The following is a 105,177-nucleotide window of genomic DNA, read 5'->3' on the forward strand; positions in this document are numbered from 1 at the left end:
TCTGGATGAGTATTTCATGTGTGTGACGGGTATGGTGACAACGGGCCGAATGGCCTATTCCATTGCCTTATTTCGTGCATCGCTACACTCACTACTGAACGTTTCAGCAGCCTATCACTTCTATTTCTCGATTACTTCGGGCTGTTTAATCAGTCGGACTGCAACATTTCAACTTTGTTTGCCCCTGCCGCTGCCCCTCCTGCCGCTGCCCAGTTACGCCCGTCCCTCCAGCTCCAGCAGCGAGAGCGGCCGATTGCAAGCCCCCAGATCCGGTGCCCCGGATCGCTGAGGACTTGTAGTTTACATTGAGCCCTTTCACACACGCAGTGCATTGTGGTGAAGAGAGTCCGCCATGCTGGGAAGCAAACACCGAATTGCACACCGTCTGAAATCCGGATTGGTCACTGGTTCTTCCAACGCCTCAGTGATAGGATGGCACCGACCAGAGGATGCTCCCTACGTCCCTTTTTGATTGGTCGCCCGCCTCCTCTTTCTTCAGTAATTGGCTGATGCTCGGCGAGCTCTCGACAGCTTGGCTATCCGATTGGCCCTTGCGCCTCGGCTCATGGTCAGCTGATCCATCGTACGGTCGCTCCATCTGTTGCAAGCGCAAGACGATGGCGACCGGGCAGCGAGGGTGAGTTTCGTGGTGCCCACGGCCGGGATTTCGTCGGCCTGGCGCTGTCCTGATTGCGGACGATCGGCTCCCCATTCAATCACCCTGCTCCGTCTTTCCCCCTGACCTTTTGGCTCAGACGGAGAGGGAACACCCCCCCCCCCCCCGACTCCTGCCGGCCCACCTGCCCCTGACAGCTGGTATGGGACTGAGGTGCTTGGCAAAGTGAAGCCGGGGCTCCCGGAGAGACAAGAGTTTATTCAATGAACGTGCGGAGTCTGTCTGATGTCACAGGGGTCCCAGTGCATGAAGCACAAAGAATTGGTTAACGGGTATAGCTAGCAACGAGGAGGGCTGATGGAATATTGCCCTTTATGTGAAATAGGCAAGTTTTGATGTCATACATGGAATCCTGAGTACAATTTTGGTCTATGTGCTAAAGGAAAGATATTCGTGCATTGGAGGCGATGCAGAGGAGGTTCACTAGATTGATTCCTGGGATGAAGGAGTTGAGCCTACTACTCGTTGGAGTTTAGAAGAATGAGTTCTTGAGAGGAATTGACAGGATAGATAATGAGAAGATGTTTCCCGTTGTTGCGGGGTATCCAGAGCTGGGAAACATAGATTCAGAAGAGTGCCTCCTTAAGAAATTCCTTCTCTGCTGATTGTGAATTTTTGGAATTCTCAAGCCAGAGGAGGAAGATGGCGTCTTTGAATGTATTTAAGGTGGAGGTTGACAGATGTTTGAACTATAAGGTCCTCGAGGGGTATAGGAATAGCGTGAGGGTGGAAGCCAAGAACGGGATCAGCCATGATCTCATTGTATGGTGAAGCAAGCTCGAGGGCTGAATGGTCTACTGCTCCTGTTTCTTACCGATCCAGATTTAATTGTTCCTTTCAAAACAGAATTGGATAAAAACACGAAGGAGAGAGTTATGGGGAAGTTGTGCAAGAGCTGGGAAGGTGGTTAGAAGATTTGCATTCAGCTTTGAAAATTCTCCACAGCCTTACTGCAATTTTAATGTTCTCTGTGGTCAAAGAAATTAGCCTGGTCCTGATTCTAATGGGGAATAAGTAACTGGGAAATGACTGGGTCAGGGATGAGATTGTCCTGAGAGCCTGTGTAGACTTAGCAGGCCAAATAACCTATGTTACAAAGAGATAAGAGAAATTAGTCCTGAATTCTACAATAAGTAGTTTCTATCCAACCTGTCACTGCCCTTCCTATGGTGTGTACGGAGCAGCTCCGATTACTCTAGGTGAGGTGTAACTGTGCAACTGTAACACAGTTTCACCCACTGAGCCTGGGGATTGGGAAATCTGCAGAATTCAACAAAGGAGCAGCAAGCGGTTTCTAATGAAAGGGAGAGTAGAATATTAGAGTAATCTGGTGGGAATCATATAAAGAGACAATAACTTTCTGTAGATTTATAAAAGAAGTAAAACTTAATGTGGATCCCTAACAGACTGAGACAAGAAAAATTATTTTGGGGAATAACAGAAATCAAAATATTTTGTGTTGGTCTTTGGGGATGAAGCTACTGGAAATATTGGAGAGCAACAGGTCTAGAGTGAATAAGGAGCAGAAAGAAATGAGCATTAGTAAAACGGTAATAGTGGAGCAATTAAGTGGGCTGGAAGGTGATTTCTGCATTCAAGGTTTTGTAAAAGTGATGGAACAAGTGGAGGCACTGGTCAGCATCTTCCAAAATTTCAGAGATTCAAGAACATTTCTCATAGTGATGGATAAAATACTGGAAAGCATCATGAAGGGAACTTTGAAAGTAACAATAAGATTGGCAGAGTCAAAGTGGATTTAGACACATTGAACAATATTTAGAGGTTTTTAAGGTTGTAGCTCGCAGAATGGGTAAGGTTGAGTCTGTTAATGTGAATTTTCAGAAGGCCTTGATAAGGTGCCACTAAAGGTTATTAAACAATTGTAGAGTTATACAGCACAGAAACAGGTCCTTAAGCCCACCTCGTCCATGCCAACTGTGATGCCTATCAAAGCTAATTCCACTTGCCTGCATATGTCCTAAATCCCTGGCAGCTTTTTCCAGATATTTACCGCACTGTGTGTGAACAACTTACCCCTCAGATCTCTCTTAACTTTCTCCCTTCTAGTTCTAGACTCGCCTGCCCTGGGAAGATGATTCTGACTACCTGTCCTATCTATGCCCCTCATAATTTTATAAACCTCCATAGGGTCATCCCTCAGCCTTGTACGTTGCAGTGAGAATAAACCAAGCCTATCCAATCTCGCTTTTGACTATAGGCATGCATTCCAAGCAAAATCCTGCGGAATCTCTTCTGCACTCTCTCTGTTGCTGTCACATCCTTCCTGTAGTCTGATGACCAGAACTGAACACAATACCCCTAAGTGTGGTCTAACCAATGTTTTGTACAGCTGCAACATGACGTCCCAACTCTTGTACTCATCCTCCCCATCTGCTGCACTGTCATTCTGGGTCCCTACTCCCTGCATTACTAGCTTAAACCCTCCCAAGGAGCACTAACAAACCTTCATGCTGGGATAGTGGTCCCCCTCCAGTTCAGGTGCAGCCTGTCCTCTGTACAGGTCACCCTGCTCCAAAAGAGATCCTGATTATCCAAAAACCTGAAGCCCTCCATCCTGTACCAGCTAATTTGCCCCACATTCATCTGTCCCATCTTCCCATTTATATGATACTAGCACGTGGCACAGGAAGTAATCCTGAGATTACAACCCTAGAGGTTCAACTTTCTACCTAACTCCCTAAATTCCCTTTGCAGGACCACATATGTCATTTTTTGCATCTTTGCTAGCCACAGGAGAGGTACCGGAAAATTGTATATGATGTTATGTGCCTGTGATGCTGCTGCAAGAAAGATTTTCATTGGACCTGTGCATACATGTACTTGTGCACATGACAATAAACTGGACTTTGAATTTAGAGGATGTAGAGCAGATAAGTGAATGGTAAGGATATAGTAGATGGTATATGATGTGGGGGAATGTGAGGTCATTCATGTGATAGGTAAAAATAGCAAGAGTACTTTTAAATAGTCAAAGTTCAAAAGGTGGTGGTGTTCAAAGGTTCTTGAACATGTATCAGAAAGTTAATGTGCAAATAATTAGGAAAGCAAACATTATGTGGGGCTTTATTGAAAGTGGATTTGAATACAAGAGTAGAGATGTCTCAGTGGATTATAAATGGTCCATTTGAGCCCACAACTGGAACATTGTGTGCAGCTCCCTAAGGAAAGATAAACTTGTGGTATAGGGAGTTAACCATATTGACTCTGTGGAGGGGAGTATTTTATAAAGGGAGGTTAAGCAGACTGGGCCTGTATTCCCTAGAGCGTTTAGAAGTCCTTGAGTAATACAGCACGGAAACAGGCCCTTCAGCCCAAATTGTCCATGCCAACCAAGTTAACTACGTGAACTGGTTCCATTTGCCTGCATTTGGCCCATATCCATCCAAACCTTTCCTATCCATGTATCTGTCCAACTGTCTTTTAAATGTTGTAATTGTACCTGCCTCAACCACTTCCTCTGGCAGCTCATTCCATATACTGACCACCCTCTGTGTAGAATAAAAGTTGCCCCTCAGGTCCCTTTTAAATCTCTCCCCTCTCACCTTAAACCTATGCCCTCTAGTTGTTAGCTCCCCTACCCTGGGGAAAGCACTGTGACCATTCACCAAATCTATGATCCTCATGATTTTATAAACCTATATATGGTCACCCATCAACCTCCTATGCCCCAGGGAAAAAAAATTCTAAGCCTATCCAGTCTCTCCTTATAACTCAAGCCCTCCAGTCCCAGCAACATCCTCACGAAGAAGAGAAACAAAGGACTGCAGATGCTGGAGGAACTCAGCAGGCCAGGCATCATCCGTGGAGAAAAGCAGGTGGTCAACGTTTCAGGTCAGGACCCTTCTTCAGGACTGAAGATAGGAAAAGGGGAAGCCCAATATATAGGAGGGAGAAGCAGAGCAGGGATAGGTGGACAAAAGAGGGGAGGCGGGGTGGGCACAAGGTGGTGACAGGTAGATGCAAGTAAGAGATAGTGATAGGCAGGTGCAGGGGAGGAGAGGAGAGCAGATCCACCGGGGGATGGGTCAAAGGTATGGAAGCAGGCGCTCCATGGGGAGAGGGGAAGGAAAAAAAACAGATGAGGAGAAAAAGAGAGAGGCTAAGAAAGAGAAGAAAAGAAGAGGCATGGTAGTGGTGGTGGGGGGTTGGTTTACTTAAAGTGGGAGAATTCGATGTTCATGGCGTTAGGTTGCAAGGTTCCAAGACGGAAAATGAGGTGCTGATCCTCCAGTTTGCGCTTGGAATTCTGGCAGTGGAGGAGGCCGAGCACTGACATCAGTGATAGTGTGGGAGGGGGAGTCGAAGCGACTGGCTAAGGGGAGATGCAGATCGCGGTTATGGACAGAGCACAGGTGTTCTGTGAAATGGTCACCTAGTCTGCGTTTGGTCTCACCAATTGTAGAGGAGACCACACTCAGAGCACCAAAAGCAGTAGACGATATTAAGGGAGGTGCAGGTCTCACCTGAAAGGACTGTTTGGGTCCCTAGATGGAGGTGATGGAGGTGGTGTAGGGGCAGGTGTTGCACCTATGACGGGGGCAGTGTAAGGTCTCTGGGGTGGGAGTGGGATGGGTGGGGGGGGGGAGGAGTGAACTAGGAAGTCGCGGAGAGAGCAGTCCATGTGAAAGGCAGAAAGGGGTGCAGGGGAGAAGATGTGCTGTCCTCATGAATCTTTTCTGCACCCTTTCCACTTATTGACATCCTTTCTATGTTCAGGTGACCAGAACTGCAGACAATACTCCAAGTGTGGTCTTGTACAGTTGTAAGATGAATTCCCAGTTCCTGTGTTCAGTGTCCTGACCAATGAAGGCAAGTGTGCCAAACCACCCTGTTCTTCACCACCCTGTCTATCTGTGTCCCCATTTTTGGGAAAGTATGTACCTGTACCCCTGGGAGACCCTTCATCCACTTCAAGCTAAATCGTTAGCACAGTTTCTCTTCCCACAGATGTGGCCTCACCTGCTGATGAACAACAGCAATCTGCAGCTCTTTTTGATCTTTAGCTTTGTGTGATGTCTTTTACGCCCATTGTAGGTGTTTGCGCCGAAGAGGCGGCCCATATAAAACGGAACCAGCTACGGACCTGACGCAGTGGCGACTGGCTAATGCTGAGGGCAGACAGACATGGAGTTATATTGACTACAGAGAAGCAGAGGGCAGGTCACAGACAATGTTGGAGCTGCATTCACTGGGACTTGATACCGTATGTACATCTAATGTTCCATTTTCAAAGAAAACAGTGCAGCCAATTTTACCAACATCTAAAGACATGAAAAAACGGTCTTGTAACTGCCTTTTCCTTTGTCTTAGGGTAGTCTCATAATGGTACTGAGCAATTTGGTCCATGTCAGCTCTATGAAAGAGATGTTCAGTTGATCCTGGTTACCCCTCTCTTTCAATCTCTCGCTCAATCAATTTTTTTACTTATCTGGTTGTCATTTGGAAGATGGTGTGCATCATCATTTCTTATCCTTTCAGTCACAGCATTTCAGATCATAAACGATTATATTTGAAACATGTTTTCCAGCAGTGTTCTGTATTTTTTTTGCCAAACACCTTAAAAATTCTTAGCTTCACCTAACTCTATTTGCACTGAGGAGCCCCAGCTTCTGCAGGCTCACATTACTCTCATCCCTAGTAAAGTTCCAGTCAATTTCTCTGCATTCTCTAAGGCCTGCTCAAAAGGTGACTTAAGCATTCAGTCTGATCAATGTGTTATAAAATTTTCATCTCTGTAAAAACTTCCTTTTAGCTGTGACATTTTACTCTGTACTGTTATTGTTTTTACCTGTACTACCTCAATGCACTCTGTACTAACTCAATGTAACTGCACTGTGTAATGAATTGACCTGTATGATTGGTATGCAGGACAAGTTTTTCCTTTTACCTCGGCACAAGTGACAATAATAAACCAATACCAGTACCTCACTTCCTTGCCGTTGTGTTCTATTTCTCTTTTAATAAAGGCAAGAATCCCACTGCTTTTGACTTGTCTTCCCAACCCGTCCCGCCAGCTTTGATTCACACTGAGTCCTGGTTCCTGAGTCCCTTTAAAAATGTCCTTTTATAGCTTATGTTCTTAATACTAAAATATATAATTTTATTCTTATTCCTTAAATTGCAACTGCCATGTTGCTGTACATTTTCACCAGTCTGTCTTTATTGTCCTCACTTGTTTCTATTCTGTTTCTTTTCTCTTGCAAATATTGTAATTATCCCATGTATGCTTTTGTTCAGATCATTAATATATGTCAAGAGTAGTCGGCCTAATTCAGACTATTTATAACTAAATGCAGAGTGCACAGTAAGGAAGGATGGTAGGCTGTAGGTAGGTCATTGCCGTACAGTAACTCGTGGGGAAAATCTCTGTAATTGAACACCAGTTCTGAAATATTGTCTCTTGTTCCCCTTTCCACAAACATTGTCTGACCTATTAAGTGTTTCCAGCATTTTCTGTTTTTATTTCACTCGACCAACCTCAGCCCAGTCTGGAAATCTACCCAATTACCATAGCTCTCTGCTTTGTGTCCCTTAGATAATTTTGTATCAATGCTCTCCCTGTCCCTGTAATCAGCTCAGTTAAATTGTGTTGTACTTTGACAGATGTTCTTTGAATATCAGATCAGGTTGTACCACCAGACTCAAGGACTGTTATCAGACTCCTGAACAGACCTCTCGTACGCTAAAAGATGAACTCTTGATCTACTAATCTACCTCGTGATCCTTGCACTTTGCTTGTCTACCTGCACTGTACTTTCTCTGCAACTGCAACATTATATTCTGCATTCTGTTTTTCTTTTTGCTACCTCAAAATAATTATGTATGGAGTGATCTGTCTGGGTACCACTCAAAACAAAAGACAATAATAAAACAATCCGATCCAATATCAGTGACAGAATCCTCGCCCACCCACTCAGTACTTCATCTAAATATCAATAAACTTAGTCAAATACAATTTGCTTTTCACAAATCTGTGCTGGCTTTCACTAATTAGTCATTACTCTTAGAGATGCAGATTCTCAGAGGAAGTGGTTGAGGCAGGTACATTAACAATATTTAAAAGGTACTTGGACAGGTACATGGATAGGAAGGGTTTACAGGGATATTGGACAAACGTGAGCAAATAGGACTAGCTTAGATTGGAATCTTGGTCAGCATGGAGCATTTGGGCCGAAAGGCCTGTTTCTACGCTGATTTACTCTGCCAATTAAATTTATCATAAAATAATAGTCTCTCAGATGTTCCCCACCACAGGTGTTAGTAACCAGTAGAAGCTGGGTTTTTCTTTCCCCTTTTGTAAGCTCTTCTTCAGACACCAGCCTGCTACCCAGCAGGGAATAGATTGATGTGGGCAAACCGTTCTTCACTTTTTGGTTATTCATTGCCTCCTTGTCCAGCCCTGTTAAGATACCTTCCCAACTCAAAGTTAATCCCTCTCTGATTATATGCACTTAGGCTTGACTCTACCTTATCTTTTTCTGTAACGGTTCTACATTATGAACACTGTCCTCCAAATGTTGCCTTGCAAAAAGAATACTCCAGTTGCCCCACTTAATTTTGTCGAACTAAATGCAGCCTACCTCTCTGGATGTCCTCCCATATTTGCTTTTATATCGCTGTTACCCAGTTCATAATAGATTTGTTAAACCTCACCTCCTCTCCTATTTTATTACTGCTCCACAGTTCTTGAATCTTTCTGTGAGTTGTCTGCAGAGTTTTTCCTCTCCCTCTGTCCCCTTTTGGCTACAGAGTCTCTCGTGTGCCCTGCAATGGATCAGCCCTCTGATCTCAAATTCTAATGAAATAGGCATGGACATTAAACCCTCAACTGCATTGTCCCTCTCTAGTGTTATAACAGTTTCTTTGATACTGACACCGCCTCTTTTTTTGTCCTTACACATCTTTCTTGAATAGCAACAGTGTTATCCCCAGTCCTTCACTTCTTTTGAGGCAATTCTCTGTTGCTGTCACTATACAATGGTCCTGCCTGTAGCTCGCCAACCTTTCATACTGTGCGCTCTGCATTTACCTATCTTGGACTGCCTTGCATTCGCCCGGTTAACCTCCATCACCGTCCCAACTTGTCCCTTTTTGCCTCTTGTAGTCCTCCCTGCACCTACTTTCTCTAATGTTCCATTCTGGGTCCTGCCCCCTTTCCAAATTGGTTTAATCTCTCCCAAAAGTAGCATCGACGCTGGAGTAGCATACAAGATGGGGACATTGATTCTGGCTTCACTTGAGGTGCATTTTATCCAACGTGACCCAGAACTACTTGTCCCAAAAATGGTGGAGTGCCATAGAATCATACAGCATAGAAACGGGCCCTTCGGCCCAACTTGTCCATGCTGACCAAGATGCTCAACTAAGTGAGTCCCATTTGCTTGCATTTCGCCTGTATATCTCTAAACCCTTCCTACCCATGTACCTGTCCACGTGTCTTTTAAACATTGTAATTGTACCTGCCTCTACCACTTCCTCTGGCAGCTCATTCCATATACCCTCTTTGTGGAAAAACCTGCCCCTCAGGTTCCCTTTAAATCTTTTCCCTCCCACCCTAAACCTATGCCTTCCCGTTTTAGACTCTCCTGCCCTGGGAAAAAGACTGACCATTCACCTGATCTGTATCCTTCATGATTTTATACACCTCTATAAGGTCAAACCAAAAGGAGGTAGTCAGCAATGGTGGCGAAGCATTACTGAACATAAAGGAAAACTCGTATGGATCTTGTGGGAGGTGTTTGTGATTCTTCTTTTGGGTTCAATAATGGGAATAATTCTTTCCACCTCTCTGTTCCTCATCAGAATGTCCTCTGAAAATCAGCAGCTCCATCATTCAAACACCCAGTCCATGTACTGCAATGGTGACGATCTCAGCCTTGTCATTTACAAAGTCTGTTCTGCAGATAGAAGTAATCTTTAAAAAAAAATGTACTTTCCTACATACTGAAAATTCAATTCTAACTCCAGGCTCCTGACAATTAGATGTGGCCCTTATCAAAATCTAGGTCACAAACCAGGCCTTTCCATTCTTTTTAAATGTTAAAAGTCAAAATTAAATATTTAATCTTTCACAAATTCCATATTGAACTTAGCTAACACAATTTCTGGTATGGAACCACATTGCAATATTGAAATGAGTTAATGTAGGTCATGTCTTGATGTTTCAGAGTAAATTTGCCAGGGATTTGGGGCGTGCTTGTACACCACAAGAGGCAGCTCTGCATGGGATGAAGTTTTATGCACAACTGCAGGCGGAGGATGGACACTGGGCCGGAGACTATGGTGGACCACTCTTCCTCCTACCAGGTTAGTCGGGGAACCCTGGAACTGGACAGGGGGTACACTTCCTTTCTGGCAGCCTGCATTTTGATTCCCTCTGGCTAAGGGAAAAGAGTTTGAAGAATAAGTCTGCCACAAAATGAATATTTATAATGAAGAGATCCAACAACAGACTGGAGAATGGAAGCATCAAGCGCAGTGTTTTAGTGTCGGCTGACTTGTTTCTCCAGTGTGAAGTTTCATCTGACACGGTGTCTATTACATACCAGTTGCCACAGGGGTTTGACAGAGCAAGGTCTTAGTTCAGTGGCAGCAATCCAAAACAGCTGGAGACCAGGTTGTATTGCATGGATTTAGTGCACACATATCCATGGGTACAAAGACTTGGTCACACCCCTTTCCCTCTCTCAAACACCCTGTTCCCCTTGCTCCTTCCCAACTCTTTGTTTCCATTCTCTTTCAGCTTCCTTCCCCTGCTACCCCCAGTCCTTCTCCAGCTGTCGGCTGCTTGCTGTCTCCTAGGGGTGGGGCAGCCACCATTTGCTCACTCTGGGATTGCAGCTGGTGTGTGCACCTCACTCTAGTATGAAGGTCAGACCCACGCGTCACTTTGGTTGTTGTAATGGGTGGCTCTTCTGCAATCCCTGATCCGAGAGCCAGTGCTCTTTGCTCTGACCTAAGCTACGTTCAGACAATCTGTGTGAGTGCAGATTCCCAGACGATCTGTGGAAGTAACTTTTGATAAGATGAGATATCTTTATTAGTCACATGTACATAGAAACACACAGTGAAATGCATCTTTTGCATAGAGTGTTCTGGGGGGCAGCCCGCAAGTGTCGCCACGCTTCTGGCGCCAACATAGCATGCCCACAACTTCCTAACCCGTACGTCTTTGGAATGTGGGAGGAAGCTGGAGCACCCGGAGGAAACCCACACAGTCATGGGGAGAACGTACAAACTCTTTACAGACACCAGCGGGAATTAAACCCGGGTCATTGGCACTGTAATAGCATTATGCTAACCGCTACACTACCGTGACTGCCCACATGCAGTGGTTCCTTCAGCATAGGATATCCAAGGTTAGAGAAGAGGAACGTAAACGTTAAGGTTTGAGTTTCATACCTTTAGTTCTCTATGTCCTGCGTCATTTAACCATCCAGTCTGAGAAAATGAGAGGTGCAAATGACATGTAACTGTAGGTGCTGAGCTGGGAATTTCAGATAGTTCAGGAGCAGCCCATGTCAATACCAGAAAGGCACACTTACTTTTGGGCATACAAACAGTGAGTGTCATGTTGGGAGATAATTTCAAAACGATTAAGATTTCCTTTGATCTTTTAGCTCTCCTAATTACATGTCACGTAGCAAAGATACCACTGTCAGACTTCCAGAGAAAGGAAATGATCCGATACCTGCGCTCTGTACAGCTCCCGGATGGAGGCTGGGGACTGTAAGTACCAATAATTTGCCCCTCATGATTCTATCTGCCTCCATAAGGTCACCCCTTTGCTCCTTTGCTCTGGATTTTAAAAAAATCCCAGTATCTATTGCCCTTCAGTCCAGGCAACATTCCAGTGAATCTTTTCTGTGCCCTTTCTTGCTTAATCACATCTTTCCTGCAGCATGATGACCAGAACTGCACATAATATTCCAAGTGCAGTCTCACCAACATGAGTTATTCAATGCCTCAGCCGATTAAGGCAAGTACGCCATATGCCACCTTCATCTACCTGTGTCGCCACTTTCAGGGAACTATGGACTTGTACTCCTAGTTCCCTCTGTTCTACAACACTCCCCAGGGCCCTGACGTTCACTCTATGTCCTGGCCTGGTTTAACTTCCCAAAATCCATCACTTCACACTTGTCTGAGTTAACTTCCATCAGCCACTCCCTTGCCCTCTTTCCCAGTTGATCTAGATCCTGCTGAAACCTTGGACAACCACCTTCACTGTCCACCACCCCACCAATTTTTAGTGTCATCTTCAAGCTTACGAATCGTGCCACCTACATTCTCATCCAAATCTCCTCCAATATGAAGAAACAACCCTCCACTACCACCCTCTGCCTCCTACCACCAAACCAATTTTGAATCCAGTTGACCAGCTCACCTTGAATCCCATGTGTTCTGTCCTTCCGGACCAGCCCATCATGTGGGGACTTGTCAAAGGCCTCGCTAAAGTCCATGTAGACAACATCCACCACCCTGCCCTCATCAATCCTCTTGGTCACTTCCTCAATAAACTCAAGCAAATTTGTGAGACGTAATCTCCCACACATAAAGCCGTGCTGACTATCCCTAATCTGTTCTTGCTTTTCCAAATGCAAATAAATCCTATCCCTGAGAATCCCCTCCAGCAACTTTCCCACCACTGATATTAGTCTCACTGGCCTGTAGTTCCCTGGCTTGTCCTTGCAGCCCTTCTTAAATAGGGGCACGACATTAGCCACCCTCCTGTCTTCTGGTACCTCACCCGTGACTAACGAAGATATAAGAATCTCTGTTAGGGTCCCAGCAATCTCCCTCCTTGCTCCCATAATATTCTAGGATGCACCTGGTCAGGTCCAGAGATTTATCCACCTTTAAAACTGCCAAAGCCACCTCCTTTGTAAAGTCAATGTGCTTCAGGATATTACTGTTCTCTTCCCTGAAGTTACTGGCTTCTATGACCTTCTCTACAGTAAATACAGATGAGAAGTATTCATTTAAGACCTCGCCCATCTCCTGCGTCTCCACACATAGACGACCACACTGAACTCAAAGGGGACAATTCTCTCCATAGTTATCCTTTTGCTCAATATACTTAGAACCTCTTGGGATTCTCTTTTGCCTTATCTGCCAGGGATACCTCGTGTCCCCCCTTTGTCTTCCTAATTTCCTTCTTCCTTATACTCAAGGGAATTCATCCTTATACATCCCTTATACTCAAGGGACTCGTTTCATCCCAGCTGCCTACACCCGACATATGCCTCCTTTTTCCTGATCAGAGCCTCTAAAATTTCCCTCATCAGCCAGGGTTCTCTAATCCTGCCAGCCTTGCCCTTCGCTCTAACAGGAACATGCTGTCTACCTCCCTAACTCTCTCGGTCATTTTTAAAAGCCTCCCAGACTTGCCAAATGTCCACTTACCTGCTTGCAACCTCTCCCAATCAACCTTGCAAGTTCCTGTCCAATGCCATCAAAATTAACTTTGCCCCAGTTTAGGACTCCTTTTATGAACTAGTCCTATCTTTTGTTAAATATTATCTTGAAACTCGTAGAATTACGATCACTGGTCCCAAAATTCTCCCCACTGACTTGTGGTTTCTGTACAGTGCCACAATGGTCTTCTGATGCTCTTGTTTAGTGTGGCTGTCTGTACATTCCTCTATCCAGGTACAAATGTAACTTGTGTTTTGGTTTGTACCTCAGGCACGTGGAGGACAAGTCGACAGTGTTTGGAACAGCATTGAATTACACAGCCCTGCGAATCCTGGGAGTTGGTCCAGACGACGCTGACCTGGTCCGAGCGAGAAATAACCTTCATGATAAAGGTTGGACTCTAAACAATGAAGAGCAATTTGCAAGGAACTTCCTTTCTTTTGGGACTTCCAGCTGCCTCAGAATCAGATTTATTATCACTGACTTATATGATGTGAAATTTGTTGTTTTGCAGCAGCAGTACAGTGCAGACATAAAATTACTATAAATTACAAACTAAATAGTACAAACAAAAAGGAATAATAAGGCAGCGTTCATGGGTTCGTGGATCGTTCAGAAATCTGATGGCAGAGGGGAAGAAGCTGTTTCTGAATCATTGAGTGTGGGTCCTCAGGCTCCTGTACCTCCTCCCCAATGGTAGTAACGAGTAAAGGGCGTGTCCTGGATGGTGAGGGTCCTTAGTGATGGATACCGCCTTCTTGAGGCACCGCCTCTTGAAGATGTCCTCGATGGTGGGGAGAGTTGTGCCTGTGATGGAGCTGGCTGGAACCCTCTGCAGCTTCTTGCGATCCTGTGCATTGGAGCCTCCATACCAGGCGATGATGCAACCAGTCAGAAGGCTCTCCACCATACATCTGTAGAAATTTGCAAGAATCTTTGGTGACATATCGAATCCCCTCAAACTCTTAACAAGGTAGAGCTGCTGGTACTCCGCCTTTGTGATTGCATCAATGTGTTGGGCCCAGGATAGTTGCTCCGAGATGTTGACGCCCAGGAACTTGAAGCTGCTCACCCTTTCCACTGCTGACCCCTCAATGAGAACAATGTGTGTTCTCCCTGAACAAATACAGATTTGTATTCATTTCTACGTTTATTAACTGCCTTTATGGGAGAGGTCTTTTTCTTTGAAAAGAGATCTTTTTTCCTTGAAAAGATAACATTAGTAAAATAGTGAGTTGAAATAAAGTCGAATTAAAAGGGTCTGGGCAGAGCAGGAGGGAGGAACAGAAGGAGGGGCCAAGTGGATTTTCTTTGTTTTTTTTTCCCCCGAGATCAAAAGCAGCAACATGTTTTCAGCGGTGGAGGCGTTGAGCTAATGATGCAGTCAGAACACGATACCAGGAGAAAATAAAAGCTGTTGGGTGTTCAGGATGAACTGAGGCACCAGGCAGAAAGTGTCTGCCAGGAGTGATACTCCAGTAGTTCGATGGGTTCATTGTTTCAGTGAATCAGTTGAATATCTGTTCATCCTCCACCCCAACCTCCCACCAGAACTCTGCCACAGTTTCTGCATGGACACTTGTGCCAGGCAACCTGGGGATAGGTTGCATCTTGGGAATGGCCTTCTCCCATCGTGGAATCCATAGTTCAGGATACCAGTTGCTTTAGCTTGCTGCAACACCACACTCTTGAATCTCTATTACATTTTCTATTGAACTGAAAGTATAATCATTCAGTTTGGGATTAGACTTCTGGTTAATTGAATTTATTTGCGGTTCATTAGAAGAGGTGACACAAAGAAAGTATGTTGTACCCAGAGCCTTCTAATCTGGAAACCAGTAGCTGAAAGACAGGTCGGAGCAGACCCAGTAATAGTTTCAAAATGGAGTTAGTAGTTTCCAGGAGAGGGGACTTCTCAGAGCAAAGGGAAAGCCCTTCAACAGAGTCAGTACAGGCATAAGGTTTGAACAGTGCCCTTATGAGCTGTACTTGATATTGGTATTGGTTTATTATTGTCACTTGTACCGAGGTACAGTGAAAAACTTGTATACCGATTGTACAGGTCAATTCATTACACAGTGCAGTGAGGTAGCACAGGGTAAACACAATTACAGAATACGAAGTGTTACAGCTACAGAGGAAGTGCAGCGCAGGTAGACAATAAGGTTCAAGGTCATAACAAGGTAGATTGTGAGGTCAAGAGTCCATCTCATCGTATAAGAACCATTCAATCATCTTATCACAGTGGGATAGAAGCTGTCCTTAAGCCTGGTGGTATGTGCCCTCAGGCTCCTGTACCTTTTACCTGATGGGAGAGGGGAGAAGAGAGAATGACCCGGGTGGGTAGGGGCTTTGTTTATGGAATCTGGGTGTTGCTGGCAAGACCAGCATTTATTTCCCTTCCCCATTACTGTTGGGGAGGCCTTCTCCAACACTGATGCTGGGTTGGCTATTCCAGGATTTTCAACTGATGACAGTGAAGGAGCACTGATGTGTTAGTGCGATGTGTGACTGAGAACGTTAGAAATTCATACAAAAAAGGAAGGTCGTTGCCGATCATTTTATTCACCTTTCCACCACTTCCACCAATCTGCTGAGAGACGACCTGCTTGGCTTTAATCTGCAGATGCGCTAAAATTTCCTTCAGCTGAAAATTAGAATAAAAAACATTCTTTGTCTGCTCCAGCTGCTTTCCCAGTGACTCCATCCTGGAGAATGTCTGGCAGTGTTTTCCAGCTAAATCGTCAGCTGGGAAACCTGGGTCCTGTTTATACCGGAGCTCAATTTTGAGCTTCATCTCCAACCACCACCACCTTTCCATTCCATGATCATCTTCCTGTCATTGGGACCCACATTCTTGTTCATTGCTCACTCCAGGTGACCATCCCCCTCCAACCTTCATAAGCTTCAACTCACCCTCATCCAAGCCTCGCATCTTATCCTGCTCCCTTGAGAAACAACCCCACCAGGATGTGTTGGCCTTCACTGACACTGCATCACTGACGCGCTGAGTTCGCAATAGTTAAAGATTGTTCCTCCTAGTTTTGTCCAATTCCACTTTTGGACATTGCATTCACCACCCCTGCTTCAACTAGTGGCAGAGCCTTGTCTGAGTGAGCATCATTCATATGAGCTTCAATGATGAGGGTGTGCAGGTAATCCTGTTCGAAGGCAGGAACACAGCATTTGCTGCTGATTAGCTCTTGGAATTGGGAATCTAAGCAGTTCTTTTGCCTCTGATTCCAAGACAATTTGAACTTGTGAAATCGTGTCTCACAGATTTGACTGAGTTTTTTGAAGGGGTGGCCAAGAGGCAGGGGATATTTTTCCCTGGCGTGAAGGAGGCTGAGGGGTGACCTTATAGAGTTATAAAGAATCATGGGGGACATAGATAGGGTGAATGGTCAGCCTCTTTCCCAGGGTAGGAGAGTCTACAACTAAAGGGCATATGCCTAAGGTGAAAGGGGAAAGATTTGAAGGGTCAACTTTTCCACACAGAGGGTGATAGATATACAGAAAGAGCTGCCGGAGGAAGTGGTAGAGGCAGATGCAATTACAATATTTAACAGGCATTGAGGCAAGTACGTGGATAGGAAAGGTTTAGAGGGAGATGGACCAAACATGGGTAAATCGGGTAGAAGATACAGGGGCCTGAGGGCACGTACCACCAGACTTAAGGACAGCTTCTACCCCACTGTGATAAGACTATTGAACGGTTCCCTTATAAAATGAGATGGACTATGACCTTGTTGTGACCTTGCACCTTATTGCACTGCACTTTCTCTGTAGCTGTGACACTTTACTCTGTACTGTTACTGTTTTTACCTGTACTACATCAATGCACTCTGTACTAACTCCATGTAACTGCACTGTGTAATGAACTGACCTGTATGATCGGTTTGTAAGACAAGCTTTTCACTGTACCTGGACAATAATAAATCAATACCAATAAATGGGACTTGCTCAGGTAGGCAACTTGGATGGCATGGACGAGTTGGGCCAAAGGGCCTGTTTCTGTGCTGTAAAACTCTATAGCATTGTGAAGTGTGTCCTCACTGCTGCCTTTGTTGCTGAGGCTTAAATATATATATTTTTTTTATTTTATTATGAACTTCAAAACTACTGTCTCAGAGGTAGGTATTCCTAATCCCCTCAGTCTCCATTTCCGACATTCTGCTGCATTAGCTTCTGGGCACATTCGCTACCTGTTATTTTCAAGATGAGGATGTGCTGCTTGTTCCCGTCAATCGTGTTTTTAAATTATCGTCTGTCATTGGGGTTTTTTTTGTAAAGAGTGTGAAACTCATTCTATAATCATCTTCCTCTGGTTTCAGGTGGTGCAGTTGGAATTCCATCTTGGGGCAAATTCTGGCTAGCTATTCTTAATGTCTACAGCTGGGAGGGGATGAACACACTGTTTCCAGAGATGTGGTGAGTTCTCTCATGAAGCCATTGAATGTTTCAAGTTTGTGGGCTCAAAGTATGGAGTTACAATGAAGTGTATCTTGTCATTGTTTTATGTAACAAAAGTTGGGTCAAAACAAGGAATGGTTCATTGAGACTATTCCTTTAATCCCTACAATTCAATTAGTGGTTAGCATAACGCTATTATGGAGCCAGTGACACGGGTTCAATTCCGGCCACTGTCTGTAAGGAGATTGTACGTTCTCCCCGTGTCTGCGTGGGTTTCCTCCGGGTGCTCTGGTTTCCTCCCGTATTCCAAAGACGTACGGATAAGGAAGTTGTGGGCATGCTATGTTGGTGCCAGAAGTGTGGCGGCACTTGCAGGCTGCCCCCAGTACCCCCTACGCAAAAGATTCATTTCACTGTGTGTTTTGATGTACATGTGACTAATAAAGAAATCTTATCTTATTTCAATTGAAGTCTTTTAAAACTCTGCCCACACTGTCCCCACCACCCATCAATCTACATGTTGCATTGTTTCAGCAATGCACATTTTTAAAATTCGTAACATTTTCAAATCCTTCTGTGATCTTTCCTCTCTGTAATCTCCTTCAGCCCTACAACACTCTGACATCTACACTCTTCTAGCTTCTGGTTTTTGCCAGATTTGATCACTCCACCATTGGCCTTCAGCTCCCTGGAGTTTGGGGCTTCCCCTCCATAAACCTCAGCCTCTCTCACTCTTTTTATTTAAAGGCTCTTCTTAAGCATCTGCCTCATAGTCCAAGCTTTTGGTTGTCCTCCCTTACATTTCCTTAAGGACTGATGTTTCTGCAAACAATCTTGGGATATTTTGCTGCATTACAATGATGTGCAGATGCAAATTGTTGTTATTGGGTGCAGTGCTAAATCTGGTTTGAGAAAAGAAACCCAAGTTAGGAAGACACAATAAAAAATAGTTGAATTTTTTTTCATTAAAATGGATACATTTATCAGACTAGGTCATGAATTGGTAATTTTAGTGAGCTGTCAGGAGACCTAGTTCACACTGGTTTGTTGGAAGAATTACTGCGTGATCAGTTACAATTAAACTAGAAGTGAGGAGGGTGCAGCATTTTCTGGGGTTCTGTGAGTAGAGCAGAAACCAGGTTTTTGAAGAAGTGATTATAAAGGATTATATTGAAGGAAGGCTGAGAAATATAACACGTAAATGCTCGATCCATTATCAAAGATGTAATAGCAGAGCACTTGGAAAGTGACAGAATCGGACCATGTCAATTCATGAACAGGAAATCTCGCTTGACAAATCTACTGGAATGGCTTGTGGAAGTGATTAGCAGAATAGTCGAGGGAAAAAAGTTGTGTATTTGGACTTTGAGGAAGCTTTCGATAAGGTCCCACAAGGGATTAGTGTGCAAGATTAAAGGATGAAGGATTGGGGGTAAGGTGCTGATGTGGTAGAGAAAGTGGTGGGCAGATGGGAAACAGAATGGGAACAAACGGGTCTCTTCCTGAGTGGCAGGCAGTGACAAGTGGTGCTACCACAGAGGTCAGTGCCAGGACCCTGGTTATTAATGATATTGATCAATGATTTGGATGAGAGAATTAAATGCAGTATCTTCCAGTTTGTAGTTGACTTTTTCCATTGCATCTGGTTGGGAGGATGAGCATTGTGGAGGTTGCAGGTTGATTTGGACTGGTTGAGGGAATGGGAAGGTACGTGGTAGATGTGAGGTTATCCACTTGGGTGATGATAACAAAAAGCAGATTATTATCTGAATGGCGATAGATAGAGAAAGTGGGGGGGGGAGGGGGGTGCAACAAAACCCGGGTGTCCTTGTGCACCGGTTGCTTAAGGGAAGTATGTGGGTGCAGCAGGTGATTAAGAAGGCAAATGGTATTTTGGCCTTCGTAGCAAGAAGGTTCGAGGACAGGAGCAGGGATGTCTTGGTGTAATTGTGCACTGCCTTGGTGAGACCGCACCTTGAGTAGTGTGTGTAGCTTTAGTCTCCTTACCCGAGGGAAGATATTCTTGATCTGGAGGGAGTTCAGTAAAAGTTCGCGAGACTGATCCTGGGATGGGAGTATGAGAAAGCTAGACAGTTAACCCAAGAAAAAAATTACAGGAAAAAAGGCTTTCAACTGCATGCAAGATGTAAAAATGCAGACATAAAAGGAGATAGAAACCATATTGTAATTTTGAGAATGAAGGAACAGCCGTGATAAATATTTCATTTTAATTTTTACTGTGCAAGGTGAAGGGGGTAACAGTCTCCCTGACAATCACATGGAGAAGTGTTGAGGATACAATAAGAGGATGAAGGAGACTGAAATGGAAAAAGTCACTTGTGTGCTTCACATTGTGTGGTTCCCAGAACAGTGGGAATCATGCTGGGGATAACCATAAGTTTCAATGCCAGGTCACTCAGTCTTGCACCAGTTCTGGGAAAATTGAGTCCATGAGGAAGGATGAAATCATGGAAACTTGGAAAGGCTGATCTCATCGAGCTGAGATGGAAAAAGGTGGGTGGGGCTTGGCATTTTTTTAAAAATCTGAATTCAAATTCTACAGCTTTCTTGTTGGACCTGAGCCTGCATTCTTTGGAAGTTTTGAATCTCTGGTAATATTATCAGTCCAGCTGTCTGGATTACCAGCCTAAAAATGATGATTAGGCTATTTGTATTATTCTAGATTGTTGGGAAGGTGACGAATGAGGGCATTTCTTCAGATCATGCCTCAGGCAGTCTCAGGTTTGTACGATCAAACCAGGGAGTCTGGGATGTCCAGCAAGTCAGGTGCTGGTGAGTCAGACTGTCCACTCCCTGTTGGGACAGTTGAGGGGATCCAGAGCCCGTTCCTGTCTGGCCCTCAGCTTTACTCCAGCAGGGCGTGTGCAGGAACAAGGCCACTGATCCCACTGGGTTAAGGGTAAACTCTTAACTCAGTTTCCATTTATTGTTTTAATCATTTGTGGTTTTTTTAGCTGACTATTTTTATTTATTTAACAAAAATACTTCTTCAGTCATAAAATCTATTCAAATAATTTTTAAATATCTCTGACTGAGATTGAAGATTGTTTAAAAAGCCTCTTTCTGACATTGGTGAGCTTTAAGTGTCAAAGTATCCTGGGGTGGGACTTCATCCTGAGGCAGAGTTATTCCCAGATACTACCTGCCTCCCTGGCACTGAGGGACAACTCACTTAACCCTCTACATCTGGGAGAAGCAACTCCAGGCAACCAGCCAGGTCCAGGCTGATCCAGCCCATTGTCAAGAACAAATCTAACACCTTTACAAATTCATGGAAGGTTTTAAAGAGAAAATTGTCTTAGCTTGTCGACAAATGATTGGGGGTAGGCATAGATCTAGAATTATCCATAATGAAAGAGAAGTTGACAGTTTGTCCACACTGTAGTGTGGACAAATGGGGTTAGCATTGATGGGCAGCAAGATCAGCTGGATGTGGTGGGCCGAAGGGCCTGTTTCTACGCTGTACTATCCCATCACTGACCTGGTGAGGGACTGGAGTGCTGGAAGGACACGTTTGTTTCTATTTGTCTTCACAGCTTGATTCAAGTTTCATGACTTTGTGGACAAGTGTGGTCACAGAGAACAGAAAATACCATCTTCAACTTCCTCTGGGCACCGAGTTAACGGATACCAGCTAGCAGCAACTGAATGACCCAGCACTCCCAACCCAAGAATGGAGAGTGTAGCTAGGGTCCCCCGCCCAGGTGGCAGCTGTTGGAGTGAGAGTGCATGGGCACTTTCTCAGTCAGCATGGATGAGTTGAGCCGAAGGGCCTGCTTCCATGCTGTATGACATCAGTGGTAGGGAGATTTCTGGAGAAGATCCTTAGGGACATGATTTGCCCGCATTTGGAAAAGCACGGACTGACTACGGATAGTCAGCATGGCTTGGTGAGGAGGAGGTCCTGTCTCACAAATTTGATTGAGTTTTTGAGAAAATAATGAGTTTATTATTGTCATGTGTACAGAGATTGAGTAAAAAGCTTCATTTGCATGCCATCTAGAGAGATCATTCCATGCATAAGTACATCAAGGTAGTACGAAAGGACAAGCAATAACGGAATGCAGAATATAGTGTTATTCTAATGATTGAGAGTAGGGTAGTGAATATTGTCTATGTGGACTTTAGTAAAACATTTGACAAGATCTCTCATGGTAGGCTGTCCAGAAGATTAAGTCAAATGGGAGCCACAGTGAGTTGGTAAATTGGATCCAAAATTGGCTTGGCCATAGAAGACAGAAGGTAGTGGCAAAAGGGTGTTTTACTGACTGGAAGTCTGTGACCAGTGGTGTTCCCCAAAAATCAGTGCTGGGATCTCTGTGATTATATATTAAAGACTTGTGTGAAAATGTAGGTGGTCTGATTAGAAGTTTGCAGATGAGTTGCAAAATTGGTGAAATTCTGGATTGCGAGGAAGGTTGTGAAAGGTTACAGCAGGATGTAGATCAGTTAGAAATTTAGGCAGAGCAATTGCAAATAGAATTTAATCCGGACAAGTGTATTTTGGGGGGGTCAAATGTAAGAAGAAAGTATACAGTAAATGGCAGAACCCTAAGAGCATTGACGTACAGTAGGATCTTGGGATGCAAGTCCATGGCTCCCTGAAAGTGGACAGGGTGGTAAAGAAGGAGTGCGGCATGCTTGCCTTCCTCTGTCAGGGTGCTGAGTATAAAAGTGAGGAAGTTGTGTTGCAGCTGTGTAAAGCTTAGGTTTGGCCACACTTGGAGTACTGTGTGCAGTCCTGGCCACCACACTATGGGAAGGCTGTGGAGTGGTTAACTGTAAGGAGAGGTAGGAAAAATTTGGATTGCTTTCTCTGGAGTGTCGGAGGCTGAGAGGAAACCTGGTAGAAGTTTATAAAACTATGAGAGGCACGGAGAGGGTAGATAGAATCATTTTTTCTCCCAAGAGTGGACATGCCAAATACCAGAGGGCATGGATTTAACGTGAGAGGGGGAAAGTTTAAAGGAGGTTTGGGAGGTAAGTGTTTTGCACAGAGAGTGGTGGGTGCCTGGGGTGCGCTGCCAGGGGAAGTGGTGGAGGCAGGTACAATGGCAGTACTTAAGGGGAATTTAAACAGATACGTGAACAGGCAGGGAATGGAGAGTTTACAGACCATGTGCAGGTAGATGGGGTAAGTTTAATTTGGCATCATGGTCAGCACAGACATGGTGGACCGAAGGGCCTGTTCCTGTGCTGTATGTTTCTATGTTTTACATGCATGTTTAAAATGCTGGACTTGTATCTGAGCTTGCCTGTGTTCTAGGCTCTTTCCTCGATGGGTGCCAGCTCACCCCTCCACCTTGTGGTGTCACTGTCGACAAGTCTACCTCCCCATGAGTTACTGCTATGCCAAGCGGCTCACAGCACAGGAGGACGAGTTAATCCTCAGCCTGCGCCAGGTACAGTCAGACGCCTACAACGTCCCCTCCCCACATGTGCGGAGAGTCTGTATTTGTGCTCCAGGGGGCTTTTATTGAACAGTTTCTGTATCTGAGCTTAACATTTGAACAGGAGCGCCTCTGGTTAAACTGAATGGGAGTAAGTCGTTAAACCCTCAGGAGTTGTGAATGTAAGACTGGAGGCACAGTATCCTATTGTTTTATTGGCAGGAATGCCAACCTCAGCCATAACTTATGAAGATAATGTACTCATGGAATCTATTGAATTGAATATGGCAATGATAGTCATCAGAATCAGATTTATTATCACCGTCTTCGATGACGCAAAATTTGTTGTTTTGCAGCAGCAGTACAGTGCAACGACCTAAAATTACTATAAATTACAAAAATAAATAAGTAGTGCAAAATAAAAGGAACAATGAAGTAGTGTTCATGGACTGTTCAGAAATCTGATGGCAGAGGGGAAGAAGCTGTTACTGAATCGTTGAGTGTGGCTCTTCAGGCTCCTGTACCTCCTCCCTGATGGGAACGAAAAGAGGGCATGGCCCGGATGCTGAGGGTCTTTAGTGATAGATGCTGCCTTCCTGAGGCACCGCCTCTTGAAGATGTCCTCGGTGGCAGGGAGGGTTGTGCCTGTGATGGAGCTAGCTGAGTCTGCAGCCCTCTGCAGCCTCTTGCGACCCTGTGCATTGGAGCCTCCGTACCAGGCAGTGATGCAACCAGTCAGAATGCTCCTCAGTGTACATCTATAGAAATTTGCAAGAGGCTTTGGTGACATACAGAATATCCTCAAACTCATAACGAAGTAGAGCCACTGGTGTGCCTTCTTTGTGATTACATATTGTGTGTTGTTCTATTGCTGTCTCTCGTTCACCAGAAACTTTGATATTGACCCTGGTGAGGACATCTAACCATTTAAAAATTCTAACTTATCTTATTCCAGGAGCTCTATGTTGAGGAATACGGGACCATTGACTGGCCTGCCCAGCGAAACAATGTGGCAGCCTGTGACCTGTACACACCCCACAGCAGGCTCCTCACTGCGGCATACGGTACAAAGAATCCCTTCAATTTTGCAACGTGAAAGTGTTTTATGCTTGCCTTTATTTTTAGGGAACACCACCAGTGTTCAATTTTTGTTTTTAATGTTGCCTATGAAAAGAAATTCTGTTCTGATCTTTCTTTTCTTTACTTCTGTGGTGAGGTAATATCCTGGAGAAGTGCTTCAGTAACTTGTCCTTTGATTATTCTTGAACAGAAATAGAAATCTACCATTATGACTTAACTTGGCCACTGAACAACTCACAAAGGCTGAGTTATCTAAAGAGCTAATTGAACGGTGGCTTTTACTTCAGTAAGGTAGTATGGGTGCAAGTCATCTTGTTACAGAAGGCTCTGGTGAGACCCCGTCTGAAGCACGGTCTTCAACTCTGAGCACTGCACCTCAGGATGTGTAACCCCTGGAGTGGGTGCAATGCAGATTCCCCAGAGTTACAGTGCTGCCAAATGGATAGATTATATAAACAGATTGCATTGACAAGACTTGCACTCCCTTGAATGCTCGAGTTGTCAGGGTGATCTAATTGGAGTATTGAAGATGATTAGAGGATTTGATAGGGTAAAGGGAAACAATCTGCCCAAATGGAGGAGTGCAGAACAAGGGCACCTTGGATCTGGCAGGTCGGGAGCACTCCACACAAGGTGTGGTGGGAATCTTGAACCCCCATCCCCTAAAGTTGGTGTATGGCAGGACAAGGGAGCTTTTGAGACTGAAACTGGTGAAATTTTGTTAAATTAAAATTCATTGGGTGGCAGAATGGTGAGAAGGCCCACTGTTGTGTGTTCCCACTTCCTTGAACTGTAACGTCTGAGCTGTTGGTTTACCTGGGGCATCAGAGTTGTGCAGGCCGGGCCGCTTGTTGATCCTTTCCCTGAGATGCTGACATCGGTTCTAACACCTGTACATCTGCCTTGCCTGATGTCAGCCAGTACACGAGCCTCTCAATCCGAGGCTGAAAAGACTGGAACTGGACACCTAGTTAACTGGCATCTGTGGGGTGAGAGGCTCTGACATTCAGGTCACGATTCCTTCCTTTGGTTTGGAAGATGTTGCTGAACTGAATTTTAAAAGAACAGTCTGAAGCAAAGGGATAAATAAACCACATGGGGGAAGAAAGTCGAATAACCTCTGCAGTGCTTGGGTGAGGGCAAGGAGATGATTCAATAACACCATTGTGTTAACAATAGACGAAGAACAATGAGATAAAAGGTGTGGGGGGGGGGGGAGTGAGCAGTGGAAGAGAGATGGATAGTAATTAAAATAGGCAGAATAATGTGGTAGAAGGAAAAAGCAGTCAATGCCAAGGACAAGTCATCCCACCAGCAGTATATCTGCTCCTACCTCCTCCCACATCTTCTTCTGCAGATTCCAATATTCTATTCCAACCCTGCAACTCATTGGCATGTCTGATTACCGGCACTAAAAACCTCGCAGCTCCAGTGACCCGGCTTCCATCCTGATCTCCGGTGCTGTCTGTGTAGAGTTTGCACGTTCTCCTGGTGATGGTGTGGTTTAACCCGGGTGCTCTGGTTTATTCCAACATCCCAAAAACGTTTGGGTTGGCAGGTTTCTTGGCCACTATTTAATTGCCTCCTGTGTAAGTGAGTGGTAAAATCTGGATGAAGTTTCATAGGACATAGTACAGCACAGTACAGGCCCTTCAGCCCACAATGTTGTGTCAACCTATTTAAACTTACTCTATGATCAATCTAACCCTTCTATACAGCCCATAACCTTGATTTTTCTTACATCCATGTGCCTATCTCAGAGTCTTATAAATGTCCCTGTTGTATCAGCCTCCACCACCACCCCCAGCAGGCAATTCCAGGCACCCACCACTCTCTGTGTAAAAAAAACACTACCTCTGATATCTCCCCTAAACTTTCCTTCTCTGACCTTAAACTGATGTCCTCTGGTATTGGCCATTGCTGACCTGGAATAACAGTGCTGGCTGTCCACTCTGTCTGTGCCTCTCGTAATCTTATACACCTCTATCAAGTCACCTCTCATCTTATGTCGCTCCAAAGAGAGAAGCCCTAGCTCACTCGCTCAACCTTTCTTCATAAGACATGTTCTCTAATCCAGGCAGCATCCTGATGAATCTCCTCTGCACCTTCTCTAAAGCTTCCACATCCTTCCTGTAATGAGGGGACCAGAATTGAACACAATACTCTAGGTGTGGTCCAACCAAAATTTTATAGAGTGGCAACATTACGTTGTGGCTATTGAACTCAGTCCCCTGACTAATGAAGGCCAGCGCACCATATGCTGCCTTAACCACCCTATCGACTTACATGGCAACTTTGAGGGATCTATGGACTTGGACCCCAAGATCCCTCTGTTCCTCCACACTACTAAGAATCCTTCCATTAACCTTGTATTTTGCCTTCAATTTTGATCTTCCAAAGTGCATCACTTCACACTTGTCCAGATTGATCTCCATCTGCCACTTCTCCACCCAACTCTGCATCCTGTCTATATCCCGTTGTAACCTACAACAACCTTCTACACTATCCACGACACCTCCAACCTTTATGTCATCTGCAAACTTACCAACCCATCCCTCCACTTCCTCATCCAAGTCATTTATAAAAATCACAAAGAGCAGGGGTCCCTATGGAACACCACTGGTCACCAACCTCCAGGCAGAATACTCCCCATCTACTACCACCCCCTGCCTTCTGTGGCCAAGCAAATTCCGAATCCACTCAGCCAAGTCTCCATGGATCCCATGCCTCATGACTTTCTGGATGAGCCTTCCATGGGGAACCTTGTTAAACGCCTTACTGAAGTCCATATACACCACATCCACTGGTCTACCTTCATCAGTTTGTTTTATCACCTCCTTGAAAAACTCACTTAGGCTCATGAGACATCACCTGCCCCCCACAGAGCCTGCTGACTATCCCCAATAAGACTATGCTTCTCCCAATGCTTGTAAATCCTGTTCTGAAGGATCCTCTCTAATAGCTTGACGTAAGACTGACTGGTCTATAATTCCCAGGATTATCCCTATTACCTTTCTTGAACAAGGGAACAACATTAGCCATCCTTCAAGCCTCTGGTACCACTCCTGTGGCCAGGGAGGATGTAAATATCATCGTCATCGCCCCAGCAATCTCTTCCCTCTCCTCCCATAGTAGCCTGGGGTATATCCCATCTGGTTCCAGGGACTTATCTATCCTAATGTTTTTCAGAAGCTCCAACAATACCTCTTTCTTAACCTCCACATGCTCCAGCACATTAGCCTGTTCTATGCTGACCTCACATTTGTCAAAGTCCCCCTCCCTAGTGAGCACTGAAGCAAAGTATTCATTTAAGACCTCTCCTACTTCCTCCACCTCCAAGCACACATTTCCCTCTTTATCCCTGAGGGGTCCTACCCTCACCATAGTCATTCTCCTGTTCCTCACTTACATGTAGAATGCCTTGGGATTTTTCTTAATCCCTCTCGCCAAGACCTTCTAGCTCTCCTAAGTCCCTTCTTAAGCTCCTACCTGGCTACCTAATTCTCAAGAGCCCTGCCTGATTTTTGCTTCCCAAAGCTCAAGTATGCTTCCATCTTCCTATTGACTAAATATTTCACCTCTCTTGTCAACCATGGTTCTTTTACCACACAATCCTCTCCCTGTCTCAATATGACAAACCTATCCAAAACCCCATGCAAGTGGTCCCTAAACAGCCTCTACATTTCTGCTATGCATTTCCCTGAGAGCATCTATTCCCAATTTACGCTCCCAAGTTCCTATCTAATACTGTCGTAATTAACCCTCTCCCAATTAATGTATCGTCTGCCCTGATCCTTGTCCATGGCTATGCTAAAGGTCAGGGAGATGTGGTCACTATCTCTGAAATGCTCACCCACCAACAGGTCTGTCACCTGACCAGGTTCACTGCCTAGTACTAGATCCAGTATGGCCTCTCCTCTAGTCAACGTGTCCACATACTGTGTCAGGAATCCTTCCTGGACACACCGAATAAAATCTGCCCTATCTAAACCTTTTCCACTAAGGAGGTGCCAATCAATATTAGGGAAGTTGAAGTCTCCCATGACAAAAACCCCGTTGTTTTTTGCACCTTTCCAAAATCTGCATACTTATCTGTTCTTCAGTGTCCTGGTGGCTATTAGGGGGCCCAAAGAATAGTCCCAATGGAGTGATTTCTCCCTTCCTGTTTCTAACTTCCACCCACACTGACTCAGTAGACCTCCATGACATCCTCCCTTTTTGCAGCTGTGATACTATCCCTGATTAACAATACCACCCCCCTCCCCTTTTTACCCCCTTCCCTATCTCTTTTGAAACATCTAAACCCCAGAACATGAAGCCGCCAATCCTGCCCTTGCAACAACCAAGTCTCTGTAATGGCCACAACATCGTAATTCCACGTGCTGATCCATGCTCATCACCTTTAATACTTCTTGCATTAAAGTAAACACATCTCAACCCACCCAATTGACTGCATTTATGCCCAGTCCACTGCCTATCCTCCACTGTCTCTCTGCACATCGCATCTACCTTTACACCAAGTGCTCCATCATCTGACCTAACATTCTGGTTCCCCATCCCCCTGCCAACCTAGTTTAAACCCGCCCCAACAGCTCTAGCAAACCTGCCCACAAGGACATTGAGCCCTCTCGAGTTCAGGTGTAACAAAAAAGCACTGCAGTTACTGGCTCAGGATGCTCTGACAGCACCTCCCAAGCACACCACCTCTGTCACCAAGAAGGCCAAGGGCAGCAGGTACATGAGAGCACCACCACCAGATTCCCTCCAAGTCACATACCATGCTGACTATTCCTAGTCCTTCATCTTATCTGGATCTAAATCCCGGAGTTCCTTCCCTATTAGCAGTAAGGAGTACCTTCACCAGAAAGACTGCAGTGGTTCAAGAAGGTTGCTCCCCACCACCTGAAGGGATGGGCAATAAATGCTGGCCTTGCCAGCGATGCCCAGATCTTGAAAATTAACAAAAAAACCCTCAAGGACAGATCTTTGGTCGACAGAGTGCAGCCCTCTGCCTTCAGTTGTTGAACTTTCAGTCTGACTTGGATCGCACGTGTAAAGGACTCTTTCTGTTCGAATGTATGTCTGTCAGCTGCTGAGGAACCTTTAATTGAAAACTAAAAGTCAAAACACTACTTAAAAACAACCTGCATTGATGTTTCTAGGTTCCTTCTCACTTCTCCCTCCTGAAAGCCGATGAGCAGAGTATCCTATTATGTGGAGCCTCATGCCCTTTTGACGTGGACCTGGATGTATGTGTATCATTCTGCTGTACCACAGGCTTTTATTGTGTTGCATCTGAGGTGATGCGTTGCTGAATTTGGGCTTTTACAGCTTTACTGAATGTGTACGAGGATTACCACAGCACAACCCTGAGGAAGCGGGCAGTAACAGAGCTCTATGACCACATCATGGCAGATGACAGATTCACAAAGTGCATTAGTATTGGGCCGGTACGTGTTAACTTAAAATGTTTGCTTGATGTATACAGTATTGGTGACACCTTTTGGTCCCTGTTGGTGCTAAACACATTTTGTAGGTTTAGTTTTGTAATGTTGGTTTTCTGTGTTAATCAAGTAAGCAAGCTGAAAGGAATGTGGGAAAACGTGCGAAGTACAAATAAAGGATACTAGGAAACAGCAGTAGGGCACCAGGCCCCTCAAGCCTGCCCCACCATTCGATAGGATCACTTCCAATCTATGCTGGCCTCCACTTCTCTTCTGTGCCAATTCTCCATAACCCTTAATTCCTTAATCTTTCAAATATTTCTCTGTCTCCACCTTAAATAGATCCAACAATCTAGCCTCCACCATCCTTGGAGACAGAGAATTCCAGAGATTCATTACCCAGAGAGAAGAAATTTCTACGCACCTCAGTTTTAATTGATCAGCCTCTTATTTTGTAACTGTCCCCTTGTTTGTGGCTCTCAAGAGTTTTGAAAGCTGTTTGACAGCATGCAGGATCCTTGGCATTATAAGTAATAGACTTCAAAAACAAAGGAGTTGTACTAAATGGTTAAACCCCCAGTTCGGCACCCACTGGAGTGTTATGTTCTATTCTGTCATTCTGGGAATTAATGTTCAAAATATGTTGAAAATCTTTTGTTACCCATACACCAAGAAGTGGCAAATGTTTGACAAAACAAGTTCATTTGCACTTGAAGTCGTAAGCTCTGTATTTTTTAATGTTAATTTGTGACAGGTGGCTGCAATTTCGATAGCAACCTAATTTTATTAATTTGCTAAGAGCATATTTACAGTGTACTTCATAAATTTAACAATCCATGTGTCTATGTTACTGAATAATGTAAATGAGTTACCACAGCTAAGTATTGTAACTTGTTATATTTGAATGCAATTAAGAAAATCCTTGCAATAAGTTGATAAATATTTCCATCATGAAAAGCAAATATTGGTGTAACTTTAATGAACATGGGGACTCTGCTGCTCAATAGCAAGCACCCTGCAAGTTGGATCCTGCAATTGTACTTTGGTGTTCTGCAGTAACAAAGGCCTCTGGTTCACATTGGTTGGTTTTAGGTGAGGCACCACATGCACTGGCCTCTTCTGCATTCCCAGGAAATGTGCTCCCCCTCATGTGCCCGTCCACAGAGGTAGCAAAGTAATGTGTTTGTTGTTTATTTCTATTTCTAAGTATATTTAACAGAGAAACTGAAGTCTCTAGCATTCTTACTCACCCTTGTCTGCGAGTAATTTCTAGCATGAGCCATGGTCTGAGAGCATTTGTTCAACTCCTCCCCAAAATCTGAGAGAGGAAGAGAACCAGAGAGGTACACAATAAGCCAACAACCAGTGTCTTTAGATTTCGTGTACCCTCTCATAATACTTGTATAAAAATTCATTCTGATTCACAGGGAGCAAATCACCCCTACAAGAGTGGGCTTTGGCACCAAGGAAAACATGTTTAAAAAATACAAAGCATTCACGCAGAAAAACTGAATGTGGATCATCCTTTGCACATTGTGTGTGCATTATGATTAATGTACACACAATGTGCATACTTAATGAATAATTTATGTCAGTATTCACCACGGAAAAAGATCTGGGTGATTGTAGTGGGGGCTTGCAGTGGCTTGAAAAGCTTGAGCATGTAGATATTAGAAAAGAGGCGGTGCTGAAACTTTTGGAAAGCATCAAGTTAGATAAGTCGCCGGGACCGGATGAGATGTACCCCAGGTTGCTGTGGGAGGTGAGGGAGGAGATTGCGGAACCTCTGACGATGATCTTTGTGTCGTCCATGGAGATGGGAGAGGTTCTGAAAGATTGGAGGGTTGCGGATGTTGTTCCCTTATTCAAGAAGGGGAGTAGGGATAGCTCAGGAAATTATAGACCGGTAAGTCTTACCTCAGTGGTTGGTAAACTGATGGAGAAGATCCTGAGAGGCAGGATTTATGAACATTTGGAGAGGTATAATATAATTAGGGATAGTCAGCATGGCTTTGTTAAGAGCAGGTCCTGCCTTACAAGCCTGATTGAATTTTTTGACGATGTGACTAAGCACATTGATGAAGGGAGAGCAGTAGGTGTAGTGTATATGGATTTCAGCAAAGCGTTTGATAAGGTACCCCATGCGAGGCTTATGGAGAAGGTGAAGAGACATGGGATCCAAGGGGACATTGCAGTGTGGATCCAGAACTAGCTGGCGCACAGAAGGCAAAGAGTGGTTGTTGAGGGGTTGTATTCTGAGTGGAAGTCGGTGACCAGTGGTGTACCTCAGTGGTCTGTACTGGGACCTTTACTCTTTGTGATTTTTATAAATGACCTGGATGAGGAAGTGGAGGGGTGGGTTAGTAAGTTTGCGGATGACATGAGGTTGGGGGTGTTGTGGATAGTTTGGAGGGCTGTCAGAGGTTACAGAGGGACATAGATAGGGTGCAGAGTTGGGCTGAGAAGTGGCAGATGCAGTTCAACCCAGATATGTGTGAAGTGGTTCACTTTGGTAGGTCAAATATGTTGGCGGAATATAGTCTTAATGGTAGGACTCTTGGCAGTGTGGAGGATCAGAGGGATCTTGGGGTCCAAGACCATAGGACGCTCAAAGTGGCAGTGCAGGTTGACTCTGTGGTTAAGAAGGCATATGGTGTATTGTCCTTCATCAATCGGGGAATTGAATTTAGGAGCTGTGTATTGTTGAAGCTATATAGGTCCCTGGTCAGATCCCACTTGGAGTGCTGTGCTCAGTTCTGGTCGCCTCACTACAGGAAAGATGTGGAAGCCATAGAGAGGGTGCAGAGGAGACTTACAAGGCTGCTGCCTGGAATGCGGAGCATGCCTTATGAAAGGAGGTTGAGGGAACTCAGCCTTTTCTCCTTGGAGAGATGGAGGATGAGGGGGGGACCCGATAGAGGTGTATAAGATGATGAGAGGTATTGATTGGGTAGATAGTCAGAGGCTTTTCCCCAGGGCTGAATTGATGGCCACAAGAGGACATAGGTTTAAGGTGCTGGGGAGTAGATATAGAGGAGATGTCAGGGGTAAGTTTATTACTCAGGCAGTGGTGAGTGCGTGGAATGGGCTGCCGGAAATTGTGGTAGAGGCTGATACGTTAGGGTCTTTCAAGAGACTGTTAGATCGGTATATGGAGCTGAGTAAAATAGAGGGCTATGTATAAGCCTAGTAATTTCTAGGGTAGAGACATGTTCGGCACAGCTTTGTGGGTCGAAGGGCCTGAATTGTGCTGTAATTGTTCTATGTTCTATTATGTGGGAAACAATTCCCTTCTTGGAAGTGAAGTTGAGATGGTGACAGCTACTGTGCTCAGTGTCCTTGCTGTAGAGGAGGTCACTTGAAGCTATGTGGACAGGGTCACTTCCAGTGAGAACCTCTTTCCTTCCTATTTTTCATGATTCTATGTGTCCTGCAGATCTCCAAAACTATCAATATGTTAGTACGCTGGCATAAGGAGGGTCACGAGTCCCCTGCTTTCCAGGAACATGTTTCTCGTATCCCAGACTATCTCTGGTAAGTCGTCTCTTGAAATTACTTTGGGGTGAGATTGCAGAAAAACCAGCTGAGTTTGAGTTGAGAATGGGGTAGAATCAAACCTACCAATCAGTAATCCATCTGTTGACTTGTGTTTCAGTTGATCTAAGCTATTCGTTTTATCAGTGTCGTGCCTATTCATGGTGTAATACTGTTCCCCCTGATTACTTTGTTTAAAAACATTGAGGGCATTGATGAGGAGTTCTTTCAGTTGCCTTATAATTCAGTAATTAGAAGGCATGGACTGAAAGATTGTAAGAGAGTTGTTAGGAGAATTAGAAGCTTTGACATTCACATAATAGGCAGATCTGACTTTGAAAGTCCAGTACTTGTAAAGATCTTTGCCCTTTCTTTGGTATCACATTGTTTTCATCGTTAAGAAGTAAGTTTATTTAGATTGCTTCCACAAGAATAATACCCCAAAACAAAATTACGTTACTTTTGCATATTAAACAGCTGTTCAGTTTCTTGCACACTTCTTTACAGGTGAGGTGAGGATGAGGATAGATCTGAAACAAAGGCTGATCATGTCTGAATACAACAGCAAAGTCAAAGTCAAGTTTATTGTCATATGCACAAGTACAAGGTGCAATGAAAAACTTATTTACATTGGCATCACAGGCACATAGCACTGCTGTTGTAACGTGCTATAAAATCTTTTGTTAAACAATACCCTATGCAACAGGATAAATCATTGATTCAAATAAAATCCTTGCCAACCAAAATAAAATTGCTTCCCAGATTAGGCTTTTGTAGCACTTCAGGTGTTCATCTGGGTACATTTTAAATTCTATGCAAAAGATGCATTTCACTGTGTGTTTCAATGTACATGTGACTAATAAAGAAATCTTATCTTAAATGCTGCTTTAAATGATGCTATGTGCCTGTGATGCTGCTGGAAGTAAGTTTTTCGTTGCACCTGTGCGTACGGCATATGGCAATACGTACATATGGCAATAAACTCGACTTTGACTTCAATGTGATGAGGGTTTGTCTCCACTCCTGAAAGAAGACATTGACGTTGAGATTCTTACTGCCCTTTGGGTGAATTTTCTTGACCTCAAATTCACTCAAATCCTTTTCACCAATTAACTCAAATCCACCCCCCCCCGCCCCCCAGTTACAGATTGCCCTGCCCTTCCTGTTCACTCTGTCCATGCCCCTCATCACTTTATACATCTCAAGTAAATCTCCCCTTGGCCTCCTTTGTTCTGAAGTAAATAACCCCAGCAGAGATGGGCTCTCCTCATACTGATAAACCCTCAGCCCTGACAACGCCCTCTCCTCTCTCAGAAGACGTTAGGATTTACCTGGCTGGGAGCCAATCTACCTCTAGTAGAGTGTGGCACTGCAGCAATGTTGCTCTGTTTGTATTCCTTACTTTGAGATGCTCAGAAACCAACACTGTACAAGGGCCAAATGTACTGGATTGACTTTACTGGAACTGTTGAGTGACTGAATCAAATATCAATGTGGGATCACTATTGCAATGAGGCACATCAAGGGAACTTCTCCACTAGTCCCTCCCTAGTGTTGCAGTACCAGCCAAAGCTGGGAACAAATTTGTAAATTAAATGTCTACACTGTGCTGGGTTCATGCTGGTGGGTTGTGTCACTCTGTTGTGAGGGCTGTGTTGGTGATTATATTGACAACTTCATTCCCTTCCAGCCTTCACACCAAACTCGCCAGCACTACCTGCTGGTGTTGAGATGCCAAGGTCTGAATGGGGCAAGAAGTGTGCAACATAGTTAATTTCCTTACTAATTACTATTGTGGCATCAGTCGATGGATAGGGTGGATGCACACTGTCTGTTTCCCAGGGTTGGCGAATCAATTGTTAGAGGGGAGACATTTAATAGGAACCTAGGGGGCAACTTTCTCACCCAGTGGTCCATATAAAGAATGAGCTGCCAGAGGTAGTGGTTGAAGCAGGTATATTAACAACATGTAGAAGGCAGGTACATGGATAGGAAAGGTTTAGAGGGATAAGGGCCAATCTCAGGCAGATGGGACGAGCTTAGATGGGAATTATGGTTGGCATGGACCTGTTGAACCAAAGGACCTGTTTCCACGCTGTATAACTCTTTGACTCTATCAGTGATGTGTTGAGGTTAACACAGTGAGCTTGGAGTATGGTGTTGATGATGCAGCGCACCTCCCTGAGCATCCAAACAACTTCTTGTTAACTCCAGCTTCAAATTCAATTGACAGGCTTGGCCTTGATGGACTGAAGATGCAGGTAAAGACTTTTCTTTTCAAATTCATCAGTGCATTATTATAAATGTCATTGTCATTTGGGATTTCATTAGTGCACCCTGTGCATTTTCTGGGACCTGTGGCCATTTGGTTGGAAAGTAAGTACAAATTAAACAGATACTGCACTTCCCCATCTGTAGTGTAACAGTGCATTTCACTTTTGACATCTGAGTGTTTGCTGGGGTTGTTTTGAAACAGAGCACCAATTTCCACTTCTGTCAGTAGTTTTGTCCTTGCGTGAAATGCCTTGAGGCTTCATTCTGTTACAGAGCAGTTTATGCTCACACTGGTATGCTTGCAATAAGGTATCGCGTGATATTTTATTTGTTATCACTTGCTGTTGTCCTGCTACCAGTCGAAGATCATGCTTCGTGATCTCTGCCCATCAGGAGGTGTAGCAGGAGGGATGGCTGAGAGCACCAGATTCCAAGCGGTTTGTAGGGGAGTGAAACTGGAGCAGCAATGGTGTTCGTTCACTGGGTTTACTTGGGTCGTAACTAAATTGGTTACCACTTTCGTGGGTTTGATTACTTTGCAAGAATAATTGGATACCTAAATTCCTTGTGGCATCTACTTCTCATAAGCATCTCCTGTAATTTTGGATTGTTTCCCATGTTGCGCATGCTATGCAAAAAAAAAGTAGAAATTGTATTTTGATCGTGGACTGCAGTAAAAGCACTTGAACTTCAGTTTGAGGGCTACTGGCCAATCCAATACTGACTGAAGTGGCAAGAGAAGCTGTTTGTAATGACACCTAGATACCAAGCATACAGTCAATGGAAGGGGCATTGGGTATTCACAGACTCACTCTGAAATCTCTATCTCTGCCCAGGGTACCAATGGATCCCAGTTATGGGATACAGCATTTGCAGTCCAGGCCTTCCTCGAGGTGAGTAACCAGGGCTACCACAGACCAGTGAGCACCGAAATTTGGGGGGGTTGAGTGGTGAGAATTTGTCATCCTAGGTGGAACAGATTGTTGAGCGTGAGCTCATAGAGCACAGAAACGGGCCCTTCAGCCCACCACGTCCATACCAACCGTTGTAGCTATCTATACTAATCCTATTTGCCTGCATTCGATCTGTAGCCTTCTGTGTTTTGACTTTTCAACTACCTGTCTAGATGCCTCTTAAGTGTTGTGATTGTAACTGGCAGTGTGTTCCAGATATCAGCCACTGTCTGTGTGGAAATTCTTACCCATCTGATCCCTCCTAAGCCACCTCCCTCTCACCTTGAACCTATTCATATTGAACCCGCCGCACCATCGTGGGAAAACGATTATTACTACCTACCCTACCTGTGTCTCTCATAGTTTTATACACCTCTATCAGGTCACCCCTTGGCCTCTGTTGCTCCAGGGGAAACAAACCCAGCTCATCCAATCTCTTCTTACAACTGAAACGCTCCAGTCCAGGCAACATCCCAGTGAATCTCCTCCTCCATCTCCCCCCGCCCCCCGTAGTCGTTCTCCTCTCCAGCAGGAATACCATTGGAGGGGATGGCCCCGGAAGAAAGCAGCTACGTTTGAGGCACCGCAGTTGGTTCTGAGGGAGGGGAGGAGGTACAAAACCATTGCCAGGGCTGATGGGTTACAGGTATGAAGGGAGGCTGTCACAGCTGGAATCCTTTACTTTGGGACAACGGAGGCCAAGGGAAGACTTAGTTGAGGTGTACAAAACCATGAGGGGCATGGACAGAGTGAACAGGCAGGAGAGGACAGTTGATAATTCGGGAACGAGGATTGAAATGAATTGCTGAAAAGGACTAGAGGAAATATAAGGACAAGAAAATTCACCCAAAGTGTAACGGGAGTCTCGACTTCCATTGGGTTCACCTGGTGGCGCTGCTGTTGTTGACTTGGAGACTGTTGATGACACATTAGTGCAGTGGTAGAGCTGCTGCCTCACAGCGCCAGGGACCCAAGTCCAATCCTGACCTTGGGTCCTGTCTGTGAGGAGTTTTGCACGTTCTCTCTGTGACTGCGTGGGATCCCCCCACGGGCTCCGGTCTCATCCCGCATTCCCAAAGACGTGCGGGTCAGTGGGTTAATTGTCTGTTGTAAATTGCCCCAAGTGTAGGTGAGGGGTGGGACCTGGGAAGGAGTTGTTGAGAGTAAAACTGGAATTAACATAGAATTATTGTAAATGGGTGGTTACTGGTTAGTGCAGAACTCAGTGGGCCAAAGGGCCTGTTTCTGGGCTGTGACTGTCCAGTGCGATCACATCCTTCCTATAGTGTGGTGACTACAGCTCACATAATATTCAAGTGTGGCCTAACCAATGTTTTGTAAAATTGTGACTGTCAGATGTAAAGGTGCACCAGATACCAAAGCTAACTTTTGTATGGACCAGTTATCACTAGGAAAGACTAGTCATTTGGCCTGAAATTCCTACATCCATTCCGCAAATGCTCCCCAACTCCTGTGGTGTGGGGACGCTGAATAACCCGAGTGAAATCAGCTGATTCACCACAAGTTGAGAATTGGGCATGGGATTCTGGTCCTGGTGGGGTGGGGTGGGGTAGAGGATGAGATGCTCTGATACCCAACCTCGGGAGGAATGTTGGCTGGGCTTGCTTACATTGGCAAGCATCTACATTGCAGAGAGATCCCTCTCCCTGAATTTGTGCCCACCTACCTTTCTTTGACATTGGCTTTCTTGGGTCTATTGAACCCAAAAAAGCAGGCTAAATCAGAGGAGGCCATCCACATCAAAATATTCACATCATTACACTGCCGCTTGGCACCGATTGGTTGCCCATCTTCTGCCCTGTACATCTGCTTAACCTGAACATGGTCAGCTTAGGGTTGGGATTTTTACATTTTAACCTCTGACCCCAACTCATTTTTGGATGATCAAAATCCAACCCTGAATCATCTTCACATTGCAACAGTAAACCCAGTAATCAGCCTCTGCTGTCTGCTGTGCCGGTGCTGTGTGTTCCAACATTAGACTGAGTGGATGTTCTGAGTACTTCTTTCTAGGTTTGGGATTTCTAGATTGGGTAAATAGAGTCTCAGTGTCTCATGGAGTCCAGTGGAGTACAGTCATGACGTCTTGATATTTTTATCCCTTCCTTTGGAAAATCATGAATTCACTATTAAAAGATATCCTGAATGAAGTCCTGATCTTAACTGGAATCTTTCAGATGTCTGAATACTCCATCTGCTGAATGAGCAGCTTTGTAACGTAACGGGCACTTGTGTATCCTGATGCTGGTTCCTTTTCTGTTCTATTAGATGGAGCAGAAAGAACACACAGGTTTAAGATTTAAAGGGGACCTGAGAGGAAACGTTTTCAAACAGGGGGTGGTGTGTATATGGAACTAGCTGTCAGAGGAAGCTGTGGAGCTGGGTGCAATTACAACTTTTAAAAGACACTTGGGCAGGTATATGGATAGGAAAGGCTTAGAGGGGTATGGGCCAAATGCAGGCAAATTTGGCTAGCCTGGATAGATATCTTGATCAGCATGAACGAGTTGGGCCAAAGGGCCTGTTTCTGTGCTGTATAACTCTCTGACTCTGGGATACTTGATTGATTTTATCTGAAGATGCAAGAAGTGATCACTCGGAACCAGTTTTCACCAGGCTGACTTCACACTGTTATATGCATGTGTATTTTTTATAATTCTGTAAATGATTTGATAACTTATAATATTTTCCTTGTCGCAGGCAGGTGCCCAGAATATCCCAGAATTCACTGGCTGCCTTAAAAGTGCCCATGGCTACTTCGAAATCACACAGGTAATGGGTGTAAAATAAACATTGTTACATTCCAACTGCAGGTAACAAATGATTGATGTATCCCTTAAAGTGGATGTTGTGACCTGATGCTTTTTAATTATTTTTGTACACCTGGAATCCGTTTTGTATTCAGTGAGATTCCAATAAAAGCAAAGTATTGCCAGTGCTGGAAATCTGCAATGGAAACAGAATATTGGATATTCTCAGCAGGTCAAACAGCATTTGTGGAGGGAGAAACAGATAACATTTCTACCTCTGCTGAAAAAAATTTCCATTTATTAACTGTCTTCTGCATTGTTAGGATGTCCTAAAATATATCAATTGCTTCTTCAAATGTTGTCATTCCTCTAGAGGGAGATAGTAGAGTCCTACAAAGAGCAAATGATACGTCCTGTTAGTAACATATTTTTGTGGATGAGTGGAAGATGATCATGTTTATACAACTGCAAATTGTAGAAGGGAATTCTTCAAAAGCTGTGTGATTTTAAAAACCCACCTAACCAGGCAGATAAACCATCGGTTTAAGACCAGCCTTAGTATTAAAATCAAAGAAACTGCAGGTGTTGGAAATCAGAAACCAAAACAGAAAATGACCCATGAAGTGTCTTTGACGTGAAATACTTACAGTTTTTCTTTCCACACACACTGTCTGACCCAAGTGTTTCCAGCACTTTCTGTTCTTTCTTCAGCTTTAGCATTGCTCTGGAGTGTCAGTTCTGTCTATTTAGAACATAGAACAGGACAGGAACAGGCCCTTCAGCCCACGGTGTTGGGCCAAACTAATTAGACGCCTAACTAAACTAATCCCTTCTGCCTACAAGCTGTCCATGTCCCTCCATTCCCTGCACATTCATGAGCCTATCTAAGAAACTCTTAAATGCCTCTATTGTATCTGCCTCCACCACCAACCCCTGACAGCTCATTCCAGGCACCCACCACTCTCTGCTAATAAACAAAAACCTGCCCCACACACCTCCTTTGAACTTGTGCCCTCTCACCTTAAATGCATGCCCTGTAATGTTCAGCATTTCTACCTTGGGAAAAAGATCATGACTGTCTACCCTATCTATGCCTCTCATAATTTTATGAACTTCTATCAGGTCTCCCCTCAGCTTCCGACTCTCCAGAGAAAACAACCCAACCTCTCCTTGTAGCTCATACCCTCTAATCCAGGCAGCATCCTGGTAAACCTCTTCTGCACCCTCTCCAAAGCCTCCACATCCTTCCTGTAATGGGGCAACCAGGTATTTGCTTAAATCCTTGGGAAGAGACCTTGGGGGAGGGAGGGAGGGAGGAAGAAATGCATGCTGGCACTCAGCTAAGCTGACCACTTTGAAAACCTGTTGGCTGTCCAACTGAACTTTCAAATTTCGGGTCATCCTCAAACTTTCTGGGCAGCCTGATATGCGGCATGAATCGCAAAGTTACTTTGACTCTCTGGATTTCCTTTGAACATAAAACGGATGTTTGCCAGTTTCTGAGAATGCATCTGTCAGGACAGGCAGCACATGGAACTGCACTTTGCCCCCATGGACCTACTTGTTCTCTATCTGGCTAAGGACCCATTGTCAAAATCCCAGAGGAGCATGGAGTGTGTAAACTCAGACACAGCTTTCCAGCCTGATGGCTCTCCTTAAAGGACCTACCGGAGGTCACTGAAGCAATGATTGAGAAAGCTTTGTTGACTTCCCATTCAGTGGAGCATGCCACAGCTCATGCTGTTGAAGTCCACTGTACTGCTTTGGGCCTTTGCATTACTTGACCTTTCTGCATCTCCAAGTGGAAGTGGACTTCCTCCCTTCCTGCATTCCTTCCTCCCTCCCTCCCTCCCCCAAGGTTGCACCATCGGGACATACCCTCTTCTCATTACTACCATCGGGGAGGAGGTACAGGGGTCTGAAGACCCACACTCAACCATTCAGGAACAGCTTCTTCCCCTCTGCCATCAGATTCTTGAATGATCCATGAACCCGTGAAAGCTACCTCGTTATTCCTTTTCTTTGCACTATTTATTTATTTTTGTAATTTATAGATTTTATGTCTTTGCATGGTACTGTTGCTGCAAAACAACAAATTTCACATCATACAGTATGTCAGCGATAATAAATCTAATTCTCATTCTCAGATGCTCCAGGTGTAGTGACTGCCCTCTGATTGCTTCCCCTTAATTTCTGTGACCCACCAATAAAAATAATCTGCCACTTTTTACTGGGTGAGATCACCAGATTTCAACCCCATTCCTCTCTTCCCCAAAAAGCTTCAATCCCTCCAACTGTGAGTCCTCTGCAATCTCTTGAGCTCCTCCCCACTCTGCCCTCTCTCAATCTCTCAGTGGAAATAGGTTTTTTTATTGTTGTCACATGTACTGAGGTACAGTGAAAAACTTTGTTTTGCATGCCATCCATACAGATCATTTCATCACGTCAGTATATTGGGGTAGTACAAGGGGAAACAATAACAGAATGCAGAATAAAGTATTACAGTTGCAGAGAAAGAGCAGTGCGGGCAGACAATAAGCTGCAAGGCCATGATGAGGTGGATTGTGAGGTCGAGAGTTCAATAGTCTTATAACAGCAGAATAGAAGCTGTCCTTGAGGCTGGTGGTACATGCTTTCAGGCTTTTGTATCTTCTGCCCGATGGGAGGGAGGAGAAGAGAGAATGTCTGGGGTGGGTGGGGTCTTTGATTATGTTGGCTGCTTTACCGAGGCAGCGAGAAGTGTGGACAGAGTCCATGGAGGGGAGGCTGGTTTCCTGATGTGCTTAGCTGTGTCCACAATTTCTTGTGGTCTTGGGCAGAGCAGTTGCCATACCAAGCCAAGCCGTGATGCATCCAGATAGGATGGATTCTGAAACCCAATTTCCTGACCCTCTCCTACCTCAGTCCTCACATTCTTCACAGACATTTTCCCTCCACCAAATCTCTTGACCCCCTCCATTCCCTAGCCCTAATCTCCAGGATTCCTTATCTGCCGCCACCCTGCCTTCTCCCAGCTGTTGGTGCACAGCTGTATGGAAATGTAAATGTGAATTGTGGTTTATCAAACTAACTCTGCCTTTAAAGAGGGAGCGAAGGGGAAAGACCAGGCGAAGGGAAAAGATGGATGAAAGGTCAGAAGAATTCCAGCCTAAATTTGCTGTTGTTTTCTTTCAGGTCCGAGACAACCCTCCTGATTATGACAAGTATTACCGTCAGATGAATAAGGTGACTTGCCTGCAGATCCTGATTCACGAGCACTGCTGCGTTCTTTATTTACCCAATATCCCTTGTTGTGTGGTTTGTACTGTAAAGTTACATGGATAATGATTTTGCTTTGCCTTCACTTTAAAGCATTGTGCACCCTCTCTCTCAGAAGTCAGAGTACCAGCAACAAGGAAGAACTTGTACTTTTGTCGGATACTTAGTATGAGGAATTGTCCAAGTGCTTTTCTTGCGGAGAGCTGGATATTGACAGGATGATACTTGAAGGCTTGCTGGAGTTAGCAGCTGAAGTCGGTGCTGAGGGTGTGGGCTAGAGCCCAAGGACTATCTTTGGGTTTGACTTTGAGCCACAGGAACGTCCAGCTCGTTCACGACTTGAAGCCGCACAGGCAGATGATAGTGGCAGAGCTGTGCAGGGAAGGGAAGGAAAGGGACAGGCGGGAGTGGGGAGAAAGCAATGGCTGTGCTGTAAGCTGGGATAGTCGGCCAAGTCACAGCTGAGGGACGGGGCGAGCAAGTCACAGAAGCAAAATTTCCTCGCCTTTGTCGGTCAGGTCATTGAGTACAAAGTTGGGATGTTATGTTGCCATAGAACCATAGAACAATACAGCACAATACAGGCCCTTTGGCTCACCATGTTGTGCTGCCCTTCAAACCACACCTAAGACTATCTAATCCCTTCCTCCCACATATCCCTCTAACTTCAATCTCTTGAACTTGACCAACGTATCAGCCTCCACCACCACCCCAGGCAGCGCATTCCATGCACCAACCACTCTCTGGGTGAAAAACCTCCCACTGACGTCTCCCTTGAACTTCCCACCCATTACCTTAAAGCCATGCCCTCTTGTATTGAGCATTGGTGCCCTGGGAAAGAGGTGCTGGCTGTCCACTCTATCTATTCCTCTTAATATCTTGTATACTTCTATCATGTCTCCCCTCATCCTCCTTCTCTCCAATGAGTAAAGCCTTTAGTCTCTCCTCATAATCCATACGCTCTAATCCAGGCTGCATCCTGGTAAATCTCCTCTGCACCCTTTCCAACACCTCCACATCCTTCCTATAATGAGGTGATCAGAACTGGACACAGTGCTCCAAGTATGGTCTAACCAGAGTTTTGTAAAGCTGCATCATTACTTCGCGGCTCTTAAACTCGATCCCACAACTTATGAAAGCTAACATCCCATAAGCTTTCTTAACTACCCTATCCACTTGTGAGGCAACTTTCAGTGATATGTGGATATGAACCCCTAGATCCCTCTGCTCCTCCACACTCCTCAGAATCCTGCCATTAACCTTGTACTCTGCCTTGGAGTTAGTCTTTCCAAAGTGTACCACCTCACACTTTTCCAGATTGAACTCCATCTGCCACTTGTCAGCCCAGCTCTGCATCCTATCAATATCCCTTTGTAAGCTTCAACAGCCCTCCACACTATCCACAACACCACTGATCTTTGTGTCATCTGCAAACTTGTTAACCTACCCTTCCACCCCCTCATCTAAGTCATTAATAAATATCACAAAAAGTAGAGGTCCCAGAACCGATCCCTGTGGGACACCACGACTCACAGCTCTCCAATCCCTCCACACCCTCCACCACAACCCTCTGCTTTCTACAGGCAAGCCAATTCTGAATCCACACGGCCAAGCCTCCCTGGATCCCTTGGCCTCTGACCTTCTGAAGAAGCTTACCATGTGGAACCTTGTCAAACGCCTTACTAAAATCCATGTAGACCACATCTACTGCACTACCCTCATCAATCTGCCTGGTCACCTCCTCAAAGAACCCTATCAGGCTTGTGAGGCAAGATCTTCCCTTCACAAATCCATGCTGGCTGTCCCTAATCAGTCCATGATTCTCTAAATGCTCATAGATCCTATCTGTAAGAATCCTTTCCAACAGCTTGCCCACCACAGACAAAAGGCCCACAGGTCTGTAATTCCCTGGACTATCCCTACTACCTTTTTTGAATAAGGGGACAACATTTGCCACCATCCAATCCTCCGGTACCATTCCCATGGACAACGAGGACTCAACGGTTCAGCAATCTCCTCCCTCGCCTCATGAAGCAGCCTGGGGAATATTCCGTCAGGCCCTGGGGACTTATCTGTCCTAATATTTTCTAACAGCTCCAACACATCCTCTCTCTTGATATCTACATACTCTAGAACATTACCCTTACCAACACTGTCCTCAGCGTCATCAAGACCCCTCTCTTTGGTGAATACTGAAGAGAAGTATTCATTGAGAACCTCGCCCACTTCCACAGCTTCCAGGCGCATCTTCCCACCTTTGTCTTTAATCGGACCTACCTTTACTCTAGCCATCCTTCTGCTCTTCACGTACGAGTGAAAAGCCTTGGGATTCTCCTGAACCCTACTCACCAAAGCCTTTTCATGTCCCCTTCTTGCTCTCCTCAGCCCCTTCTTAAGTTCCTTCCTTGCTGCTCTATTCCTCACGAGCCCTATCTGATCCTTGCTGCTTACACCTTATGTATGCTGCCGCCTTCTTCCTAACTAGTTGTTCCACCTCTCTTGTCACCCATGGTTCCTTCACCCTGCCATTCCTTCTCTGCCTCACCGGGACAAATTTATCCCTAACATCCTGCAAGAGATCCCTGAACATCGACCACATCTCCATAGTACACTTCCCTTCAAAAATGTCATCCCAATTTACACTCGCAAGTTCTAGCCTTATAGCCTCATAATTTGTCCTTCCCAATTAAATATCTTCCCGTCCTCTTTGCTCCTATCCCTGTCCATGACAATGCTAAAGGTTATGGAGCAATGGTCACTGTCCCCCAAATGCTCACCCACCAAGAGATCTGTCACCTGACCCGGTTCATTACCTAAAACTAGATCTAATATGGCATTCCCTCTAGTCGGCCTGTCAACATACTGTGACAGGAATCCGTCCTGGACACACTTAACAAACTCTGCCCCATCTAAACCTTTGGCACTAAGCAGGTGCCAATCAATATTTGGGAAGTTGAAGTCTCCCACGATACTAACCCTGTTATTTTTGCATCTTTCCAAAATCTGCCTCCCAATCTGCCCCTCAGTATCCCTGCTGCTACTGGGGGCCTATAGAATACTCCCAGTAGAGTAACCGCTCCTTTCTTGTTCCTAACTTCCACCCATATTGACTCTAGAAAGGATCCTTCTACATTATCCACCCTTTCTGCAGTTGTAATGGTGTCCCTGACCAGTATCGCCACCCCTCCTCCTCTTCTTCCCCCCCCCCCTTTTAGAACACTGAAAACCAGGAATATTCAATATCCACTCCTGCCCTGGTGTCAGCCATGTCTCTGTAATAGCCACAATATCGTAGTCCCATGTACTTATCCAAGCTCTCAGTTCATCACCCTTATTCCTGCTTCTTGCATTTAAGTAAATGCACTTTAGCCCATCCACCTTTCTACTTTTATAGCCTGTACTCTGCTTCTCCTTCCCCAAAGCCTCTCTACCTGTTAGATCTGACTTTTCCCCATCCCCTTCTTCCTCTGACCTACCCCCCTGGTTCACATCCCCCTCACAAACTAGTTTAAACCCTCCTGAAGCACCCTAGCAAACCTGGCTGCAACGATATTGGACCCCCCCCCCCCCCCCCCCACTTGGGTTCGGGTGTAACCCATCCTCTCTGTACAGGTCCCACCTTCCCCAGAAGAGATCCCAATGATCCAAAAATCTTAAACCTTCCCTCCTGCACCAACTTCTCAGCCACACACTTATTTGCCATCTCCTCCTATTCCTACCTTCACTATCGCGTGATCGCTACCCTCGAGGTCCTGTCCTTCAGCCTTCTGCCTGGCTCGCTAAACTCACTTTTCAGGACCTCATCCCTCTTCCTACCTATGTCGTTGGTACCAACATGACCCACGACTTCTAGCTGTTCTTCTCCCCGCTCAAGAATCCTGTGGACCTGATCAGAGACATCCCGGACCCTGGCGCCTGGGAGGCAACATACCATCCGGGATTCCTGCTCACTGCCACAGAACCTCCTGTCTGTTTCCCTGACTATCAAGTCTCCTATCACTACTGCCTTCCTCTTCTCCTCCCTTCCCTTCTGAGCAGCAGGACGAGTCCCAGTGCCAGAGACCTGGCTACTGCTGCTAGGCCCTGGCAGGTCATCTCCCTCAACAGCTTCCAAAGTGGAAAACCTGTTATTAAGGGGAACAGCCTCCAGGGTCCTCTGCACTATCTGCCTGTTCGTTTTCTTTTTCCTTTTCTCTCCCCTGACAGTCACCCTTCTATCTACTTCCTGGACCCCAGAAGTACCTGCTCTATGGGGGGGTGACTGTCTCCCAATGTACAGTATCTACTTAACTCTCTCCCTCCCTGATGCTGCGCAGTGTTTGAAGCTGCAACTCCAGCTCATCAATTCTGAGCCGAAGTTCCTCCAGCCTCAAGCACTTACTGCAGACGTGGTCATCGTGGACCACAGCAAGGTCCACGAGCTCTCACATCAAGCAGCTGCAGCACACCACCATGTCCTCCATCTGAACTAATTCTTTTTTTCCCCCTACCTAGTTTTTTTCCTACTTAAAAATTTCTAACAGACAATAGGTAAACCTTACCTTTACCTACCAGCTACTCTCCCGCCTCACCCCTTTACGCCGAAGCCCGTTGAGCCAAAGCCCAAAACACTCTGCTCCCTCTCACTCCGCTGCCCGCTCCGACGCTGCCCACTGAGTCTTCTTTTTAAACTGCGCGCTACCGACTGACGTCACGCGCCTGTGCAGTTAATCCCCACTATCCCCAAAACCGTTAGAAGAAAAAAAACTTATCTCTTCGGAACTCCTCGGCTGCTTCCGCTCGCTCGCCTCTCGCTCCCGATCGAGCTGTACAAGACGTTGGTGAAAGCGCACCTGGAATATTGTGTGCAGTTCTGCTCACCATACTATGGAAAGGATGTGACTAAGCTGGGGGGGATGCAGAAAAGATTCACAAGGATGTTGCCAGGATTGGAGGGCTTGGGTTGTAAGGAGAGACTGAATAGTGTGGGACTGTTTTCCCTGTTTTCCCTGGATTGTTATATTATAACAATCATAATATAAGTTGTTATATAATATCATAACTTAAACGATCATAAGGGACATAAATAATGTGGATAGTCAGGATAGGAGTCTAAAACTAGAGGCCATAGGTTTTAGGTGAGAGGGGAGAGATTTAAAGGGTCAACTTTTTTTTTACGCACACAGAGGGTGTTGGATACATGAAATGAGCTGCCATTTGGACAGATGTATGGACAGGAAAGGTCCAGTGGGGTATGGAGCAAACGGGACCAGCTCAGTTAGGTCCCTTGGTCAGCATGGATAAGTTGGGCCAAAGGCATAATAAGTGGTGTACAACTCTGACTTTCACTGGTAGTGGATGAGGCTGTCGTAGTGCTGGACTGAAGGCATGATAAGTGGGATTCAGGCAGGGAGTGAAGAGAAATGAGTGTTTAGATGTCTGGTTTGGCTCCTTTCAAAGGTTTTAATATAAAGCACAGATCATAGATAGGGCGAAGGTCAATGATGTTGGAACGTGAGCCTTTAAAGAAGAGTTGATTGTTTTAAAAGGGAAATAATTGAAGGGAAGTAAGGGTTAACCACATCATGGAATGTGGAACTGAGGATAAGATAAGATACCTTTATTGGTCATATGTACATCGAAACACACAGTGAAATGCACCTTTCGCGTCGAGTGTTCTGGGGGCAGCCCGCAAGTGCTGCCACGCTTCCGGCGCCAACATAGCATGCCCACAGCTTCCTAACCCATACGTCTTTGGAACGTGGGAGGAAACTGGAGCACCCAGAGGAAACCCACGCAGACACAGGGAGAACCTACAAACAGTGGCCAGAATTGAACCCGGGTCGCTGGCGCTGTAACAGCGTTACGCTAACCGCTACACTACCGTGCCTGAGAGGGTAAGGAGACTGTGGTTAGAAACCGTGGTGGAAAGCATTCATCATGGAAGGTACCAGGGCAGTTAACTGTAAGAGATGTGAGAAGATACATCTAGGCCACAGGAGGCTGGACTCTGGAAGCAGAAGTTCATTAGCTTCTAACATCAGGAAGGATGTGAAGGTTATGGAGAGGGTACAGAGGAGGTTTACCAGGATGCTGCCTGGATTAGAGAGTATGAGCTATAAGGAGAGGTTGGACAAATTCCGGTTGTTTTCTCTGGAGCTTTGGAGGCTGAGTGAAGTTTATAAAATTATGAGAGGCATAGATAGACAATCTTCATCCCAGGGTAGAAATTTCTAATACAAGAGGGCATGCATTTAAAGTGAGGGGAGGAAAGTTCAAAGGAGATGTGCAGGGCAAATTTTTTTTACACAGAGTGGTGGGTGCCTGGAATGGGCTGCCGTGGGTGGTGGTGGAGGCAGATACGATAGTGGTGTTCATGCAGCCTTTTGAATATGCAGGGAATGGAGGGATTTGGACCATGTGCAGGCAGAAGAGATTTAGTTTAATTTTGCATCGTGATCGGCGCAGACATCGTCGGGAGCACCTGTTCCTGTGCTGTACTGTCCTATCATAAGACTAGGTTGCCAGTTGGAGAGAGTGGTCAGATTAAGCAATTTGGGATTATTGTGGTTCCAGAATGACTCTGAAATACTGAAGACTTACAGAGGGAATACCAATACTTGTGATACTTGGAGCAGATCAGAGGCAGGCCAGCCAGAAATATCAACCACAGGATTGGAGAAGCCATTGGAGTGCTATGGGAATAGGAGCTTTGATTATGCATGTAAGAGTGCAGAATACAGTTTAAACAGTGTTTGAAATGTGCTTTACATAGGACTTTGGTCCATGGGGAAGGAATTCCCACTTGTGCTTTCAATGCTTTTGTGGTTTGTGCTAGTTTCATGCAGGAAGTATTTAGAGTCATACGGGATAGAAATGGGCCCTTCGGCCCAACTTCTCCATGCCTTCTGTGTTGTGCTGTGAACTAGTCCCATCTGCCCGCATTTGGCCCATAGCCCTCTACACCTCTCCCATCTATGTACTTATCAAGATGGCTTTTAAACATTGCTCAACCACTATTTCTGGCAGCTCATTCCAAGTACACACCACCCTTTGCATGAAGAAGCTGCCCCTGATGTCCCTTTTAAATCTCTTACCTCTGATCTTAAACCTATGGCCTCTTGTTTTTAGCACCCCCTCCCTGGAAAAAAAAAGACTATGTGCTTTCACCCTGTCTATTCTCCTCTATAAGGTCAGCCCTCAATCTCCTACATTCCAGTGAATAAAGTCCTAGTCTACACAACCTCTCCTTGTAATTCAGGCCCCCAAGTCCAGGCAAAATGTAGTGGTTATCATAACGCTATTACAGCGTCAGCTACCCGGGTTCAATTCCGGCCGCTGTCTGTAAGGAGTTTGTACGTTCTCACCGTGTCTGCGTGGGTTTCCTCCAGGTGCTCCGGTTTCCTCCCACATTCCATAGACATACAGGTTAGGAAGTTGTGGGCATGTTATGTTGGCGCCGGAATCGTGGCGACACTTATGGGCTGCCCCCAGAACACTGCGCAAAGATGCATTTCACTGTGTGTTTCAATGTACATGTGACTAATAAAGAAATCTTATCTTAACTTGCCTGCATTTATTCCATATCCCTCTATGCCTGGCTCATTCAAGTACCGGTCCAGAAGCCTGTTTAATGTTATTACTGTTCCTGCCTTCACCACCTCCTCTGACAGCTCATTCCAGGTACCAACTACTCTGTGTGAAAAATTTACCCCTCAGATCCCTTTTAAATCTCCTCCTGCTCACCTTAAACCTTTGCCCTCTAGTTTTAGACTGCCCCACCATAGGTAGCAGACACTGGCTATCTCTGCCTCTCATAATTTTATATACCTTGTATTATATCATCTCTCAGCCTCCTTTGCTCCAATCCAAACCAATTTCACCTGTAACTCAAGCAGCATCCTTGTGAATCTTTTCTGCACCCTCTTAACTTAATCACATCCTTCCTGTAGCATCTCGTGTTCAGCGTGTGTATTTGTGATTTTTAACCTCACGAAATCTAAAAGTTTAAGAAAATGACTAAATTTTAAAAATGAATTGGATACCAAGTTATCGAGAAACCTCAACAAACTGGATATATCAGACAGGATTTCCTAGAGCTGAGAGGGCAGGTGATGTGTTGTAGCTGTAACGTGTGGTAGTCGTGTTCAGAGCAACCACCTCTTCAATAACTGTCCATCTCTTGAGTGGCTTGGTTGTTGAGCTGGAACCAAGTCCAAACATTGCAATGTACCAGTGAAGATGAAAGTTACCTGGATAGTTTGAGCCAGTTAGGGCGTTGCCTGGATTTAAGCAGTAATTGGGGATTGAGCAGGTGACTTCAAGCCAGAGTGTGAGGGGACCAGAGATGTGGCGACGCAGGAGATTCCTGCATTGACCTTGTACAACAGATAGAGAATGCTTTCTACTTGAACAAAGCCTGAGGGAGTGTGAACAGTCTGAACACAACATCATGGCACAGGAGGAATACAGAATATATTATGGTATTGGGCAAACATGAATCTTATGCATAATGTTGCCTTAACAGATTAAGAGCATCAACAAAGAAACATTCTGGATCCAACCAGAGCACAAACAGTTTTAGATCTGGCCTTTGAAATAAGATAGAACTAATCAGTGATCTCAGACCCTTTGAGAGAGAGAATCGTAAAGCAATAGCATATAATAGAGTCATACAACATGGAAACAGGCCGTTTGGCCCAACTGGTCCATGCTGACCAAAGATTTCCATCTAAGCCAGTCCAATTTGTCTGTGTTTTCATGTTCAGTTTGAGAGTGACAAATTTAAATGGAGTCTTTAAAAGCAGGTAAGATAGATCTGAAGAGCAATTTGGCTGTGATAGATTGGGGAATTAGATTAAAGTACAGGTGCAATGGCAGACATTTAAGAATTATGTCATAATTCCATTTGGAAATAGACTTTCTACAGAAAGCGATCCATCTGTGGCTAATTTATGGTTAAGGATTTTATTAGTTTGGTAGAAAATACTTGTAAAGGGATAAAGAATAATGATGGGCCAGAGGATAATAGAAACCAGTGAAAGATGACTAAAACATTGCTGAAGATTCGTAAACTAGCAAGAAAACAATACAGATAGCAAAAATGAAGAAAGTAACAAAAAAAATCTGGTCCATTTGAGGCTGTGTCATGGTAATTAAAATTGGTGAATTTTTATGTTTTTTTTTATTTTGTATATTTTGAATATATTATTTTATATAAATTTTATTTAAATTTTATAAAATGTATTTATTTTTAAATATAAAAATAATACCATATTTTTATATTAAAAACATACAAATATAAAAGAACAATGTAATAATTAAAAGTTAAGAAATATAGTAAAAATATAAAGTATATAATATAAAAATATACTAATAAAAATAATATGATAAAAATGTATATTAAAACAAAAGTAGCAAAGACAGTGAAGAAATATTTTGTTTGCCTCCACAGTGAAAGCATACCAAAACTAGTAGGGAACAATGTACAGATGGAGCGATATCTCTGCATTTTAGAAGAGATTACTAGCAAAAATAAGGGCAAACAAATTGGACAAAACCTTATGATGCAAGCTTCCAACTTGTTGAAAAGTGGGAGCAAAAGATGAGAGAAAAGGGTCTGTTTCCTTATTGGAAGGATGCAACAAATGGAGTAAGACCCCTGGTCGCTCAAGTGGATTCCTTACTGTGGTAGCTCAGACCAACTCCTCCCTTCCCCTTTCTCCATTCCTCTGCTTTTTGTTCTAGGCAGACCGAACTAAGCACTCACTGTAACTTTACTGGCGCTGTACGTTGCAGGGCGGCTTCTCGTTTAGTACCCGTGACTGTGGTTGGATAGTGGCCGATTGTACAGCGGAAGGCTTGAAGTCAATAATGCTGCTACAGGAAAAGTGTCCCTTCATAACAGAGCACATCTCTGAGGAGCGACTGTTTGACGCTGTCAATGTGGTAAGCTGCAGATGTCACCCAGTCTGAGAATCATAAAGTTTCACTGTACAGAAAGAAAGCGTTCGGCCCATTAAGTCCATGTCCCTGTCTGCCAGTGTGGTCCACTTTGTCCTTTCAGCTGCTTCCCATAGCCCTGCAACTTCTGTCCATCAACTATCAATCCAACTTCCTTACTGAAAGAAATGATTGAATTTATTTTCACAAGCCTTTCTGATTGTGACCGCTTGATGATGCTGTTTCACATCCCACCTTGCCACCTCTACCATTTATCTACCAACAGAAACATTCTTCATTATTAACTTTGTCCAAAGTTTTGAAGATTTTAAATATCTCAAGTAAGCCCATGAGAAATAGAAACAAGGGTAGGCCCTTCAGGTCCTTGAATGTGCTCTGCCTTTCACTAAGGCTGATCCAGCTTACTTCAAGTGCACTTTACCCATCCCCGTAATCCTTCATTCCATGGAGACACAGGAGACTGCAGATGCTGGAATCTGGAGTAACACACAACCTCTGGAAGAATTTAGCGGGTCCTGCAGCATCTGTGGAGGGAAGGATTTGTCAATGTTTTGGGTTGAGACCCTGCATCGGGACCTGAAACCCGTCTTGATATAGGGTTTTGACCCGAAATGTTGACCATTCCTCCCACAGATGCTGCTTGACCCACTGAGTTCTTCCAACAGATTGTTTGTTGATCCTTCATTCCATTACTGATTAACAGTTTGCCTTGGCTTTAAATATTAATTTGTTATTATTATTATTATAATAAAATATTAAATATTAAATAAAGTGTATTGGACTTCCCCACCCGACTCAGCCCCTCCATATCCAGTAGCGGAAGAACACTGGACTGTGATCCTTCCCCACAGAGCCCTTGCATTGGGTACACCAAACTTCAGTGCGTCCCTCAGCACGCACTCCTGCAGCCTGGAATGTGCCAGTTGGCAGCGTTCCCTTACGGACATCTCACTGTGCCGGAAGACCAACAAGTTCTAGGCAGACCAAAGAGCATCTTTCACCGAGTTGATGATCTTCCAGCAGCATTTGATGTCTGTCTCGGTGTGTGGCACTACCTGTGAACAGCCCGTAGATCAGAGAGTCCTCTGTCACGCAGCTGCTGGGGAGGAACCGGGACACAGACCCTTGCATCGTCTCCACACCCTCTTAGCAAATCCACAGTCTGCAAAGAGGCGGAGTGAATTTTCTCTGAACTGCCTCCAATGAAAATGTATCTTTCCATATAAGAAGGGGACCAAAATTGTTCAAGTACTCTGGGTGTCGTGCTTTGTATTCCAACCCTCTTGAAATAGAAGCCAGCATTCCATTATGCCTCCTGAATAGCTGACGCACTTGTGTGTTATCTCCCCATGTACGAGGATCCCAAATCCCTTTTGTGCTGCATCTTTCTCCATTTACATTCTTATTCTTCCTTCCAAAGTGAACAACTTCACATTTTCCCACTTATACTCCATTTGACAATTTTTTTGTCCATTCATTTAATCAATCAACAGCTCTGTAAGTTATTTGCATCTACCTTGCTACTTGCCATTTCCTTCTTCCACCCCACCCCCAGCACCACCCTATTTTTATATTGTTTGCAAATTTGGCTGCAGCAGGTTTGGTTACTCTAAATTATTAATATGGGTTGTAAGTAGCTGTGATCTCAACATTGCAAACGCCTGAACGCATATACTACGAGGCTCAAGGACAGTTTCTGTTCCGCTGTTATAAGACTATTGAACAGTTCCTTAGTATAATAAGATGGACCCTTGACTTCGCAATCTACCTCCATAATGGCCTTCAACCTTACTGTCTACCTGCACTGCACTTTCTCTGTAACTGCAAGACTTCATTCTGCATTCTGTTATTGCTTTTCCCTTATATTACCTCAATGCACTGTTGTAATGAAATGATCTGTATGGATGGCATGCAAAACGAAGTTTTTCACTATACCTCGGTACGTGACAATAATAAACCAATTTAATTTAATTGATCCCCACAGTATTTCGCTTTACAACCTCAAAATGACCCCACTTACCCCTACCCACTGCTGCTGGTTAGACAGTCCTTTTTTTGTGCATTTAGCACAATGAGCTCTTGTGAAGTATTAATTGTGTGAGAATTTGTCAAGTGTCATCTAAAAGTCCAAACAGGCCACATCTACTGGTTCTCCTCTCTCTGGCTGATATTTCCTCAAAGAACGGTTGTAATTTTGTCAGACATAATTTCCCCTTCACAAAGATAATAACCAACGTATCCACAATCTCAGTAGCACTTTTGGAATCTTGAGATGCAAACCATCAGGTCCCAGAAACTTATCAGTCTATAACCCCTCTAGTTTTTCTCTATTTAGTATTATTGGGCCATTCGTAGCCCATAAAGAATGATGTAAAATACCTGTTTAATTCCTCTGCCATTTCCTTGTTCCCCAACCCCTGTTTACTTTGACCCCTCTATCTATTTATATACTTAAAACTTCCGATAAGAATTTGTTTATATGTCTCACTAATTAGTTTATTTTCATAGTTTATTTCTTGATTTTTTTTGTTCAGCCCTTTGCTAGATTCTGAATTTATCCCAGTGTTCAGCCAATAACTTTTCCCCATATATATATTTAGTCTTTCCTGCTAATGTTTGCCTAATCCACTATAGCCAACTCTCTCCTCATTCCTTTGTAATTTCCCCTTATTTAAATTTGCAAATTGTTTTCATGCCCAAGATTATCACACTCGAAAACTAAATTCTATCATGCAGAAATCATTGCTTCTAAGGTAGATATTCTACTGTGAAGCCATCTTGGAGCACTACTATAAATCTTATCTTCCTTGGGGATTTTTCATCCTATCAATAGTATGTTGACCAGAATTGAACGGACTATTGGTAACTGGTTTATTAATGTCATGTACCCCTGTGTTAAATTGTCTTGCCCCCACCCATTCTACTGGCTTGTCTGTCCTCTGCAAGTAATGCACTATCCTCACCGAATCATTGGCATCTTGAGAACTCTGTGTACATCCTATCATTATCAATAATATCAGCAGAGTTTATTTTGCTGCATGCTTACTTGATTCCTTCCCTTTTGTGCTGCATCCTTCTCCATTTACATTATTCCAGTTTCACATTGTCCCACTTGTACTCCATTTGACAATCTTTTGTCCATTCATTTAATCTATCAACATCTCCAAAAAGGCACAAGTACATTTTTGGGCTTGGTTTTGTTCCAGAAAAGTTGAGGGACAAAGTGTACCTCACCTAATTCAACAAACAAGATGCTGGAGGAACTCAGCTGACCAGGCAGCAGCTCTGGAGGGAAATGGATGGTCACCTGGACTTGGTTGAAGGTTCATGACCTGAAACATCGATTGTCCATTTCCCTCCACGGATGCTGCCTGACCTGCTGAGTTCCTCCAGTGTCTGCAGTCTCTTGTGTGTCCTCACCTAATTCCTATCATCCCATTGTAGCTGCTCAGCATGAGAAACCCAGATGGAGGATTTGCCACCTACGAGAGGAAGCGTGGAGGCCGACTCCTGGAGCTCCTGAACCCATCAGAGGTTTTTGGTAAATTCCCTTTTCTTTAAAAGCCTATTGCTTTCTAATACAAGTAATATTTCTTCATTTTCACATTGGCCTTTGCACCCTACAGGAAGAATAAACAGATATCTTTAGTCTTCTGTGAACATTGTTTATGTGAAATGGAGCTTGTTCTCTTCAAAAAAGGCTTCAACTTAGGGGAGTAAATCTTGCTGGTGTTCTGCAGTTTAACTGGTCTGGTTTCTGCAGCATTACTGGCCCCGTTTCTGGTACCACTGATTTCAAAGGGGTTTCCAAGCCTGTGGATCAGAAGGCAAAGGAGAGAATAATTTACCAGAATTATTTTACTTTAATGATTTTAATTATATCAAAGTTTTTAAGTTCACTTTTTAAATGTTTTAAAAGTTTTAATAACTTTTCAGTCATTTATTTCAATTTTAATATTTTTCTCTGGAACTCAACGACACTTAAATTGTTAAGATGATTGACAGGTGTTACAGAGCACAGCTCTGTCTCTAATTTCAAGTAAAGTCTGTCAAGGTAATCCAGGGACAGAGCAGGCTACACTAGCATACCACCCGAGACCTAATGTCTATCTGGACATGTACACGTCACTGATCCATCTGAGGAATTGGGTTAGGATTGGAGTCCAAGCAACAAACATTGCAATCTGTACCAATCTGTAGATAAGAGCTTTTGGTACTCCTAGAGTTTAAAGAAAGGTCCTCATTGGTCCAGTTATAAGCCATCCATTGAGCATCCCATGAGCGCACTGCAATCAGGTAATTCGGATATACGCACACTGGATTGAGTTAGGAATCTACCTTGAAGTTAATGTATTAATAAAGACACAGCTTTAACTAGTCAATCTATATTTTTTTAAGAGGATGTTTAAGAAGGAGCTTTTTCACAACAGAGAACCTTTTTTGTCCTTGAAGGTAGTTATTGGTAAGACACTTCAGAATCAAATTTATTATCACTGACTTATATAGAACCATAGAGCACAAAACAGGCCCTTCGGCCCACCATGTTGTGTCGTCCATCAAACCACCCTCACACTAGCTAACCCTTTCCTCCCGCATATCCCTCTATCTCACATTCCTCTATATGCCTATCCAACAAACTCTTGAACCTGTCCAATGTATCTGCCTCCACCACCACCCCAGGCAGTGCACCCCATGCACCAACAACTCTCTGGGTGAAAAACCTCCCCCTGACATCTCCCCTGAACTTCCCACCCATAACCTTAAAGCCATGCCCTCTTGTGAAATTTGTTGTTTTGCAGCAGCAGTACAGTGCAAAGGCATATAATTATTATAAGCTACAAAAATAAATAGTGCAAAACAAAAGGTATAATTAGAAATCTGATGGCAGAGGGGAAGAAGCTGTTTCTAAATCATTGAGTGTGGGTCTTCAGGCTCCTGTACCTCCTCCCCAATGGTAGTAACAAGAAGAGGGCATGTCCTGGATGGTGAGGTTCCTTAGTGATGTCTCTGCCTTCAAGAGGCACTGCCTCTTGAAGATGCCCTCAATGGTGGGGAGGGTTGTGCCCATGATGGAGCTGACTGAGTCTACAATCCTCTGCAGCCTCTTGCAATCCTGTGTATTGGAGCCTCTATACCAGGCAGTGATGCAGCCAGTCAGAATGCTCTCCACCGTACATCTATAGAAATTTATAAGGGTCTTTGGTGACATACCAAATCTCCTCAAACTTGTCTATAACTCTGTATTTACTGCTTTGATTTCTAAAAGTGTACTTGTTTTACACCATATCTTGGACTCTGGTACAATCTGGGTGTGTCACAATTTTGTTAGTCATTAGTATCTCACGCTCACCTATCAGAAACAGATTACAAGATGATAAGAGGCATAGATCGAGTGGACAGTCAGAGACTTTTTCCCAGGGCGACAATGGCTAGCATGAGGGGGTCAAAATCTTAAAGTGACTAGAGGAAGATATAGGGGGGATGTCAGGGGTAAGTTTTTTACACAGAGAATGGTGGGTGCGTGGAACGCACTGCCAGCAGAGGTTGTTGGGGCAGATACATTTAAGAGACTCTTAGGTAACCCTCCATTTTTCTATCATTTATGTAGCTATGTGGGTTAGATAGATACTAGAGCAGGATAAAATGTTGGCACATCATCGTGGGCCAAAGGGCCTGTACTGTGCTGTAATGTTCTATGTTCTAAAGGCACTTAGCTAATCCATCCAGAAGCAAATCACAGTTACTGCATTATTTATTAGATATCACCTTCCTTTACCTACTCTTCCTCCTCCATCTCCTCTCCCTTCCCTTCTGTACTCTGGGAGAGAAATTAAAGAAAAACTGCCTGATCAATCCAACGATCCCTTTCAAAACTTCCTCTCCAAACTCTCAAGTGTCTTCCCGCAAGCCAAAGGATGGTAAATGAATTGATAAATTTGCTTATTATTGTCAAATGTACCGAGGTACAATGAAAAGCTTTGTTTTGCACGCCATCCATACAGATCATTTCATCACAAGCTTGGAATGAGGCATCTTGGTCGGCATGGACCAGTTGGGCCAAAGGGCCTGTTTCCGTGCTGCATGACTCTATGACATCAGTACATTGAGGTAGTACAAGGGAAAAGCAATAACAGAATGCAGAATAGTTACAGAGAAAGTGCAGTGCAGGCAGACAATAAGGTGCAAGGCGATGAGTAGATTGCGAGGTCAAGAGTCCAGCTTATTGTACAAGAATGGCCTGGATTCCTTGTTTTTATTTCTGGTTTTGCCACCTGTCTGCTGTTATTGTATAGTTTTGAAAAATTATGCCTGATGCATACTTGAATGGCTGCTAAGAATCAGATCTACCTCCTCCTGGCTCCTGTTACCCAGCCAATTCAGACTCTGAGGAAAGTGAAACGTCCTGTTTCCTTACTCTAGAAAGCAGCCCTTGTTCTGCTCAGGTCCATTATCTCAATCCAGCCCCCTTGATGGCAGCCATGTCCTTAAGATTTGTCCCTAAATTTTGGAAGGATGTGCTGGCCCTGGATAGGGTCCAGAGGAGGTTCACAATGATCCCAGGAATGAAAAGCTTAATGTATGAGGAGCATTTGATGTCTCTGGTCCTGTACTCAATGGAGTTCAGAAGGATGAGGGGGGAATCTCATTGAAACCTACTGGATACAGAAAGGCCTGGATAGAGTGGACGTGGAGAGGATGTTTCCATTAGTTGGAGAGTTTAGGATCCGAGGGCACTACCTCAGAATAAAGGGATGTCCCTTTAAAACTGAGATGAGGAGGAATTTCTTCAGCCAGACGGTGGTGTATCTGTAGATTTAGTTGCCACAGAGGGCTGTGGAGGCCAGGTTATTGGGTGTATTTAAGGTGGAGACTGAGGTTTTTGATTGGTAAAGGGGTTAAGGGTTACGGAGAGAAGGTGAGAGAATGGAGTTGAGAAAAAAAATCAGCTATGATTGAGTGGAGGAGCAGACTTAATGGGCTGAATGGCCTAATTAGAACAACATAGAACATAGAGTTGTGGTGGAGTTGTGGACAGTGTAAAGGACTATCAAAGAGTAAAGTGGAATATAGATCAGTTATTGATATGGGCAGAGAAGTGGCAGATGGAGTTTATTCCAGGCAAGTGTGAGGTATTGCACTTTGGGAGGTCAAATGAAAGGAGAAAGTATACAGTTAATGGTAGGCCCCTTAATAGCATTGAGTTACAGAGGGATCTTGGGGTCCAGGTCCATAGTTCACTGAAAGTGGCTACACAAGTGGATAAGGTGGTAAGGCATATTAATGCTTGCCCTCATTGGTAGGGGTGTTGAGTATAAGGGTAAGGAAGTCATGCTGCAGTGATATAAAACTTTAGTCAGACTACACTTGGAGTAATGTGTGCAGTTCTGGTCGCCCCATTATAGAATGGATGTGGAGGCTTTGGAGAGAATGCAGAAGAGGTTTACCAGGATGCTGCCTGGATTGGAGAGTATGAGCTATAGGGATAGGCTGGACAAACTTGAGTTGTTGTCCCTAGAGGGGAGACCTGGTAGAGGTTTTTAAAATCATGAGAGGGATAGGGTAAATGGTAAGAATCTTTTCCTTTTTCCCCAAGGTAGAAATGTCAAACAGATATCTAACAGGTTAGAGGGGGGGAAGTTTAAAGGCGACGTAAGGGACAAGTTTTTTACGCAGGGTGGTAGGTGCCTGGAATGGGTTACCAAGGAGTCAGTTTGGTGGAGTTGAAGAGTTTTTTTTCAGAAAGAGACACGAATATGAAGGGAATGGAGGGATATGGATGATAAACAGGAGGAGGACACTTAGTATAAATTGACATCAAGATCGGCACAACATGGTGGGTTGAATAGCCTGTCCTGTGCTGTACTGTTCCATGTAAACCCCTGCAGTGCTTCCTTGACTGAACAGCACCCATGAAAGTTTATTCCATAAGCCATGTGGGTTGGCAGATTGATCGGTCATTTTAAATTGCTCCTGGTGTGTAAGTGAGTGGCAGAATCTGTGGGGAGTTGGTGGTTATGTGGGAGATAAAAGCTGTTCAGTGTAAGTAGGTTCTTGATGGTCAGCATGTACTCGGTGGCAGAAAGGCCCACTCATTGCCATATAATTCCACAACTATGTGATCTAAGACACATCAAGATCCTCCTTTCTGACCTTGAGCTGATATTCCTAATCTTCACCTGTCCCAACTCCATCGCCTATATCTGAAATGATAGGGGAAAAAAAACAAGCACTTTGTGGTCCTAACCTCTCACTGTTCTAATTTCCACTTGGATAGATAAGTCTTCCTGCCTTTTCCTGTATTACCAGAAATCTCCTCATCCCAGCCCAGATTCAAACATATTCTTCAGTCTTTCCAGGATCTTTGACTTTGTTCTCTGTGGCAGTTGTCCTTCATTTGGTGCTTCTGGTGTCAGAAACTTCCTTTAGCTGGACTGCAGAGCATGTTTATGCTCCTCTTGTATTTTGGGTGGAGTTATTAACGGATTTGAAGATAAGATTTCTTTATTAGTCACACGTACATCGAAACATACAGTGAAATGCATCTTTTGCGTAGAGTGTTCTGGGGGCAGCCCGCAAGTGTCACCACGTTTCTGGCGCCAATATAGCATGCCCACAACTTCCTAACACGTGCGTCTTTGGAATGTGGGAGGAAACCGGAGCACCCGGAAGAAACCCACGCAGACACAGGGAGAACGTACAAACTCCTTGCAGGCAGCAGCTGGAACTGACGCTGTAATATCGTTACACTAACCACTACACCACCGTGCCTAATCAGAATAGAATCAATCTAATATGAAATTTATTGAAAATATGAACCTTTGTTCTGGCAATACAACAGTTTAATCGTACACAGTTACTGCCCAAACAGGTTTGTTGGAGTAAACTGATAATCAAGCGATTCCAATGATGACTTCCAACTAGTTTTTATTTATACCCTTACTGGAAGGGCTGTAAGTCTTCCAAATATTGCATAATTTGCAGAAGGGAAGATTTGTGTTTATTGCAGATGACCTGTCAGCCAGAGAGAGAGAGAGGATTCCTCCCTTCCATTATAAAATTACTGCAGGTTTTGCCAACTTTGTTGTTAGTATTTAGCAGTTGTCAGGGAATGATGGAGAGTTTTTAAGCATGGAAGGAGGTTATTCAATCCATTGTGTTGTGCCAGTCAATAATGAGCTCCAGTCCTAATCCCCCTTCCTGTACTGTACCTGCAACCCTTCAGGTCACAGCTTTTTCACACTCAAGTACTAGTTAAATGTGGCTTGGGTTTCTGCCTCCACCACCCTTGCAGACCACAACTTCCAGACCTCACCACTGGGTAGGTAAAGAATATTGGTATTGGTTCACTATTGTCATTTGTACCGAAGTACAGTGAAGAACTTGTCTTGCATACCGTTCGTACAGACCAATTCATTGAGGTAAAAACAATAACAGAATACAGAGTAAGGTGTCACAGCTACAGGGAAGTGCAGTGCAGGGAGACAATAAGCTGCAAGGTCACAACAAGGTAGATCATGAGGTCAGAGTCCATCTCATCGTATAAGGGAACCGTTCAATAGTCTTATCCCTGTGGGATAGAAACTGCCCTTGAGCCTGGTGGTATGTGCCCTCAGGCTCCTGTATCTTCTGCCTGATGGGAGAAGAGAGAATGACCTGGGTGGGTGGGGTCTTTGCTAATGCTGGCTGCTTCATCAAGGCAGCGAGAGGTATAGACAGAATCCATGGAGGGGAGGCTGGTTTCTGTGATGCGCCTGGGCTGTGTCCACAACACTCTGCAGTTTCTTGCAGTCCCGGGTAGAGCAGTTACCATACCAGATAGGATGCTTTCTATGGTGCATCAATAAAAGTTGGTGAGTGTCAAAGGGGATATGCCAAATTTATTTAGCCTCCTGAGGAAGCAGAGGCGCTGGTGAACTTTCTTGGCCATGGTGTTTACATGGTTGGACCAGGACAAGCTATTAGTGAAGTTCACTCCTAGGAACTTGAAGCTTTCCTGAAGTCAATGACCCAACTATTTTGTTTTGCTGACATTGAGGGAAAGGTTGTTGTCTTGACACCGTGTCACTAAGCTCTCTATCTCCTTCCTGTACTCTGACTCATCATTATTTGAGATACGGCTTACAATGGTGATATCATCTGCAAACTTATAGATGGAGTTAAAGCAGAATCTGGCCACGCAGTCATGAGCATATAGGGAGTAGAGTAGAGGGCTGAGGACCCAGCCTTGTGGGGCACCAGTGTTGAGAATAATCGAGCTGGAGGTGTTGCTGCCTATCCTCGCTGATTGCAGTCTGTTGGTCAGAAAGTCAAGGATCCAGTTACAGAGGGAGGTGTTGAGTCCCAGGTCTCAGAGTTTGGTGATGAGTTTGCTTGGAGTTACAGTATTGAAGGTGAAGCTGTAGTGAATAAACAATAGATATAATTGAGGTGTATACAATTATAAAAGGACTACTCAGGTGTCTTTAGTGCCCAGATGCTCCAGAGCTGAGTGTAGTATCTCCTCATCTCTCCTCTAATCACCAAATGCTTTAAATCTCTGCCACCTGCTTTTGACCGCCCTGCTAAGGGAAATGCTATGTATTCTGAGTAGTCCTTTTATAATTGTATACACCTCAATTATATCTCTTCTCAGCCTCTGTTTCAGAGAGAACAACTCCAGCTTGCCCATTCTTGCTCCGAGCTACTGGAGACGGCAGATGCTGGAATTGGGAACAAGAAACAAACTGTGAGAGGAACTCAATGGGTCAGGCAGCATCTGTGGAGGCAGTGTTCAATGTCAGAGGTCAACGTTTCAGGTCGAGATTCTGCATCAGGACTGGATTGGGATTTTGACGCAAAACATCAACCACCCCTTGACCTCCACAGATGTTCTTTGACCCGCGTGAGTTCCTCCAGCAGCTTGCTCTTAGGCAAAGCTACAATATTCCAGTCCTGGCAGCAGCTTCTGATATTTCCTTTGCACCCTCTCCAGTGCAATCACATCTTTCCTTAATATGTTGGCCAGCACAGTGGTACAACTCGTAGAGTGCTCTGGTGCTGTCTGTGTGAAGTTGGCATGTTCTCCTCGTGACTATGTGAGTTTCCACCAGGTGCTTTTGTTTCCTCCAATGTTCCAAAGGCACATGGATTGTTAGCTTAACTGGCCACAGCAAGTTGCCCCAAATGTGGAGGTGTGTGGTAGAACCTGGAGTCAGTTCATGGGGATGTGGGGGAATTGAATTGGATCGCTGCAGGTAGGTGCGTGTTGGTCATAGAGTAATACAACATGGAAGCGGGCCCTTCAGCCCAACTTGTCCTTGCCAACCATGGTGTCCATGGAGCTGGTCTCATTTGCCTATGTTTGACCCATATCCCCCTAAACCCCTCTTATCCATGTAAAACACAGAACAGACCCTTCAGCCCACAATGTTGTGCCAAACTAATTAAACTAGGAGTTAAACGCCTAACTAAATGAATCCCTTCTGCCTACACAATGTCCATATCCCTCCATTCTCTGCACATTCATGTGCCTATCTCAAGAGCCTCTTAATCACCTCAGTCGTATTTGCCTCCACCACCACCCCTGGCAATGCATTCCAAGCACCCACCACTGTAAAAAAAAAACGTACATCTCCTTTGAACTTATCCCCTCTCACCTTAAATTCATGACCTCGAATATTAGACATTTCAAATCTGGGGAGTTATCTACCTTTCATAATCTTATAAACGTCTATCAGGTCTCCCCTCAGCCTCCACCGCTTCAGAGAAAACAACCCAAGTTCGTCCAACCTCTCCTCATAGCACATGCCCTCTAATCCAGGCAGCATCCTGGTAAACCTCTTCTGCACCCTCTCCAAAGCCTCCACATCCTTCCTATAACAGGGCGACCAGAGTTTAATAAAGCTGCAACATAACTTCCTGACTCTTGAACTCAGTTCCTTGATTAATAAAGGCAAGCATACCATGAGGTGCCTTTACCACCCCATCAACCCATGTACTTATCCAAAAGTCTTTTAAATGTTATTATTATACCTGCCTCAACCTTCTATTTTGGCAGCACATTCCACATACCCACCATCCTCTGCATGAAGAAGTTGCCCTTCAGGTCCCTTATAATCTTTCATCTCTCACCTTAAACCTATGCCCCCTAGTTTCTTGTTCCCCTTCCCTGTGAAAAAGACTATTTTGGTCTTTTTGGGTGTAAAAGAACTGCTCAGCACAGACTCAGTGGAATGAAGGACCCATGGTCATGCTGTATGGTTTTGAACTGTACAAGCGCTTAAGCTGTGCTCTAATAAGTGTTGTGTGTGGTTCTGGCATTACCTCCCTGTTCGTGCTTTACATTGCCTCTGCTAATAATGGAGAGCATCCCATGTGCCTTTTTAATCACCTTATTGATCTGTTACCTTGAATGAGTTGCAGGTGTACAATCTGCGATTTCCCCCTGTTCTTCCACGCCACTATAAAACTCTGGTTACACCACACTTGTGTTCAGTTCTGGTCGCCTCATTTATAGGAAGGATGTGGAAGCTTTAGAGAGGGTGCAGAGGAGATTTATCAGGATGCTGCCTGGATTGTAGAGCATGTCTTATGAGGATAGGTTGAGCGAGCGAGGGCTTTTCTCTTTGGAGAGAAGGAGGATGAGAGGTGACTTGATAGAGGTGTACAAGATGATAAGAGGCATAGATTGAGTGGACAGTCAGAGACTTTTTCCCAGGACGAAAATGGCTAACACGAGGGGACATAATTTTAAAGTGATTGGAGGAAGGTATAAGGGGGATGTTAGAAGTAAGTTTTTTTTACACAGAGAGTGGTGGGTGCGTGGAACACACTGCCGGAAGAGGTTGTGGGGGCAGATACATTAGGGACATTTAAGAGACTCTCAGATAGACACATGAATGATAAAGAAATGGGGGGCTATGTGGGAGGGAAGGGTTAGATAGATCTTGGAGCAGGATAAAATGTCGGCACAACATTGTGGGCCGAAGGACCTGTACTGTGCTGTAATATTCTATGTTCACTCAGTATTCTCCCAGTTACTGTATATTCCCTTTCTGTGTATTAATTTGCACATCTCCGTTTTGGATTCTGCTCCCTTGTTATTCTTGGAGTGCTAGTGTGTTCTCAGGAAACTCCAGACCAACTCCACCCTACATGGATGAGCTGAGATTGTGCAGATTTTTGTTTGTTGTTCAGTTTCAATCCTGGCTGATCTGTACTTCAATTTGGCCACCGGGGTTCCATTTCACTTAACTTTCACTATCAAAGTATTCTCAATTTCAGTTTTAGGACATTTGATTGAGTTATGGAGAGAGATTGAGCAGGTTGGGACTTTATTCATTGGAGCATAGAAGGATGAGGGGTGATCTAGTAGAGTTGTATAAAATCATTAGGGGCATAGGTAGGGTCAAAGCCCACAGCGTTTTTCCCAGGGTTGGACAATCAAGAACTAGAGGGCATAGGCTTAAGAAGGAGGGGAGAGATTTTGGAAGGGAGAGATTTAATAGGAGCCTGAGTCATACGGCACGGATACAGGCCCTTCAGCCCAACCATGCCGGCCATGGTGCCCACCCATCTAGTCCAATTTCCTGCGTTTGGCCCATATCCCTCTAAGCCCTGTTCCTGCATTTACCTATCTAAGTGCTTCTCAAATGATACCTGCCTCAACCACTTCCTCTGGCAGATCGTTCTATATACGCACCACCCTCTGCGTGGACAAGTTGCCCCTCAGGTCCCTTTTAAATCTTTCCCCTCTCACCCTAAATCTATGCCCCTTAGTTTTGTACTCCCCTAACTCCCCCACCCTGGGGAAAAGACTGCTACCATCCACCTTATCTATACCTCTCATGATTTATAAGCCTCTATAAGGTCATCGCTTATTCTCCTACATTCCAAGGAATAAGGACCTAGCCTGGCCAACCTCCCTCTATAACTCAGGCCCTCTAGTCCTGGCAACATCCTCGTAAATCTTTTCTGTACTCTTTCCTATAACAGGGTAAGCAAAACTACAAAGTACTCCAAGTGCGGCCTCACCAACGACTTGTACAACTGCAACATAACGTCCCAACTCCTATACTCAGTGCCCTGACTGACGAAGGCCAGTGTGCTAAATGCCTTTTTCACTGCCTTATCTACCTGTGACACCGCTTTCAACGAACTACACACTTGTACTCCTAGGTCCCTCTGTTCCATTACTCTCCCTAGTGCCCTACCATTCATTATGTAAGTCCTACTCTGGTTTGACTTTCCAAAATCACCTCACATTTATCTGTATTGAAATCCATTTGCCACTCTCGGCCCACTTCCCTAACTGATCAAGATCCTCCTGTAATCTATGATAACCTTCTTCACTATCAACAACACCTCCTAATTTCATGTCATCCAAAAACTTGCTGATCAAGCCTTGTGCATTCACATTTATATAAATAAGGAATAACAAGGGTCCCAACTCCGATCCCTGCAGCACACTAGTCACCAGCCTCCATTCTGAGAAACAACCTTCAACCACCACCCTCTGCTTCCTACATCCGAGCCAATTTTGAATCCACCCACTAGCTCTCCCTGGATTCCATGGGACCCAACCTTTCAGACCAGCCTACCATGAGGGACTTTGTCAAAGGCCAAATAGACAACATCCACTTCCCTACCTTCATCTACTTTTATGGTTACCTCTTCAAAAATACTCTAAAAGTTTCGTCACTCACAGCTTCCCACGCACAAAGCCATGCTGATTCCTCCTAATCAGACTCTGACTATCCAAATGCTGGTAGATCCTGTCCCTCAGAATTCTCTCCAGTAACATCCCCACTACTATGTCGGGCTGAGGGCCAACTTTTTCACCCAGAGGGTGTTGAGTAAATGGAACAAGCTGCCAGAGGAAGTGGTTGAGGCAGGTACATTAACAACATTTAAAAGGTACTCGGGCAGGTAAAGGGATAGGAAAGGTTTGAAGGGGTATGGCCAAACATGGGCAGATGGGACTTGCTAAGATGGGAACCTTGGTCGGCATGGACCAGTTGGGCTGAAGGGCCTGTTTCCGTGCTGTGTGACTATGATTTTCAGTTAACCTGAGCCAAGAGTTTGCTGAAGATTTTTACCATCTGTGTGAAGAAATATGTTCCTGGGTGGCTTACTTCTGATGTTATAATTGTGCCTCCAGGGTCTGAACAGCCCTCCACAGGGTATCAGGAACAAATAGAAATTTTACAGCATTTTATAGTAAAATGTTCCAAGGTGCTTCACAAGGAGAGTTATCAAACACACTATTTGCAACACAATAGTATAGTGACTACTAGGAGCAGGGGAGAATTGGGAGGGTCACTAAGTCAGGATCAGGGCATGCAGGGATCAAAGGGCAGAGGAAGTTGCAGCAATAGGGGGATTTGAAACCAGAGGAAACTTTAAAGTCAAGGTGTAACTGGAGTGGGTATAGCCCAGTCCCCCTGGGCTGTGGCTACCTGGGGTTTGGTGTCAAGAGTTTTCGGTGAGTTCAGGGTAAAACACAAACATTGGCGTTGGGTCCTGAGGCAATGTGGTGCGAGGTTCTGCAGCAGATGAGCTCTGCGAGGTGCAGAAATGTGTTGCTGAGTTGGTCGCGGGACCTCGGAATACAGAGGAAGTTCAGTGCAGTGTCAAACCTGATGGCACAATTACAAGAGACAAAAAATTCTGCAGATGCTCTAATCTGGAGCAATACACAAAAAGTGCTGGAGGAACTCAGCGGGTCAGGCAGCATCCATTGGAGGGAAACAAACAGTGGACGTTTTGGGCCGAGACCGTTCATCAGGACTGGAAAGGAAGAGGGCAGAAGCCAGAAAAAGGTGGGGGGAGGGGGATGAGTACATACGGGCAGGGGATAGGTGAGTCCAGGTGAGAGGGGAAGGTAGGGGAAGGGGAGAAGATGTAATAAGCTGAGAGGTGATCAGTAGAAGAGGCAAAGGGCTGATTATAAATCAATCAGGGCCTGAGGTGGAGTTGGTGATGAAGTGTTGCATTTCTGTACTCTCAATTAATTGTCAGCCATCTTTGGGCTTGTGTGTGAAAGCAGGTCAAACTAGTTAATAAAGGGTGTGGGTTTAAAGTGAGGGGGGCATTTAAAGGAGATCTGAGGGGTAAGTGTTTCACACAGAGTGGTGGTGAGGAAGTGGAACGAGCTGCCAGAGGAGGTGGTGGAGGCACATACAATAACATTTAAAAGGTGTTGGGTCAGGTACTTGGATAGGAAAGGAATAGAGGGATACAGACCTATTTTTTTCCCTCTCTCCCTCTCTTGAGCTTTGACAGAAATATTACAGATACCACATACGCAGTAAATGGAGGCGTCCTAGGGAATACTGAGAAACAGAAGGACCTGGGTGTACGAGTCCAAGGATCCCTGAAGATTGCAACACAGGTAGATAAGGTGGTGTAAAAGGCAGATGGGATACTTGCCTTCAATAGCAGGGGCATAGAACATTGCAGCAGGGAGGTTACGATACAACTTTGGTTAGGCCACATCTGGAAAACTGTACAAGTCTGGCTGCCGCATTATAGGAAGGAAATGATGGCACTGGAGAGGATGGTGAAAATTTCTCCAGGGTGTTGCTTGGGTTGGAGTGCCTCAGTTATGTGGAGAGACAGGATGAGCTGCTTTTCTTTCGTTGGAGCAGAGGAGGCTGAGTGGAGTGCTGACAGAGGTATACAACATAGAGGGTCACAGATAGGGTAGATAGTAAGAAACTTTTCCTCATAGCAGAGAGAACTAAACCTAGGTTTAAGATAAGGGACCGGGGGTGGTTTAGAAGAGACCTCGGGAAGAATGTTTTCACCCAGTGGATGGGTGGAATGTAGAATGCGTGGCCTGAGAGAGACTGAAACGTTCTCAATATTGAAGGTGTATCAAGACTAGCACTTAAATCTCCAAGGCACAGAAGGCTACGGACCAAATGCTGCTAAGTGGGATTAGTATCGATGAGTTCTAGATGGTCAGCATGGATACAGTGGACTCTTTCTATGCTGTATGATTCTATTGGATACCCTAGTAGGCAGGCACGGTAGTGTAGTGGTTAGTGTAATGCTTTACAGCGCCAGCGACCTGGGTTCAAATCCGGCCACTGTCTGTAAGGAGTTTGTACATTCCCCCCGTGTCTGTGTGGGTTTCCTCCGGGTGCTCCGGTTTCCTCCCACATTCCAAAGGTGTATGGGTTAGGAAGTTGTGGGCATGCTACATTGGCGACGGAAGCGTGGCAACACTTGCGGGCTGCCGCCCAGAACACTCTACACAAAAGGTGCATTCCACTGTGTGTTTCGATGTACATGTGACTAATAAAGAAATCTTATCTTAATGAAGAATACTTCTCAGCAGTAAACTCATTTTGCATCTCTTGATGTCCAGGATGTTAAGTGGAAGTCTTTTTCCATCAGCTCTCTCATCATAATGAAGCTTTTGATGTCTTCAGTGTAAATCCATTCGACTTGATGTTTTATGCCGTATTTTACAACGAGTGTAGGAGATGGCCTGACTCTTGGGAGATTGTCTGGCTGATCTATTGCTCAGTATTTTGCCATTCCTTAAGTTGCGGTTAAACAGTGAACTTGGGAAATCTACTTTCTTCCAGCCATGTCTTTCCACATCTGCTACATTCCAGCTGTGTGTTTATTTTTAAATGTGTGTGAAGTGATGCAGAAACAGCTGTACCTTTTGTCAAATTTCCAGATGTACTTTGATCTTTAAACCTCTAACAGTTAATAGCTGCAGTTTTACATGTTTATTTAAAGGACACTTTTCATCCAGGACTGGATGCCCGATGGGCAGTGGAACATATTGGATTTAGTAGTCTACCCTGTTTTATTATTTCATCAACAAGATCAACATTCTGCTCCTATTTCTTTTGTTCTGGAAGGTTTCTGAAAGAGTGGACAAGTAGAGTGATTAAACAACAAAAGTTACGGCGCAAGGTGACTGGTAGTGACATAAGCAAGGAAAGAAAATTGGGTTGTAAGGATTTGTAAGTGGCAGCTGCACAGTTATCTGCATCTACTGCCTCATAAAACAGAAGCAGTAGTTATGATCTAAAATTGTTGGACATGGGGTCATAAAGTGCTCAAAAGACAAACTGCTGTTCATCAGAGCTCCCTTGAGTTTCATTGGAACAGTGTAGAAGGCCAGAAGGTGAAAATGAGAGGCAGCGAGGTGCTCAGGGTCACCCTGCAGAGGGAATGGAGGTGTTCCACGGTAGAGGTGCCTGTGTTTGATTTCCCGATGTAGAGGAGGCCATGCCATGAGCTTTACCATCTCTCCACTCGGGTGTGACCAAGTGCAATGCCAAGTCCTGATGCTGCTGTCCGTTCTTGGCAGTTGATTTCCCCACTATGTTGGGGTTCTCATCAAGCCTAGTGGTGGGGTTCAAACTTTTCAATTTCCTGGCAACACTTTGTTGAATATCACGCCTTTCTCCTGTAACAAGTTAAGATATATTTTTGAATTAATTTCTAGTAATAATTTGTTGTCCTACTTGCTCAATTTGTATTTTGAAGTCATGAATTCATGTCATATAGCACAGAAACAGGCCTTTTGGCCCAACTGGTCCAAGCTGACCAAAATTCCCATCTAAGCTCGTCCTGTTTGGCCCATATCCCTCTAAATTTCTCCTATTCACATACCTGTCCATGTACCTTTTTAAACGTTCCAACCACTTCCTCTGGCAGCTCATTCCATATATGGACTGCTCTCTGGGTGAAAAAAGTTGCCCCTCAGGTTCCTATTAAATCTCCCCCCTCTTAAACCTATGCCCTCTAGTTCTTGATTCCCCAACCCTGGGGAAAAAGATGGTGCACCCTATCTATGCCCCTCACGGTTTGAAACACCTCTATAAGATCACCACTCATTTTCAAAGGCTCCAGTGAACAATATCCCAACCTGCTCAACCTCTGTCCATAACTCAGTCCCTTGAGTCCTAACAACATCCTCGTAAATCTCCTCTGCACTCTTTCTAGCTTAATGGCATCTATCCCATTATTTGGGTTACCTTTGGACTATGTAATATTTTTGTTTTAATGTCCCACCTGACCTAATCATTGGCTATTGCTGCCCACAGCTGACTGTCGCCATTATTCAATGTGTTTCTTTTCCTCTCTGCAGGTGATATAATGATCGATTACACTTATGTTGAATGCACATCTGCAGTAATGCAGGCGCTAAAGCATTTCCAAGAGAAATTTCCACACCACCGAACAAGTGAGATCCAGTGAGTGTTTTAGACACTAGTAACCACAAGATCACCCTCAATTTGGGCAGCATCACAAATAGCAGAAATGAGACTGACTTTGTGTCTGTAATGAATTAATCTTATCCTTCCAGAGATACACTGGAAAAGGGTCTTGCGTACTGTCGGAGGATGCAGAACTCAGATGGATCATGGGAAGGGTAAGTGTTGGCTGTGTGTGAAAGATCCTGAGCGAATGTTGATACCAACAACGTGAAGTTGGCAGTGAAATGAAACTTCAAAATTTCTTTTCAAGTTTATTGTCGTGGGCATACATACCCAGGGCATAAATGCCATGAAAATTAGCTTTTTGCAGCAGCAACACAGTACATCACAAACATGACAACATAGATTACATAAACTTAAATTGACATAAGTTATACATTAAACAAAAATACACACAACGACATTAGTGCAAATGGAGGGAAATATAGTCCGAAGTAGAATTAGAGCTTTTCCGGTCGAATCGAGACCCTGATGGCAGTGGGAGGCAATTACAGAAACATTTTTATTAGAGTGTGGCGCTTAAATATTTCCAGGCTGAGAACTCACAACGTGGCAAAGCCAGTTAGGAATTTTACTCAAAGCCAAACTTGTTGCAATTGAAAATAAAAATCAGCCACAATAGCATCAGATCAGAAGGCCATTTGGCCTTCTCTCACCAGTTTGGTCTTCCGGGTGGTGTGTATTTCAGCTACATTTGACATTTTTACTCAGTGGAAGTCCCTTCACCTCTACCTTCAGTTGATCAGACACTGAGAGATTTCAAGCACGCTTGACGTAACAAAAGAAGTGCAGACTGATTTCAGATCCTGAAAAACCCAATTTTAGTTCTATGTATCTCTCCAATAAAAATCCTTTCAAAACTTTAAACCTTGATTAGAACATCCCTCATAATTGTACATTCTAGGAAATACAAGCTAAGTGTTTTAATCCATTCCCCAGTTTAATTTTGTAAATCCCAGTATAATTTTGGAAAATTACTTTATAATTCTTCTAGGCCAATTTCTTTCCTAAGGCAACATGCAAGATGCTGGAGGAACTCAGTGGGTCAGGCAGCATCTGTGGAGGGAAATGGACACAAGAATTGACAGACCCTTCATCTGGATAGCAAAGAAAGCAACATATTAGTAGAATATAATAGCTGTTATGGAGATGGGGTTGCAAGGTGACCAGGACTGGGTGTTCAGTGTCCCAGCTCGTACCAAAGGGAAAGCAGGTGTTGTAGCATTGTTCATCAAGTGGTGCTGAGTCATGAAATACAGGCATTGGATAGTGATGTAGAATTGGTTTGGTTGAAATCATGAATAGCAGGGGAAGAAGACGGGTAGTAGTAGCCTTATAGATCTCAAAATGTGACCCTCGACAGGGAAGAGCATAAATGGGGAAGTATCAAGGGCATGTTTGAAGTCAAAGTAGAGTTTATTGTCATATGCACAAGATTAAGATTTCTTTATTAGTCACAGGTACAGTACATCGAAACACAGTGAAATACATCTTTTGCGTACAGTGCTCTGGGGGCAGCCGGCAAGTGTCACTACACTTCCGGCGCCAACATAGCATGCCCACAACTTTCTAACCCGTACGTCTTTGGAATGTGGGAGGAAACCGGAGCACCCAGAGGAAACCCACACAGACACAGGGAGAACGTACGAACTCCTTGCAGACAGCAGTGGGAATTGAACCCGGGCCACTGGTGCTGTAATAGTGTTGTGCTAGCCGCTACACTACTGTGCCTGCAGCACATGTATGCACAGGTGCAATGAAAAACTTACTTGCAACAGTATCACGGGCACATTGGAAATGGAACTTAGAACAATACAGCACAGCAACAAGCCCTTCAGTCCATGATTTTGTGCCAAACTAATTAAAGTAATAATTAAAAACCTACTAAACTAGTTCCTTCTACACAATGTTCATATCCCTCCATTCTCTGCATATTCATGTAGAGAATGTGTATTCAAGGCATAACAGCCTTTTAAACACCTCTATCATATCTGCCTCCACTACCACCCCTGGCAGCACATTCCAGGCACCCACCACTCTCTGTGTAAAAGAAAAACTTACCCCACTCATCTCCTTTGAACTGACCCCCTCTCACTTTAAGTGCATGCCCTTCAGTATTAGACATTTCGACCCTGGGAAAAAGATACCGGCTCTCTACTCTATGCCCCTCATGATCTTATAAACTTCTATCAGATCACCACCCCTCAGCCTCCGTTGCTCCAGAGAAATCAACTCAAGTTTGTCCAACCTCTCCTTATAACACATGTCCTCTAATCCAGACAGCATCCTGGCAAACCTCATCTGCACCCTCTCCAAAGCCTCCACATCCTTCCTACAATGGAGCAACCAGAATTCAATGCAATACTCCAGATGAGGACCCAGTATGGATCCCTGTGGAACACCACTAGTCAGGGACGTCCAGACAAAATAAGTCCCATCGACTGCTACCCTCTGTCTTCTATGGGCAAGCCAATTCCAAATCCAAATGGCCAAGTCACCATGGATCCCATGCATCTGCATCTTATGGATGAGCCTTCTGTGTGAGACCTTGTCAAATGCCTCACTAAAATTCATGTAGACAGCATCCACGGCTCTACCCTCATCAATCACCTTCATTACCTCCTCAATAAACTCAATCGGTAGTAAGACATGATTTGCGCCACCCAAAGCCATATTGACTGTCCCTAATTAAGCCCTCCAAATGTTCATAAGTCCTATCCAGAAGAATCCTCTCCAATAGCTTTCTTACTACTGACACAAGACTCACTGGTCAACTGACTGCCACGTAGAACAGAAAGAGTTGGAATAAATGGGTCCTTTTCAGGCTGGAGGGACAGAAGTAGTGGCATACCCGAGGGATCAGTTGTTAGCCCTCAGCTGTTTGTTATTTACATCAATGTCCTGGAGAAGGGCTTGTTGTGGTGAAGACATCATGATTCTGTAATGGGATATAGACAGATGGAGTGACTGGGTGAAAACCTACCAAATGGAGTTCGATGTGGTGGTGTGATCATACACTTAAGAAGGAGGAACCAAAAAGCAGATTATTATCCATATGGAGCAAGAACACAAATGAGTGAAATTCAGAGGGTTCTCAATGTTCTAGTGCATGATTCACCAAAAGTCAGCAGGTGGGTCCAACAAGGAGTGAAGAAGGAAAAAGTCAGGTTGGCCTTTATTGTGAAAGTGTTGGGGCTTAAGAATAAGGAGATTTTGTTACAGTTATACAGGGTGTTGGGAAGGCCACATCTGGAATACTGTGCATTGTTCTGGTCCCCTTGCCTGAAAAAGGAATATAGTAACAACAAGATGCTGGAGGAACTCAGCAGGCTGGGCAGCATCCGTGGAGAAAAGCAGATGGTCAACATTTCAGGTCAGGACCCTGTCTGCAGAGATGTCGAATACTAGCCTCGAGGTTGGACCGCGAAGAAAAGGTCGTGCACTGGAAACCTTTGACCACAAGACAGCCAGGCAGTGGTCAGCTTGGAACATCCTGGAGGCCTGATGTAAGGAAATGGTGGATCCTGTTGGATGGTTCCCTGAACAGATGGGCTCTGGCATGATTATTCTCAACACTGGTGCCCCACAAGGCTGTGTCCTCAGCCCTCTACTCTACTCCCTATACACTCATGACTGTGTGGCCAGATTCTGCTCTAACTCCATCTACAAGTTTGCAGATGATACCACCGTTGCAGGCCATATCTCAAACAGCGATGAATCGAAATACAGGAAGGAGGTTGAGAGCTTAGTGGAATGGTGTCATGACAACAACCTTACATGCACCTGTCTACATCAATGGTGTACACCGCCCCCTTTCCTGAAGTCAATGACCAGCTCTTTTGTTTTGTTGACATTGAGGGAAAGGTTGGTCACAGCACGCATCAACTCCAGCCTCCCAGACAACCTGGATCCATTGCAATTCGCCTATCAGCGAAACAGGTCTACAGCGGATGCCATCTCCCTGGCCCTACACTCAGCTCTGGAGCATCTGGACAATAAAGACACATACGTTAGACTATTGCTTATTGACTACAGCTCTGCCTTCAATACAATAATTCCAAGTAAGCTTGTCACCAAACTCCAAGACCTAGGACTCAACACCTCCCTCTGTAAGTGGATCCTTGACTTTCTAACAAAGAGACCGCAATCAGTGAGGATAGGCAGCAATACCTCCGGCACGATTATTCTCAACACTGGTGCCCCACAAGGCTGCGTCCTCAGCCCTCTACTCTACTCCCTATACACTCACGACTGCACTTCATGATGGTGGATGTCAGAGCCACTGGTCAGTAGTCATTGAGGCATGTTACCTTGCTTTTCTTTGGTACCGGGATGATAGTGGCCTTCTTAAAACAGGAGGGAACCTGAGATTGAAGCAGGGAGAGGTTGAAGATGTCCGCAAATACTTCTGCCAGCTGATCAGTGCAAGATCTGAGCACGCGGCCTGGGACACCATCTGGGTCAGGTGCTTTCCTCGTGTTCACTCTCTGGAAGACTGATCTTACATCCTCCACTGTGATCACAGGTTCAGCTGCGTTGGTGGCTGTCAGGGTGGATGGTGACAATCCACTTCCCTTTTGTTCAAAATGCACATAGAATGCATTGTTCATCAGGAAGGGATGCGCTGTTGTTAGCTATGCAGCCCGACTTCATCTTGTAGCCTGTTATGGCATGTAAGCCCTGCCATAACTGGCGGCTTGTCAGGGACTCTATTTTGAGTCGGTATTGCCTCTTGGCATCCCTGATAGCTTTTCGAAGGTCATACCTCGATTTCTTGTACAGATCAGGATCACCAGATTTGTGTGCAGCAGTCCTCTCCTTCAGTAGGGAGTGGATCTCCAGGTTCATCCATGGTTTCCGGTTTGGGAACACCCGTATTGTCTTCTTTGGTACACAGTCCTCAACACTCTTGCTGATAAAGTCTGTGATGGTGGTGGCATACTCATCAAGGCTGGCAGCTGAGTCTTTGAACATGGACCAGTCCACTGTCTCAAAGCAATCACGTAGGAGCTCATCTGCTTCCTCAGACCAGCACTGCACTGCTCTCCGTACCGGATCCTTCCGTTTCAGTTTCTGCTTGTATGCAGGGAGAAGGAGCACAGCCTGGTGGTCTGATTTCCCAAAGTGAGGACGAGGGGTGGCTCGGAAGGCATCTTTGATTGTTGTACAGCAGTGGTAAAGGGTGTTGGCTCCCCTGGTGGAGCAGGAGATGTGCTGATAGTATTTTGGTAACACACTCTTTTTATTATTAGTTTGTTTAAAAATGCATGGGAGAATTTGCGTAAAGATGGATTTTTGTAAGACAGGGACCCAGGGAGCCCCTGTATTTTATGACAGGGGAATTGTTTTCACCCAGAGGGTAGTAACTTTTTGTAATTCTTCAATCAAGAGGAGGCTCAGTCACTGGGTAATTTCAAGACACAGGTTGATAGATTTTTGGATGTGAAGGAAATTAGTGCCAGAAAGTGAAGCTGAGGTAAAAAAAAATTTCGGACATAACCTCATTGGTGGAGCAGGCAGGAGGGAACAAATAGACGCCCCCTGCTTATTGTCTGCATGGTTGATTGTTGCAGCCTGACACATTCCGGGGTGTGCAGATGGGCAGACTGATGCTTGGTGCAGCTGTCACAGAACTGTGTGGAAATCCGGCAGTGACAGCCTCCTGCCATTGCATGCTGCAGGGTGGGACCAATGATAAAATCCTCAGGCCGGTTGAAAAGGAAGTAATGTCTTGCTGATGAAAAATGAATATTATAAATGCAATGAGGTATTCCTGTGTGCCATGTACTGTCCAGAATGGATATAATCTGGCTTGCACTGTGGCAAATCTTATGACTATATTATTTTTTCAGAGAAAATATTATCGCAGGTATGTGCACATAACACCTATCAAAACAGCACTGTAAGCACCAAAGCAGTGGGTGCATCCTGTCCCAAGTCTGACCCTGCGGTGCAGCAATAGGCAGTATTGTACTGTTGGAGATGACATGTTTCAGATGAGACATTAAGTGAGATTACTGTGAGACCATGGGAATTTGAGGATAGTTCATCTGGTGTCTTTGCAAACTTTCATTTTCCAAGCAGGTTCACTTTCTGAATCTGCTTGTTCATTTCATTGCTGCTCGAGGGGGCCTTGCTGTGTACATATTGGGAGTAGAGTTTTCTGCACTGATTAGGCCTCCAGAAGTGCAAAGCTGGCTGTCCTTTCAGGCTGTCCTGACATTTCTCAGATGCTGCAGAAGTAAAACCTGCCTTTCTTTCCACAGGAGCTGGGGAGTGTGTTTCACTTATGGGACATGGTTTGCCCTGGAGGCTTTTGCCTGCATGGGGTACACATACCAGAAAGGGTGAGCTGGCTTTTCCTATTTGAATCTGAGTCATCCTGATTTGTACAGTGTTATAGGGAAGTATAACCATAAAGTCAAAGACAAATGTGTGATTATATGTTGTTCTTACTCCTATTTAAAAAAAAATCCATATAAATCGTCTCTGAGTGATAAATCTTGCAGAAAGATTCTAATTTGCAATGCGGCTAGATTAGGTTTACACTTATGCTTTACAAGAACAGGGCAGTTCTTGACTCGGGGGAATGCACTGGCAAGTTTCCTATGCTGAATCCCAACACAGTCTCATAACTAACTCCTGGTATCATTCATGTTTTTAGATTAAATTTCATGGCAACATAAAAATTGTATTAGACCAAGTCGAGGGTGGGGAACAGGCTGCTGTGTTGCCGAAATCCTGCAAAAGTACTCTGCAGCAATGGTAGAAAAGTGTTCAGACAGCGATCCCTAATACTAACACGATCACTGAATTGGGAAGTTCTCACTAAAGGAAATATTTACATGAAGTGAACCCTCTGGCATCCCAGAGTAGTGTTCTTCCAAAACCGAGCCCTGTAGCCCCAAGAGAAACTACAGAGCATTTATTGCCTGAATCTTGGCCACACTCGTGGAGAGAGAGAGAGACATTTGGTGATGAGTCACAACTGTAATCAAGTTCTAGCATTCTTTCTTCCGCATCTCCAGCAAAGCAGCTTTATTAACAAGGCATTGTGCTGTGATTATCTTGCGTCTGAGATTTTAGCACGTTGATTCCTATTGTCAGGGGTCCTATCCCTAATGACCCCACTTCCAGTTCTAAACAGCATTCCTTACTTTGCATTTTCTTTCTGACCAAGGGCTGCCTGCAAAGCCGTGACCCGAGCCTGTGAGTTCCTACTGTCCAAGCAGATGGAGGATGGAGGCTGGGGTGAAGATTTTGAATCATGCGAGCAGAGGAAGTATGTGCAGAGTGCAAGGTCTCAGGTCCACAACACCTGTTGGGCTGTATTAGGTCTAATGGCTGCCAGGTGAGGCAGGTGTCTGTTGTCACAGTTTTTTTTAAATGTTTTATTTTATCGAAATGTCAAACATTCTGAGCAATGTCTCCTTAATCGTAAGTATGAGTTACTCTAAATTGCGGAACACCCGTCTAAATTTGATCTATCAGAAGTTGCGGCTTGAAATAAAACACGTTTAAAACAGCTTCGTCATCTTCAGCCCTTTGTCACTTCCACCTCCCAGCTTCTGTCATCACTCCCACTCTCCCCCCTGCCTGCCTGCCCCCTCATCTGCCCCTTCATGTGGATCCACCAAACACCTGCCATTGCTTGCTCCACGCCTCCCCTCCACCCTTTTATACCAGCTATCTCCCCTCTTTCTTTCCAGTTCAGATGAAGGGTTTCGACCTGAAACATTGACTGTCCATTTCCCTCCACAGATGCTGCCTGACCTGCTGAGTTCCTCCAGCACTTTTTGTGTTTCTCCAGATTCCAGTCTCTTGTGTCTCCATTCATATGTCACTGATCACTGTGACCAACTTTCGGACACTGCACAGTGGTTTGTCATGGCCAGTTGTTTTGAAGTACTGCTGGGTGACAGCACTGCTGACCAGTGGGATTACACAATCTTTGCCCAAAGGCTCTTACCACTTGAATTCAAATTCAAATGATATGCACATTTAAAATAAGCATCTCATTAAATAACCAGATCTTTTGTATTTGTTACCTGTGGTCATCATTAGCTATATTTTAGTTAGTGCGTCAAGAATTTTTTCTGTAGCACATGCAGTGACTCCAGATTGCGTTGCTGGTACCAGTACTGTGCAGACTGCCCTTCGAATGCTGCTGATGCAGTCTCTGATTGCGTGCATGCGTGCTACATCTTTCTGCCTTGGAGATAACCATATTACCTTTGTTTTACTCTCTCCCCACCAACCCCTGCTTGTTTTCCCTCTGCAATTCTGCCCAGGTACCCTGGCACACGAGCAATAGAACGAGGGATTAAGCTGCTGATGGAAAAGCAGTTGCCAAATGGCGATTGGCCTCAGGTGAGATACTTTCACATGGCATAATTTCCAGTATATGTCCAATCACCTGCCATTTAACTCTGTGTTTCACATCTCTGACATTGATATCTTCACTTAAACAAGCAAATAAACCTTTACCAGAGGTTAGTTGGCCTGTCTTTTTTAGGGATTTCTTATTTTCAGAGGTGCATCGGATTTTTCTCAGATATCATCATGTCGTAGAGTTATACAGTGCGGAAACAGGCCCAACTTATCAGTGCCCACTTAAGCTAGTCCCATTTGTCCGCGCTTGGCTTGAATCCCTCTAAACCTTTCCTATCCATGTACTTGTTCCAAATGCACCCTAAGCTTTTGGAATAGTCTCCCATGTAGGACCTTATCGGAGGCCTTACTGAACTCCATGTGAACTACATCAACTGCTCTGCTGTCATTAACAAATTCTGTTACCTCCACAAAAAATTCAGTCAGCTTGGTCAGACAGGATCTTCCTTTAGCAAAGCTATACTGGCTATATCCGATTAGTCCCTGCCTTTCCTAGTTCTCGTTAATCTGATCCCTCAGTTATTTTTCCAATATCTTCCATACTACTGATGTTAGGCTCTCAGGTCTGCAATTGCTAAGCTTTTCTATGCTGCCTTTCTTGAAAAGCTGGACCACGTTTGCTGACATCTGTTACCTCACTTGTGGCCAGTGAAGATGTTGAAAAATTCAACCAGACCCCAGGAATCTTTTCTCTTGCCTGGCAGAGCAGCCTTGGATAAATCATTTCCAGCCCTAGGGATTTATCCTCCTTTTAGGCTGCTAAAGAATCAAGTACCTCCTCTTATTCTATTTACTGGAATTTGACCTTTGCAGAGTTCCTCATCTACAAAGTCTGTTTTCTTTGTGAATACCAATGAAATGTATTCATCTAAGATCTCACTTATACCTTCTGTCTCCACGACTGTTGTCCCTAATAGCTCAATGCTTTCCTTGGTTATTCTTTTTGCCTTTAATATACTAACAAAATACCTTTGCATTTACCTTAATGTTATCCAGTAGTGGTGTTTTGTGATCCTGCGTTCCTAATTTCTTCTATCCCGCTGTTATAAGACTATTGAACAGTCCCCTTGTATGATAAGATGGACTCTTGACCTCACAATTTACCTTGTTGTGGCCTTGCACCTTATTGTCGACCTGCACTGCACTTTCTCTGTAACTGTAACACTTTATTCTGCATTCTGTTATTGTTTTCTCTTGTACTACCTCAATGCACTAATGTGATGAAATGATCTGTGTGGATGGTGTGCAAAACCAAGTTTTTCACTGTACTTCGGTACATGTAACAATAATAAACCAATTTACCAAATTTCATTTCCTTTCTAAGTGCCTCCCTACACTTGTTACACTCTGGACAAGCCTCCCCTGTCTTTAGTTCTTTATACCTGCCATGTGCTTCACTTTGGTGCTAAGGTCGAGAGGGTTGAGAGCTTCAAGTTCCTGGGAGTGAACGTCACCAACAGCCTGTCCTGGTCAAATCACGTGGATGTCACGGCCAAGAAAGTTCACCAGCGCCTCTACTTCCTCAGGAGGCTAAGGAAATTTGGTTTGTCCCCTTTGACTCTCACCAACCTTTAACCGATGCACCATAGAAAGCATCCTATCTGGATGTATCACGGCTTGGTACAGCAACTGCTCTGCTCTGGACTGCAAGAAACTGCAGAGAGTTGTGGACACAGCCCAGCGCATCACGGACACCAGTCTCCCCTCCTTGGACTCTTGCCTTTACCTCTCGTTGTCTTGGTGAAGCAGCCAGCATAATCAAAGACCCCACCCACCCGGGTCATTCTCTCTTCTCTCCTCTTCCATCAGGTAGAAGATACAGGTGCCTGAGGGCACATACCACCAGACTTAAGGACAGCTTCTACCCCACTGTGATAAGACTATTAAACAGTTCCCTTATACAATGAGATGGACTATGACCTCACGATCTACCTTGTTGTGACCTTGCACCTTATTGCACTGCACTTTCTCTGTAGCTGTGACACTTTACTCTGTACTGTTACTGTTTTTACCTGTACTACATCAATGCACTTTGTACTAACTCAATGTAACCGCACTGTGTAATGAATTGACCTGTACGATCAGTTTGTAAGACAAGCTTTTCACTGTACCTCGGTATGAGTGACAATAATAAACCGATTTTTTTTTTCCCCTCTCTTGATCAAACCATCGATATCCCTTGACATCCAGGGTTCCCCGTCTGTAGCATTGGCTTTCACTCTGACAAGAATGTCACAGCCCCATACTCATTCTTTCCTTCTCCTTTGAATGCTCCCCACTGTGCAGATATAGACTTGCCTGTAGATGCTCCCAGTCTTTCTTTGCAAGGTCCTGTCCTACATATCCCTGAGAGGAAATGCTAATAATGCAGTTGTTTTCATGTTTTGGATCAAGGATAACTTGCTTCCGCTCCAATTCTATGGTGGTTTATGAGGTTTACACAGGAGCACAGACTCTGCCACAGGTGGGCAGGAGGTCTGGGTGGGAGGGTGGGTAGTTTGAATGGTGGAATCCTTCCACTTGCTCCTGATGTAGGGATTCAAGGTTCTCAGGGCCATCCCAAATGTGCCTACACTTTGAGCAGAGATGGGCATGTGGATGATTTGGCCTGCCGATTAGAACCAACCAGGTGCAAGTGCAGCTTCCGTGCTAGGGTTGGCCTGATTGAGGGCACTGATCTTGGTTCACTAATATTTGGAAATTGCACCACTCAAACTACCCACCCTCCCACCCAGACCTCCTGCCCACCTGTGGCAGAGTCTGTGCTCCCGTGTAAACCACCTTAGAATTGGAGCGGAAGCAAGTTATCTTGATCCCAAACATGAAAACAACTGAATTATTAGCATTTCCTCTTAGGGATATGTAGGACAGGACCTTGCAAAGAAAGACTGGGAGCATTTATTTGCATCTACAGGTAAGTCTACATCTGCACAGTGAGGAGCATTCAAAGGAGAAGGAAAAAGAGTACAGGGCTGTGTACAGGCCTACGACCCAGTAGACAGTGAGTTTTGTGCTAAATTTGAGGTCTTGATCTTCAAAGGTTGCTTAAGATTGTAGCAACACACAAGATGCTGGAGGAACTCAGTGGGTCAGGCAGCATTTATGGAGGGAAATGGACAGTCAGCATTTAGGGTTGAGACCCTTCACTTGGAGTCTGCGGGCACATTGAAGACGATGATGAATTTTGTCATCATTTTCTCCCTTCACTGAGAGGTAGCTCCAAGATATGGGAAGTGGTCCACGTTTTCCAGAGAATTGTCATGAACCTTTATTGTTGTAGGGTGGTGTAACAGAACAAGCATTCCAGTCCTGATGAAGGGTCTCGACCCGAAATGTCGACTGTTTATTTCCCTCCATAGAATTGCCTGACCTGCTGAGTTCCTCCAACATTTTGTGTGTGTAGAACAGGCAGGTTGGCAGGTGACCTTTATTTTCTAGATATTGGATGCAAGGCCAACCTTTCATGTGCTTCAGTTAACAAGTGGACAGTGACTTAAAACTCCAGCCTCCAAAGTTGTTACATGAGTGTCATTGGCAGACTGCAGCTCTGTGACTGAAGCTGAGGTGAACTTGATTCTGGACTACGAGCAATGTAGATGGAACAGTTTCCCCAGTAGTCCTATAGATTAGCGGCACTTCCGTGGGGAGTTTGTTGGAGATGAAATGTAGGATTACAACAAGGAAGATTGGATAAAGGAATCTGTGTGATGACACAGCCTTACTTGACCCCTGTCTGTTTCTTATGTATTCATTTTTTAGGATCTGAGTGCCACTGGCAAGGTTAATATTGCCCATCCCAAAGTGAAAAATCAAAAAAAAAATTGCAGATGCTGGAAATCTAAAATAATTACAGAAAATGCTGGAAATACTCAGTAAGTCAGGCTGCATCTGTGGGAAAAGAATCAGGGTCAAAGACCCCATCAGAAGTGGGAAGGAGACAAAAGAAGCTGGTAAAGCTGCAGGGAAAGTGGGGAAAGGAATGTCCCTGATGAGGTAAAATGGGGGTGACCATGGATAAGCTTAGAAACAAAGTTATCTGATCAATGTGTTAGAGAGCGAGAACATAGGCAAAAGAACATGGGAGTTGTGAAATACAAAGCAGGAAGACATGCCTATAGGATAATAAAAGAAATGGAAAAGAGAACCAAACAAGCTGAGCTAATATCGCAGTTGGATGAATGATACAGACAGACAAACCAAGCTACCTGAAGTTGTTAAAGTTACTGTAAATATTCAAGTCAGCAACGTGCCCAGATGGAAGATGAGGTGCTGTTCCTCAAGCTTGCATTGGGCCACACTGTAACAGTACAGGAGGTCACAGACTGATAGGTCAGAGTGGGATGGAGAGACTTACAGTGATGGGCAACTTGAGCTTCAGTGCAGTCTGAACACAGCTCTGCAGAATTGTAACTTATCTCTCACCCTTTGGTATTCCAGCCCTTTAGAGAAGATGACCACTCATTTAGTAATTTTTCTGCTTGACGTCTTAAAGTCTTCCACTGTGCTTGTCCCAACATTTTTTAGAAAATATTCTGAGTTATTTTTCTTGGGTCTGACGTCCAGTGCCAGTTTGCCCACCTATTGATGTAACTTTCTGCTTCCATCCAGGTACTTTTCTGTGGCCCTCTTATGGTTGCTGCTAATTAGCTTCTCCTGATTGTTAGCTTATTGAATAATTCAAGTTCACTACTCATTATTAAATCTACGGTAAGCTCTTTTGGTTCAAGGACACCTTGTGCCAGACATGTAAAATCATATGCACAAGTATGTGTATGCACAGGTGCAATGAAAAACTTACTTGCAGCAGCATCACAGCCACATAGCATCAGATACACAAAATTCACAAAAAAAAACATAAATTAAACATGAATTGTACATGATTTTTACAAGAAAGAACACTATTAGAACAAGAAAAAACAAAGTCCATTTTAGTGCAAAGTGATCAAAGTGGTCATAGTGTTGCTATACTGAGGTGGTGATTAGGGTTGTGCAGGTTGGTTCAAGAACTGAATGGCTGAAGGGAAGTCACTGTTCTTGAATCTGGTAGTGTGGGACTTTGGGCTTCTGTACCTCTTGCCCGATGGTAGTTGCAAGAAGATGGCATGGCCCAGATGGTGGCGATCTTTGATGGATGTTACTTTCTTGAGGCAGCACCTCCTGTAGATACCACCTACGGTGGGGAGGAATGTTCCTGTGACATATTGGGCTGAGTCCACTGCTCTCTGCAGCTTCTTGCATTCCCACACACTCAAATTTCCATACCGGACCATGATTCATCCAGTCAGGATACTTGTACACTTGGATTCTCAGTTTTTGGAACTTGAACTGTCTACTTTCTCAAGTCTATATGAATATTGAAGACCTATTATCACTACTTTTGTAAGAAACCTCTCTGCAATTAAATGTCCTGTTACTTTATCATTCTTATTGCAGCTTTGTAAGACAGTACTTGTATTTCAGATAATTATTTTTTGACATGGAGACTTGCCCTTTGACTCTCCTGTTTTTGTTTTCCTGATTCTCCCACAGGAGAATATTGCTGGTGTTTTCAATAAGACCTGCGTGATCAGTTATACCTCATACAGAAACATCTTCCCCATATGGACTCTGGGGCGCTTTGCAAGAACTTACCCTGGCTGTGTTGAGATTCGCAAGCTGGACCTCTGAGGGTACAAGTGTTGATAAGTGTTCAGATATTGCTAAAGCCACCTATGGTGGTGGAATATAGAGACCGGAATTATACAGTCAGATTAATTTAAATACAAACAAAGGACAGGTATGTACGTGTTCCCTGTTTAGGTTATAGATCAGTGTGTGCCTATGTTACAAATTCAGTTGTGTGAGAACATAATCATTGAAAGGGAATAGGAACTGACTATTGGGGCCCCGAGTTTATCCCATCGTGAGAGATCAGATTTATCTGCTTTTCCACTACATCCATGCCAAAAATGCATGTGGTTGAATCTTGATTTTACTATATTGACTGCATTGTTAATTGATGTTGTGGATGAAGAAACTCAGTTGATATTAACATAATGCTAGGATGTCCTTTGACTCGTCTCCAATATGTTTAATGTTCAAGACCCTGTTTTTTTTTTCCAATTTCCTCCACGGCAAATGGGCAGCAGTTCCAGAGGAGGGGATCAAAAGGAAATTCCTCGAGCAAGAGGGCATTAAGGATATGGTTTGGGATGTGCTGTTTTATATGGGCATTTGTACTAATCATGTATTTGCAAGTGGAGTCTAATCAAGCAGTGTGTATGATCCATCATTGTACTTTTCTGTCTACTTTGGAATTCACGTCAAGTTCTAAATATATTAAGTGGAACAAAGGAATTGTGGTTCACCTAACATACAAGCTATTGGTTTCTTCAATTAAGGTTTATGCTTGTTGAAACTGCACAGCAGAACCAAACATGCAGCTCAAAAACTATAATGTATGTGATTAATTAATTAAACTGTAATTTTTAAAGTCCAACAATTTACTCCCTGTCCTCTGAGTTAATGTGATACTGGGCGATTAGTCGTCATGTGCACAAGCTGGTCCCCTGGTATTTATTACCCAGCAACACTGTTTGAGCCAATTAACCCCAAGGAAGTTGCTCATTTAAAATGCAGTTCAGGTGCAGTAACCCGAGCCTCCACATCCACACTCGGTTCCTGATTGTAATGATAGAGCCACCTTGCTAAGACCAACTAACTTCGAGGCCAAGCTTCTCTCCATGGTTTCTTGCAGGAAGATGCTTCCTATCTCTGAAACAATCAACCAGACAAATTGGATGAGAACTCAGAATTCATCAACATGTAACTACCAACGTTGGGCAGAGTGAAGAATAATGTAGCAGTGTTGTAGAGGTGGCTAGTTGCCAGAGTTTGTTTATGTTCAAGAATGTTGTACAGTGAGATCTTCCTTCTGATGAATGTCTAAATTTTGCTATAGTCTGCAGAGGTGGGGAGGTGGTGAGCACAATTTGAATTGATGTCCAAGCGCAGTTGTGTCTTCGCTGAAATATTTGTGCAGTTTGCAGGTGGAGACCATTGTATACTAATCAGCATCTATCTGCTGTTCTGAAACCAGATAATGATAATCACCAATGTATTGTGAGTCAGGCCTTTAAAACCTCCTTCAATAACTTGGGGGTGTTGTGATTGATGCCAGGTTGTGTTATTGGGTGGTTTTCTACACCGTCACGTGCCAGCTTTGTAGAATTGTGCCAATTCTGATCATCCACTTGAAGCCAAATTGATTAACGCGATAAAAATCAGCAAAAAGCATAGAATACAATGAAGCTCGGGGGAGTTTGCTGAGCTCATTCTCCCTGCATGATTAGTAAAGTGGAAAATGTCTTGCAGATGTAGGAGGATCTTTATTTCTTCAGTCAGTATGCAACTTGCTGTGTATAAAACCTGTGGAGAGTTTGGAGCAAAAAAGTGAACTGCTGGAGGAACTCAGTGGGTCAGGCAGCATCTGTGGAGGCAAAGGGATGGTTGATGTTTTGGGTCGGGACCCTGCATCATGACTGAATGTGTAGAGAGGAGATGGCCAGTATAGTGAGGTGAGAGAGAGAGGTAAGTCTGGGGTAGGTAGGTGATAGGTGGAACCAGCCGAGGAGGGAGGTGATGGGCAGATGAAGCCAATGGGGCAGGGAGAGGAAGAAGGTAGAGACCAATGCTGGAAGGTGATAGGTGGAAACAGTTAAAGGAGGGATTATAGACGGATGGAACCAGGTGGGGGAGGTGATAGGAAGGATAGGCCAAGGGAGAAGTAACCCAGATGGACAGGTGTGTGGGTGATGTGCAGGTGAAACCAGGTAGGTGAGCATGATGAATTGAGGTAACCGGACAAATCGGAAAGGTGAATGGGGAAGAGAGCCTGGGTGGACCGCTGGGAGTGGGAAAGGAACAGTGGGTGTGGGGTACCTGAAATTGGAAAATTCAATGTTCGTGCCATTGGTTCGCAGACTACTGAAACAGAATATGAGGTGTTTTTCTTCTATTTTGCATTTGGCCTCACCACTTCTCCCTGGCAGTGGACAGACAGGTCAGTGTAGGAAAGGAGAGGGGAACTGAAAAGTCATGCAACCGTTAGCTCAAGATGGCCATTCTGGACAGAGTAGGTGCTCCACAATATGGTCACCGAGTCTACACTTGATCTCACCGATGTAGAGGAGACCACATTAGGAGGACTGAATGCAATAGGCAGGTTTGGAGGAGGTGCATGTAAATCTCTGCCTCACCTGGAAGGGCTGTGTCGGTCCGTGGGTGCTGGGGAAGGAGGTGGTGAAAGGCAAGAATTGCAACCCCCATGGTGGCCCATAATTCTCCCCCCTCACCTGGTTCCACCTACCATCTACCAACCCCTGTCTCACCCCTCCCACTCACCTCTTTATTCTGACTATCTCCCCCCCTACACTCTCCTGATGCAGGGTCCCAACCTAAAACATTGACCATTTCTTTCCCCCCACAAATGCAGCCTGACCCACTCAGTTCCTCCAGCAGTTTGTTTTTTGTTCCAGGTTCCAGCATCTGCAGTCCATTGTGTCTCTGTGAAGAGTTTGATTGGTTGAGTCATTGCAAGTGAATCTGATCCCCAGTGGTTCAAGGATGCTTCATCCTCATACTGGGATGTCCTGATGCAATGTTGGTTTTTGGTAGATAAAGTTCCTTTGTTATTCCTTCGTACATATGTTGGATGAGCTAATAATTATTTGTCACTGAGGAGGACTTGGCAGTCTGCTAGTCCATGATACTGTACTAGGAAGAACCCCTGACTCGGATGTATGGTCAGACTTCATCTCAGCAGATCTTGGAGTTTAAGCATGCTGGCAATTGCCATGATAAAATTTTGGTTCAGAGTTCCTGGAGATTTGGTGTGTTTTGCTGCTGGCCTTCAGGTTGACATTCAACACAATCATCCCATCCAAACTCATCGTCAAGCTTCAAGACCTGGGCCTCTTTGTGTATCTGATACTATGTGCCTGTGATGCTGCTGCAAGTAAGTTTTTCATTGCACCTGTGCATACATGTACCTGGGCATCTGACAATAAGCTCAACTTTGACCTGGACTTTACAGGTTACAGTATTAAGCTGTAAGCTTAAACTGAAGTTTTTACAGCTGGTAGCAAGTCCATTATTTGAACACACCACTGCAGAATGATATTGATTATTTCATCTCTTTCAAGTGAGTTTCATCCAGCGACATTTAATCTCGTGAACAACAAATAGACAGATGTTTATTTATAAGTCACATGTACATTGAAACACACAGTGAAATGCGTCTTTTTGCTTTACCGAGAATGCGCTGGGGGCAGCCCGCAAGTGTCGACACGCTTCCGGCACCAACATAGCATGCCCACAACTCCTAATCCTTATGTCCTTGGAATGTGGAAGGAAACTGGAGCACCCGGAGGAAACCCACGCAGACACAGGGAGAAAGTACAAACTCCTTACAGACAGCCGCAGGAATTGAGTCCGGGTTGCTGGCGCTGTAATAGCATCACGCTAGCCACTACACTACCGTGCTGCCCAGTTAAGGATGTCCAGTGGGTGTAATGGAGTAAATTGGGTGCAGGTATGGGGGGGGGGGGGTGAAATATCATTTGATTTGACAAGGGTCCTCATGGTACACTGCACTGGTCCAGAAGATTTAGTCATGTGGAATCTATGGTGAGTTGTTAAATCGGATCCAAAGTTGGCTTGATCACAGAAGACAGAGGGTAGTGGTGGAGGGGTGTCTTTCTGAATGGATGTCAGTGACCAATGTTCCCACACGGATCAGTGCTGGGACCTCTGTTGTTTGTGATAGATAATAATGATTTGGATGAAAATGTAGGTGGTCTGATTAGTAAGTTTGCACATGACACCAATTGGTAGACGTGGATAGTGAGGAAGGTTGTGAAAGGATATAGATCAGTTGGAAATTTGTTTGGAGAAATGGCAGATGGAGTTTAATCTGAACAAGTGTGAGGCAATATATTTTGGGAAGTCAAATGAGTGAGCAGCCAGAAGTTGTTATGCACATTGGCACAAATGATATGGATAGAGAAAGGGATGAGGTCCTGCGGAGTGAGTACAGGGAGTCAGGGAAGAAGTCAAAAAGCAGGACCTCAAGGGTAATAATCTCTGGATTATAAAATAAGATACCTTCATTAGTCACATGTACATCAAAACACCCAGTGAAATGCATCTTTTGCATAGAGTGTTTTGGGGGCAGCCCGCAAAAGTGTCACCACACTTCTGGCACCAACATAGCATGCCCAGTGTCACGTGCTAGTGAGGGTAAGAATAGGAGGATAAGGCAAATAAATGCGTGGCTGAAAGATTTGTGTAGGGGGCAGGGATTCAGATTTTTGGACCGTTGGGATCTCTTTTGGGGCAGAGGTGATCTGTACAAGAGGGATGGGTTACACCTGAACTGGAGGGGTGCAATATCCTGGCAGGCAGATTTGCTGGTGCTACTAGCTTGGGTTTAAACTCAATTGGCAGGGTGGTGGGATCCCAAGCAGCAGGGAGAGGCTGGAAAATGATGCAGAAGTTAGTGACAGCAAGTTGAATAGACAGGACTGGCAAGGGAATGGCCCAGTGCAAGGAATGTCTGTTGGATTAAATTGCATTTATTTCAATGCAAGAGGGCTGACAGGTAAGGCGGATGAACTCAGGGCTTGGATAGCAACGCGGAACTGGGATATTACAAGCATTACGGAAACATGGCTAAGGGAGGGACAGGACTGGCAGCTTAATGTTCTGGTGTACAGGTGTTTTAAGCGAGATGGAGGAGGAAAGAGAGGAGGCAGAGTTGCATCTTTGATTACGGGGAATGTCACAGCAGTAGTCAGAGATGAAGTTACTGAAGGATCATCCAGTGAGGCTTTATGGGTGGAGCTGAGAAATAAGGCAATGATCACATTGTTGGGGTTGTACTATAGGCACCCACATAGGTGAGAGGGGTGAGATTTAATAGGGACTTGAAGGGCAACTTTTTTCTTTACACAAAGGGTGGTATCTATGTGGAATGAGCTGCCAGAGGAATTGGTTGAGGCAGGTACAATAACAACTTTTTAAGACTGTTAGACAGGTGCATGGATTGGAAAGGTTTAGAAGGTTATGGGCCAGACGCCAGTAAATGGGACTAGCTTGGATGGGGCATCTTGGTCAGCATGGACCGGTTGGGCCAAAGGGTCTGTTTCTTTGCTATATGACTCTAAATGCAAGAGGAAAGTATGTAGTAAGTGGCAGGACCCTTAGCAGCGTTGATGTACAGAGGGATCTTGGGATGCAAGTTCATAGCTCCCTGAAAGTGGGAACACAAATGGATAGAGTTATATAAAAGGCATACAGTCAGATACTCCTGGTATCTGCATCAGCTGGGGCATTGAATATAAATTACAGCTCCTCCCGCCCTGTCTCTTGCAAGGATGCTATCCCAATTTCTCCACCTCCGCCATATCTGCTTCCATGGCGAGGCTTTCCACTCCAAGACACCCGAGATGTCCAACTTCTTTTCTAACCGGGACTTTCTTCCCCCCCCCCCCCCCCCCACCGTCCATGGTCGAGAGAGCTCACACCCGTATCTCTGCCATTTCCCGCACCTCCGCTCTCACCCCCACCCCTCCCAGACCCAACAGGGATAGGGTCCCCCTTGTCCTCATATTTCATCCCACCAGCCTACGTATCCAACACATCATTCTCCGCCACTTCCACCATCTCCAACAGGACCCCACTACCAAGCATATCTTCCCCTTCCCCCCGTCCTGCCTTTCGCAGTGACCACTCTCACCTGCATCTCCCTTAATATCATCTACTGCATTCGGTGCTCCAAGTGTGGCCTCCTCTACATTGGTGAGACCAAACGCAGACTAGGTGACCGTTTTGCAGAACACCTGCGTTCTGTCCGTAACCTCGATCTGCATCTCCCTGTTGCCAGTCACTTCAACACCCCCTCCCACACTATCACTGATATGTCAGTCCTCGGCCTCCTTCACTGCCAGGAGAATTCCAAGCACGAACTGGAGGAACAGCACCTCATTTTATGTCTTGGAACCTTGCAGCCTAATGGGATGAATATTGAATTCTCCCACTTTAGGTAATTCCCACCACCCCCCTCTTCCCCACAACACCCCCCCCCCCAACCATACTTCTCTTCTTCCCTTTCCTAGCCTCTTTCTTTTACCTTTTGTTTTCCTCTCTCTTCTTACCCTTCACCCATCCCCCGGTGGATCTGCTCTCCCCTCCTCCCTCGCACCTGCCTATCACTACCTCTTACCTGCATCTACCTATCACCACCTTGTGCCCACCCCGTCTCCCCTCTTTTCTCCACCTATCACTGCTCTGCTTTTCCCTCCCATATATTGGGCTTCCCCTTTTCCTATCTGAAGGGTCCTGACCCAAAACAATAACCACCTGCTTTTCTCCACTGATACTGCCTGGCCTGCTGAGTTCCTCCAGCATCATTGAATATAAAAGTTTGGAAGTCATGTTGCAGCTGTATAAAACTTTAGTTTGGCTACACTTGCAGTATTGTGTATAGTTCTGGTTAGCGGACTATAGGAACGATGTGGAGAGGGTGCAGAAGAGGTTGCCTGGATTGGAGAATATTAGCTATAAGGAGAAGAAATGCTGAAAATACTCAGCAGGTCAAACTGCATCTGTGGGAAGAGAAACAGTCAACATTTTAGGTTTCTAGCATCCACAGTGTTTTTTTAAATTTTCAGCTGTAATGAGAGGTTGGACAAGCTTGGATTGTTTTCTCTGGAGCATCAAAAGCAGAGGGGTGGCCCCATAGAAATATATAAAATTAGGGGGTATAGATGGGGTAGAGAGTCGGATTCTTTTTCCCAGGGTGGAAATGTCGGACACTGGAGGGCATAGATTTAAGATGAGAGAAGGAAATTGTGAAGAAAGTTTTTTTTTGTACACAGAGTTTTAGATGCCTGGAACGAGCTGCCAGGGGAGATGGTAGAAGCAGACCTGATAGCAATGTTTGAGGTATTAGACAGACACATGAATTTAGAGGGATTTGGTCAACATGCAGGCAGATGAGTGTAGATTGGCATCGGCACAGAGACAGTGGGCTGAAGGGCCAGTTCTTGCGCTGTACTGTTCTATGTTAATAAGTAATCCATATTTGAAACCTGAATCTGCGTCTGGACAGAGGACTTTCACCATCAGGCCTTACGGTTCAGTGAACTTATTTGTACTTTTCAAGTTTGTCTAAAATATTCCATGTAGTAAGAGATCCCACATGTTAATCAGAAGAAATTCCTGGCATTGCAGGATGCTCTGATTGGCTGAGCTGTATCTTCTTGGCTTGCTTCAGTACTTCAAGCATTGCTGCTTCTCGTCTGCTATGGGAGGATGTGTGGAGGGCACTGAGCAGCCTGCTTGTGTCAGCACCCCTGTTGAATATCAATATGCTGCTTCATTATGTGCCAACCGGTTAGTCTCCCCCTTTCAGGAGGGCATTAATCATTACATCCTTTTGCAGCTGGCTTGGGTGCACATGGTGATAACAACTGTAATTAAATGATAGCAGCAGCCTGACCTTTCTGATTTTAGCAGAAGGTGCTGTGTTTCACGTGGAATCATTGTTATCTTCATTTACAGGCAACAACCTTGTAAGTTATCAAATCTCACTTTTATTCAATTACTTGTATAATAAAAGCAAATTTTCCTTTCCTTTCACACTTTCTGGTCATTAGTCCAGATCAGCTTGGGCCTTATGGTTGAGTTTACACTCCAGTCAGTTGGAGAGGACATTGCTCCCAGTTGCTGAATCATCAGTTGGTGTGTTAGTCCTTCCAATACACACTGTAAACATGCCCTTGCCTGCTCAGAACTTCTCATTTCTGTCACTCAAATGTCTCAAGGCTGATCTATTTTGTCTCATTGAGAGTTTAGCAACACATTCTTATGTTTTCTAATTTGATTAATTGGCCCATCAAACAAAGTGGGGACTTTGCATCAATCCTCAATGTTTTCTGATAATTGCAGTGAATCACATTTACTAATTTTCATAATGCAGTTTTAAAACTTAAAAAACTTTATTTACAGCACAGTAACAGGCCCTTCCGGCCCAGCAAGTCTGCCCCGCCCATTTAAACCCATGATAACCTACTTTGGAATGTGGGAGGAAACCGGAGCACCCGGAGGACGTAAAAACTCCTTACAGACAGCGACGGGAATTGAACCCCGATCACTGGCACTGTAATAGCGTCGCGCTAACCACTACGCTACCTTGCTGCCCCAGTAGTCTTGTGTTGATAGTTCAGGATTGTGGCTGCCCTCTTGCTTCTAATATACTTATAAAAGGTTTTAGGATTCTCCTTAATCCAGTTGCCAAGGTCATTCTGTGGCCCCTTTTCTTGCCCTCCTAATTTCTTAAGTTTTCTGCTATATCCTTGTTTTAAAAAAATGTTGTACATTTCAGTAATTTACCTAAACTCAAGAAAGTACAGGCCCAGTCTGTTCAAAGTTTCCTCATAGGTGAATGTTTGCTGCACTCTCTCAATTCACAAGTATATCCTTCCTTGGATAAGGAGACCAGACCTGTACACAATATTCAAGGCACCATCTCACCAGGACCCTATATGTTTGACGCTTGAAATAAAGGCTCAGCTATCATTTGCCGCCTTAATCGCTTGCTGCGTATACGTACGTTAAATGACAGAGATTCATCTACAAGGACACAATCTGTCAATCTTTCATTGATTTAAAAAAAAAGAAGGCAGAATATATTTATTTAACAATGTGAAAGGCTATACAATTCTCCTCATTACAAGCCATCTATTATTGCCCTTGCCTATTCACTTAACCTGTCTATATACCCCTGAACCTCTCTGCATATTCCTCACAATTCGTCAGCAAACTTGGATGTGTTGGATGCTCCCCTGATCCAAATCACTGATATTGATTGTGAAGAGTCAGGGCCCAGCACTGATCCCAGCTGCTCCCCACTAGGCATAGCCTACCAAAAGGATTGGTTCATCTTCTGTCCATTAACCAGTCTCAATCCCATGTGCTCTGATTTTGTCAAATAATGGTTTTTGTAATTACAAAAAGCTCTGACAGATCCACTTTCACAAATCCATGTTAACCTTACACAATCCTATTGGATTTTTGCAAGTACCTTATTACCACTTCCCGAATAAGATTCTAGCATTTTCTCCATTGATATCAGGCTAATGTGTCCATTTTTTCCTCATTACTTTCTTAAGCAGCGGGCTTACATTTCTCACTTTCTTATTTGTGGGAATTCCACTCAAATCTATGAAGTTTTGGAAGATGACATCCACTATCTCCATAGCTACCTTCGAAACCCTAGGATGCAGGTCAGCAGGTCCTGGGGAGTTACCACCTACCAGTTCCATGAACTTCCACAACATTGTTTTCTTGGCTAATTTCTTTGATCTCCTCATTTATTCCAGGCCCACAGTGTTCCACTATTTCCAGGACAGGTATCACACCTTTGTTTATTTTCTCTACCATTTCCTTATTCCCCCGTTTGTAAGGGGCATTCACTTAAGATAAGATAAGATGTCTTTATTAGTCACATGTACATCGAAACACACAGTGAAATGCATCTTTTGTGCAGAGTGTTCCGGGCGGCAGCCCGCAAGTGTTGCCACGCTTCCGTCGCCAACATAGCATGCCCACAACTTCCTAACCCGTACATCTTTGGAATGTAGGAGGAAACCCACACAGGCATGGGGAGAATGTACAAACTCCTTACAGACAGCGGCCGGAATTGGACCTGGGTCGCTGGTGCTTTAATAGCGTTACGCTAACCGCTACACTACCGTGCCTGCCCATAAGCAGATAATTTTTGCCTTTTTACGTATCTGTGCAAGCATTTATCCAGTAAAATTTGAGCCATGGAATAATCCAGCACAGAAACAGGCCCTTCGGCCTAACTCATCAATGCCAACCAAGGTGCCTTTCTGAGCTAGTCCCAACTGCCTGCATTTGGCCCACATCCCTCTAAACCTTTCCAATCCATGATTCTATGCAAATGTCTTTTAAGCATTGTAATTGTAGCAGCCTCTACCACTTCCTCTGGCAACTCGTTCCATATACCCACCACCAGTTTTGTGAAAAACTTACTTCTCTGGTCCCCTTGAAGTCATTCCCCTTCACCTTAAACTAGTTTTAGACTCCACCACCCAGGGAAAATGACTGTAACAATCCATCTTATCCATGCTCCTTGTGATTTTATAGAGATAAGGTAACTGCTCAGCTCCCTTTGTAGGGAAAACAGTCCGAGCCTATCCAATCTCTCCTTATAACTCATGCCTTCCTGTCTAGGCAACCTCCCTGTGAATCTTTTCTGCACCCTCTAGCTTGATCACATCCTTCCAATAGTATGGCGACCAGAACTTCAATGTTCCAGGAACAGTCTCACCAACATCTTGTACAACTGGAACATGACAGCCCAATTCTTCTACTCAATGCCCTGACTGATGAAGGCAAGCATGCCAAACACCTTCACCACCCTGTCTACCTGTGTTGCCATTTTCAGGGAACTATGTTCTTGTACCCCGAGGTCTCTCTGTTCTTCAACAAGCCCAGGTTTACCAGGATGCCGCCTGGATTAGAGGGTATTAGCTCTATTGGAAAACTGGGGTTATTTTCTCTGGAGCGTTGGATGCTGAGGGGGGACCTGATAGAAGTTTGTAAAATTATGAGAGGCATAGATAGGGTAGACAGCCAGAATTTTTCCCAGGGTAGTAATGTTGAATACGAGAGGCTTTAAACTATTGGTATTGTTTTTTTATTGTCACTTGTACTGAGGTACAGTGAAAAACTTGTCTTACAAACCGATCTTACAGGTCAATTCATTACACAGTGCAGTTACATTAAGTTAGTACAGAGTGCATTGATGTAGTACAGGTAAAAAAAAAAACAATAACAGTACAGAGTAAAGTGTCACAGCTACAGAGAAAGTGCAGTGCAATAAGGTGCAAGGTCACAACAAGGTAGATCGTGAGGTCATGAGGTCATAGGTCATAGTCCATCTCATTGTATAAGGGAACTGTTCAATAGTCTTATCACGGTGGGGTAGAAGCTGTCCTTAAGTCAGGCTCCTGTATCTTCTACCCGATGGAAGAGTAGAGAAGAGAGAATGTCCCGGGTGGGTGGGGTCTTTGATCATGCTGGCTGCTACACCAAGACAACGAGAGGTAAAGACAGAGTCCAAGGAGGGGAGACTGGTGTCCGTAATGTGCTGGGCTGTGTCCACAACTCTCTGCAGCTTCTTGCAATCTTGGGCAGAGCAGTTGCCATATCAAGCCGTGATACATCCTGATAGGATGCTTTCTATGGTGCATCGGTAAAAGTTGGTGAGAGTCAAAGGTGACAAACCAAATTTCTTTAGCCTCCTGAAGAAGTAGAGGCACTGGTGAGCTTTCTTGGCCATGGTATCCACGTGGTTTGTCCAGAACAGGTTGTTGGTGATGTTCACTCCCAGGAACTTGAAGCTGTCAACCCTCTCGACCTCAGCACGAAGTGAGAGGGGGAAGTTTAAAGGAGATGTGTGGGTTAAGTTTCGTTTTACACAGAGAGTGGTGGGTGCCTGGAACAGGCTGCCAGGGGTGGTAGTTGAAGCAGATATGTTAGTGGGGTTTAAGAGGCCTTTAGATAAGGCCTTCAGATAGAAACATGAATATGGAGGGATATGGATCACGTACAGGCAGAAGGGATTTAGTTTAATTTGGCACTGTTCAGCCAAAGGGCCTGTTCCTGTGCTGTACTGTTTTATCATCGATCCCCTCAGGGCCCTGTCATTCAACCTGTTTGTCCTGCCCTGGTTTAACTTCCCAAAATGCATCACAAACACCTCCCATTCCTTGGCCCACTTTCCCAGTTGATCTTGATTCTGTTGTAACCTTGGACTGTCAATTCTGATAGACTGGAAGTTCTGATAACCCAGCAGGCTTGGAAGGTTGATAGTGCTGGACTTGCAAATTTTTCAGACAATTGAATGTTATTAATGCTCCAACACTTTTAATTCACTTTTTTTTAGATGTTACATCGTAAAATAATTTTTCCAATGAATCTGATATGTTTGAAGTGCGTACAGGGAACAAGGCCTCAGTAGGTTTGAAGGGAGCATGGGGAACAGAACACAGCGAGCATGTGAGCCAGAGCCCCAGTGAGCTGGAATCCAAGCCACTGGGATTTCCAACTAGTTATATAGTGGATTACTGGAGTTTCCTTGGACCAGTCTCATGTTCGACCTTGAACTTCCCTTGTTTGTTATACCTGGACCAGTTTTCCCTCTTAGCCTTAAAAGTGACACAACTTTTAAATTATGTGATAATTCTTCAAGTGTTTGCCATTGCTTGTCTACTGTCGTGCCTTCTAATGCAGTTTCCCAGTTTACAATAGCCAACTCATGACACACCTTTGCAGTTGGCTTCATTCAGATTTAAGGCCCTGATTTCAGATAGAACTAAGTCACTTTCAGTTTTATACAATATTGTACCATATTATGACCATTGTTCCCTAAAGGCCCTTAATTACCAGATCATCAGTTAACCCTCACATTTCCCATTAAACAATCTGAAATAGCTTGCTCCCTAGTTGGTTCAACATACAAGTCCAGAAAACCATCTCTTACACACTCCATGAGTTCACCCTTCTCACAGTTCCTGCTAATTTGGTTTGTCCAGTCCATATGTAAAGTCCCCTGTTTATTATCCTTGTATACATTCCATTACTTGGACCGTGTCCTACTGCACTACATATTATCATTGTTTGGGGACCTGTACACAACTCCCCTCAATGTTTTACGCCTGTTGTTGTTTCTTGGCTCTGCCAAATCTAATCCTACCTCTGTATTTTCTGAACTAAGGTTCTCCCCTCTACTGCCTCTATCCCATTCTTCACAGCCGGGTCTACCCCATCTCCTTTTTCACTTTGTCCATCTCTTCTAAATGTTAAGTACATTGGAATAATTAATTCCCAGTCTTGGTCAATTTGCAGCCACATTTCTGTCATGCCCATTGGAATGTACTCATGTATTTCTATTTCCTCTTTAATTACCTATCTTTTTATGAATGTCATTAGCATTCAGGTAACAAACTGTTAATTTTGCGTTTTTGCCACTTCTGCTGCTCTGATTCTAGTTGGAGGTATGCTCATGTTTGTATGCATTGTCCTTTCCCCACATTCGGTGTTCATGACTCATTCTGCCAACCTACGTTATTGCTTTGTCATTTTTCTAAATTTCTCCTCACCGGAGCTCGTTTCTCCTCCCACCACCATTTTTCAGATTGAAGCCTCATCAGATAACCAGGGCTGTAGATACTTTAGGAAGCGAGACACAGCCCAATTCAAGTGAAGCTTATCCCAACAGCACATCTCCCTCTCTCCCCAGCACTGGTGCCAGAGCCCCAGGAATTGAAATCTACTTCTCCCACACATTCAACTCTTCTGTCTTTTCACCCTACTCTTAAGTTACCCGAATGTACACATATGTAGCAATGTAGGGTGACTTATTTTGTGTATCAGACCACTTAACCTGTACACTGCTGTACAGGCAGCTGCTGTGTTGCAGCTGTTCGGGTAAAGCAAATTCACCCTTACAGAATCAACAAATCACTACCCAAAAATTTGAGATACAGAATAAAATTTGCTCAGACAGAATTTATGTGAAAGAAAGTAAATAAGTCAATATAACATTTATCTTGTTTCAACCTGTGTTGCTTGACACGTGCACATTTGACACAGCTTTGCATAATGGAAAATCACAATACAAGACTGATTGGGGGGGGGGGTGGGGGGGGAAAGGGGAGGGAACCTGTGGGTGAACTGTGTATGTAATGTCATAGAATCATAGATCAATACAGCACGGATACAGACCATTAGGCCCAACCAGTCTATGCCGACCATGGTGCCCACCCAGCTCGTTTCAATTTCCTGCGTTCGGCCCATATCCCTCCAGGCCCCGCCCCTCCATGTACCTGTCCAAGTGCTTCTTAAATGATACTATTGTACCTACCTCAACCACTTCCTCTGGCAGCTCATTCCATACAGTATACTCACCACCCTCTGCATGAAAAAGTTGCCCCCAAGGTCCCTTTTAAATTTTTCCCCTCTCACGCTAAATCTATGCCCCCTAGTTTTAAACCATAGAACCATAGAACCATACAGCACAAAACAGGCCCTTCGGCCCACCATGTTGTGCTGTCCATCAAACCACCCTCACACTATCTAACCCTTTCGTCCCGCATATCCCTTTATCTCACATTCCTCCATGTACCTATCTAACAAACTCTTGAACCTGTTCAATGTATCTGCCTCCACCACCACCCCAGGTGGTGCATTCCATGCACCAACCACTCTCTGGGTGAAAAACCTCCCCCTGACATCTCCCCTGAACCTCCCACCCATAACCTTAAAGCCATGCCCTCTCGTCTTGAGCATTGGTGCCCTGGGAAGGAGGCGCTGGCTGTCTACTCTATCTATTCCTCTCAATATTGTATATACCTCTATCATGTCTCCTCTCATCCTCCTCCTTTCCAGTGAATAAACCCCTAGCACCTTAAGCCTCTCCTCATATTCCATACGCTCTAATCCAGGCAACATCCTGGTAAATCTCCTCTGCACCCTCTCCAACGCCTCCACATCCTTCCTATAATGCGGCGACCAAAACTGAACACAGTACTCAAGTGTGGTCTAACTAGAGTTTTGTAAAGCTGCATCATCGCTTCGCGGCTCTTAAACTCAATCCCACGATTTATGAAAGCTAACATCCCATAGGCCTTCTTAACTGCTCTATCCACCTGTGAGGCAACTTTCAGTGAACTGTGAATATGAACCCCCAGATCCCTCTGCTCCTCTACACTGCCAAGTACCTTGCCATTTACCCTGTACTCTGCCCTGGAGTTTGTCCTTCCAAAGTGTACCACCTCACACTTCTCCGGATTGAACTCCATCTGCCACTTGTCAGCCCAGCTCTGCATCCTATCAATATCCCTCTGTAAGTTCCGACAGCCCTCCACACTATTCCACAACACCACCGATCTTAGGGTCATCCGCAAACTTACTAACCCAGCCTTCCACCCCCTCATCTAAGTCATCTATAAATATCACAAAAAGTAGAGGTCCCAGAACCGATCCCTGCGGGACACCACTAGTCACTGCCCTCCAATCCGAGGGCACTCCTTCCACCACAACCCTCTGCTTTCTACAGGCAAGCCAATTCCTAATCCACACAGCCAAGCTTCCCTGGATCCCTTGGCCTCTGACCTTCTGAAGAAGCCTACCATGAGGTACCTTAACACACGCCTTACTAAAATCCATATAGACCACATCCACCGCACTACCCTTATCAATCTTCCTCGTCACCTCCTCAAAGAACTCTATCAGGCTTGTGAGGCAAGATCTTCCCTTCACAAATCCATGCTGGCTGTCCCTAATCAGTCCATTATTCTCCAGGTGTTCATAGATCCTATCCCTTAGAATCCTTTCTAACAGCCTACCCACCACAGATGTAAGGCTCACCGGTCTGTAATTCCCTGGACTATCCCTACTACCTTTTTTGAACAAGGGAACAACATTTGCCACCCTCCAATCCTCCAGCACCATCCCCATGGGCAACGAGGACTCAAAGATCCTTACCAGCAGTTCAACAATCTCCTCCCTCGCCTCTCGAAGCAGCCTGGGGAAAATCCCGTCAGGCCCTGGAGATTTATCTGTCTTGATATTATTTAACAACTTCAACACATCCTCTCTCTTGATATCTACAACCTCGAGAACATTACCCTTACCAGCACTCCCTTCCGCGTCATCAAGACCCCTCTCCTTGGTGAATACCGAAGAGAAGTATTCATTGAGAACTTCTCCCACTTCTGCCGCCTCCAGGCACATTCTCCCACCTTTGCCTTTAATCGGACCTACCTTTACCCTAGCCATCCTCCTACCCACGTAGGTGAAAAAGGCCTTGGGATTTTCCTAAACCTTACTAGCCAATGCCTTTTCATGTCCCCTTCTAGCTCTCCTCAGCCCTTTCTTAAGTTCCTTCCTCGCTACTCTATATTCCTCACGGGCCCTGTCTGAACTTTGCTGCTTATACCTTATGTATGCTACCTTCTTCTCTCTAACTAGTCGTTCAACCTCTCTCGTCACCCACGGCTCCTTCACCCTGCCATTCCTTCTCTGCCTCACCGGGACATATTTATCCCTAACATCCTGCATAAGATCCCTGAACATCGACCACATCTCCATGGTACATTTCCCTTCAAAAAGGACATCCCACTTTACACTCCCAAGTTCTCTCTTTATAGCCTGAGTTGTCATAAAACTCTACAGTTGGACTCCCCTACCCTGGGGAAAAGACTGTTGCCATCCACCTTCTCTATGAAGGTTTTGCCATGGCCCTCACGGTCCCCTGACCTAAACATCATCAAAAATCCGTGGTTAGACCTCAAAAGAGAAGTGTATGCAAGACGGCCCAAGAATCTCACAGAACTAGAAGCCTTTTACAAGGAAGAATGGGTGAAAATCCCCCAAACAAGAATTGAAAGACTCTTAGCTGGCTACAGAAAGCGTTTACAAGCTGTGATACTTGCCAAAGGGGGTGTTACTAAGTACTGACCATGCAGGGTGCCCAAACTTTTGCTTCGGGCCCTTTTCCTTTTTTTTTGTTATTTTGAAACTGTAAAAGATGGAAATAAAAAAGTAATCTTGCTTAAAATATTAAAGAAATGTGTCATCTTTAACTTTATGCCTTTTGGAAATCAGGTCATCTTTTACTTGCTTAACTATTCACAGCAACAGAAATTTTGACCAAGGGTACCCAAACTTCTGCATGCCACTGTATCTATAAGGTCACCCCTCATTCTCCTACATTCCAAGGAATAAAGACCCAGTCTGGCCAAACTCTCCCTATAACTCAGGCCCTCTGGTCCTGGAAACATCCTCGTAAATCTTTTCTGAACTCTTTCCAGTTTAACCACGTCTTTCCTAAGACAGGGTGACCAAAACTGTACACAGTACTCCAGGTGCGGCCTCATCAATAACTTGTACAACTGCAACATAATGTCCCAACTCCTATACTCAATGCCCTGACTGATGAAGGCCAGCATGCTAAATGCTTTTTTCACTGCCCTGTCTGCCTGTGACACGGCTTTCTATAAACTATGCACTGTACTCCTAGGTTTGTCTGTTCCATTACACTCCCTAGTGCCCTACCATTCATAGTACAAGTCCTTCACTGGTTTGACTTTCCAAAATGCATCACCTCACACGTATCTGTATTGAAATCCATTTGCCACTCCTCGGCCCACCTCCCTAACTGATCAAAATCCCCCTGTAATCTATGATAACCTTCTTCACTATCAACAACACCTCTTAATTACATGTCATCGGCAAACTTACTGATCAAGCATTGTGCATTCGCATCCAAATCATTTATATAAAGGTAGTGGGTGGATGGAGCCAGGAGGAGGAGGGGGATGAAGATGAGGGGGTGGCAGTATGAAGGAGTGGGGAGGATCAGAAAATAAAACTCATGAATATTGAGTTTTCCAATTTTTAGGTAACCGTCCCCTCCGGTGGGTTCCCACAGGCTCTCCCCACCCCACCTGCCCACCCCACCTGGTTCTGGTTCCATCTGCCATGGTTCCCATCCTCACCTCCTTTACTTATCAGAGTCCAGCACTGGGAGCCCTTTATCCTGCTTATCTCCCTTCAGTAGCTCTCTCTGACATTCACACTCCCTATCCCTCACCATGTTCCATCTGCCTCTCTGTATTTTTCCCCTCTCTCTCTGTCTGCCTCCATCTATCACCCACCTGCCACTGTCTTCCAATTCCAACCCCACTCCCCTCCCCTACCTGGCACAACCTGCCTGTCATCTTACACTCTTTCCCAGCCCACCAATCACCTCGGGCCCCTGTCTCACCACTCCCCTTCCCCTCTTTATACTGACTATCTCCCCTCTTCACTCTCAGTCCTGATGCAGGGTTTCGACCCAAAACATCGACCATTCCTTCCCACCCACTGATGCTGCTTGACCCACTGAGATCCTCCAGCAGATCATTTGTTGCTCCTCCAGCCTCGCCACTTGCCTGGTGTTGTTCTGGGGTCCTCTGTGGTTCAGCTGGTGGTGCTGCTGTCATGGAGTCAGAAGGGTGGAGACTCAAGCCTGTCAGCAGCACAGTGGCGCAGCGGGTAGAGGCACAGCAGGTAGAGCCGCTGCCTCATAGCGCCAGTGACCTGGGTTCAATCCTGACTTTAGGTGCTGTCTGTGTGGAGTTTGCACGTCCTCTCTGTGACCATATGGGTTTCCTCCCACATTCCAAAGACGTAAATGGCTGCTGTAAATTGCCCCCTCGTGTAGGTGAGGGGTAGAAATGGGGAGGGGAAGGAGGTGGGTGGAGGAGGGGTTGCTGAAAATGACAAGAGAATAAAAAAAAGGAATTAAATACCCCAACAAATTCTGTAAGTATATAGGAGCAAGAAGATGACGAGGGAATAAGTGTGGTTCATTTAGAGACCAAAGGGATAATCTTTATATGGATCCAGGCTTGTGGGCAAGGTCTTAAATGAATATTTCTTGTGTGAGGTACGGTGATATTCTGGAGCATGTCAGTATTAAGAAAGAGGAGGTGTTAGATGTCTTGGAGTGCATAAGAGTGGATTAATCCCCAGGGCCTGATGAAATCTCTACTAGGCAGCTATGGGCGGCAAGGAAGGAGATTGCTGGGGCCCTAACAGAGATTTTTTGAATCTTTGTTACCACAGGTGACATAACAGATGACTGGTGGATGGCTAATATTGTTCCTTTATTCAAGAAGGTTAGCAAGGATAAGACATAACTACAGGCTAGTGAGCCTGACATCAGGGACAGGACTTACTTACACTTAGACTGATCGTCAGCATGATTTTGTATGTGAGAAATCCTGTTTCACTAATTTGATTGAGTTCTTTTGAAGAGGTAACTAAGGAGGTTGATGAGGTCAGGATGCTAGATGCTGTCTCCATTGAAATTAGTAAGGCCTTTGTGAAGATCTTGTGTGGTAGACCTGGTCTAGAATGTTAGAGCCCGTAGCGAGCCCAATTGACAATCTTGTAGTTAGGGATCCACTTGGAAAGAGTGATCATAGTATGACTGAATTTCTCCTACAAATGGAGGGTGCAATAGTTCAATCCAAAACCAGTGTATTATGCCTAAACAAGGGAGATTACAATGGGATGAGGGCTAGCATAGACTGGGAACACAGGCTATATGGTGGGACAGTTGAGGAACAGTGGAAGACTTTCAAAGAGATTTTTCATGGTGCTCAACATAAGTTTATTCCAGTTAAAAGCAAGGACAGTAAGGGTGGGGAGAACCAGCCTTGGATAACTAAGGAAATAAAGG

At 44.6% G+C, this 105,177-nt stretch overlaps 1 protein-coding gene across 2 annotated transcripts; it reads left to right on the forward strand.

Annotated features, from left to right (window-relative positions):
• Window positions 1-524: 524 nt before the first annotated feature.
• On the forward strand, window positions 525-86,286 carry lss (lanosterol synthase (2,3-oxidosqualene-lanosterol cyclase)). Of its 2 annotated transcripts, none has more exons than XM_052027275.1 (22): window positions 525-637; window positions 5,732-5,900; window positions 9,865-10,003; window positions 11,317-11,425; window positions 13,385-13,506; window positions 17,449-17,545; window positions 22,815-22,950; window positions 23,894-24,002; window positions 29,350-29,468; window positions 32,899-32,996; window positions 35,230-35,257; window positions 36,107-36,163; window positions 38,945-39,016; window positions 42,169-42,219; window positions 52,030-52,179; window positions 55,639-55,735; window positions 71,294-71,399; window positions 71,513-71,578; window positions 77,690-77,770; window positions 78,604-78,774; window positions 79,715-79,793; window positions 85,344-86,286. In XM_052027275.1, the coding sequence occupies exons 1-22, from the start codon at window positions 618-620 to the stop codon at window positions 85,479-85,481; spliced, it is 2,214 nt and encodes a 737-aa protein (XP_051883235.1). In that variant the 5' UTR covers window positions 525-617; the 3' UTR covers window positions 85,482-86,286. The 2 variants fall into 2 exon arrangements, with proteins under 2 accessions (XP_051883235.1, XP_051883244.1); XM_052027284.1 differs by lacking the exon at window positions 525-637 and adding an exon at window positions 4,400-4,528.
• Window positions 86,287-105,177: the final 18,891 nt, after the last annotated feature.

Source organism: Pristis pectinata, chromosome 1 (assembly GCF_009764475.1).
Source record: "Pristis pectinata isolate sPriPec2 chromosome 1, sPriPec2.1.pri, whole genome shotgun sequence".
In the NCBI taxonomy this organism is placed as follows: domain Eukaryota; kingdom Metazoa; phylum Chordata; class Chondrichthyes; order Rhinopristiformes; family Pristidae; genus Pristis; species Pristis pectinata.

What these genes read in the sequence shown, in the direction of transcription:
- lss (XM_052027275.1), top strand. Translation starts at nt 618, where the DNA reads ATGGCGACCGGGCAGCGAGG. An exon ending in GGGTACACATACCAGAAAGG is followed by an intron (nt 77,771 to 78,603) that starts GTGAGCTGGCTT and finishes TTTCTGACCAAG; the next exon opens with GGCTGCCTGCAAAGCCGTGA. An exon ending in TTAGGTCTAATGGCTGCCAG is followed by an intron (nt 78,775 to 79,714) that starts GTGAGGCAGGTG and finishes AATTCTGCCCAG; the next exon opens with GTACCCTGGCACACGAGCAA.